At 47.1% G+C, this 144,179-nt stretch overlaps 1 long non-coding RNA gene across 1 annotated transcript; it reads left to right on the top strand.

The window, feature by feature from the left end:
• The first annotated feature begins 70,201 nt into the window (after positions 1-70,201).
• LOC138259446 (uncharacterized) lies at positions 70,202-134,009 on the top strand. The gene is made up of 4 exons (XR_011198734.1): positions 70,202-70,367; positions 105,264-105,473; positions 130,848-130,892; positions 131,821-134,009. It is a non-coding gene; the product is annotated as an uncharacterized lncRNA (long non-coding RNA).
• The last annotated feature ends 10,170 nt before the right edge of the window (positions 134,010-144,179 follow it).

The following is a 144,179-nucleotide window of genomic DNA, read 5'->3' as shown; positions in this document are numbered from 1 at the left end:
TACACACAACCCTTTACGAATACCAATAAGCACCACAAGACTAACACGAAGACCACTGAGACAACAACACACTAACACCACAAGCACCCATCCATCCGTCATGCACCGCACATCCCACACCCCACCACATCACTTAACACCATCTGCACAAGACACACCACACAACACCCATGTCCCTACTAAGGCACCCCTGTTTCATTGATGAGGAGTTGCGGGTCATGGTTGAAGAAATAGTCAGGGTAGAGCCACAGCTGTCTGGAGCATAGGTACAGCAAATATCCATTGCCAGGAAGATGGAGCTATGGTGGAGAATCGTGGACAGGGTGAACGCCATGTGACAGTATCCAAGAACAAGGGACGACATCAGGAAGAGTTGGAACGACCTACGGGGGAAGGTACGTTCCGTGGCAGCAAGGCACCAGCTTGCCATCCAGAGGACTGGCGGTGGACCCCCACAGCTCACAGCATGGGAAGAGCAAGTATTGGCAGTACTGCATCTCCAGGGACTCACTGGAGTTGCCGGAGGACTGGACACTGGTGACTCAATATTTACTACCCATCCCTCCACATACCTGCATGCCAGCTCACCCCCTCACCCTCACTCCCATCACTCCACTTCATCTCACACTGCACCTACATATCTGACTAACCCCAATGCCAAGCCCTGCATGCCATACCAGTGCATGGACAGCCCTCCTAGCCCTGCATGGACACACATCACCAAAGCATGCACAGCATGGAGAATTAACAAGGACACAATCCATCACCATACACAAACAAAGGTGGCAGGGCAACAGCAACAATAGAGGGGAAGCAAGGGATGTACAATATGTCTCAGGCACGAAGTGTAATACTTCACTTACATCCCCACAGGTGCCCCAGCCAATCTCAGCGGCGAGGAGGTGCAACGACTAACCAGTACCCCAACAGAAGACGCCCCCAGTGATGACAGTAACTCTGGACTTTAGGATCCGGATGAACTACCTGGCCCATCAGGGACCACTGGTCAGTCGCCCACCTCAGCCCACTCACAGTCCACCACAGAGCCTCCCTCATCAGTATCCAACACCACAGCACCCACCCAACATCCCCACACCTTTGTCCCCAGGACACGTCAATCAGAAGTATGCCCACCTATACAGGGACCCCAGTCCACACCTCACCCCAAAGACAATCAGGGACAATCAGTGGGCACACCGTTCAGGGGACAGAGGCACTGGGGAACAGGGACACTGGGAGGACCGCTGTGCACCAGGGGGAGGACAAGCCCAGGGAACCGACCCTCCAGGAGGCACACACTAATGTCCTGGGGGCTTACCAACAATCCAAGGACAAGGTGAGCCAGAGCCTTACCAACATGCAGGAGAACATGCGGCTGCAGGAGGTACACCATCAGGAGATTAGGAAGGATTTGCAGGTCCTCAACACCACCATGGTCTCCATAGCAGGGGTGCTGGCAGATATGGCCAACATTATGAGGAAATGAACAGCATACCACTGTGCCCCTACCACTAGCCAGTCTACTGACCAGCCCACCACTTCCGCTGCAGCTAATGGGCAGGAGGCCCTGTCACAGGACCCACAGGCTACTACCACCCCTCTTCCTGCAGAAGGTGAACCACCCCGCAAACGTTCCCTGCGATACAGACAGAAGCCAGGGATACCTGCCAAAACCAAGATCACTGCCAGGAAATGAGACCCTCCTGAAAGTCCCCCTTGTGTCCCACCTTGTCACTTTGTCCACTTTGAACTACCTTTGCTCCCCTTCCTATGTCTCCTTGGACACTGGACCTGTGCTACAAACAGACTGTAACAATACCCTGGACTTTCCTCAACCATCACCCCTTTCCATTGCACTTTCCCGTAAATTATTTGCACTACAATAAATACCATTGAACACAACCTAAGTGAAAGTTTTTTATGTGATGAAAATGTGCCTATCTGGAAACAGTCACATCATGTGCAAATGATCTGAACACTGTGATAGCATACATTTTATGACCTGTGTTTGTCTGTAGTCATCACATCAGTACACTGTTGTCATATCACCAACATCTGCAAAATGAGAAGCCATAGGTGACAGTAAGTAGAGATGCAAAGGAAGTGAATGCCATCCTGCCACAGCCACAAAGAAAACACCAATAATCAGTGGAATGGTCAGTTCCACTGTCTCACCTGTGTGTCATTGGAAGTATTGACGTATAACTGATAATCTATTGTCCACATCCTCATCCTCTGCCTCCTCATCCTCACTGTCCTCAGGGTCCACTGCTGCCACTAGGGTATTTCTAGTCTCCTCCTCCTGCAGATAAGGCACATGTCGTCTGAGGGCCAGGTTGTGCAACATGCAACATGCCACTACTATCTAGCAGACCTTCTCAGGTGAGTAGCACAGCGATCCACCTGTCAGATGGAGGCATCTGAACCTGACTTCAGGAGGCTAAAGGTCCTCTCAATAATTCTCCTCGTTCGCCCATGTGCATCATTATAACGATTCTCAGCCCTTGCCCTGGCATTCCTCAGAGGGGTCAGGAGCCACAATAGGTTTGTGTAGCCAGAGTCACCTGCAAGCATTGAGGGATAAACATTAGCCGTACACAATGGTATGGGGTCAACACCAGAAGACATACACTGACATACATTGGGTGGGGAGTCAGACTCACCAATTAGCCACACCCTGTGCCTCTGCAGGTGTGCAATCACATTTGGGATGCTGCTATTCCTCGGGACGAAGGCATCATGCACCGACCCAGGATACTTGGCAGTGAAGTGGGAGATGTACTGGTCAGCGAGGCACACCGTTTGCACATTGAGTGAGTGGAACCTCTTCCTATTCCTGAACATTTGTTCATGCTGGCGGGGGGTCAAACGCAACATGTGTACCGTCAATCACTCCAATAATGTTGGGTATATGTCCCATTGCATAGAATTCTTTCTTCACAGTGGCCAAATCTTCCACCTGGAGGAAAGCAATGTATCTGCACATGTGTTTCACCAGGGCAGAAAAAACCCTTGCCAGCACGATTGAGAACATTGGCTGTGGCATTCCTGCTGCTAAGCCCACTGTCACTTGGAAAGAACTGGTTGCCAGGAAATGGAGCACTGATAGAACCTGCACTAGAGGGGGGATCCCAGTGGGATGACAGATAGCTGATATCAGATCAGGCTCCAATTGAGCACACAGCTCTGTGATTGTGCCCTGTCCAGCCTATAGGTGAGTATTATGTGTCTGTCTTCCAGTGTAGCCAAGTCCACAAGAGGTCTGTACACAGGGTCTTGTCTCCTCCTCTGATTCCTCTGCAGTGGTAGGTATCTAAGGGACACAAGAGTGAGTAGGCTGTCACAATTTGAACATTGGAGCCACCACCTCAGTGTGCATAGAGCAGTAACATAATGGGACATTGGGAATGGCAATGTATGTGCAAATTATAGAAATGACGCAGTTCTCGATTATCTGAATATTGTTCACCACCATAAAATGGCGACTGCCTGTCCTGTATGTAGGGACAGGTGGAAGTGAGGTAACTCCTCTGGCATTGTGCATCATGCCAGAAGGCAGTCTTACACCGCCGTGCTATTCCTCATTGGATAACATGGGGCTCTATGGAGTACAGTGGCCAATGAGGATCACCAGCGGTGACGGTGTTCACCGCAGCATATGTGACTGCTATTTTCTGCCTATAACCTCACTTGATTTCTGACTTTCCACAGGACAACACCTACACTGTGTGTGCTGCTGTGACCTGTGTCTGGATCCTGCCATGGCCTGTGTGACTGGGGAAAGGGCCCCTGCCTTCACTTCGGAGGTGTTGGAGCGGTTGGTGGATGGGGTCCTCCAGACCAATAGGTGAGTACACCTTGGGCACGAGGCATGTGACAAGGTTGCATGGAGATGTGTGTGCAAGCATCGTGTCATTTGGGGGCTCGTATGGCTGGTGGTAATATACATGGTGGGTGCTGGGTGATGTGTGTGCTAATGGGGATGGAAGGGGATTTGTGGACCATATGTGTGTCAGGCTGGATTGTATGTGTAATGGTGTCCTCCTGTCTGTGTTTCCTCTGCAGGTCAGCGCCCATCAGTAGAAGGGATTGTGGCGTGCCATCGCCAAGGACGTGCGGACCATGGTGGTGCATCCACTGTAGGAAGAGGTGGGAGGACCTGAGACGCTGGGCCCAGAAGACCGCGGAGGCCCAGCTGGGGATGGCCTCCCAATGAGTGCAGGGTCCCTGTAGGAACCTGACCCCCCTGATGGCACGCATACTGGCGGTGGCCTACCCAGAGATGGGGGACAGTGGAGGCACCTCCTAGTCGTGGAGGCAAGAAAGGAAAGGATCCCACTCTACCACCCAAGAGGGGGAAGGATCCCACTCCACCACCCAAGAGACGGAGGGATTCCACTCCACCTCCCAAGAGCTAGAAGGATCCCACTCCACCACCCAAGAGAGGGAAGGATCCCACTCCACCACCCAAGAGAGGTAAGGATCCCACTTCACCACCCAGGAAAGGGAAGGTTCCCACTCCACCAACTAAGAGAGGCAAGAGGCCCCCCTCCAACAGCAGTGGGCAAGGAGTCCTCACCTCCAGCAGAGGCTGGCAGGGTTTCCCCTCCACCAGCAGTGGGCAAGGAGCCCTCACCTCCAGTTGAGACACAACAGCTCTCACCTCCAGCTGGGACACAGCAGCCCTCACCTACAGCTGGGAAACAGCAGCCCTCACCTACAGCTAGGACACAGCAGCCCTCACCTCCAGTTGGGACACAACAGCCCTCACCTTCAGTTGGGACACAGCAGCCCTCACCTCCAGTTTGGAAGAACCAGCCCTCACCTCCAGCTGGGAAACAGCATCCCTCATCTCCAGCTGGGACACAGCAGCCCTCACCTCCAGTTGGGACACAACAGCCCTCACCTCCAGTTGGGACACAACATCCCTCACCTCCAGCTGGGACACAGCAGCCCTCACCTCCAGTTGGGGCACAACAGCCCTCACCTCCAGCTGGGACACAGCAGCCCTCACCTCCAGCAGCAGCAGAGGGCATGTAGGCCACCCTCCAGGGACTGTTATACAAGGAACTCGTTCCAGAACCAGTGGGCAAGTTCCCTAACTCAGGGACAGTGACCTTGCACTCCCCAGCAAATTGAAATGGACATGGAGCCCCCTCCAGGACCAGTGGGCAAGTTCCCCAACTCAGGGACTGTGACCTTGCACTCCCCAGCAAAACGAAATGGGCATAGTGCCCCTTCCAGAACCAGTAGGCAAGTTCTCCACTTCAGCTGAGGTGTCCCTCACCCTTTTCCCCCTGAGGTGCCTGGCCATTCCCTACATGATGCCCCTGCACAGTGTAGTGCGGATTACATCAGGGAACAAGTTGGGCCTTGGACTGTGCCCTGTGGCCATGTGGGCCTTTTGGACTGGCTATTGACTTTTTCGGAACAGTGACTCATGTATTTCTTGTCATATGGACAACATGGTGGCTGTTTGCATCAAATTACACTAGCAGTTATGAAAAAATGTAGTCCTTGCATTATTATGATGTGGGTCCTGTGAGATTGGTTTGACTCTGCAGCTAGTTGTGTGTATGGTGTGTGTGTGAATGGTGTGTGTTGTGCGTGTGTGTGTTACTCTCCTTTTCCTCCCTCCCTCCCTTGTGTGCTAGGCGGCTGTACTCACCGTCGTCGTCTTCGTCGGCGTTGGTGTTCCAGGTGGAGCATGGCGTAGAAGAGCATCAGTAAGCCTTGAAGTTCTGGTTCCATGGTGGCATTGATCTTCTCTGTGGGTGAGTCTTTTGTCTTCTGTGTTCGGTTTCCGCCAGGGTTTTGATGGTGTTGGTAGCACCCCGGAAATCGTGGCGGTTTGCTATGTCTTAATATAGTGGGCGGTACTTTGTCTTCCGCCTGGCTGTTGATGGCTACCGCTGTGGTCAGTGGTGTTAACACCCTGGTGGTTGCTGTGGTACATTGGCTGTCTATGGGAGTTATCACCACCATGGTCATAATTTGGCAGTAATTACCGCCAGCCTGTTGGCGGTATTACCACCACTATGACAGTCACCGTCAATGTCATAATGACCACCTAACTCTGTTGGTGACCTTGGGTCCTGCAAAAAGGAGCAAAGGTGCTTGAACTTGCAAGCCACACCCATGTGACTTTTTTTTGTTGTATTGCCAGCAGACACATTTTTTGTCCCCTGATCTTTTGTCAGACCGAAAGGACTGCAGGAATTTCACCAAAGTATGGGCCATGTTGAACTCTGAATGCCAAATGTTAATTTCCCTCTGATCTCATGCAATTTCTGGCCTGAACACTTTCATTTGCCTAAATTTGATTATTGGAGCCAGGCAGAACGATGAAATTCTGAAGCTGCAAAATGTATTAAGAATATGTAGTTGAACAATTGGGGGGCCCCAGGCAGGGAACTTCTCAAGATCGTCTAGTAATGAAAAAACATGTTACCCAAATCTAACAAGACCATTCCACCCAAACCTTCTTTGGCTTATGCTCACCTTTTGTCCCTGCCCTGGTCTTACCTGGGACTACACCTGCATGAATTAAAGCTCTGTGCCAACATTGAACTTATCCTTTCAGCTGGGACTGCTCTCTTCCAACCCCATTCATACCAACGGAGCCACCAATAGAGCATGCCCACCCACTCCCTTGTGGCACACTGATTCCCGTGACTCCACGCCAAGAGGAAACGATGAGATCAGAGCCCCAGGTCACCCGGAGATTCACCTACTCCAAGCAGTCCGCCAAAGACCCTCGCATACTATGAAACACAAAGAAACAGAAAGAATCATGTCGCGGCCGCCCAGAGACTCACCTGCTCCAAGAGGCAGCCACAAGGAATGATGTAACCTGTAACCATGCATAAGCTGCCCGGAGACTCACCCACTCCAAACGGCGCACCTGAAACACCAGCAAAACATGCAACAAGAAATCATGCACCTGAGCGAGGCATGCTGCACAGTGGAGGCACCTACCAGCCATCAATAGAGCATCCACAACAACCATCAGGACAGGCATGCTCGAAAGTACTCATCCTGCTCGCATGCGTTCACAGTAGCTACATAGCGGAGACCCTCTACCCCGCACCCACAAGCACAGCACACCTACCTGAAGGCTTCAGCTGGAAAGGCATTCATGAATATAATACTGTTTTGAGTAAACACATACAAGAGTTCAAACTTAGATTTGTGGTGATTAGTAATTTGAGGTAAGCTCCATACATTGTGTGTTATGCAAACAAAGTAGCTTTGTTCTGCAGCAATATTGTCTTTTGTGATCGTTCCTCACGTCCTTCATTCTTATTTGTCATGACATTAGCCCAAGTATAGTGAAGGTTATTGGGCACCCATTCCTCATCCTTCTAATTGAACCAACAATTGCAAGCACTACAGCAGTACCAACGCAACACATGTGCTGTGCAGCAGCTTGTAGTGTTTTGTGGAAGTGGAGGTACTTTTTGCTTCACCAAAGACATGCGAATCAAGTGCCCCACCTTATGTGTTTTGCCTGAGTTGTATCCAGCTAGAGGCAAGTGTAAGAAGATAAAGGCTGTAGCCTGTACATGTAAACAAAGATATGCTATGTGGTAGAAATTGGGGTCTCTAGTTGGCAGAGGTATACACCCTTGTCCAGGAAGGACCACAATCCTAATCAGGGTAACTCAAACACAACTCAAATTATCCTGTGCTTGCCGTCTGGTAGCTTGACACAGAGCAGACAGGCTTACCTGGAAGGCAATGTGTAAAGTATTTGTGCAATAACTCATACAGTAACTCAGTGAAAACACCACAAAAATGCACCAAATAGGTTTAGAAAAATTGATAATATTTATCTGAATCAAATAAGCTCAAAACCACCAAAACTCAATATGCACAAGTTGAGATATCACTTGCTAAAGATTTAAAAGAGTCTCAATCCTTAAGAATCAGTTGTTGTACCTTTGTAACACACAGTACCTGGGATGCGTCAAAAATATGATGCACAGGGGCTGCAGAGGAGATGCATTGAAAAATAAGGTGCTGCATCAGATTTTCCTGTGTGGCACAGACAATGCGTAATTTCTTTCTATGCTGCAAGGTAATGTGTCGATTTCCATAAGCGCAGCCTTGGTTCCTCACTGCGATGCGGGGATATTTTGACACCCAGGGACGATGCGTTAAAAATCCTGGACATGCTGATAGAAAGGAGCAGGTGCTGTGTCGATCCAGTAGGCGATGCAGCAAAAGTTTAGCTGCGAGGCAGGCACTGCATTGATTTCCAGTTGTGAGTCTCACGCTGAGTCTTTCCGGTCAGTGGTGCAGCAATTTTCCAGCCACGATGCAGGTTTTGCATTGATTTCTCCAGGGGTTGTGTCGATTTTCCAAAGCAAAAGGATTTCCTGAAGGGGTGAAGCCTTTGTTGCCCCTGAGACTTCGGAAATAGGAGGCAAGCTCAATCCAAGCACTTGGAGAGCGCTTTTGGAGGAAGGCAGAGTCCTTTCAGCAGAGTTAGGAGCACCAGGCAGCAGGGCAACAAGCAGGAAAACAGTCCTTCAGCAAATCAGTCTAGATGAGTCCTTTGGGCAGCCAGCAGTCTCTCTGACAGAGACCAGGTGAAGGTCTGGAAGTGTCTGAATTGGTGGGGCCAGAGACCAAGTTTATATGTCCACAAATGCCTTTGAAGTGGGGGAAACTTCAAAGAGTGGTTTTGAAGTGAACAAGCTCCCCTTTCAGCCCAGTCCTGTCTGTCAGGATCCCTGTTGGGATTATCAGTCCTTTGTGTGAGTGCAGGCTACTGGCCTTTGAAATGTAAGAGAGAGCCCCTCCACCCTTCCTGGCCAGGGAGACCCATTCAGTATGCAGATGAATGTAGATGTGACCGAGTGTCCTTTGTTTGGCTGTCTGGGTGGAATGCACAAGGGGAGCTGTCAACCAGCACAGACCAGACGTGGACTGGAGACAGGCTGTGAGCCACAGATGGCAGTAAATGCAGAGAAAGGCCCACTTTCTAAAAGTGGCATTTTTAAAATAGTAATATTAAATCCAACTTCACCAGTAAACAGGATTTGCTATTACCATTCTGGCCATACTAAACATGAGAGGGCTACTCCTTCCAGTTCAGAATCTAACACTGAAAACTATATGAGGGCAGTTCTAATACTAGTCTATGAGAGGAGCAGGCCTCACAGTAGTGGAATATTTGTGAGTTTGTCACTACCAGGACATGTACTCCCTTTTAGCACCTTGCCCTATGGATTCCCTCAGGCCTAACTTAGGGGTGACTTATATGTAGAAAAAGAGGAGTTTAAGATTTGGCATGCAGTTTTAAATGCCAAGTTGAGGTGGCAGTGAAACTGCACACACAAGCCTTGCAATGGCGGCCTGAGACATGGGTAGGGGGCTATGTATGTGGGTGGCACAATCAGTGCTGCAGGCCTACTAGCAGCATTTAATTTACATGCCCTGGGCACCTCTGGTGCACTTTACCGGGGACATACAAGTAAATTAAATATGCCAATTGGGTAGGAACCAATGTTACCTTGTTTAGGGGAGAGAGCATATGCACTTTAGCACTGGTCAGCAGTCAAATGCAGGGAGACAGGTAAAATGTTGGGGGATGCTGTGCAGACAATGAAAAGCAGTGTGGGGCTGTGCCTGGGGGCCCCTGCACTGCCCATGCCAAGTGCATGAGCAGTGCAACTCCCCTTCCTGCCAGCCTTTCCATGGTGGTTCCTACCGCCGCCGGGACGACCGTGGCGGGAAACCGCCAGTCCTGGCGGTGCGACCGCGGCGCTTCTGCCGCAGTCGCAATTGGCAAAATTGTACCGCCAGCCTGTTGGCGGTACAATCGCCGAAACAGCCCTGGTGGTCTTTGACCGTAGGGTTGTAATGAGGTACTTGGTATCTAACTCATGCATCAGACGTCACATAAAATAGGATAATCTCTCTAGAATAAAAAAAAATCAGTTTCTTTTACATGCAGATGCGTTTCACCTTAATAGATCAGATTTGTTTTGAACAGTGGACAGCATCAACTCAGGTACTGAGAGCTGCACCAACATCTGATGAAAAAGAAAGGGTAGGCTCTGTAAAATAAATATTGGCCTAGGTTCACACAATTTGGTTAAGTGGGGAAGCTAGAATTGGGCCCAGGTTTTGTTGTTTCACCTTTTGGAATTCACCCACTAGAGCTCTACCTCTTTCTCACTATTTTAATACTAGAGGTGTATGGTTTGTTTTAAATTCTTGGTGCATAAAGCATGGGTGGCAGGCAGAAGCCACATTAAGCTTGACTTTTTTTGGCTCAAACATCCAAAAGTACCTCGAGCTGAGCCAGAGCCAGGCCTTTGGCTCGAGCATTAAGCGACTCTCCCATCGCTAGCTTAGGATAAATGTCTGGCTCTGCCCTTCACCGTGGGGTAATGGGTGGTTAAAAACAAGCATTGGCAAAGCCAATAGGTCTTCCCTATACAAGAGCTATTGGCTTTGCAATGTGTTTTTGTCATGTTGTACACAAGTGTGGCTGCTGTTTAGCATGGCCAAAAGTTAGTGGTGTGGAGTGTCATAGGTGGAGTTAGTGTGTACTGCTGTAAAGTGAATATGTTGGAGTAGAGTGTCGTAGAGTGGAGCAATTCGGAGTACAGTGTCATAGAAGTGAGTAGAGGTCAGTCAGTGACAGAGAGTGTCATAGCGTGCAGTGTCATAGAGTGGAGTGGTGTAGAGTGAAGTTTAGTGGGCTGAAATAAGGTGGAGTGGGTTGGAGTGGATTGAGGTAGTCTGGTAGATTAGATTGGAGTCAGTTGGGTGGAGTGGGTGAAGTGGGGTAGATTAGAGTGGGGTGAATTGGATTGGAGTAGATTGGATTTGAGTAGGGTGGGCTGGATGGACTGGACTGGAGTGGGTTGGGGTGGATTGGATTGAGGCAGAGTGGGGTAAATTGGAGTAGACTGGAGTGGAGTGAGGTGGATTTGAGTGGGGTAGATTGGAGAGAGTTGGGGTGGATTGGAGAAGTGTGGATTGGACTGAGGTGGACTGAATGGGTGGATTGGATTGGAGTGGGGTGGACTGAAATAGTGTTGTGTGGTGTGAATTGGAATGGGGTGGACTGGAATGGGGTGGATTGGATTGGAATAGGTGGACTGGAGTGGGGTGGGGTGTACTGGATTGGAGTAGGGTGAATAGGAGTGGGTGGATTGGAATATGGTGATTAGAGTGGGATGGAATGGAGTGGGGTGGAGTGTAATGAGGTGGGGTGGATTAGACTGGAGTGGGGTGAATTGGATTGAGTGAGATGGATTAGATGAGTGGGGTGGACTGGAGTGTGATGCACTGGAGTGGGGTGGAATGGAGTGCGGTGGATTGGATTTGCATGGGGTGGAGTGGATTGGAGTCGAGTGGATTGGAATGCAGTGGGGTGGATTGGGGTGGGGTGGATTGGAGTGGCATTGATTGGAGTGGGATGGATTTTTGGGGTGGTCTGGGGTGGGGTGGACTAGATTGGTGTGGAATGGATTGGATTTGAGTGGGGTGGATTGTGGTTTATTGGACTGGGGCAGAATGGAGTGTGGCACATGGTTTTGGATTGGAATTGGGCAAACTGGAATGGGGCAGATTGGAGTGGGGCAGATTGGAGTGGGGTAGATTGGAGTTGGGCAGATTATTTTGGATTGGAAAGGGGCGCAATATAGGACAAAATACTCTTAAGTACAGACAACAGGCATCTCAAGTTGTTTTCAATAGCTCGTAGAAGTGTCCACGTAACCCCAAATGTAGCATCCATATGAGACGGCTAAAAGACATTTGGCCAAATATAACATTGCTTTTGCTGGTTTGTTCCTCATTCTTGAAGCAAAGTCAACTACTAAGGGAAGAGACCTTACATCCAGATTTTTTTTATGTTAAAATTGGGGACCATGACCCACTTTGATTGAATTGCACTCTCTTGCAGGAAAGCAACAATATCCTACTAATGTCACATCCTTGAACCTGATACATTCTTGACTGTTGTTCTGGGACCTACAATCATGAAGTGCGATTTTCTCAAATTAATGGTGAGGTATAATGAGTTCTTTAAACTGACAAAGGATTCTAATAGATGTTAAAGTCCAGTATAGGTCTTTCTCTTAAGACCTCATCATCAGCGAAGAGAAGTGCAGGGATCTCTCCATTTCCCACTTGTGACACGTCCTGATCTTCTCCAAGTAACGTCTCCTCCAGTTTATTAATATACAAAGTTAATAAATTAACTTAATCTGAAAAGTATTGGTGCAGCAGCCGTTCGTGTTGCATTTTACTGAGGCAGTCATGTTCCTATGCATGTCACTTAAAAAGTGAACGCTATCTGAACTCACCCCCGAGGAGGGCATAATTGTCCACAATTTATCCCTATTAATCCTATTAAAAGCGGACTTAAGGGGGCGTGGCCAAGATGGCGGCGTGCTAGGACGTTCATGTCCGAGCTCCGCCGCTCTGGCCCTGTGAATAGTTGCCTGGCCTGCTTGGGGGTCGCTTTGAGGCCCGCCCGAAGATACGGATGCCTCTGTGGGCCGTGATTTTCCCCCTGAAGACTTTGGGGCGCGGCACGCGGCTTCTAGTTCTCGGGAGCCGGCGGGCTCGGAGGCGCGGCCTAGGTTGCGGTGCGGCGCGGGCGGTGGCCTGAGCCGGCAAGCGGATCTTCCCCCGGCGAGTTGCTTGATTTAGCGCCGGGGGGCTGAGGGCGAGGAGGCTCGTTTTTTTTGTGTTTTTTTTCTTCTCTTTTTTCAGCCGATTTTTAGCCCTGGTGCCGGCGGGGCGTTGTTGAAGGCCTGGGTCCCAGGATCTTGGAGCAGTGGGCGCGGGGGGCGCCCTTCCATGCTGGAGCTGGCTGGGGGCGGGAGACTGTTGCCCCCAGACTGGTGTGCCTCGCAGAAGACAGAGGAGAGGCCTGAGATCCCGGTTGCGGACGGGGGAGGCCATTGCATCGCCACGGGGTCGCTCCGCGCCCTCCAAGCCAGCAAGTAAGTGTGGGCCCAGGTTGAAACCACAAAATTGGAACGCCGCAGCAGAGGATAGCCGGGTGTTGGATCCGAACACTGGCTCTGATCCGGTGACGCTCCCATGATTGCCAGAGAGGGTGGGCCAGGCACAAGAAGGCAGAAGCTGTAAAGTTAACGTGCCGCAGGAGGTGATTACCTGGTGCGGGGCCCAGGCACAGAATTTGACGTGGCAATTCCGAACGCTCTGCTACCGGTGGAGTTGTTGAAGATACCCAGCGATTTGCGATTGGGCCTGTGAACTATGGCGACGTCTAAGTCTAAGCGAGAGCGGACAGTGAAGGAGATGCTGGCAGTTGCCCGTCTGACATTGGGTGGCATGGCCGAGGACTCACCGGCAACAAGACCTCCAGAAGGTCAACTGGACGCGGATTCAGATGGAGGTTCACCGGTCACGAAGGGCTTTTTGACCTCCCTGTTTGATTCGCTCCGTAGCGATATACAGGAGTTGCGACGGGACAGATCCCAGGAGATGAAGGAGCTGCAAGGAGAGGTGACCTCCTTGGGAGAGCGTGTTTCGCAATTGGAGGATGGTGAGATTCCTCGTGGGCGAAGAATTAGCGGGCCTGCAGCAGGAGGTTGTCCGTCTCCGAGAGCAGCAGGATCATCTCCATTTAGCAGTCCAGGATTTGGAAAATCGCTTGAGGAGACAAAACATCCGCATCAGGGGGGCCCCAGTGGGGGCGGAGAAGAAGGACATTGGGGACTATGTGAGGGGCCTATTTCGCTCTCTACTTGGCCCAGACGAGACCCAGGAGATAGTCCTGGATAGGGTGCATCGAGTCAGTCGTGCTGGTGGCCCCGGAGACCGCCCGCCGGACATTCTAGCTTGTCTTCATAACTTTGTCCTTAAAGAACGGATTTTGCAGCGAGCCCGCAACCTTCAGAAGATACTCTTTAAAGGACATGAACTTCAACTATTCCATGACCTCTCTGTGCGTACGTTGCAAAGGAGGAGAGAATTTAGACCGATCACGGAACACTTGCGGGTGCACAATGGGGGTCATTCTGACCTCGGCGGTAAAAGTCACTTACCGCCGGCCAGAAGTCCGCCATAACACCGCCGCGGCCGCGGTAAACCGCCACGGTCATTCTGACCCACAACTGCCAAACCGCCAAAAACCCGACCTACACTGAAGGCCGCCACATCAGCGGTCAGCGATAAACTGGAGATGACCAAACCTCCACCGTCACGCCAACAGAAATACGCCCATGCCATTCCGACCCACGAATCCACGCGGCGGTCTTTCAACCGCGGTATTCCATTGGCGGTACACACCGCCGCGCTCAAAATACACACACCTTTACAAGACCTAACCACATTGGACAATACGAAATACACACACCTGATACACATACAAACACCACTCCCACACACCCATTACAATATAAAACACACACCCACATCATCCTCAAACCCCCACAAATCGAAATTCAGAGACAAGGCGCAATACACAGAGAGAGAGCACAGGGAACGCAAACCACAACACACACAGAAACCCAACATCATCACCCACACCACATCTACGCACAAAACACCACACACCACCACACTCATCACCACAAACACCACCCTACACCTCATCCACACCACCCCATGGCACCCCAAAGACACCCCAGGTTCTCGGACCAAGAACTCAGGGTCATGGTGGAGGAAATAATTAGGGTAGAGCCCCAGCTCTTCGGCACACAGGTGCAGCACACCACAATAGCCAGGAAGGCGGAGCTATGGCAAAGGATCGTCGACAGGGTCAACGCTGTGGGACAGCATCCCAGAAATCGGGAAGACATCCAAAAGCGCTGGAACGACCTACGGGGGAAGGTGCGGACGATGGTGTCAAGACACAACATCGCTGTGCAGAAGACTGGCGGCGGCCCCCCCCCCCACTCCACCCGAATTCACAGCATGGGAGCAAGAGGTCTTGAACATCCTGCATCCTGAGGGCCTCGCTGGAGTAGGCGGAGGAATGGACTCTGGTAAGTCTATACTCAACTACTTCATCCCCCCCAACCACCAGCATGCCAACCCACACCCCCACCCTCACCCCCAACCCCCCAGCACACATCCTCCCTGCTAATGTCTCACCAGCACAACCCACCCAACCCAACACCAAGCCCTGAATGCCAACACAAACCATGGACACCCATCACCTAAGCATGACCACTGCACATACCCATCCCCCCCCACAAACCACCCTCACAACTCCTCCCACAAGGGAATGCCAGCACTGGGGGACAAGGGCACCCACAAATCGCACGCCATGGCACACACAGAAGCAATAACCATACTCTTTTACCCCTGCAGGGCCCGAACGCCAACACACCGGCCAGGAGGGTCCAGAATTGTCCATTCCACCCCCAGAACAGGCCCCCAGTGATGACAGCAGCTCTGTCGACCTAGAACCTGATGACCAGCCCGGACCATCGGGGACCTCTGGACAGTTGGTTACCCTCAGGCAGCCACAGGCCACAGCAGACCTACCCCCCTCTGGAAACACCAGCACAGCACCCACCCAGCGGGCCCATGCCTCTGTCTCCAGGACAGGTCAAGCAGCGATGTGTCTACCACTACAGGGCACCCAGGGTAACCCACCACCCCAACAACAACAGGGACCTGGGGGCAGTGGTAGTGGGCACTCCGTCCAGGGGACAGAGGCCCAGGAACAAAGGGGAACTGGGAGGGCTGCTGTGCGACAGAGGGAGGACAGGCCAAGGGAACCCACTGTCCAAGAGGCCCTCACCACCATCATGGGAGCGTACCACCACTCCCAAGAGACGATGGCGACGGACCTGGCCAGGTTCCAGGAGATCCAGGCCATGCAGGAGGAACAGTACATGGGGTTTAGAGAGGAACTGCGCAGCATCAGTTCCGCAATGGGTACAATGGTGTTGGCACTCAACCAGATTGTCACCACATTGTGGGACCATGTGGCCCCCCAAAGGGCCCCTGCCACTAGCATGGAGGAAGAACAGCCCACCACCTCCGCCGGCGCTAGTGTTCAGGATGCCCGACACAACAGCAACGGCCCACCCGGACCCCACCCCCTGCAGAACAAGAACCACCCCGCAAGAAAGGCCTGAGATCTAGGAAGAAGACAGAGTAGGATGTCAAGACCCCCGCCATGCACGGATCCCCCCGGATGTCATCCCACTGTCCCACTTGTTCACCCTGTCCAACCTTGAACTGCCCCTGCTCCACCTTCCACAGGCATATGGACAATGCACCTGTGCGAACGAGAGTCTGGACTCTGCCATGGACATGCCTCCACCATCACCCATCACCCTTTTTGAACTATACACCTATTTTTCAACTTCAATAAACACAATTATTGCACAAAAACCATCTGGAGTCTGCTATCTATTTATTTTAATCCAAATGTATTTGAGATAACCAACCAAAAATTTCTAATTACATTGTGATGACATCATACCAGTGTCACACAGCGGTAGTCCATGGGGAAATAAACCAGAGGGCACTCCGTGGGGACCAGATCACTGAAATAGGAAGTGAAATACACAACTAAGTTACCATACATTGGGGTGAAAGGTCAGACAGTAGAGAGCCAGTACAGTTACAGATATAATACAATACAGGAGTAGATTCTTACCTGTGTGTTACTGGAAATACTGCAGTATCACTCTGTCCCTGTTGTCTGTGTCGTCCTCTTCGTCTTCCTCCTCTTCACTCTCCGAAGCTCCACAGCGGCCACAACACCACCATCTGGACCATCCTCCTGCAGGAAAGGCACCTGGCGTCGCAAAGCCAGGTTGTGAAGCATGCAGCAGGCCACGATGATATGACACACCTTCTTTGGTGAGTACATTAGAGATCCACCAGTCATATGCAGGCACCTAAACCTGGCCTTCAGGAGGCCGAAGGTCCGCTCGATCACCCTCCTAGTACGCCCATGGGCCTCATTGTACCGTTCCTCTGCCCTGGGATTCCTCACTGGGGTCAATAGCCAAGGCAGGTTGGGGTAACCAGAGTCACCAATTAGCCACACACGGTGTCTCTGTAGCTGTTCCATCACATAAGGTATGCTGCTATTTCGCATGATGTACGCGTCATGCACTGACCCTGGGAACTTGGCATTTAAATGGGAGATGTACTGGTCAGCCAAACAGACCACCTGGACATTCATCGAATGATAACTTTTTCGGTTCCTGTACACCTGTTCATTGTCTTTTGGGGGGACCAAAGCCACATGGGTACCATCAATGGCACCAATGATATTGGGAATGTGTCCAAGGACATAGAAATCACCCTTCACTGTAGGCAAGTCACCCACCTCAGGGAATATGATGTAGCTCCGCATGTATTTCATCAGGGCAGACAACACTCTGGACAATACCTTTGAAAACATAGGCTGAGGCATCCCAGATGAAATGGCCACTGTAGTTTGAAATGATCCACTGGCCAAAAAATGCAGTACTGACAGCACCTGCACTAGAGGCGGAATCCCTGTGGGTTGGCGGATGGGTGACATCAGGTCTGGCTCCAGCTGGGCACACAGTTCCTGCATAGTGGCACGGTTAAGTCTGTAGGTGAGTATGACATGTCGTTCTTCCATTGTCGACAGGTCCACCTGCGGTCTGTACACGGGAATATTCCTCCGTCTCCTCGCAAGTCCCAGCGGACGGTGCCGAGGAAGGACAACATGGAGCACAGAGTCAATCAACCCACAGGTAAGTGCCCACAGCATGCACAGTACACGAATCTCTCTGGATTGAATGGCTAGTATGATTGTCGGTGCAAGGCCTAGCCATGTGTGATGCAGTAGGAATTAAGCCATGTGGGCCCTTGAAATGGCGGCTGCCTGACCTGTGAAGTGTGACAATGTGAAGTGAGTTAATTGCGCTGGCGTGGCACACCGTGGCGGTAGGCGGTCGCAGTCGCGGCGCAAAGCCGCATTGGACAACATTGAACCCTATGGGTTTCAGGAGCCAATGGCGATGAGCGCCGGCGGTCGCGGTACGCACCGCTGCGGTACGCACCGCTGCGGCCGTAACCGGCATTTTCTCTATGCTTAATCACACGAGACGTGAGCATCCACAGGAGAGGACCTATACTGCAAGTGCTGCTGTGACCTCGGTCTGGAAGTGACAATGGCTGCTGCGACTGGGGAAAGGGCCCCCGCCTTCAGTTCGGAAGAGTTGGAGAAGCTCGTGGACGGGGTCCTCCCCCAGTATGCGCTACTCTACGGTCCTCCAGACCAACAGGTGAGTACACGGGGGGCAATGCATAGTGGGCAATGCCTGTGATGAGTGGGGAGGATGTACGATGGAGGGGAGGGCAGCGAATGACGAATGCATGGCACGACAGATGAGAGCATGTGCCACATGGCAAGTTTGGGGAGGGGGGGCCACTCAATCGAGCATGCAGAAAAGTGATGATGTTTCTCTTCCCCCCCTGTACATGTCACATAGGTCAGCGCCCATCAGAAGATCGACATTTGGCGTGCCATCGCCAAGGACGTCCGGGCCCTGGGGGTCCACAACAGACAGGGCACCCACTGCCGCAAGAGGTGGGAGGACATCTGCCGCGGGAAGACCGCCGAGGCTCTGCTGGGGATGGCCTCCCGACCTAGGAGGGGTGCCAGTCGTACCTTGACCCCCCTGATGTCCCGGATCCTGTTGGTGGCCTACCCTGATTTAGATGGGCGCTTGAGGACATCACAGCAGACACAAGGGGGTGAGTACCAGCACATTCAGCTATTTTGCGCGCAGTGGAGGTGCCTGGGTGGGGGAGGAGGGCTGTGGGTATCCCTAGGCCAGGGCGATTTCTGTAGGCTAGGCCCCTCCGTGAGGTATCGACCTGGGCCCCCGCCCCCCACCTCTGTAGGGTGCCTAGTAACGCTATTCATGGACCTGTGTATTCTGTGTGGGCAGTTGTCGCCCATAGGCTTGTAGGGCATGTCCCAGTGAATGAGTAGTGTACCCCAAGTGCGCAGCGTAGTGCAGGGGGCTTCTGTGTCTGTCCTCTCCGCCAACGGTGTCCCCAATGCATGCACTCAACTTGTCTTTATGTTTTTCACCCCCCCCCATTTTCTTTGTTTTTCTGTGAATGTGTGCATTAGCATCATCAGGCGGAGGAGAAGTGGCATCGGCGCAAGAGGGAGCTGCATCTCACAGGGCCCCGGAGGGCCATGCAACGGACTCCGACATGACCAGTGAGACGGAGGGCGAGGGGGGCTCCACCACGGGGACCCGTGCAGACGTCAGTGACACCGACACGTCCTCGGATGGGAGCTCCCTTGCGGTGGCGGCAACATCCGTGCCCACAGATACTACAGGTACAGCCGCCACCCAGCGCACCAGCTCCGCCCTCCCAGCAGCCCCTCGGCCTTCAGCCCGTGCCCGCACGGCCAGGAAGCCGGCCATCTCCTTCGCCCCAGGCACCTCAGGCCCTTCCCCAGTCACCCCTGCTGCCCTCAGTGAGGAGGTCATTGACCTCCTGAGGACCATCATTGTTGGGCAGTCTACCCTTTTGAATGCCATCCAGGGTGTGGAGAGGGAGGTGCATCAAAGCAATGCTTACCTGGAGGGCCTTCATTCGGGTCAGGCTGCCCAGCAACGATCGTTCAACGCTCTGGCCTCAGCACTGACGGCAGCGATTGTCCCTGTCTCCAGCCTCCCTCTTCTAACTCCCTCCACCCAGTCCCACTCCCCTGTTCCTCTGCCTATCCCATCCACACCTACATACCAGCCTGCACACACCTCAACACCCAAGGGAAGCTCATCCAGACATAAGCACCACAGAACACACAAGCATTCACCCAAGCAACATACAGATGCAGACATGCCAACAGCCACTACCTCCTCTGTGTCCCCCACCTCCTCGTCTCCCTCCTCCCTCCCTGTGACGTCTCCACTCACACCTGCAGGCACACCACCATCAGCCATTACACCCATCACCAGCACACCCTCCAGACCAGTCCGCACACGTGCAGTCACCACCCCCACTGCCATGTACACGTCCCCTGTGTCCTCTCCCAGTGTGTCTGTCACCCCCGCTTCCAAACCACACAAACGCAGGCAGGCACCCAACCAACAGCCATCCACCTCACGTCAGCCTCCAGCCCAAGCACCTGCACCCAAAGACACCAGACTTGACTCTCCTACAACCACATCCTCTCCCTCCACTCCCATACCCACTCCAGCTACCTTTCCCATGGCTCCGAAAAAAATATTCCTCTCTAAACTGGACCTCTTTTCCTCACCTGACCCACCCCCTCCATCCCGTAAGAGTTCCACAAACACCTCAGCCACCACCAGCCCAGCAACTCCCAAGAACGTCGTGCCTGGTTTTTGGAGTCCGCCCTTTCCTTGGGCTGGGACATCGTCCAGCAGCAAAGGCACAGCCAGCCCCCCCCTGGGAAGAGGAGCAAAAAACTGAAGGGCAGGCGCGACAGGCTGATACGCCTGCCCCCAAGGAGGGAAGCCTTGCACTGTCACCTGCCACATCGGGTAAGGGAGCCAAGGGCCACGGAGAGTCTGCCAAGGAGGGCAAGGGCAGCAAAGCGCAAAAGGCAGGGAGCAGCCGACCTGGCCATGCGGGCCCCACCAGCCCCATTCCGGGGGTATCGGAGGAGACCCAGGGACCCAGTACTCCATCACAGGAGGGCCCCGCAACGGAAAGGTCCGATGCTGACTGAGCGGGAAGTATTGGCCAGGTGTGGTTCACTCGAAACACAAGACAGGCACCGCTGAACAGGGCCCCGCCGTGAGAAGCACCGCTGAACAGGGCCCGCCGTGAGAAGCACCGCTGAACAGGGCCCCGCCGTGAGAAGCACCGCTGAACAGGGCCCGCCGTGAGAAGCACCGCTGAACAGGGCCCGCCGTGAGGAGCACCGTTGAACAGGGCCCCGCCGTGAGGAGCACCGCTGAACAGGGCCCGCCGTGAGGAGCACCGCTGAACAGGGCCCGCCGTGAGGAGTACCGCTGAACAGGGGCCACCGTGAGGAGCACCGCTGAACAGAGCCCGCCGTGAGGAGCACCGCTGAACAGGGCCCCGCCGTGAGAAGCACCGCTGAACAGGGCCCGCCGTGAGAAGCACCGCTGAACAGGGCCCGCCGTGAGAAGCACCGCTGAACAGGGCCCCGCCGTGAGAAGCACCGCTGAACAGGGCCCGCCGTGAGAAGCACCGCTGAACAGGGCCCGCCGTGAGAAGCACCGCTCCGCTGGGCCCTCCTGTCAAGCACCGCTCCGCTGGGCCCTCCTGTCAAGCACCGCTCCGCTGGGCCCTCATCTCAAGCACCGCTCCGCTGGGCCCTCCTGTCAAGCACCGCTCCGCTGGGCCCTCCTGTCAAGCACCGCTCTGCTGGGCCCTCCTGTCAAGCACCGCTCCGCTGGGCCCTCCTGTCAAGCACCGCTCCGCTGGGCCCTCATCTCAAGCACCGCTCCGCTGGGCCCTCCTGTCAAGCACCGCTCCGCTGGGCCCTCCTGTCAAGCACCGCTCCGCTGGGCCCTCATCTCAAGCACCGCTCCGCTGGGCCCTCCTGTCAAGCACCGCTCCGCTGGGCCCTCATCTCAAGCACCGCTCTGCTGGGCCCTCATCTCAAGCACCGCTCCGCTGGGCCCTCCTGTCAAGCACTGCTCCGCTGGGCCCTCATCTCAAGCACCGCTCCGCTGGGCCCTCCTGTCAAGCACCGCTCCGCTGGGCCCTCCTGTCAAGCACCGCTCCGCTGGGCCCTCATCTCAAGCACCGCTGGCCCATTGGCAGGCCCGGTTCTGTGTCGGGCAGGGCTTCACGAGGCACTCTGCCCACCATGCCTCCTCCATGACCAGTGGACTCTGTAATCCACCTGATGGACTGTGGCTTTGCACCCCCCAGGATGGCATAGTGGGTAACCCACCCACTGTAGAGACTTGAGAGACTGTGGCTTTGCACTCCCCAGGATGGCACAGTGGGCATGGAGGCCCTTCGTGGATCTGGCGTCGTGGACTCATGTGGCTGAGGTGCCCCCCCTTCCCTTCCCCCTGAGGTGCCTGTTTTTTATTTTTGTGATGCCCCAGCAGTGTTCTCTCCAATGGACTCGATCTCCTGTGTGGGCTTTGCCCATGTGTTGCTGCACATTGGCCCACGGACATTTGAACTTTGCAAAATCTGTGCCTGACTTTTGCTACTTGTATATATATAGTTCTAGATGTGTAATAATTCTTTATATATTGCTAAGTTTGCTATACTTTATTGTTGCTATAATATAGTTCTATTTTTACAATCATTGCCTTTTGTCTTTGCATTTTTGTTTTGGGGTTTTGGGGGTGTCACTCTGACTTTTTAATCTGCATTGGTGTGTAGGTATTTCGGTGGGGGTGAGGGTGGGGGTGGGTGTGTCGCGTATGTGTGTGTCCGTAACCTTTCCTCCTCCCCCCTCCCCTGTGTCGTAGGTGCAGTACTCACCGTTGTCGTCTGCGGCGAGGTTCGTGATCCTGGAAGAAGAGCAGGAAGGCAATGGCTGGGAGGATGTGGAGTTCCGGTTCCATGCTGTCCCGATTCTGCGTGGAGCGTGTCGTGGTAAGCGTTTTCCATTGGAAATGTCTGTTTCCGCCGTGTTTTTATCGGCGGGGCTCCCGCCCCGGAAAAGGTGTCGGATTGGTGAGTCGTGATAGGGTGGGCGGTACATTGTCTGCCGCCTGCCTGTTGGCGGTAACCGCTGCGCTGTTTGTCTCTACCGCCGTGGCGGTCGGAGTGTTAATGCGGCGGCCTGTGTTGGCGGTTCCCGCCAGGGTCAGAATTCCATTTTTTTGACCGCCAGCCTGTTGGCGGGTTGGCCGCCGCATTAACACTGACCACCAGGGTCAGAATGACCCCCAATGTGTCTTACTTTTGGGGTCATCCATTCCGTCTGGTCTTTCGCTGGGAGGAGCAGCTTCTGCAGGTGACATCTCTTTTGGAGGCGGCTCGGATCCTGGGTTTGGAGGATATATGCCAGGTTTCGAGTGAGGGGGCGGCTTTGTCGGGGGGCCCCCCGCGCTGGCGGTGAAAGGAAAAGAGGCGGAAGCTGCAGCGCCCAACAGCCTCGGAGCTGAGATCGGAGAGGGAATCTGCTTTGAGTAGTGTGGCGGCTGGAACTTCAGCGTAGAGAAGAGTGCCCGGGGGTGTTGTAAATGGCGGTTGGCCTTGCTGCGAACGTCATATCGGCCGTTGGAGAGGGTCGGGGCGGCGGGGGCGTTGGACGTGGATCACCAAACATGGCTGATTCTACTGCCCCCTGGAGACTTTTCCTCATGAGGACGGATGTGCGAGGACGCTTATGTTTTGTGCATCTGTTGTTCGTATTGTTTGATGGTTGTTGGGTTTCCCGGCGGGGTTGGCACTTAAGCCTTTTTAAAACGAGCCTTGACCCCACTGTTGCAGTCCCCAGATGGCGCGATTCTGGTTGGGGGCGATTTCAATTTGGTGATGGACGGGGGTTTGGACCATTCAGGTCACAGGTGGGGGCAGACAGGGTCGATAACCGAGGCTGGTCGTCACTGGCTGAGTGAGTGTGGCTTGGTGGATGTGTGGCATAGGGCTCACCCAACGTTAAGAGATTACTCCTTTTATTCTGCAGCGACTAAGACATATGCTAGCCTAGACCTTTTCTTGGCCTCGCAGGAGTTCCTTTCCCGGATCAGGGACTCTTTGACTGAGCCTCGAACCCTGTCGGACCACGCCCCGGTTACTGTGGTGGCCCACACGGAAATGGAGCGAGTGAGCGCATCGGATTGGCGGTTTAGGGACTCAATGCTTCAGAGCCATGTAACAGTGCAGGCGATCCGCAAGGCTATAATAGACTACTTCGGCCGTAATGACTACGGGACCACTAGCACGGCGACGCTGTGGGAGGCACTGAAGGCTGTAGTTAGGGGGGAGGTGATGTCGCTCTCAGCTAGGGACAACAAGGCAAGGAGACTACTTAGAGCGGATCTGGAACAGCGAGTGAGCATGCTGGAGCATTCACATAAATGCACCGGAGCACGAGAGTTTGGCGCGAGCTTGAGAAAGTAAGGAAACAGTTGAGAGGGCTGGACTGGGATAGGGCAGAATATGCAGTGGCGCGCCTCAAACACAAGTATTATATGGGAAGTAATAAGTGTGGGAAGCTGCTAGCGCACAGGCAGCGAACAGCGTCTATGATACAAATGGTTCGCTCTTCCTCGGGAACGGAAGCACGTACAAGTGACCAAATAGCGGAGGCCTTTGCAAAGTTTTATCAGGCACTATATCAGGCCGAGGAGCCCGGTAATTCATCACCGGAGGCCTTTCTAGAGGGTATAGCAATTACGCCTTTGTCTGAGAGGGATGCGGCTACTTTAGAGCAACCTATAAGGGCGGAAGAGGTTATATCAGCTATCTCACGATTGCAGGCCGGGAAGTCACCTTGGCCCGATGGCTTCTCTGCACTTTTTTATAAGACCTTCTGCATGGAACTTGTACCCGTTTTAGTGCAACTTTTTAATTCCTTTCGACTCATGGGGGCTCTCATGCCTAGCATGCTTGATGCCACTATTGTGGTAATTCCGAAGCCAGGGAAGGACCCCGAGGATTGTGCCTCATACAGGCTGATCTCACTCCTGAATATCGATGCCAAACTGTTTACTGGCATATTGGCGCACCGTCTAAATTATTATATGCCAGGCTTGGTCGATCCTGATCAAGCGGGATTTATACCGCATAGACAGGGTAGCGATAACACCAAACGACTGCTCCATTTATTGGATAAAACGGAACGCTCTAGAAGGGAGGCTCTATTTCTCTATATTGACGCTGAAAAGGCGTTCAATAGGGTTTATTGGCCATACCTGTTTAAGGTGCTAGAGCGCTTCGGGTTGGGCCCCGGTTTTATGTCATGGATCCGATGTATCTACCGAGCGCCCCGTGCGGAGTTGCGGGTTAATGGGACGCTCTTGTTGCCATTCTCGGTTCAAAGAGGAACCCGGCAGGGGTGCCCCCTCTCGCCCCTCTTGTTTGCATTGTATATGGAACCTATGGCTCAGTGGCTTTGTGATGACCCTAGGATTGCGGGCGTGAAGTTTGGGGGAGATAAGCACCTCATCTCATTATACGCGGATGATGTGATTCTTACTCTGGCGGAACCTGCGACCTCGCTGCCAGCGCTGATGACTGTACTTGAGGAATTTGGAAGGGTCTCAGGTTTCCGAATCAACATGCTAAAGTCACAGGCTGAGTAGATTTATCAGTGCTGAACATGAAAGAGATTTGAGGGACCGATTCCACTTCATATGGTCCTCCTCAAAGCTCCCATACTTGGGGGTTGAGTTAGGCTCCACGGTCGCCCGTACAGCGACGTTAAACTATATGAAACTGACGCGGGAGGTGCAGCGAGATCTGGAGAGCTGGGGGAGGTTTAAACTGTCTTGGTTGGGTCGGGTGGCGGCAGTTAAGATGACCATCTTGCCACGCGTATTATACGTGTTTCAGGCACTGCCGGTGGAACCCCCGCCACGAACAATAACAACCCTTCAAACAGCAGTCCTACAATTTATATGGGAGGGGAAAGCAGCACGGCTACCACGACGTGTGATGTATCACTCTAAGCGGGAGGAGGGATTGGCTGTCCCCTGCCTTCTGAGATACTTTCAGGCAGCACAATTGCGTTTCCTATTAGAATGGAGCCGCCCGTCCTCCAAGAAGCACTGGTGTTTCATGGATCAGGCGGTGGTTGGCTCGCATATATGGAAGGAGCCTTGGCTTAAGCGCCGTCACAGAGCCCGTGGGTTGTACGTATCCCCGGTCACGGAGGTGTCGATGAGGGTGTGGGACCGCATGGCCAGTCGACTGGGCCTGACGAACTTTCCGTCCCCAATGACCCCCCTGGGTGCGAATCCTGATTTTAGTCCAGGCCTTCAAGTCGAGGCACTCTGTCGTTGGTATGAAGGGGGTTGTAAAAGGGTTGGTTGTTTTTTTGATGAACAGGGAGTGATCCCCTTTGACCAGATGAGGGAGACGTATGGCTTAACTGAGGCAGACAGGATGATGTATTATCAGATACGACACTGGGCTCTGTTACCGGCCAATAGAACATTAATAGACAGGCCCTTAACACCATTTGAAAAATGGATTATAATGAAAAAGGATGATAAGCGATTGATCTCCGAGCTTTATGCTCTCCTGCGGGGGGTCCGACCGCCCAAAACTAAGGGTCAGCTGAGATGGGAGAGGGAGCTGGAGAGAGAGCTCTCTGAGGAGGAGTGGGAGAGCATCTTTTACAGGAGGCATCACACAGCTTATAAAGCGGCAGGAACAGAGTCAGCTTATAAAGTGGCATCCTACTGGTACTATACTCCAGCAAGGATCCATGCCTCGGATCCTGTTAAGTTAGACCTGTGCTGGAGAGGGTGTGTAGGGACCGGATCGCTTGTCCATCTCTTATGGCACTGCCCTAAGCTCCATCAATACTGGGAGAATATACTAGACATTATTGACTCGGCTTTTGATACTCATATCCCCAGATTTCCTGCGTACATCTTGCTTGGCCTTCCCAACACGCTCACTTTCCCTATGAAATCAATGAAAGGTCGACAGATGGCCTTAGCTTTAAATGCAGCCACACAGCTGTTGTTAAGCATGTGGGGGTCTGACCAGATCCCGACGCTAACATTATGGCTCCATAAGCTTTGGACGGCCTCCAGAAAAAGAGATCCTACATGAAGTAATCGCCCTCCGGAGACCGCCAACTGAGAAAAGAAAAATCCCTATACTCCCCAGTCACCACAGATCCTGAGAGAACGGCCACGAAACGGAAAACGGCCCTCGAAAAGAATCGAAGGAAATGCGGACTAGGCCGGACAGGGCCTGAATAAAAGAGGTGCGTAGAGAGAAGCAATAGCGGAGCGAAGAAAGCAGTGAGAAGGGGTGATAAGATCTCGAGGTTCCCCCTCGGAGACGCCACCACCCAGAAAGAGATTTGAAAACGGCACGAAGACCGCTGAACGATCGGAGGCGGCCTGAAGGTGAGATCCGAAAGCAGCGCTACGCGGGGAGCAGACACCGGCACGGACGTCGGGGGGGAGCAGAAGCAAAACTGACGGGAGATCCAAGCCCCCTGAGATGCCTCAAAATGGGAAAGGGTCTGACAAGGGGCACTAAGGCCCTGAGGGCCTCACAAACGGCCTGAAGGTGAGTTCGCCAAGGCAGGCCCGGGCAAGATGCAGATATCGGCATCGGTAATAGGGAGGAGCCCTAGAATTGAAGAGGAACCCGGGAAGGTGGAATAAGCTAGAAGCCCCCGGGGCGGTGAAGGCCCCCCCACCCCCCCTCTCCAATGCATAGATAGAAGACTGGCTGGCACCGGGACGGGGCCCCGGTGATCGACCGCGGTTGCAGACCCCTTAAACAGCAGACCGGATCCTACAACACCCGGAGCGCAGGTGAAAAATCCAGACAGGAGACCTTGGAGGGGGAAAGGCCGGAAAATATTTGATATGAGCTGAAGCGCCCCAGAAAAGGAGTAAGAAGCGATGATCGGCGCTGGGAATTGGCAGTTATGGGGATGAATGTAAAAGGCCCCCAGGGGAGTATACGACTGACTGAAGTGGGATCGGTGGAGGACTTCCTCCCCCTCTGATTCGGGCCGAAGTGACCAAAAGATCTGAATATAACAGAATAGAGAGAGAAAGAGAGACGCGGCATCGGGAGAGATACTAGTTTTATGACGAAATAAGATCTGAACAAATAAACCCACAAGAATAAAAGGAAGGAACGAGAACCGGGTTCGGCCAAAGTTCTAGAGGCCTGGTATCCTCAGATGGAATGGACCCACTACGGCTTTAGATAGACAGTGCCTTGGGTAAGAGATAGTATAGGACTCAGGGCCTGTGGCCCGAAACCTCTTTACCAAGGCGGAGGCGGAAACTGAATGGCAAGAGACAAAAACCCCAAAAAACCCGCCAGGGCAAAATGGACAGATACACAAAAGTGGTAACCCCGCCGGTCCCGATTGCCGATGCAACTCCTGCTCCGTACAACAATGCGCTTTTGGTGGCAATACAGGCCTCCAGGGGTGCCCTGGAGGAACGAATGGGTGAGGTGCACTCAGAGGTAACACTGCTAAGACAGGACTTGCGGAAAATAGCCGAGAGGGTCACAACAGCGGAGGCGCACATATCAGAAATAGAAGATACTATAAGGAGTCTAAGAAAGGATGTATCGGAGCTCAAAGTAATTAACAAGGATGTAGTGTGGTGCCTTGAAGACTCGGAAAACAGAGCATGCCGTAACAACCTCCGTTTGGTGGGGTTTGCAGAAGGAATAGAAGGAACGGACATGAACGGTTTCCTTGTGAAATGGCTGAAGAAAATACTGCCACCAGATAAGTTGTCGACATGTTTCACAATAGAGAGAGCCCACAGAGCATTGGGTGGCCCTCCCCCACCAGGTGCCCCCCCCAGACCAGTGATAGCCCGTTTTCTCAATTACCAGGATAGAGACACAATTTTAACGGAGGCCAGAAAGCTGGGAGAAGTAAGGCACAAAAACTCGAAGATACTAGTTTTCCCGGACTATACTAGAGAAGTACAAAGACAAAGACGTGCCTTTGACGCGGTCAAAGCCAGGCTACGTGGCCTCCAGCTTAGATATATGCTCCTCTTCCCGGCAAAACTAAAGGTCAAGTTCCAAGGGAAAACCTTCTTTTTTCAGTCCCCAGAAGAAGCCTGGGACTGGATTTAGGAACGACCCAGGCTAAGAAAAGAAGAAACTGCCGAATCTAACAGGACACCTAAAGGAACTGAGGGAGCGAGACCGAAGGATTGGTCCCTCCTGGTGCGCAAAGGCAGAAGAAGACAGAGGACAAGTAGAAACATGCCCTGGAGAAATCCAAGGAGAGCTGAGGGAAGAGCTGACACTACTGACTCAGAGGGAAATTATGGAAAGAGGAACTGGTCACGAAACAAACAGCATGACGAAGTTCAGCAAACCCCAAACGAAAGATCCGGACTGAGGATTCTCCGTCCTCACATGGAACGTTAATGGACTAGGGGATAAAGTTAAAAGAGGTTTGGTCTCCCAATACATCAAGCGACAAAAGCCAGATATAGTACTCCTACAAGAAACTCACCTAAAAGGTACAAAATGTGTTTTTCTGGCAAGGGGCCCCTATGAGGTACTAGCGCATGCCGGCTACACATCCGGCTCTAGGGGGGTTGCAATACTGATCCGTAGGACCCCTCCTTTCAGGATCACTCGTAAACGGGAGGATACAGCTTTGTAGGAGTGGAGGGGGTGTGGGGACGGCGTGAAGTCATGCTCATGAGCACATATGCTCCTCCGAGACTGCAAGCCCCTCTCCTGGAAAAGATTGCAAAGATATTACTGCAGTCTTCAGCCTCCCTGCATGTCCAGGGAGGAGATTTTAATGATGTAATGGACCTCACACTAGATAGAACAGGGGGAAAACAGACAGCAGGTCGGGGCACCCCATTGCATGATTTTACAGTTGCCCTGGGACTGACAGATATATGGAGATGGAGAAACCCGAGGGAGAGGAAATACTCGTATTTCTCAGGAGCCCATGGGGTATTCTCTCGCCTGGACTATATCTTCGCACCAGCAGGGGAAATAGGCAAGATACAAGGAGCGGAATACCTCGCTAGAGGCTTGTCAGATCATTCCCCCCCTGATGGTCACTGTAGGAGGGAAATCGGAGAAAGGAAGGAGCTGGAGATTGAATCCATGGGACATGCGGGACGGGGAAGTGGCAAGAGGTTTAAGACTGGACACTGACCTCTACTTTAAAGAAAAGGAAGGGTCGGTTGAATCAGCAGTGATTTTATGGGAGGCATATAAGACTGTGCTCAGAGATAGTGCACAAAACCTGGTTGCCCAAAAGAAACGGAGAGATAATAAACAAATAGGCGAAATAGAGGCCAAACTTCTAGAGATTGAAAAAAAGACGACACATATGCCCTCAGGCTCATTGCTGAGACAACTAGAACTAGCAAAACTTGAATAAAGGGAACTAGCAGAAAAAGAGGCAAAGGCCCGCCTGAGAGCAACGCAATGCAGACTGTATGAAACAGGAGACAAAGCTGGGAAGCTACTGGCATGGCTGGGGAAAAAGGAAAGGGAAGCGCGATGGGTCCAAGAAATAGAGACACAAAATGGAGTGTGCTGGCAACCAGGATCATCAAAAACATCCCCTCACTAATACACATGGACCAGACCGGTTTTATACCGGGACGATCCACAAGACATAATTTAAGAAGGGTACACATGTGGCTCGCCACAGTGTTGAACCGCTCAGAGCCCCACCTGTTCCTGGCATTAGATGCAGAAAAGGCTTTCGATGCAGTACACTGGCCATTTCTGGTGGAGACCCTGAGAAGATTCGGCTTCGGCCCTAAATATATTCAATGGGTAAAGTTGCCATACACAGGACCGGTGGCGGTGGTTAGGGTAAATGGAGTTATCTCCTCACAATTCCCCATTGAGAGAGGAACGAGACAGGGATGTCCCCTCTCCCCCCTGCTATTCGCCCTCACACTGGAATCCTTAGCTTGCAAGATTAGACTCTCCAGCGGCATAACTGGTTTTAGACTGAGACCAGAAAGGGAAGAAAAGGAACGCATCTCGCTATATGCGGATGATGTTCTCCTATATATCACGCGCCCAGAGGTAAAAATCCCGAGGTTGTTCCTCCTGATAGAGGAATGTGGCAGGCACTCAGGTTATTGTATCAATTGGCACAAATCGGTACTATATATACCACAGTAGGAGACATCCCTCCCAACTCTACCGATGCAACTACAAAAAACGAAAGAAGGATTTAAATATCTAGGGATATATGTAATCCATGAAGATAACAGAGGCCTCGAACGTAACATAGGGAGGGTAGCGAGAGAATGCAGTAATGATTTTAATAGATGGAAAACGCTTCCCCTGACGCTAATGGGCCGAGTGGCAATGATAAAAATGATTGCGCTACCAAAGTTACTGTACATGCTGCAAAACACATACTACCAAATCCCCAACTGCCAATTCAAAAACATAGACAGGGATATCAGATTCTTCTTATGGGGAAACACCCGAGAGTTGCCTTAAACACACTACAGCGTAACCAATACGCGGGTGGTTTGTCACTGCCGGACATTGAGGCTTACTACTGGGCGACTCACCTAGCCAATGTCAATGATTGGATGTTCGCTGTAGATGAACATCCCACCTTTCGATTGGAGAGGCTGCAATGGGAAGGGAGATCCTGTAAACAATTCTTATATGAAGGAAAGGGAACCAGTCACCTAGCTCCTGCCACCGAGGTGACCCTGCAGGCATGGAAAAAGGCTAATAAAAAGTTAGGATGGTACAGATGCCCTACCATGGAGACCCCGTTATGGGAAGGAAACTGGCTACAGGAAATCAAGAAGCTTAGGGGCTTCAGGGGCTGGGACATGATTGGGATCTCCAAGATAGGAGACCTGATTTTAAACGGTGGACTCAAGCCCTTTGAGTCACTACAACAAGAATATGCACTGAACGAGACACAATATTTCCAATACATAAGGCTTAAACATGCTTGGGGGAAGGAGGGGCTAACAGGACAAGAAATCGTGGAATACTCCCCCCTAGAGAGCCGCCTGTTAATAAATGAAATAATGGAGAAATCAGTATCACTGATATATAAAACCATTAACAACAACATGCCAAATACACTAATAAACCTTCGTAGCAAATGGGAGAAAGATGTAGGGCAATTGGAAGAAATAGATTGGGAGGCTGCATTCATGTTTCTGAGAGAGGTGGCAATAAGAGCAAGACTTCGCTTAATCCAAATCAAAATTCTGCACAGAGTGTATTATGACCCAAACAGACTACACAAAATGGGAAAGATCAGACACCCACAATGTGTTAGATGCCAAGGTGAAACTGGTACCTTCATACACGTAATATGGGAATGTCCGGTGATAAGAGAGTTCTGGGAAGGCGTATTGGGAGAGCTCTCGGGGGTGTTGAGCGAGACGATCCCCCCAGATCCCAAATACATACTCTTGGGCATCCCCAATGACATAGATTTACCCAGAAGGAAACTTATGCTATGCGGACTCGGACTGATGGTCGCGAAAAGAGACATAGCCAGACAGTGGGGATCCCAGGCCCGGCCAAACCTGAATACCTGGAGAAGAGGGATGGATGGATTTATGATGGGGGAAAAAATGACATACATAAACAGGGGATGCCCGCAGAAATTTCAAAAGATATGGGGAGACTGGATAACATACTACTCTATGGAAGTATAGCCAGAAACGTCCAGAGTACAGGGGTCAGGGTGGGTGGTCAGAGACACTCCATGCACACCCACACCAAAATAGAATAGGGAGACTTGGGAGGACACTGCAAGAAGGAACACTTTTGGTAGGATTGTGTTATGAGAATGTTGAGAGGAGGTGGGAATTAGGGAAGCCTCTTTCTGTGTTTCTAACAAAAATGTTAATCATGTATCTGATTGCTAATAACTGCCTGAGCTATATTATTTTGCCGGACTCGTTGTGTCCGGGTTTAAAAGCAAATAAAAAAAATATTTTAAAAAAAAGAAAATACAAATAAACAGATTTGATCCATAAAAGCGGACGTAAGGTCCATGAAGGCCGTGTGAATGGAACTATGCTTAGGCAAAGAATAGGTATTTATAGGCAATTGTAAATTTAAGCATTGTTCAATTGTGCTCTGTCCAGGCCTAAAATTATAATGAAGATTACATAATAGATGGTTGTCTTCCACCCAGGCTGTAGGCCTAGTTAGGATCACCCGCCGTATCACCTTTACTATCAAATCTATAAGGGAGATAGACCTATTGTAGTAGGGGTCATTCTTATCCCTTTTTTGAGAACTGAAATAATAATAGAATGGAACCAAATAGAAGAAATACCCTCTTTTGAAGCAGCATATATAATCTGGGTGAACAATGGCACTCATATGCAGGGGTCCAGTTTATATAAATGAGCAAGGACCCTCATCAGGTCCAGAGACTTTGGCCCTCATTACAAAGGCAATAAAAAAAACCTACCGCTGCGGCGACAGGAGCCAAAAGACAGTCGTCGCGGCTACCAGCTGTCCACAGACGGATTTCCCCCACAAGAATGGCGGAAATCCGTCTGTGGCCATGCCAGCGGATGGTGGTAAGGTGGTGCTGCTACCACCAGCAGCGCCACACCAGTAGACCGCCGCCAGCCATATTATGACCAATATCCCCTGAACACAGGTAAGTCGGGTCTCTGACAGGGGAGGGGGTGGGGAGTGTTGTGTGTTTGTGTGGGGGGAGTGTGCATGTATGTGTGTGCATGGATGCCGGTGTGTGTTGCGTGTTGAATGCGTGTGTGCATGTATGGAGGTGTGAGTGCGTGCATGTTGTGTTATGCGAATGCGTGTCTGCGTGTATGTTTGAAAGTGTGTGCGGATCTGTATGTGAATGGATGTATGCATGCGTGGATGCATGTGGGAATAAGTGTGTATGCGTGTGTGTGTGTGAAGGGGGTGTGAATGTAGGGGGGGCGGGGGGCTTTGGAGAGGTGGGGAGGGTAGGGGGGGCTAACTGGAGAGGGAGGGGGAGGAGACCCCTACCAGTGACAGGGAATGAATTCCCTGTCGCTGACATTGCCTACGGCCATGGTTTTTCATGGCGTTAAGAAAGTCACGAAAACCTTGGCGGTAGGCAGGGTCATAATCCCGCAGGCGGAACAATGACAGCCATCATGGCTGTTACCGCCGTGGCGGTTGGAGTGGTACATTGGCAGTAAGTACCGCCAGCCTGTTGGCAGTACTTACCGCCATATTAACGCCGTCCACCGGGGTCGTAATGACCCTCTTTATTCTTTGTTAGCCAAACAAATGCCTCAGACACCTCGTCCAACGAAAAGTTAAGTGTCCTGGGTAAACACTGGCTCAGTACCGGACATAACTACCTCTGTTGAGTTATAGACCCTTTCAAAGTAGTTGACCGAAGGCTTCTGTGGGATGTATGAATATTCAGAGTCCCCTTTGGCCCCAGCAATGATGCAGCAATTCACTAGCTCACAAAATAAGGAACTGTCTGTAAAAGTACAAGCTTTGGTAAGCTGATCCCACCCTTCTACTCTCCCATATGTTTTCCTATCTTTTATGCTACAACATATTTTCTTACTCTGGGTTTTTCCCTCAACACCTTCAATATGTCACAATGTTCCCATTTAAGAGCTGTTGGTCAAACCATCTACATTGTGGAATATAGATTTGGGAGCTGCGGCATGATAAATCTGCATTAATATTTTCACAAATCTTCCAAAATGAGACTAATATTGAAAGACACATCTCAAACTCAGGAGCACAAATACCAAGCAGGTCCACGTGGAATAGCTCAGGGATCAATTTATTCTATTTTAATCTATAGCCTTGAGCAGTTGATGTCATAGTGCTACTAGCTAACTGAGAAATGGCATTCTCACCCTTAGACCTTTCCCAGTTGCGTGTTGAATGCGTGTGTGCATGTATGGAGGTGTGAGTGCGTGCATGTTGTGTTATGCGAATGCGTGTCTGCGTGTATGTTTGAAAGTGTGTGCGGATCTGTATGTGAATGGATGTATGCATGCGTGGATGCATGTGGGAATAAGTGTGTATGCGTGTGTGTGTGTGAAGGGGGTGTGAATGTAGGGGGGGCGGGGGGCTTTGGAGAGGTGGGGAGGGTAGGGGGGGCTAACTGGAGAGGGAGGGGGAGGAGACCCCTACCAGTGACAGGGAATGAATTCCCTGTCGCTGACATTGCCTACGGCCATGGTTTTTCATGGCGTTAAGAAAGTCACGAAAACCTTGGCGGTAGGCAGGGTCATAATCCCGCAGGCGGAACAATGACAGCCATCATGGCTGTTACCGCCGTGGCGGTTGGAGTGGTACATTGGCAGTAAGTACCGCCAGCCTGTTGGCAGTACTTACCGCCATATTAACGCCGTCCACCGGGGTCGTAATGACCCCCTTTATTCTTTGTTAGCCAAACAAATGCCTCAGACACCTCGTCCAACGAAAAGTTAAGTGTCCTGGGTAAACACTGGCTCAGTACCGGACATAACTACCTCTGTTGAGTTATAGACCCTTTCAAAGTAGTTGACCGAAGGCTTCTGTGGGTTGTATGAATATTCAGAGTCCCCTTTGGCCCCAGCAATGATGCAGCAATTCACTAGCTCACAAAATAAGGAACTGTCTGTAAAAGTACAAGCTTTGGTAAGCTGATCCCACCCTTCTACTCTCCCATATGTTTTCCTATCTTTTATGCCACAACATATTTTCTTACTCTGGGTTTTTCCCTCAATACCTTCAATATGTCACAATGTTCCCATTTAAGAGCTGTTGGTCAAACCATCTACATTGTGGAATATAGATTTGGGAGCTGCGGCATGATAAATCTGCATTAATATTTTCACAAATCTTCCAAAATGAGACTAATATTGAAAGACACATCTCAAACTCAGGAGCACAAATACCAAGCAGGTCCACGTGGAATAGCTCAGGGATCAATTTATTCTATTTTAATCTATAGCCTTGAGCAGTTGATGTCATAGTGCTACTAGCTAACTGAGAAAGGGCATTCTCACCCTTAGACCTTTCCCAGTGCAAAGCAAGGTTAATGGGGTTGTGATCACTGTACCTGCTCCATGAAATCTTAAAGTGTTTTATCAATGAGCCTAGTGTGGCTCAAACAAACATAAAAACAATAAAGGTTGAGGACTCTCTCCAAATGAAAGTTGGGCTTTGTAAGAAATTGGGTTTTTGATTAAGGGGGGTGAATGCCATTCTCAAGCAACAAACACAATCCTTGTCAATGTGCATCACGTAAGTTACTAAATTAACCTGTGTTCATCCCTCTGGTAGCTTAGCATGAAAGCAGTCAGCCTTAACTTAGAGGTGTTAAGAACGCATGCAGAACACAAACACTAATAAAGCGAAAACACAACATAATAAAAATCCTAAACAAAATTAGAAAAATAGAGTAAACTTTAATAAATAAAATGGGACCAACATGATGAAAAGTCAACCACTAGAACAGGAGTTATGCAGTCTTAAAGGTTTAAGTAAAAATAGCACAAAGAAGCAGAAAGCAATTAGCGTTTGGTATCTGGTCACGCTAACTATGACAAAGTCACAAGTTCAGGCTGACCGGGATGGAGTGCAGGCCAGATACGGGGACCAGGTTAGTCCCACTGAAAAAGTTATCTTCTCAAAGTCCAGCATGCAGAGTACAAAACTTCAGGATTTCACATGATGAACTCAACGGATGCCAGCCAAGGGTTTATTACATGAGGAGGCACCTCCTGGGGATCAGGACCTCACTCCAGCAGAGGCCAGCAGGGTTCAGGCAGGTCCAGGCATGGTCAGTTTCAGCAGGTCAACTGGGCAGTTGCGGGGGAGCTGGAGCTTGTTGCGTCCTTGCAGCTCAGATCAGGAGGTCAGACAACTGACCCTTGGAGTCACTCTGGTAGCCCTGGGTACAAGGAGATGGTCCTCTTTACTTCAAGCTGCAAGGCACGCCTCAATCAGCACTGCAGTCCTCTGAAGAACAAGATAGGCCACAAGCAGTAGTTCAGTCCGCTGAAGAACAAGGTAGGTCTCAAGCAGCAAGGCAGCCCTCTGATAGCAGCAGGGCAGTCCTCTGAGGAAACAAGGCAGGTCTCAAGCAGCAGGGCAGTCCCCTGGAGTACAAGGTAGTCCTTCTATAGTCTTCCACAGGTCCAGGAGTGTACTGAAGAGTTGGTTTTAGGGTCCAATATTTATGCTTGGTGCCATCTTTAAAGTGGAAGAAACCTCTGGACCCCGCCAGATGGTTCTGAAATTTCCTTCCTGCCTACTCAGGTCCTTTTAATATAATGCACCTTGTTCTGTGGGCTGTTTAGGACCCACCCAAGGAGTGACATATGAATTAAAAAGAGAGGTTTAGGCCTGGCAAAGGGCTTATTTTCTGAGGTCAAATTGACAGTTTAAAACTGCACTGTAGGCTGCAACTGCTGGCCTGAGACATGTTTTAAAGGGCTGCTTAAGTGAATGGCACAATAAGGGCTGAAGGACAATTAGTAGCATTTAACTTACAGGCCCTGGATACATGTTGTACCACTTTACTCAGGCCTCGAAAAATCATAAAAATGTTGCTAGAACTGCAGGTTGAGTAGCTTGAATTATGTACTCGACCTAACTGTAATGTACTTAACAAGGGTCTCAAATTGTGTGATCCTAGGCAAATATTGAATTTTGCACTGTCACCTTCAAATATATGGGTTCAGCATTTCTGCTGTAAAAAAATCCTCTCTTGTTTGATTAAATACACTAGGGCCCTCATTACAACCCTGGCGGTCGGTGATAAAGCGGCGGTATTACCGCCAACAGGCCGGTGGTAAAAAAAAATGGAATTATGACCATAGCGGAAACCGCCAACACAGACAGCCACTTTAACACACTGACCGCCATGGCGGTAGCAACAAGCACCACGGCGGTAACCGTCAACAGCCAGACGGAAGACAATGTACCGCCCACCCTATTCCAACAGGCCATTCCGCCACTTTTGCCAGGGTGGTACCAACGCCATCAAAAGCACAGCGGAAACAGTACACAGAAGGGAAACAACTCACCTTTGGACAATCAGGGAACAACCACGACGCCATGGAGCCCAAACTACAGGTGTTACCCATGTTAGTCTACCTCTTCCTACACCAGGAATACCAACACTGACGAAGATGACCACGGTGTGTACGGCCCCTAGCACACAGGGGAGGGGGAAGGAAAAAGAGAGTGACACACACACGCAACACGCAACACCCCCACCCCCAACACCATACACACAAACAGATGCAGTAACATTACATTTGCACCCTGTACCTCTCAGGAATAATGCAAGGACAAAAGGAATTGATTAAAGTGAGTGTAATAAGATAAAATACCAGAAATATGTCCTTCAAAATCAAAACAGTATATACATATATACAAATGGAGGGACACTGCCCAGTCCATAATGTCCTGGGCCACAATGCCTTATCACATAGGCCAAGGCCCCACTTGACTCCTGCCTCAATACGGAGAGAACACTGCTGGGGCTTCAGGTCGAAAATACACAGGTACTTCAGGGGGAAGGTGGGACACCTCAGCCGGAAGATAGTACAATGCCACTGCTCCTGGAGGGGGCTAAATGCCCACTGCTTGGTCCTGGGGAGTGCAGAGAAACAGTCTCTCAAGTGGGTATGCAAAGCCGCAGTCTCTCTAGTGAGTGGTTTGCCCACTGCTTGGTCCTGGGGAGTGCAAAGCCACAGTCTCTCTAGTGGGTGGTTTGCCCACTGCTTGGTCCTGGGGAGTACAAAGCCACAGTCTCTCACCTTGGTGGCTACTTCCACTGTTTCTGGAGGGGGCTTTGGGCCCAGTGTGCTTCATCCTGGCAAGGAGGGGGTGAGTGGATGCCTTCTTCCACTGGTTCTGGAGGGGGCCTTGTGCCCAGTGTGCTTAATCCTGGCAAGGAAGGGGTGAGTGGATGCCTTCTTCCACTGGTTCTGGAGGGGGCCTTGTGCCCAGTGTGCTTCATCCTGGCAAGAAGGGGGTGAGTGGATGCCTTCTTCCACTGGTTCTGGAGGGGGCTTTGTGCCCAGTGTGCTTCATCCTGGCAAGGAGGGGGTGAGTGGATGCCTTCTTCCACTGGTTCTGGAGGGGGCTTTGTGCTCAGTGATGCAGCATTTGGGGAGTGCCAGGTCACAGTCCCTCACCTGGGTGCCAGACCCACGAGATTTGAAGTGGGCAGGATGCGTGACACTCCATGGAGGCAGGACTACAGTCCATCTGCCGGCGGCGACGGCTGCACAGTGGTGGTAGTGCCGGTGCTGGTGGCGGTGATGGCAGTGGTGGGGGAGGCTCCAGCCCTTCCCCTGAACCTCGGATGGCTGCCCACTGGGACTTCTGCTTCTGGCAGTGGTGCTGTGGTGCAGGTGGCGGTGCAGCTGGTGGTGCTGGCAGTGGTGGGGGGATGCTCCAGCCCTTCCCCTGCAGCCTCAAATGGCTGCCGACTGGGGCTGCTGCTGCTGGCAGTGGTGCTGACAATGGTGTAGTTGGCGCTGCAGGTGGCGCTGCAGCTGGCGGTGCTGGTGGCAGTGCTGGCAGTGGTGGGGGGAGGCTCCAGCCCGTCCCCTGCAGCCTCAGATAGCTGCCCACTGGGGCTGCTGCTGCTGGCAGTGGTGCTGACAGTGGTGCAGTTGGCACTGCAGGTGGCGGTGCAGCTGGCGGTGCTGGTGGCGGTGCTGGTGGCGGTGTTGGCAGTGGTGGGTGGAGGCTCCGGCCCTTCCCCTGCAGCCTCGGACGGTTGAAGTGCCATGGTTGTTGTTGTGTGCTCAGATTCAGCTCCAGCACCCTATACATCCTGCCTGCAGTGGCCGGATCTTTGCCTTTGCCCTTGGCAGCTGGCGGTCCCTTTTTGCCCTTTCCAGCTGGTGGTGCCTCCTTGCCCTTGGTAGCTGGTGGTCCCTTCTTGCCCTTGGTAGCTGGTGGTCCCTTCTTGCCCTTTCCAGCTGGTGCAGGCACACTGGCAGTGCTGACGGATGTCTCCCTGGAGCCTCTCACACCTGCAGTAGCTGCCAAAACCACAGTGGCCATGGACTGGGTGGCTGAGGTGCTGGCCTGGGCTCTGCCTACCCTGGCCCGAAGTGAAGGACGGGGGAGGGGCAGGGAAGAGGTCAAGGGTGGAGAGGACAAGCTTTTTAGGGACACCGGGGCAGGAAGAGGGTGAAGGTTTGGGAGTGGAGGAAGAAGGAGTGGTGGTTGGAGGTGTCTGTCTGCTGTGTTTGGGTGCAAGTGCATGGGCTCGATGCTGTGTGAGGTGGATGGCTGTTGGGTGTATAAGTGCTTGTGTTTGTGTACTTTGGGAGGAGGGGGCACAGACATAGTGGGAAAGGACACAGGGGACGTGTGCATGGATGTGGGTGTGGTGACTGTCAGTGAGGGGTGTGTACTGATAGGCGTGATGGTAATGGAGGTAGTGGATGAGGATGTAGTGCATGCAGGTGTGAGTGGAGATGCAACTGGCAGGGAGGTGGATGAGGAGGAGTGGGGGGACACAGTGGAGGCAGTGGATGTTGGCATGTCTGATTCTGGATGGTGTTTGTGTGAGTGCCTGTGGGGTGATGTGTGGTGTTTGTATTTGCCTAAGCCACTCCTGTGTGTTGTCCTGGCTGCATGCTGGTCTGATGATGTGTTTGGGATAGGCTGGGGTTGAGGGGAATGGGACTGGGTAGAGGAAGTTGGAGGGGGGAGGCTAGAGACAAGGACAATGGCTGCCATCAGGGAGGAGGCCAGAGCCTGGAAGGATCTCTGTTGGGCCGCCACGCCAGAGTGAATGCCCTCCAGGAATGCATTTGTTTGTTGCAAATGGGCTGCCAGCCCCTGGATGGTATTCACAATGGTTGACTGCCTAACAGAGATGGATCTCAGGAGGTCAATAGACTCCTCACTCAGGGCAGCAGGGTTGACTGGGGCAGGGCGTGAGGTGCCTGGGGCGAAGGAGATGCCCACCCTCCTGGGTGAGCGGGCACAGGAAACATGCTGAGGGGCTGCTGGGAGGGCGGTGCTAGTACAGGGGTGGCAGCTGTACCTGTAGTTGGGGTGACCACAGAGGTGTCTGCCACCACCAGGGAGCTTCCATCGGAGGTGGTATCACTGTCCGAACTGTCCCCTCCAGACTCTGCCGTGGTGCTCCCCTCGCCCTCCGTCCCACTGTTGCCCTCACGGTTGGTGGATTCGGCCTCCAGGCCCATGTGGGATGCAGCTCCCTCTGTCTCTGGTGCCTCTGCTCCTCCGCCAGATGATGCTAATGCACCTAAGGACAGGGTGACAAAACAAAAAGGGGTGGAAGAGACAGAGGATACACTTGGTCAATGCCAGCAACAACACCACCGTGGGCGTACAAAACACACAGGGGACAGCCCTGTGCACTAGGCGATGCACTACCAGTCACAATGTTAGTCACCAGGCCATGGAGAATAATACCTAACGCCAATAGCAGCATACCTGAGACCCACAGAGCACTGCCCAGTAGTAGATGTCCACTAGAATGTTTGGGGGTGGAGTGCAATAGACCCTGCCCAACATGGAACCTACCCTGCAATGTTCGACCTGGCGCAGGGGTACCCACAGGCCCACATCCCCCACCCTGATAACACCCCACCACGCACAATTTGCAGAATTGGAAACTGTACTTACCCCCTTGTGGCTGCCGTGATGCCCTCAAGCGCCCATCCAACTCCGGATAGGCCACTGGCAGTATGCGGAACATCAGGGGGGTCAGGATTCAACGGGCACCCCTTCCTCGATGGGAGGACATCCCCAGCTGGGCCTCCGCCATCTTCCTTGCCCAGCGTCTCAGGTCCTCCCACCGTTTGCGACAGTGGGTGCTCCGCCTGTCGTAGACCCCCAGGGTCTGCACATCCTTGGCGATGGCACGCCATATACCCTTTTTCTGATGGGTGCTGACCTGCAGACAAATAAACATATAATAATGCTATCAGTCATACCGACCGGCCTGTTACACTCATGGCCCACCATATCCCTCCCATCCCCTTACGCACATATATTGCCCACCATACATGCAGCACGCTGCCCAGGACCCCTCAACCACCCCCCCTTACACGAGGCCTTCACACACAGCACTCCATACATTCATGCCCCATGCATCGTGCACACAGTGTACTCACCTGTTGGTCTGGAGGCCCATAGAGCAATCGGTACTGGGGTAGGACCCCATCCACCAGTCTCTCCAACTCCTCCGAAGTGAAGGCCAGGGCCCTTTCCCCAGAGACTCGAGACATGGTCGCTTCCAGACACAGGTCACAGCAGCACTTCCAGTGTAGGTCCTCTCCTGTTGAAGGTCAGATAGCAAGTGAGTGAACGGATAGAAAATGGCAGTCACGTCCGCGGCAGTGCGTACCGTCACCGCCAGCGTACATCACCATTGGCTACTGGAACCCATAGGGCCAAATGATTACCAATGAGAAGTTGCACGGCGGTTCTTGACTGCCTCCTGGAACGGCGCACAATGTCAGCGGGATTACCTCATTTCCACCTGTCCCTCCACACAGGACAGGCGTCCGCCATTCAGGGAGGCAGGCCATGGCACCTAACTGCGTCACAGCCAACATAAGCACATTTTGGGAATTAACATAAACATACCGTTTCTTTCACAACATGCAATGCATTGAACAATGAGGATATGTTGTAAACTGACCAGATGTTTATTGTTTTTCCCCCTAGAGTACAACCGCTGAGGATGAATAGGAGATGGAGACATCCCACCGTGTACAGGCCTCTGGTGGACTTAGCAACAATGGAGGACAGGCACATATCCTCACCTACAGACTTGATAGGGCCACAATCCAAGAGCTGTGTGCCCAATTGGAACCAGACCTGATCTCAGCTATCCGTCAGCCCACTGGGATACCCCCTCATGTGCAAGTACTATCAGTGCTACATTTCTTGGCAAGTGGCTCCTTCCAAGCGAGAGTGGTGACAGTGGCCATGGCAGCAGGGATGTCACAGCCAATGTTCTCAAACATGCTGATCAGAGTGTTGTCTGCCCTGATGAAACACATGTGCAGCTACATCGTTTTCCCCCAGGTGGAGGATTTGGCCACAGTGAAGGCTGACTTCTATGCAATGGGACATATCCCCAACATCATGGGGACATATTGCCTTTGTCCCCCCCCCCCCCACCCCCCGGAGAAATGAACAGGTGTTCAGAAACCGAAAGAGCTTTCATTCTATGAATGTGCAGATAGTGTGCCTTGCAGACTAGTACATCTCCCATGTGGTCCTCCGCCATAGCTCCATCTTCCTGGCAATGGATGTCTGCTGCACCTGTGATCCGAAAAGCTGTGGCTCTACCATGACCCTTAGCTCCTCCTCAGAGAACCTGGGGTGTCTTTGTGGTGCCATGGGTGTAGTGTGAGTGGTGTGTGTGAGGGTGTGTGGGTGATGTTTTGGGGGGTGTGCTGTGAGGTGCATGGATGGTGTATGGGTGATGGTGTTCTGTGGCTCTGGTCCTGTGGGTGCTCTTGGTGTCTCTCTCTCTCTCAGTTGTAAATTATTTTGTAATCGTAAAGGGATGTGGGTGGTGTGGGTGGGTGTTTTATAGTGGTGAGGTGTGGGTGTGGTGTGTGTATGAGTGTCAGGTGTGTGTAGTTTGAATTGTCCAATGTGGTGTAGTTTTGTATGTGTGTGTGTAATTTGAGGGTGGTGGTATGTACCACTAATGGTTTACTGAGGTTGAATGTCCGCCGTCGTGATTCGTGGGTCATAATGCTGTGGGCGTAGTTCTGTTGGAGTAACGTTGGGGGTTTTGGTACTGCCATTTTATCACTGACCTTTGGGCTGGCAGATTTGTGTGTGTGTCTGTATAGTGACGGATTTCTATGTGTGGGTCATAATATGGGTAGCAGTATACCGCCGCAGTCGCGGTATGTTGGCGGCAGTCAGCATGGCGGCAAGCAGCACTTACCGCCAATGTCATAATGAGGGCCTAAATGTTTGCTCCATGTATAATAAATCTAGCCCACATATAGGGTACGCATTATCCATGACTTGCCTCTTAGTTTACTTATAGCTTTGCCATCATGGCAGGAGTGTTTCTCAGTTTGTATTTAAAACCCTCACTTTTAATAATTATATTACTAAAGCATGAGGTGGTAGAGCACTGTTATTTACAGACAGTAAAAGTCCAAGAAATGTCCAAAAACCTTCCAACTACTTAACTTGCAGCTTTATTGATAATACTATATAGGCCCTCGTTACAACATTGGCAGTAAAAGCCGCTTACCGCTGTGCAGAAGACCGCCAACCCACCGCCGCGGTCGCGGAAAACCGCCACAGCTATTATGACCCAAAGCACTGAATCTGCCAAAATTCAGACACCCACACAAGTCCGCCACACCAAAGGTCAGTGATAAACTGGCGAAAACAAAACCTCCACCGTCACGCCAACAGAAATACGCCTACACTATCAGGACACACGAATCCACGCTCAAAATACACACACACATACAAAACACAGCCACATTGGACAATTCAAAATACACACACCTGATACACATACACACACCACTCCCACACACCCATTACAATATAAAACACACACCCACATCAGCCACAAACCCCCATGACAAAAAATTCCGAAAGAAGGCCAGAGAGAGACACCACCAGCAAGAACAACAGCATCCACAGGCACACAACACCATCACCCACACAACTTCCACGCACCTCACACAACACACCACTACATATCAGCACACTTATCACCACACAATCCACCCCATACATCACCTACACCACCCCATGGCACGGCAAAGACACCCCAGGTTCTCGGAGGAGGAGCTCAGGGTCATGGTGGAGGAAATCGTCCAGGTAGAGCCACAGCTATTCGGAGCACAGGTGCAGCACACCTCAATTGCAAGGAAGATGGAGCTATGGTGAAGAATAGTGGACAGGGTCAACGCAGTGGGACAGCACCCAAGAAATCGGGAGGACATCAGGAAGAGGTGGAATGACCTACGGGGAAGGTGCGTTCCGTGGTCTCAAGAAACCACCAGGCGGTTCAGCGGACTGGCGGCGGACCCCCACCTCCTCACCCACAACTAACAACATGGGAGGAGCAGGTCTTGGTGATTTTGCATCCTGAGGGCCTCGCAGGAGTAGCTGGAGGAATGGACTCTGGTAAGTCAAATCTTAACTATTACATCCCCCACCCTACCTGTATGCTATCACATACCCCCACCCTCACCCCCAGCACCCCAACTCCTCACATATGTCCCAACATCACAAACCACACATCCCAACACCAAGCCCTGCATGCAACTACAAAGCATGGACACCCATCACTAAAGCATGCCCACTGCACATACCCATACAACTCCCTAAACAACCATCACACAAGCTCCCACACAGGAATGCAAGCACTGGGGTCCACAGTCACCCACCCATTGCACACCATGGCACATACAGATGTAATAACCATCCTTTTATACCCCTGCAGGACCCCTACCCAACGTCACCGGACAGGAGGGTCTACACATGTCCACACCACCAACAGAAGAGGCCCACAGTGATGATAGCACCTCTGTCCAACTGGCTCTAGATGACCAGCCCGGCCCATCGGGGACCTCGGGACAGTTGGTTCCCCTCACACTGGCACAGGCCATCACAGACCTTCCCCCCTCTGGAAACACCAGCACAGCACCCACCCAGCAGGGCCCATACCTCCATCCCCAGGACACGTCAATCAGCAGTTTGTCCACCACTACAGGAAACCCAGGATAACCCAACAACCCAACAACAACAGGGACCTGGGGGCAGTGGTAGTGGGCACACGGTCCAGGGGACGGACGCCCAGGAACACAGGGGAACTGGGAGAGCTGCTGTGCGACAGGGGGCGGACAGGCCAAGGGAACCCACTCTCCACGAGGCCCTCTCCTCCATCATGGGAGCCTATCCCCACTCCCAGGAGACGATGGCAACGGTACTGACCAAGTTTCAGGAGACCCAGCGCCTGCAGGAGGAACAGTATATGGGCTTCAGGGAGGAACTCAGAACCATCAGCTCCACCCTGGGCACCATCGTAGGGGTGCTGAAGGAAGTACTCAACACCAGGAGGGACACTGTGGCACTACAAGGGGCCCCTGACACTAGCATGGACGATGAACTGCCCACCACCTCCGCCGGCGCTAGTGGACAGGACGCCCCGCCACAGGACCAGAACCCCACCCCCTGCAGAGGGAGAACCACCCCGCAAACAGTCCCTGAGATCCAGGAACAAGACAGAGCACGATGCCAAGACCCCCGCCAAGAAATGAGACCACCCTGATTGTCATCCTACTGTCCCACTTTGTCACCCTGTTCATCCTTAAACTGCCCCAGCTCCACTTCCTATGCCCATTTGGGCAGAGCACCTGCGAGACTAATAGACTGGACTCTGCCATAGACATTCCTCCGCCATCACCCCTCACCATTTCACTACCCCCTCCAATATTGAGCACTTAAATAAACACACTTAAAACAAAAAACAATCTGGAGTCTGTCTGTGATTTCGAAATAGTGTATTAGCAATTACAGTGACAAAATGCTCTTTCAATTGTAATGTCCACATACCTATGTCACACAGCTCTAGTCCATGAGGAATCAAAGCAGATGTCACACAGTGGGACCCACATCTGTGAAATCGTAAGGGAAAGTGACAACTCAGTGACCATACACATGGGTGAAAACGACCGACAGTAGAGAGGTAGTAGTGTTTAAGTACATGTAGTAGGCAGGTCTGTACTCTTACCGGTGTCTCACTGGAAATATATATTGCAGGATCACTGAGTCCCTGTTGTTCATGTCTTCTTCCTCTGCTTCCTCGTCTTCACTATCCACAGGGTCCACAGCTGCAACAACACCGCCATCTGTACCATCCTCCTGCAGAAAAGGCACCTGTCGTCGCAATGCCAAGTTATGAAGCATACAGCAGGCCACAATGATCTGGCACACCTTCTTTGGTGACTAGAATAGGGATCCACCTGTCACATGGAGGCACCGGAACCTGGCCTTCAGGAGGCCGAAGGTCCCCTCGATCACCCTCCTAGTTCGCCCATGGGCCTCATTGTAGCGTTCCTCTGCACTTGTCCTGGGATTCCTCACTGGGGTCAGTAGCCATGACAGGTCGGGGTAACCAGAGTCACCTGCAAATGGCAAGGGACAAGTATTAGACACACACTAACCTGTAGGGTAACCCCAGACCCAAACAACCATTCCCACTGACTTGCCTCCAGGTGCTCAACTAATAGCCACACACTGTGCCTCTGGAGTTGCCCCATCACATAAGGGATGCTGCTATTCCGCAGGATGTAGGCATCATGCACTGAGCCAGGGAACTTGGCATTCACATGGGAGATGTACTGGTCTGCCAAACACACCATCTGTACATTCATAGAATGATTACTCTTCCGGTTTCTGTACACCTGTTCACTCCTGTGGGGGAGGGGGGGGCCAAAGCCACATGGGTCCCATCAATGGCACCTATTATGTTGGGGATATGTCCCAGGGCATAGAAATCACCTTTCACTATAGGCAAATCCTCCACCTGAGGGAAAACGATGTAGCTCTGCATGTGTTTCAGAAGGGCGGACAACACTCTGGACAGTACGTTGGAAAACATAGGCTGGGACATCCTTGATGCTATGGCCACTGTTGTTTGAAAAGACCCACTTGCTAGGAAATGGAGCACTGACAGCACCTGCACTTGAAGGGGGATTCCTGTGGGATGGCAGATTGCTGACATCAGGTCTGGCTCCAACTGCGTACACAGTTCCTGGATTGTGGCACGGTCAAGCCTGTATGTGATTATGACATGTCGCTCCTCCATTGTCGACAGGTCCACCAACGGTCGGTACACCGGAGGATGCCGTCATCGCCTCACATGTCCCAGCGAACGGTGCCTATGAAGGACAACAGCGAGCACAGAGTCAAACAACTCAGAGGTACATACCCACAGTTTACCCAGAACACCAATCATACACAAAAGGTGGCCTGTATGTGTGTTGAGTCTAGGCCTAGGTATGTGTGACGCAGTTGGAAATGAAGCCATGTGGGCCCCTGAAATAGCGGCTGCCTGACCTCTAAAGTGGGACAATGGTATGTGAGGTCACTGAGCTGGCGTTGTACACCGTCGCGGTAGGCGGTCGAAGACCGTGGCGCAATGCTGCATTGGTTAACATTGGACCCTATGGGTCCCAGGAGCCAATGACGATGTGCGCCGGCAATGACGGTACGCACCGCCGTGGACGTGACCGCCATTTTCTATCTGTTCAATCACTCAATACCTGATCTTCGACAGGAGAGGACCTACACTGCAAGTGCTGCTGCGACCTCGGTCTGGAAGAGACAATGGCTCTAGTGTCTGGGAAAAGGGCCCCTCCCTTCACATCGGAGGAGTTGGAGAAGCTCGTGGATGGGGTCCTCCCCCAGTAGACGCTACTCTACGGTCCTCCAGACAAACAGGTATGTACACAGGGAGCATGTTGTGTGGGCTATGCCTGTGTGGAGAGGGCTGGATGTAAGAAGGAAGGGGGGAGAGTGCTGCGTGCATGAAAGACGGTGAATGCATGTGCCACATGGCAAGGGTAGGGATGGGGGCCAATCACTTTGACGGTGCAGTTGGTAATAACTTCTCTTTTTTCCCTGTACATTTCATGTAGGGCAGCGCCCACCAGAAAAAAGATATTTGGAGTGCCATCGCCAAGGACGTCATGACCCTGAGGGTCTACCACGGACGGAGCACCCACTGCCGGAAAAGATGGGAGGACATTTGCCGCTGGAGCAAGAAGACGGCGGAGGCTCAGCTGTGGATGGCCTCCCAACGTGGGAGGGGTGCCCGTCGCACCATGACCCCCCTGATGTTCCGGATCCTGGCGTTGGCCTACCCGGAGTTGGATGGGCGCTTGAGGGCATCACAGCAGACACAAGGGGGTGAGTACACTCTCATTCTGCTGACTTTGCGCGCAGTGGAGGTGTCTGGGTGGGGGAGGTGGGCTGTGGGTTTCCCTGGGCCAGGGCGAGTTCCGTAGGCAAGGCCCCTCCGTAAGGCAGGCCATGTGGCACCCCAGCCCACCTCTGTAGAGTGCCAAGTACACCTAGTCATGCCCCTTTGTCATCTATGTGTGCAGATGTTGTCCATAGCCTTGTAGGCCATTTCCCAGGAATTGAACAGTGGAGCCCAAGAGCACGGTGTAGTGCAGGGGGCTTCTGTGTCTGTTGTGTCCGCCAACGGTTGCGGTAATGCATGCACTCAACATGTCTCTCTTCTGTCTTCCCCCCCTTTTGTGGTCTCCCTGTTCTTGTGTGCATTTGCATCATCAGGTGGAGGAGCAGTGGCACCGGAGCACGAGGGAGCTGCATCCCACATGGCCCTGGAGGGCGAGACTACAGAGTCTGAATTCACCAGTGGGACGGAGGGCGAGGGGAGCTCCACGGCGGGGACAGGAGCTGAGACCAGCGACACGGACTCGTCCTCTGATGGGAGCTCCCTTGTGGTGGCGGCAAAATCTGTGCCCCCCGCATCTACAGGTACAGCCGCCACCCCACCTACCAGCACTGCCCTCCCAGCAGCCCCTCAGCCTTTGCCTCGTGCCCGCTCACCCAGGAGGGTGGGCATCACCTTCGCCCCATGCACCTCAGGCACCTGCTGCCCTCAGTGAGGAGGCCATTGACCTCCTCAGGTCCCTCACTGTTGGGCAGTCTACCATTTTGAATGCCATCCAGGGTGTAGAGAGGCAGTTGCAACAAACTAATGCATTCTTGGAGGGCATTAATTCTGGTCAGGCGGCCCTTCAGCAAGCTTTTCAGACTCTGGCCTCAGCACTGATGGCAGCCATTGTCCCCATCTCTAGTCTTCCCCCTCCAACTTCCTCCACCCAGACCCAATCCCCTCTACCTCAGCCTATCCCAAGCACACCTACAGACCAACATGCACACACGTCAACACCCAAGGGTAGCTCAGGCAAACATAAGCACCACACATCCCACACGCATTCACGCAAGCATCACACACATGCAGACACAGCAACATCCACTGCCTCCACTGTGTCCCCATGCTCCTCGTCTCCATTCTCCCTCCCAGTCTTGTCTACACTCACACCTGCATGCACTACATCTACAGCCACAACATCCCTCTCCAGCACACCCACCACCACACCCCGCTCACGTACGGTAACCACCCCCACTACCATTCACACATCCCCTGTGTCCTCTCCCAGTGTGTCTGTGACGCCCCTCCCAAGATACACAAACGCAGGCACACACCCACCCAACAGCCATCCACCTCACGACAGCCTCCAGCGCATGCACCTTCACCCAAAGTCACCAAACGTACACCTCCTACAACCACCACCTCTTCCTCCACTCCCAAACCCCCTCCAGCTACCCGTCCCAGTGTGTCCCAAAAACTTTTCCTGTCCACCCTTGACCTCTTTCCCACACCTCCCCCACCCCGTCCATCTCATAGGTCCTGAACTAGCACCTCAGCCACAACATCTCCGGGACCAGTGGTGCCTGTAGTCACCGGAATCTGGAGTGCACCGGCCACCAGGGCAGCCAGTGTGACACGGAGCCACAGCACAGACAGTCCCCCACCTGTGAAGCATCAGAAGTTGTCCAGTGCCCGGCGGGAGAGGGGGAAGACTCCAGCCACCAAAGCCGCTCCCAGGGGTACAGGTGGGAGTGTGGAGTCAGCTGTGACACCTTCAAGGTGGGGAAGGGCCACAAGAAACCTGGCAAGTCTGGGAAGAGCAGCATGGCAGAGAAGACCACCATCATCCCCGCTGCCCAGGAGGCCACCGCCAGCACCATCCCAGCTGCCCAGGAGGAGACCACCAGCACCAGCCCAGCTGCCCAGGAGGCCACCGCCAGCACCAGCCCCGTTGGGCCATGAAGGACCGCCAGCAAAAGCCCCGTTGGGCCATGAAGGACCGCCAGCAAAAGCCCCGTTGGGCCATGAAGGACCACCAGCAAAAGCCCTGTTGGGCCATGAAGGACTGCCAGCAAAAGCCCCGTTGGGCCATGAAGCACCACCAGCAGCTGAGACCCTGCAATGGAGACAGCCATCTCAAGCACCGCTGAACAGGGCACCGCCATCTCAAGCACCGCTGAACAGGGCACCGCCATCTCAAGCACCGCTGGCCCATGAGCGGCAAGGGCACTGACGCAACTGAGTCCGTCACGGGGTGAATGATGCACTCTGGGCACCAGACCCCCTCCAGAACCAGTGGAGAGATACATCCACTACCTCTGTCCTTAGCAGGATGAAGGACTCTGGGCACCATGCCCCCTCCAGAACCAGTGGAGAGATACATCCACTACCTCTGTCCTTAGAAGGATGAAGCACTCTGGGCACAAAGCCCCCTCCAGAACCAGTGGAGAGATACATCCACTACCTCTGTCCTTAGCAGGATGAAGCACTCTGGGCATAAAGCCCCCTCCGGAACCAGTGGAGAGATACATCCACTACCTCTGTCCTTAGCAGGATGAAGCACTCTGGGCACCATGCCCCCTCCAGAACCAGTGGAGAGATACATCCACTACCTCTGTCCTTAGCAGGATGAAGCACTCTGGGCACCATGCCCCCCACAGAACCAGTGGAGTAAGGCATCCACTTGTGAGACTGTGGCTTTGCACTCCCCAGGATTGAACAGTGGGCAACCCACCCACTGTAGAGACTTGTGAGACTGTGGCTTTGCACTCCCCAGGATGGAACAGTGGGCATGTGGCCCCCTCGTGGATTTGGCATCGTGCACTCAAGCGGATGACATGCCCTCCCTTTCCGTCCCCCTGAGGTGCCTATTTAGTTGCTCTCTGATGCCCCTGCAGTGTTCTCTCCGTCATGGTTGGGGATCTTGTGTGGGCCTCGCCCATACCGTGTGGTCCCAGTGTTCCACGGACTTTCTTAGAATCACTACCTGGACTACTATGCTTGGTATATATTATATACATGGTGTATATATATATTTCTGCCTACTTGCTTTTAATATATTATAATGGTTACACTCATTTTCTATTGTCTTTGCATTCTTCGGGGGGCTTGGGGGGTGTAACTATAATGTATAGATATGCATTAGTGTGTGTGTTGTAGTGGGTGAGGGTGGGGGTATTGCGTGTGTATGTCCCTGTTTTTTGCCTCCCCCTCCCCTGTGTCGTAGGTGTAGTACTCACCGTGGTCTTCGCCGCCGGCGTTCGTGCTCCTGGTAGAGGAGCAGGAAGACTACTGCAGGTAGAATTTGGAGTTCCGGGTCCATGGCATCCTCGTGGGGTGTGGAGAGGTGAGCATTTTCCCTTCGGGATTCCTGTTTCCGCCATGTTTTTATCCGCGGTGAATCCACCCCGGAAAAGGTTTCGGATTGGCCTGTCATAATAGTGTGGGCGGTACATTGTCTCCCGCCTGTCTGTTGGCGGTGACCGCTGCGCTGTTTGTTTGTACCGCCGTGGCGGTCGGAGTGTTAAAGTGTCTGTCTTTGTTGGCAGTTTCCGCCACGGTCGTGATTCCAACTTTTTTACCGCCGGCCTGTTGGTGGTCTTACCACCGCTTTAACACCGACCGCCAGGGTTGTAATGACCACCATTGTGTATTAACAATAATCTGTGAAAATTGGGTTTCAGAAAACATATTTATCATTTGCACATTGCCCACTAAAGGGTTCTGACTTTTTTTCATCCTATTAAAATATTTTTTCATTACACAGAAATACAAAAAATGGTCTTTCACAGCTACTGAAATTTTTTTTGAAATGTTTGTAAAGTTGACATAGTTATATAAATGTTGAGTGCTAGGAAAAACCTGATACCAACAGTCTTTTATTTCACACAGGTCAGACAGTTCACTTTACAAAATCCTGGAACTCTGCAGTCAAAAGGAAAAGTAATTGCATTGCAAGAAGACAAACTGACTTTTGACCTCTGTCACTGAACACACAGCAAATGTGACAAGAATAGGATTTAAAGGCCTCTTAATTGCTAGTTCAGTTTCTGACTGAACAGAACATCTGTTCTTAGGGGCGAGTAAGTTCTAAAAATAGCTCGACCTGATCAAATATGACTCGCCATAGCGAGTAGTGAGTAGATTTTTCAAGCCCTGTTACTAGGGACTTATAAGTATATTTCATATGCCAATCAGGTGTAGGTCAACTGTACAATGTTTTAAGCAGTAAGCACAAGCATTTTAGCCCTGGAGCAGTGGTAAAGTGCACAGAGGACTAAAGCTAACAAAATTGTACTTCAGGAGTGAAGGCAAAGTGTTTGGAGGAAGACTACCCTATGGCTGACAGGTCTAAAAGGCTTCTTACCTTGGAATAGTCTGTTCCTCCTCCATTCATTGTAAGAACAAGATTAAAAACATTTAATATTGTATTTAACATTTACCCTTTTGTGGCATGTTCCAAATGTACAGAACTTCCAAAATATCCTGCCAACGTTCATACCAAAAGCAACTTTGATCTCAAAAATGTAGATTAAAATATCCTAGATGGACCAAAGAGGTAAAAGGGTGTAACTCATCTCTAGCACACTCAAGAAAGACCCATATAGGGGGTCATTCTGACCCTGGCGGCCGGTGGCCGCCAGGGCCACCGACCACGGGAGCACCGCCAACAGGCTGGCGGTGCTCCCACGAGCATTCTGACCGCGGCGGTTCAGCCGCGGTCAGAAGCGGAAAGTCGGTGGTCCCCCGCCGACTTTCCGCTGCTCGGGGGGATCCCCGCCGCCATGGGGATTCTGACACCCCCTACCGCCATCCTGTTCATGGCGGGAAACCCGCCATGAACAGGATGGCGGTAGGGGGTGCCGCGGGGCCCCTGGGGGCCCCTGCAGTGCCCATGCCAATGGCATGGGCACTGCAGGGGCCCCCGTAAGAGGGCCCCGCAAATTTCAGTGTCTGCTTTGCAGACACTGAAATACGCGACGGGTGCAACTGCACCCGTCGCACCCCTGCAACTACGCCGGCTCAATTCTGAGCCGGCGTCCTCGTTGCAGGGGCATTTCCTCTGGGCCGGCAGGCGCTCTTTTGGAGAGCGCCCGCCGGCCCAGAGGAAATGTTTGAATGGCCGCCGCGGTCTTCTGACCGCGGTGCGGTCATTTTGCGGCGGTACCTTGGCGGACGGCCTCCGCCGTCCGCCAAGGTCAGAATCAGGGCCATAGTGTTGTAAGGACCCTACAGTCTCTAGCTTGGGCAACTTTAGCTTAGCTTAGTTCCCCGGTTTGTACCTTTTACAACACACATATTTTTACTAATGTTTTATTCATACTATTTAGCAAGCCTGCTTTAAGGAATTGTTTCTCATATTTTATCTGCTGCCTCATCTGGGAAGACAGAATTCATGCTGCACATTTTATCGGCCATTGTACAACATGTAACCTGTACCTTTGACTAAGGCCTCAATGTACGGAACATGATATGCCAAATTGTTTTGCCAGCCAGGAGCCTGTTTCTTTTCTTGAGACACACCATTACGTCAGGCCTGTTATCAGAACACTGTATGGGTTATTGTATAAACAACACATAGGCCTAAGGAGGGTGAAGGGCATTCTGGTCATGATCATCCTGGAATACGTACCACACTGCAGACAGCTTGGCTGATCCTGGCGCCAACACTTCAGCTTGCCGAGAGGATTGCCATCCAGATAACAGACAGACCCCTGCTACTCGATTCAGGTATGGGGTTGTGGCTACTACCTTGGGTTGGGCAAGGCAGAAGGGTAACAACCACTATGCTCTCAGATCTAGACATAGGGTTTGGTAGGAATTTCTAGAACCCCTAGGCTTTCAAGAATCATACAAAATGGTGGGGTTGTTCACCTCCTTCACATTAGTTGTAATGGTGATTACAGTGTTATGTTCCATCTGCCTTATTATCACACCACATGCTTTTTATACAAGGATGCAACTGCTTCAATAAATGCATTGAAATCAGGTTTTCATCTCAGGTCCTGCCTTGGCATGAGTGAGTAACTGAGTAACTGAGAGAAAGGGGTATGATCTGCTTCCACAACTTCCTTGAGGAGTCAGAGCATCAGGGTTAGGTTGCCACAAATCACCTCTCCCCTGATAGGGTTTGCTGAGGCACTGTGACCCAGCCAGAAGTTAGGCCGAGAGCTACCAAGTGGAGAGTGGTGGACTCGATCTCCCACACTCTGTGGTACTGCCACCCTAAACATGCAGTCTCATTACCAAAATAGGAACTGCACAACATGGTGCTACCAACATTAGGTCAGGTACTTATTTAACATATCTCCTGAGTAATTCTCTCTCACATGCCAAAGGTGCCCTAATCACCTTTTTATACAGAGACACCCGTGGTGTTACGGAAACATTCTCCTCAGATATATAGGTAGTACCTATACTAGTCTGTAGGTTGTTCAAACTTCAATCTTAAAAGGATACCCCATTTGGTGTTCATATCTCTGAATACTGTCTTACAAGAATGGCACAACCACATCAGTAATAATTCCAGTATTGCACAGAAACCAAATCAACTGGAAGCAGTGTTTCCACACACGGGACCCCAAGATAAATATATATGTCTCACAATATGCTTGCCATTTGGGAAGGTTCCCTCCATAGATGACTGTGCCACTTGGGGCAAGGTATTTGCTGCAGTCTATACCACAAGGCATGGTACACCAACACTCTCGAACCTTCTGGAGGTGTTAAAACAAATACAAATGTACACTGGGCTGCCACGGCCTTGGATTTGGGGGATGAAGTTTGTGAGCAATTCTGCCACAGTCCCAATTATTTTAGGAAGTATTAAAGGGGAAGCAGAGGCATTGGCGGTACGCCAACGGCTCGCACATGTTCCTCAACTAGACCAGGAACGTGAGCTACCAAAAATGATCTCTTACTTATACTAGTATAGGTCGGATAGTTTGGGGCCAGACCAAATAAGCCACAGCTTAAAGGTAATTCCGAGAAAGATAATACCAAGCAAGTGCAGGAGAGTTCTAAATAATGTTGGGACAAACAAAAATCTAATAAGGATAAAAGAAAACAACAAGAACAGTTTGAGACCATGGAGAAACGTTATCACCTAAGATATTGTGATAATTTAAGACCACTTGACAAGTATCACTATACTGATACATGCCCTTCTCGTACCTTTCAGGACTCATCCGATAAACAGACCGAGAGACGTGGATGGTCAGAACGCAGAAACAAGTGCGTGAAACCAAAGAGGGACTCACAACGCTCATCAGATGTCATAATAAAAAAGGAAGAGAAACCTGCTACAACAAAAACCTCAATTTAAAAAGAAGAAGGTATGCAGGGATTTTGGCTAAGTATGCCACACATATTGAGAACATTACTGAAGAACAGAATGTGGGCAATGACTCTGCTAGACAGCGCAGCAGAGGTAACAATAGTTCGCCAGAATCTTCAAGAGCTTCAGGAGGTGACAGCAACTAATGACTACTTTGAAGTAAAAACCCCAGACAGACACGTCGCTCCACCTGATAGGATCTATATATTAAAAATTCAAATTGAGGGGTAGATTATGGCACAATTAAAGTAATTTTTTTGGGAAAGATTAACACTAAACTATGACATTCTGTAAAAATAAAATAATTGGCCACCAGAGTTTGTCAAAACGATCCCACAAGGAAACAATGTAATTTTACCAGCTTTTCCAGTCCTAGTTCCAGATCCAATAAAACAAGCCCATCCTGCAGATTGGGCTGTAGCACAGGCACCAGCACTGTTCCGCAGCCATGTGGGTTGGGATAGGGACTCTCCTTATCACGTTATACCTGTATGGTTCAGCACACAAGTATTACCTAATTACCCAATAAAACATGATACTAAAGTGCCAGTGAGGGGAATTCTCTCACAACTAGACTACCAGAGAGTAATTCAACCCTTTGTATCTCCAATGAATAACCCTTTGTTTCCCATATCTAAGTCTGACCATTCCTATAGAATAGTCTTAGATTACAGACATTTAAACACATTCGCCATTCATAATTCACACAGCACAGCTCTTATGGAGCACATTGTCTGTAACAAAATACAAAACGACCCTGGATATTTCCAATGGGCTTTTCTGCAAAAATCGATTGCCTGAAAGTTGGTATTAAAGCACCTTTTCCATGTTAGGCTCTCAGCATCGCTTTTGCTGACTCCCCCAAGGGTATAAGAACAGTCCAGGATTGTTCTCAGCCTGTGTGACATCAATATAACATGATATTGATCCTGAGGCATTATCCTATGTAGACAAAATTAACCTGATGGACGACAACCTCAACACACATCTGGCCAGAGTAGATCAAGTTGTATTGAGATTTGCCAATCAGAGCTACAAATTCAGCTTTAGCAAAAACTAAAATTGCATTTCTCAGTGTCCTGTTTTTGGGATACAAGCTTTCAACTGAAGGGAAGAGTCACCACACTTCTCAGAGAAGTGTGCACAGCTACAACCACAAAACAATATTAAAAAAAATTACTATCCTTGCTAGGATTCTTTAATTTTGGCAGTACAAACATACCAGATTATATACAACGCATAAAACCACTTTGTGGTTTAATTTGTCCAAACTTCTCAAACAAACATTGGAAACCACAACATATACAAATTCTCAGATCATTACAATATGACATGCTTAAAGCAAAACAATTACACACATACGAAAACAAAACAAATTTGCTCATCCAGATAATTCCAGGTGGCATTGAATTAAATATGTCATATTTAATTAAGGTGATACAGTACCAATTGCGCACAAGTCACATTTATACTCAAATGCAGAAATGTGTTGTTCACCAACAGAAAAAATACTGACTGGCGTTCAGATGGCTGTCATCCAGGAGAGCCCATTAGCCCAGGGTAAGAGAATTAGTTGATACCCCGATCCCAGCCCTTGAGGTTGTTACCAAACTAGCACTCCAAATGCAAAAGCATTACATTGATTTTTGATACAATGGGCTACTTCCTTGATTGCCACTGATGATGACTATGTTTTTTATTTAAACTACAAACCCAAGAATTTCTCCAATATGAACTTGAGTACCCCATTCCCACTAACGTCATGCCTCTTGATCATTAATGATACATTCTCCATGCTGATCGTTCAGCTCAACCAGCTATAAGTACCAAACGCCAATACTCTGCTGCTTGCACAGTCATCTGTGGGGTTATGAGGGATTGTGTGTTCCATCCTCAATAAACCTACATTGAGTCCCTAGGGGACTGCAGAGCACAGCTTGCTGAGCTCAAAATACTGATCTTGACACCGGAACATATGGATCCTGAAATCCCCAAACTTATTGAGTGTGAATTGTATTATAGTGTCCTGTCCTTCAATGAAAACCTACGCTACTGGCACCTTAATGGGTTCAGAGATTCAAAAGGAAACACCGTAAAACACACATTTTTGTGGGGGAAAGTGGCAGAGCTTAAGGACAAACTACTACTGGCTCAGGTAATACATACACTGGGCCATCAATGTGTTGGAATACACATTGTAGGGAATTCACTGGCTGATGAAGCTGCAAAATCTGCTGTTTTTTTGGCAGCTGCTGCTGCTATAACTCTCTGCCATACGAGGGTGGATGATGGCATTGTGGCTGCTCTAAATGCTTCGGGTGACAGCAACCCTTTACAAAAAGCACATCCAACCAAATAATCCTACCACTTAATTGCCCAAAACATTCCATTCGTAACAATACCAGGGGTGGGTGATTGTGTTATTCTCAACCAAGATCGTAGGCTAGAACTGATCAAAGCAGCTCATGAAGGTGTTGTTTCTGCCTATGTTGGTGTGGAGGCTACCATTTCCCTATTATAAAAACACTATTGGTGGCACAGTCTAAACAAACAGGCCAGACAGTATGTGCTTAGTTGTAGCATCTGTCAACAAATCAAAGGTTCCACCATCAAGCGCCCACCTCAGACATCCCTCCTAATATCAAAAAGCCTATACAGTGTGTATACCTGGACTACTGCGGTCCCCTAGATTCAGATGGTGCATACAAATATATTTTACTAGCAGTAGATTCTTGCTCTACAATCCTATGGGTGTGGCCATAACGATTGGCTGACGCTCACACTGTTATTAAAGATTTGCAAGTCTTTATCAGGTCATATGCATTTGCCGATTTCTATTTGGACCAGGGCCCTACTTTTGCCTCTAGCGCTTACAGGGATGCCATGGGAACTTTGGGAGTAACAGTGCATTTTCTTTCACCACTTTAGGAATGAGGGACTCAACAACATCTACAGGTTGGATTCCAAAAATGTCTGTTCTGGTTCAAGAAAAATAGCTGTGAAGAAAGAATGTGGTCCATACTACCAGGCACTGGTGCTGGTTTTTGGAAAACAAGGTACAAGAAATGTTATTCTACAACCACTGCCTAGCTCCAAAGACACTGACAGCAGGCAGAAAGTGGGGGTAACCATGCCAAACAGAGGCTACTTTCCTACAGTCGGGACCAGACGTGGGAGTTCAGAAGGGCAGTTAACTTGTGGAGACATACAAAATGTGTTTTTCACAAGGCTCACAGGTCAGACAAGACCTGGGCTAAGACTGAACAAACTGAGAACTACCAAATTGATATCAGGCTGCAAGGGGAGCAGGGTAAGTCTCTTTTCACCACACTGCCTTGTTTTTGCAACGAAATGTCATTCACTACTAATAATGTAGATGGAAGATGTTCTGGGATGAAATTCTGGAAGGGCAAGAGGATGTCTCCTTATGAAAACTAAAAAGAAGTTTAAGAAAAGTATGAGGCTTGCATGGAGCGGTGAAGACAACAGGGTTACACATGCCAGGGCGCTCCTCTCTTGTGCTGTCAGCTTAAATGCCAATATTTTAGAATAGGAAAGTGGGAGATTTAAAAACAAAAAAAATAGGGGAACTTATTTTCCCTATTGCCTTCAATTAAAGCAGGGGCAATTTTAGATGTGATACAGCTAAAATAAAGACACTTTTGGCTTAAAACATCGGAGGTCTCCCACATGAATACGTTCTATTGGCATCTAAGTGTCAGAACAGCAACCCAGCAAGAGCTTTGTCCAAAGTTGGCTTCTTTAGCAGCCCTGCCAAGTGCGTATCAAGGGTTAGATTAACGCTTTTAAATGTTGTTGTCCACATCAATGCACTAAAATGAATTAGTCACGCATATATAGCTCCGATACCACCACAAGAACAAAGCGCTAACAAGGCTGCAGTTGTAAATCGTGCTGTACTGCACAGAAGAGAGCCTGCTGTGTCAGGAGGGACTGATGTCTCTGGTGTGTGATACATGTATTGATGATCTAGTACTTCTGTCATTACAACTACGGCGATGCGCAGGCGAGGGCCCACTTCAGTCAAACCGAGCCCTGCCTGTAAATGTCTTGTTAGCAAGTGATCTCTCAGCCTATTAACTCTGGTCAGGGTGATAAACTAATTTAATCTACTGCAGGGTTTGATTGTCGGCCTCAAGCAGTCAGTGAGAGAATATACAGCAGCTTTTTTTAGGGTCGAGCCTGCGTTGCATGCGCTCGCGCATGCGTATCACAGCGAGACGCTTTAGGGTTTAGAAAAGGGCTTGGAGCCCTGTCGACGTCACATCAGTGTTTTTCATTGGTTTGTGGGCTTGCCTATTAAAATATGCTTGCTTTCATTAGTCGAAGGCATGCATACGTCATGCCTTTTCCGGTGGCTAGCCCTCCTCGAGCGCATCGACCAAGTACAGAAAAAATGCGAGGCTCGCTGTTTTTTGTCCGGCTCGTGGACTACTTTTTCTCCATTTTACTAGTGATTTCGCTTGGCAGAGTTGAGCGCTTTACACAGTTAATTGCACTTTTTCGGGTTAGGTACATAAATGCACTTTTGCCGATAGGTGAAAAGGCGGGTTAGGAGTTTACAACGCTATCAGCTCTAACATGAGCAAAGGCGAGACCCATTGCATTGCAAATGCTTGTTTTTGTTTGCTGCGCCCGTCGCTGCCAGAGCAGATAAAGGGAACGGGCGTGGATTCCTGAGTTGACTCCTCAGTGCTGCTCAATCTGCTGAGCAGGTAAAGCCAGTGCTTATTTTGTAAATAAAAAGGTGCTGGTGCTCAAAGCCCTCCTCTTAAACACGCGGCTGCTGCAATTAAATGTGTGAGCACGGAATACTGAGGCAGCGTAATCCTGAAGCCATCTCGGGCCTCTTCAATCCATTTACACTCACTCCCTGCCCTCCAGCAGCTCACTCTTGCAGCTGTCTTCTTTCTCCCATTGTGACGCTTTTCCGTTTTTCTCTTCCTCCGTCTTTCCCATATGTGTATTTTGCTCGCAGCAAATGCTTTGGGGCAGACGAATAAGTGTCGGCCCTCAAAAATAAGTGCCGGTGCTCAGCACCGGAAACAACAAGCACAAATTAAGCACTGGGTAAAGCTCTTAAACAGCTGCAGATACATGTCTAACAGGGGCCGGTTAGGAAGAGTCTGTTGCCATTGATAGTGCTGTGGGCAGCAGGTATGGCGCATGGTTTCACCATCTCTGATCGCCTTCCTCCCAGCCTCCAGGACATGCAACCTGCGTTTTTTTATATTAATGCAGCAGTACAACAACAGTAGACCAGAAGGCATCTAATGACAAACTACAAATCCCATGTTGTCAGCTACTCACTTGATGTCGACCTCAGCTTTAACATGCAGCTGCCACTATTATTATATAGAACTGCCACACTGCCATTTCAGTTATGGAGTCTGTTTCGGGTTACACTCTTTTAGCTATCAGGGAAAGACGTACAAATGTATGGGCCTGACTGGGGATTTAATCATATTTCTCTTAAAAGTAACACTCAGATTTCTGTGATTTCACATTTAGGGGATAGGAGAGACCTAGATTTCAATAGTTTTTAGAAGTGATGCTTTTTGCTGCCTTAAAGGTTCTAGTTCAACAAAACAGAGATTGAGTGGTTCTCGTGCTTGCTTTTGACGTGCAGTGACCTCTTCTTGGGATTCCAGAACAAGAAAAGATAGTACTTGTTCCGAGAGGCCTATGATTCTCGAGTTCTGAGAGTAGAATTGTGTCTGCCTACGTAGAAGGGAAATGTATAGCTTCTATAGCATGGTTAGGCCTTTTCATGGTATATCTATTTTAAGAATGTGTTTATTTGCACATTTCAGAACACAACCTCCTTATGTGTGACTGACTCCAAGGGGCACGTTAATTTAAGCCCGGCAGTCACTCTTTTTTAAACAGGGGAGTCCAACAGAGTAATGGGAACTGCAATGGAGCAATATCAGAGTGTGAGGACCCGGGACAATGATGTGGCTGAAAAAGTTGGTCTTTCACCTAAAGGTCGCTACATGTAAAATAATGCAGCAAAACCTTAAGATGAAAGATAAATGCAAATAATCAATAGGAAATGCACTCTAACGTTATGAAGCTTCATAATTTAACACTATCACAGCAGAAACAGAATCAAATCATGGTTATGTGGGGTAATACTGACTTTGTATGTGTACTGCTTCCAAAGAGATACGTGTTGTTTGATATCATGGTAAAAGAACTGTTTTATAGTACCGTCATTGTTTAAAGTGGTAGTACGTTACTGACATTCTACTTAGGGTTTTTGCAGCAGTTTCAACATCTTCTTAGAGCTTCTCTTGGTCAAAAGGGTCACATTTCTAATATTTATCTCTTTCCATGGTCTTCATTGCTTGGATTTACTCTTGAGAAAGTGTCACTCTAAGTCACACATTTGGTTGTTGAATGTCACTCAAAAGTACACTGAAACTCTGAAAATGTCACACATACGCAGCCTGAAAAAAATGCTAGCTATGCTGTAGGCCTATTAGGAGCAGATGGAATCCAAAACTGTTAATGTTTGTATAGTTTCTGCTCAGGGTGCCAGCCTTGACTGCTCTCCGTTCTGCCACCACAAAGGGTATTTATTCAGTAATAGGCAGTATCCCTGCCTTTAAGTAAGTAAAATCAAATGCTGTATGGCTACTACGTCACAAATTGCCATTCTTGCTCTCTTGACTTTCATTTACTCATTCAACTGAATCTCTGCCTAGCGCTTGTCACCATGTATCTTACTGGGCCCTCTCTGAATACCCACTCTCACCCACTTTTTCGTGTACAGGCACACAGCATTCGTCTGCCCTTTGGCTAAGCTGGTAATTCCTTATTAGAACTATAATTTGTGCCTCTCTCCAACACAGCCTCATCAATCACATTGCCATTTGCTGCGTTCCATAACACAATAAACATTCCTCAGTGGTCACTGGACAGGGAAACACTTCCCACATGTAGAGTCGGCCCCAGGAACGACACAATGTCTAACAGGATGACAGCAACACCTGTATTGCTTCGCACCATCCCAAAAACTAAACTGGTGCACTTCCCTATACATCTATCACCTTTCCTGCCACTACCCGCCCAAACCCGGGCAAACATTAAATTCCTCCCCAACGTAGGATAACGATAAAACCCCAAACGCAGTGGTTCTCAGATCAAACAAGCAGCACATAATATGTCGATACACAATTGAGAATCCTAGCATAAAGCAGGGATGTATCAAAATAGCAAATACAGCATTGCTAGCCTGTCATAAAGGCAGCATACCATTTAGAAGGGTCTGGATTGGACCTTAGATTGTACTGTTCAGTCCCAGCTCATCCTGACCGTAGCTTTTGGGTTCCACCTGACAAAGGCACTATCTCTGTCACATCTTGGGCCCCACCGGCAGTTGAAAAGGAGAGCCCAGGTGGTGTCAGTTCTTCTGACACCACACCACTCCCTTGTGAGGGTCCTCCTCGCATCGGAGTTCGAGTGGAAGGGCAGAGTCCTCCTGATCGCTCAGAAATCCATCGCTCTGAGAGCTAACCCCTCCGTTACCAGTGGGTGAGGACGGAGAAAATCGCTTGAACTGGGGCACATTCCTTGTGACACTCTCGCCTCTAAAGGTAATCGGAATTTTCCCCGTTGGTGTCGGTCCTTGACCAACACAGTGTCGCCATCCTGGATGGCACTCTTTCGGGCCCTTCGTTTCTGTGAGGCATAAATGTTGATTGGGAGGAACTGCAGGGTGACCCACATAGGGTAATGTGGGATAGCACCCGTGACTGCTCTCCCAAAACATAGCTGGCTCAGGGCAAACCCCGTGGTGGCATAGGGTGTGACCCGGTATTCACGGAGAAAAGTGTACAGGGCACATTTGATGTTTTGAGCCTCAGCTGTGGTGATGCGGATCGTTTTTGACAGTGTCTTTGCAAATTTTTCCACTTCTCCATTCGCTTGGGGCCTCCTAGGTGTGATCTGTCGGTGTTTAGTGTTTCAGGACTTTAGAAATTCAGACCATTCATGGCTATTAAATGGGGGTCCGTTGTCTGCACCAATCTCTATGAAAAGGCCGCGTGTGGCCATCATCTTCTCCATCTTTGGGATGACCGCTGACGTGCATGGCACAATCTCCACTTTTGGGTATTGGGAGTAGTCATCCATGACTATTAACAAATGGGATCTATCAGGAAGATTCCCAAAATCAGTGCAAACTCTCTGCTAAGGGACCGTGGGGCCATCTTCGGTGATGACCGGTACTGGCGGGTCGAGCATTCCACTTGCTTGACAGACAAGACACCCTTTTACCATGTCATCTACCAGTTGTTCCATACCGAGGAACCAGACTTTGCTCTGAAGCCAGTTCTTTGATTTCATGATTCCCTGGTGGCTCCTGTGTCCTAACAGGACAGCCCACCATCTCAGGCAGGTGAGCAGCACAAGTTGGGGGCCTCACAGCAGACAACCTTCTTTGCTAACCAAGAGCTTGTGGCATACTTTATAAAATGCTTGCAGCATGGTTTTGGCCTTGGTGGTGTACTCAGTTCATGCCTTCCAGTGGGCTGTTTGCTTGGGGGAGCCTGGGGATTGCGAAAGGTTGGAGGGCCGGAATGCTTGACATGACAAGGGGACAAATGAACGGTTGCTACTTTGGCAGACTTGGGCAGTGTTGGGTGGGAAAAATGCCTCTGAGTCCTGTCCTATAGGGGCGGTGTGCAGTTTGAGAGGGTCGCACTTTCTGCTGTCCTTAGCCCTGGTTGGATGCTGGCTGCAGGGTGGCTTGCTCCCTTCCTTATCAGAGGAATATAGGGCCTCTGGTGTGCACTGCAGCAATGGTGTTGGAAATGGCCCGTTTTGCAGGGTTACCTCCGAACCTTTTGCCTTCTTCCTCCTAGTTCTTCAGGTCTGTGTTTGCTGGTTTATTGTCTCTGCACACTTTACCACTGCCAATCAGTGGTAAAGTACAAGTTCTCACTCGGTAACTTGTACTGTTGATTGGTTTATCCATGGTTGGCATATTTGATTTACTGGTAAGTCCCTAGTAAAGTGCACTGGAGGTGCCCAAGGCCTGTAAATCAAATGCTACTAGTGGGCCTGCAGCACTGGTTGTGCCACCCATATTAGTAGCCCTGTAAACATGGCTCAGACCTGCCACTGCAGTGTCTGTGTGTGCAGTTTTAAACTGCCAATTCGACTTGGCAAGTGTACCCACTTGCCAGGCCTAAACCTTCCCTTTTACTACATGTCAGGCACCCCTGAGGTAGGCCCTAGTTAGGCCCAGGGGCAGGGTGCAGTGTATGTTTAAGGTAGGACATATACTAGTGTGTTTTATATGTCCTAACAGTAAAATACTGGCAAATTCGTCTTTCACTGTGCAAGGCCCATCCCTCTCATAGGTTAATATGGGGGCTGCCTTTAAGTATCCTTAAAGCACAGATTCCCTTCGAGAGCAGATAAAATGTGGAGTTTAGGGTCTCTGAACTAACAATTTAAAAAAACATCTTTTAGTGAAGTTGGTTTTAAAATTGTCTGTTTGAAAATGCCACTTTTAGAAAGTAGGCATTGTCTTGTTTAAACCATTTTGTGACTCTGCCTGTTTGTGGATTGTCTGTCTGGATCAGTTGGGCTGTTTTGCACCTCTCTAGATAGTGACACAAAAGGGGCCAGGGGTGTAGCCTGCATATCCTGATGAGCCATCTGAGCTAGAGGGGAGGGAGGAGTGGTCGTTGACACCTGAAAGGACTATGCCTGTCCTCACACAATGCAGTCTCCGACCCCCTGGTGGGCGTCTATGGCCTGGCCTGGACAAGGAAGGATCTTGCAAACACTTGAGACTTTGCTTTGAAGTTTGCCAACTACAAAGGCAGAACAAGGTATAAGAAGAAGACCCAAAACCCCAGACTTTTAGAATCTTTCTGGAATAAAGAGGAACCTCTGCCACGGAGAAGAGTTGAAGAGCTGGAGGAGGAGTACTGTCCCTTTGCTGTGTTGTTTTGCTGGACTGGTCTGCAGTTGCTGCTTCTGCCTGAAAGGAGTGCAAAGAGTGAACTTTGCTGTGTGTCCTGCTTGGAGTAGAACTTGTCTCCTATTGAAAGTCTCAGGGACACAAAAGACTTCAGTTTCCTCGACCGGCGGCACTGGGAACTGTGTGTTTTGCGTTGTTCAACAGGCGAAACCACTGCGAAGCCGCCGCCGACACCACTGGCCTGCACGTGACCTGCCGACACTATACGGAGCCACACTGCCCCGCTTCGCACCGCGACCCTGGTCCCACCGACGTTGTCATTGGACAACTTCACTAAGCTGCTGCTTGCACCACGACCTGTGGGCCGCGCACTCCGGCATCGCCTGCTCACACCGCAGCCTGGGCATCCCCGACGATGGCGCTCCTGCTGACATCGGCGCCGCTGCCTGCACCGTGGTCTGTGGACACCACTTGTGAGGTACACAAAGCACCGTCCCACCCCGCACTGCAGCCCCGTTCCACCAACGACAGCATCATCAACTCTAGTGTCGTCACCAGGCATCCTGGCCTCACCATGGCCTGTGGACACCGCTCGTGAGGTTCACAAAGCACCGTCCCGTCCAGCACTGCTGGTTTGGGCATACCGAAGACAGCGTTTCAGCAACGATGACCCTGCTGGCTGCACCGTGACATGGTGATACCGCACGTCGCACCGCCACGCTTCACACCGCAGCCCTGGTCTGACCGACGCCGCTGGATGCCATCACTGAGCCGTTGCCTGCACCGTGACCTGTGGGCATGGCACGTCGCATCGTCCCGCTTCACACTGCCGCACCAATGCCATTCTGGCCAGCGCTCTTGACTTCATCAGCCCGGAGTTCGATCTGCAACGGTTGTGATTTCAAGGGCCCGATTACCCCGCACCGACTTCAGAACGACAACGCAACATCAGCGGCGCCGCTCTCCGGAGCTCACCGTGAAGATCACGACGCCCTGCAATTCCAAAGGTACTGTTTTGCGGGTCTTCCCGACACCGTAGCTGGCCTGCAACGCCGCAGCTGGCCTGAACTGTTGGTTTTGTTGATAACGACGCTGTGATGGCCCCAGGTGGAGCTATTGACTTCAAGGAACTGTATTTGTGAGAAAACCTTGCAAAATTTATATCTTTAACACTGTACGTTGGATTTTTATCATTTTGGTCTTGTTTTACACAGATAAATATTGGCTATTTTTCTAAAACTGGTATGGTGTACTTTTGTAGTTTTCTCACTTATTACTGTATGATATGTGCAAATCCTTTACACATTGCTTCTGAGATAAGCCTGACTGCTCATGCCAAGCTACCAAGGGGGTGAGCAGGGGTTATCTAAGCGGGTATCTCCCTTATCCTGACTAGTGAGAGGGTCCCTACTTGGACAGGGTGCAAACCCACTGCCAACTAGAGACTCCATTTTTAACAGATGTCCTCTAGCAGGCAGCTGGGGCAGGTGATGCTGGGGACAGGTAACTAGGCACCCAAGAAACAAGCTGCTTGCTTGGCAGGGTCATGGTGTCCTGTAGGCAAGTTGGGTGGCACGCCTACACCTGGGCCCTTGGCAGACGTAGCAAAAACACAATCTCCAGTTCGGTGCAAAGGCGGGGAACCAGGCCACAATACTGGTGCGCCACCACGTCCCCACTGCAGCAGGGACGTAATAGCGCACCTGGTCCTTAATAAGTAAACTTACAAGGGCACCCACATAGGTCGATGGACCTTTTGATTCGCATGGAGTATCCTAGCTAGGGTATGGTCGGTGTTCCAAGTAGTCAATACACATAAATTCAATAAACATTAGTTGTCATTAATAATGAATCAATGAAACATCCCACCGTGACCTTTCAGTCATGAATAACCACAACTCGTTATATGTTTTAGTGATTTTATTTCCCTATTAGTTACAATACTAACTCATGAGATTAATTCAACGCAATTCAATTCAATCAAAATTCCGTATTAGTTTATTATAAGGCGCCAAAAACATAATCTAATCAAAACTTGCATCAAGCGTATTCTAATGCATTAGCAAAAGTCAACAGAAGAAACAAAGGCAATAGATCTTTTCTATTCATAGAGTTCAGCAAAACAGTCCACCAACCACTTGTCTCTGAATCTGTCAGTCATTATATAAGAAAAACCTAATCTAACCCAGATTAACATCAGCATGTGGGACTTCATGTAAAAACAATTTAGAGACAGGAATTTAGAAAACAACTAGCTAAGAAGGCTATTTAGACAGCGCAGTTGCTACCTAGAAAGGAAAGGCACAAAGTTATAGTTCAGTCACATTGTCATATCTACCTATCCTCGGTATGGATCAGCAACAGAGTCAGTCTTTGTCCTCAGGTCATCAGTCGATCAGCATCACATCAGGCTCTCAAGTATATGAGCCCAATGACAGAATCTCGAAACACCTCTGAGATCTTGCAGTCTCGCTCCCCCAGCATCCAGCATCTGCCTCTAACATCTGAACTCTTGTCTCTCTGCCACGTTGTTATATCGAAGTTACCCAAACTATCCCCCAATTTCCAATTGGTCAATTAATCACAAGTTATGACTCTAGCCAATAGTTGTGCTATTCCAAATCTATGAAGTCTAATATTTCACAGTTCACATGTCGTTGATTGGTCTGCTTTACAATGTCCTCCATCCGGCTCGTCAGGTATCAAAAATGTTGCATCTTCTTCTCCAGTCAGTGCCTTCATTGTTCGAGTCCTAGGAAAGCACATCTCATGCATGTTATACATTTATTAGTTACAATTACTAGAACATCATCTCCTGTCCGTCGGTTCTCACAAAAAGGTCTAGTTAAGCATTTTTTTAAAACAATAAGCAGTTCACGGTCAGTTCATTTCGTCAACACATTTCTATTAGATGCTAAGAAATTCAGCTTTCTGTATGAGGCCTGGCAAGACTGGCCAAGACTCTTGCTAAGTTAAGGCCTACAATTATTGCAAGACATAGGTTATAACTCTCATTATCACATATTACTACATAATTTTAATATGTTTTCCATATTTTCATGTATGCTAGTCACTTATTAGTACATTCATTAATTCTGGTGGCCATCCTCCGAGGTCACAATTTCAAACGTGCACATTAATTTTTCTACGTTAACCATTTTCTAACAAACTCATTATTAGAACACATAAACACTCATTAATAATTTTTAATTAAGTCATTTGCGTTAACAGACGCGTAGTCTTTCGGTTCTGACTGAGCCGCGTGGCCGTCAGCACGGGCTGAGGAAGCCAGCAGGTAGTGGGCTGAGCAGGCTGGATCAGCCTACAGGTGTGCGTACTGCTGCCGGCAGGCCTGCGGCACACGATAGCATGCTGGGACCGCTCCCAGAAAGCAATGGAGGGCCGGGTGGTGGACAAGAATGGTGGGGTGGACCATATTGTTGCCATTATTGAGTGGGCTCCAGGAACGACACAGAACCAGACAGGCTGACAGCAACACCTTTACTGCTTCGCAGGGGGATCACGAATAATAAACTGGCGCATTTCCCTATTTTATCACTTTTCTGGCCACTACATCGACCCAACCATTCTTCTTCTGTTTAGGGGGGAAGGGGCTTCCCCCCTACCAGAGACCACATTATAGGTGTGTCCAAACCCGTGCAAACACTACACCACATGACCTCAAAACAGAAACACCCTTCCAACCCCAAACCTCCTACAGGGTGCCGTTTGTTATCTGTATGGTTAAACACTTTAATTCCCCAGAGGGGTATTAAGAGCCATACAAACGTTATATGGCAGTATCATTTGGGTATTTATTTAATACATCCCAACAGTTAACTATGGACTGGACTGAACACAAAGCACTGTCCTTTGAAATAAATCTGTTCAGAAAAGGTATCCAGCGGTCAATTTGCATTGTGTATGACGAGAAAACCTGGGTTCAAATCCTGGCTTAACTAAATTGTATGCTCGTAATCAAATCACTTTATTATGCTGTCTCTCATTTTCCTTGATCGTCACACGTCGCACGAGAAAGCTTCAGCAGAGGCTAAGCATGGGTAGTAGAGCCCCGTTACACAACACAGTAACATATATTAGCCAACGCTGGTAATCCATCCAGAGAAGGACAGCAGAACAGCCAAGCAGTAAAAGACTGTGCTGCGTATCGTACGCGTCACGCTGAATCCCGCCCATTTACCTGTCCACGACCTATACGAGTCAACTAAATACGCCAGGCAACGTGTAGGCTCCCCGAATTTAGCAGCCAATGAACTGGCTAGCGCTTCCTCAGCCAATCCTAATCCTTCGTACAGTCTTCCGGTGGCAATAACCAATGAACAACGGAAGAAAAGTCAACAGCCAATAGCATGAGAGAAGTTCACCTAACCAATCTACCACTAGTGGATCTTTTCCTCTATTGGGTTTCTCGTGTGTACCTCAGTGCCATTCTTACAACTTTGTCCTTTTTCGTCGTATAAAATCACCCCTTATTCTGTTCGCAAGCGTACCGCATCAATCTTAAATAACGGACATTCCTAGGAAATTCTGGACTGATATTCACCCGGAAGCGGTTGATGGTGGTAAGATGTTCTGTGGGCTGTGTGGCTGTTGGACGTATGTGTTGTTATGTGAAGGGGGTCACATGTTCGAGTATATTAGGTCTCCTGGGGTCTGGTATTTAGTTACAGTGTTGTCCTCTCGGGTTACTTCTTTGTGTAGTGTTACGCGCAGGCAAGGCCAGCGTAGCATCTGCGAGTGAGTGCTGTCTCTGCGTTCACCTCAATTTTTACCTCTGCCCCACCACACACATTTCTTCGGTGCTGCGAATCAGATGAGTATTTATACGCTGGATGTGATTCGATGCTCCCTGAGACTGTACTCGGCGAAGGAGGCCAGGTCGCGCCATGATGTTTCCATTACTACAGCAAAAAGGGAAATTCCTTCTTCTATAGAACAAATTGTCCCATTATGAGTTGGTACTCTCTGAATTTAAACAAAGGTAAGGAAACAACACAGAGTTTAAGGTGACAGGTAAAGTAAAAAGTGGACAGTCCGGAATAGGCTATTATTCTGGAGAACTAAAATCAACTAGTCCAGCAGTTTTTGAAAGCTAGTGAATGACTTTGAAAACACACGTGCCAGTTGGTATGTATGTTGGCACCTAAGAATGACGTTCACCATGTGATTGTACAGGGGGAAGGCAGCGGGGATTTGGCGCTTGGGACTTTTGAGCCCCCTTTCTTGTCTAGACAGCCCATCTACTCCTACAACATTAAGGAACTCAGTTGGCATCACTTCCCATGTCATGAGGAGGTGTTTTTGGAGGCCAACTTTCTGAAGCGCCCACATGCGCGCTGGAATACTCTTTGTGCAGGGGTTTTCAGCTCACAATGTAGCTGTGTGACAAGGCAAGAAATAGTGTGCCACACAGCAGTACAATGCTAGTTGGCACGCCTGGTACGCAAGAACAATAATGATGATGCTGTTGCTTTATATGCAATCTTTGCTAACAGTGTGGCAGTCACGTGTACCCATTTTAGCTCTGCCCCAAAGTCCGCTTTAGTTGATTCTCTGGCCTCATGTAATAAAAAAAAAGTCTTAAAATATATACGTGCACAGTAGAGCTTTGCGTCAGCCCTTTTCTTCCATAGTTCAGCTGTCATTCATCCGTGCATACATCATCGGTTAATGGTCATCCCACTACAGTCATTGTCAGTCTTACACTCCTACAGTAAGAATATTTTCTGTGTTGGGCATTACAATAAAATGAGTGTCTACGTGTTCCGAGTGCACCCGCTTACATGGAGGCACCTGTCCTACTCTAATACAATGATATTAAAAGATGGTGTGTGTTTTTTTTTTTTTTGTTTGTTTTTGCAAGCACGTGGCTGCCATATTTAGTCAAAACAATATTTGTATTTCTTATTTATATTTCTGTGACATACTTTTATAGTAACAAAAGTAAAAGGGAATCCACTCTGTCAAGGTCAGGCATATAGGCTTCATCAGTGCTAGTTTTTTAAGGGTGTTTTCTCTTCAGTGTACTCTGAATGTCACCGTGGGTGAGTGTGCTGTCTCCACAGTATCGTAAGGCGCTGAACGAAATTGTACCACTAAATCAAGAGTGACACCTTGATCGAATGCCTTGGCCAATGTTTCCTCAAATTATTTTTATATATGTGCGGCAGTTCTGTGTGGGCACGCTTTTTCTCAAAAGTGCGGGCATGAGTTATTGTGCATGCAATCGTGGTAAGGTTGAGGAGTGAGGGAAGGTCAGAGGTATGAGTTCGCAAGTGGGCAGCCAAGATCCCTATTAAAACTGTTCACAAAAGAGAAGTGCAACCCTGACAAGGCCATGCTATCACGTGGCAATGGGTCTTCGGACGTTTTTTAACAGCTAATTGCGAAGTATCTTTAAATACGTTTATCTAAGACGAGGATATTTTATTGTGGTCACAGAAAATTCGTGTGCAGATCGCACCAGTGTGGTAACCTAATTGAACTTGTAGCTTCATTTAATATCTGGGTTTGTGGCTTAAGCGAATGGTTAGACATAAATTACATCAGAGTGGTTTGAGATCCAAATGTAGGGAAATCTTCTTTTTCCCCTAAACAAAATCTATACTAATTTACCTTTGCTGTCTGATGCAGCTTTGATTTTGATAATAGTAATTAAAATGCTAAATATTTTCCAGTCTTGGCCTGTGGGGCAGCGGACAGTCCTTTCACTAAAGATTAGTCTCTGAGTTTAAAATCACCCTGAAATGTTACTTAAGGCTATGAATGTTAAATATATGTTCAAAACATGTAACACGAGGACTTTTTTTCTAGAAGCGTTTAATCCGAAATTAATTATACTTGTCTAGAGATAATCAGTGGCTTATTTATCCACAGAAGTTATTGAGTAGGCACACTTAACTTATTTGAAGTAAAATAAATTGTATGAATAATTTAAAAACGAGTTAAGGTTGAGTATCAAGTGAACTTTATGAAATTTAATGTTCTGTAATGTTTCTGTCGATGCATAACATTGTCCTCTTCCCCAATTTTTATGACCATAAGTTGGTGTGCTTAAAACTGTGCCATGTATGGCCTACTGATGAGGGAGAAAGGTAAATACTATTTGTCATTTAGACCTAATGTTTATCTAATCAAAATAGCATGCCATTAGTCAAACATTAATTTGCTGCTGTTCAAAAGCCATATATAAAATTCAGTTGAAAAGCCAGGGTCTTCCTTATTCCATAAGTAGTGACCCGCTATCAAAAACAGCTGACAAGGGTTTCACTGTCATGAGCAAACTTTCTAGTTAGTGTGTGTAGTACCAGAACACATAGCAATCAAGGAAATTTAAGATAGTCTGGCAAAACAGCCATTGACCGCAATATTCCTTGGCATCGAAGCCTTATTCTTCTTGATTCCTTAAGCTGGGTGGTAATGCCGAGAACAGTAAATCATGCCACCGTTTTATATAAACATGAGCATGGCATGTGTCTTATTCACTAGAGACCTTCTGTCCATTCGTAGTAAGAAAAGGGCTCATCTCCTTCAAGATTTGTTTCGTACCAATTGCTACTCAGCTCAACTTATCACTATTTGCTCTTGGGAGGCTCGGAGATCTTCATCCAACCTTACTTTCCACTGCACGTTGTGTAGTTATTGTAGATAGGATCTTTCTTGCCTAATGTGTATCTGCTCTGCTTAGACAACTGAAATGAGGGCTGCAGGGAATCACACAGCAACTGAATACGTTTCCCCCTGTTTTAAAGACCAAAATTCCTCCACGCCCCCAGTTGTCTACCTGTCGAAGTTGTAATAAGGACCCCCTGACATTGAATAATTATATAATGTGCAGTGTTGGAGGTGTAGCAGTATAGAATATGAAGAGGGGACATTACTACCATTACGTGTCTGTTTAGTTTCTACAAGTGAGGCTGTATGCATGGTCAGTCTAAACCTTTTCAGAATTAGTTCACGCCAGCATCAAATTTTCCCTGCGAAGGGAATTGAAGCATTCAGTTTCACAGCAAGATATAGTTCCTGTTCCCAGTAACAGTTGTTCAGTTTCTGTCTTTGCTCAGCCCTTCAGTCTTTTTCACACTTCCCGTTAATCTGTCACTATTTTTTTTTCTCTGTTCCTCAATCTTTGTCTCAACTCTCTTTCTGTCTCTCAGCGTCAATAAGTCTGTTTCTCAGGGTCGGTCACTTTGTCAGCCTCTAGCTCCGTTCTCCTGTCTTGTCTCATTTCTTTGTCCCTACTTATTTCTCCATCGTCATTTCTCATACTTTTCCTTTCTCTTTTCCCCTCTCTTGCAGTCTTTCTTTTGCTCACACACAAGAGGTGAGAGACAAGGGCTGTGGAGGGCAGTAAAATGGGTCGTCACGCTATACAATCACGCGTTTGGACAGTCCAAATTCTGATAGGCTGGCTAGTAATGAATTCAGTATTTTACAATATCACCTAATTTTGAGATGTGACTTAGTTATTCTTAGTTTCATCATTGGTAATGATTTCTCATGCAACGTGAAGGAGACTGGTTAGACAATGAGGAATGTATTTGATGCCTGCCTTAGTTGTAAGCTTCAAGTAGCTCACGTGCCTCACTTAAACTACGGAAATTGGGATGAGTTTTACATCCTGTACTGCATTACTTGCTCATACCTGTAATGCTTTGAATTATGTTGAAGTTAAGTGAGTGAGAGTGTATGTAAGGACACGCAGCTGCTGAGAGAGATCGAGCCGGAAAGGCGAGTTCGGCTGTTGGAGACGTTAATGTAATTGAACTTTAAGTTAAAAAAGACGAGTCGTTATTGTAGCCCATTTCCTCTGGCTTCTGTGCAGAACCCATCCTCTAAGCGTAATCTTGATGACAAGGCTTGCGACATACCCAGGGTTGCACATGGCTGTTGTCGTGTCTGTCTGTCAGCCTAAGGTAATTCTCTCTCTCGAAAAAGTGGAGAGAGGTCTGTAGGTCAAGTCTGCCGGAGTCTGCAGCCACCTGTCTAGGGGTGAAGAAGGTTAACCGGGATGAGAAAAGTCTGATGCAGAGGAGCCCGCTTTTGACAAAAAGATCTCGCAAGCAACGAGAACAGCCTGTTTGGGATTATGAAAAGGGTTTCCAGTTTCGTAGTATTTATTACTTTTAAGTTTCGGTCAGTTTATATTTTTATTGGTGCTTTCTTATATTTATTTTTTTGATGGGACAAAAAAGAAGCCGCTAACATATGAAAGCATTTTATTAAATGATATATGTACGTTAGAATATTGATGTCTTTAAGATTTTAGTGCACTAAATGGCTACACATAATAAAGTAATGACTTCAAAATGTAGCACTGTAGTCGGAGCTTGTGTGCCCATCTTCTTCTCTTAAACTTTCATTAGGATTTTATTTGTATAATAAACGTCATTCGCAGCCATTGACTGTATTCTTCCACTTTTAACAGTAGGGAGATGGAAACATATTCTGTCTGCGTTTATGTGTAAAATTCAGTAAAAAGTAAAACTGAGAATTCTAGGTACAAACTGTGGATTCTAAGTAGACTACATTAGGACAAAGGACGTTTTTTATTTAGGGAGCCAGGAGAGCTTGCAAGGAAAGCCCCCGGTCCGAGAACTTTATTGACTATTTTTAGTGTCTGTGACGACCGTAAAACGGCCTCACCTCTGAGTCCTAAAAATATTTTCAATAAACGGCGTTAGAAGTGAACGCGATATTTCCAGTTCGGTGTATCTGGAATGTTGGAGGGCACAGCCCCTATAGAACTGCTTCATAGAACAATGATAGACAGTCCACTGTGGGAGTTGCAGGTGTTGTTTTCGTGCACTGGAGTTCAGATCCGAGCCGTAGAGAAGTTTTGTTTTAAACTACTTTGAATGAAAAAATATGATCCTTAGTTTAGAGAGCCAAGAAGGAACATATAGAGTATGGATTGGAGCCTCCTGGTACTTTGAAGCACAAATCAAATGTAATGTTCTGTTAATTTGTGGAGCGCGCTGCTACCTATTTAGGTGTCCTGACACTAGAGAACTTCCCTAGAAACTGTCACAAAGATACAGAAGACTGATTATATAACGTACGGCCAGGTTTGCAGAGCCTTTCTAAATTTCAGCAAATCAGTTGTAGCATGCAAGAAGGACGGAATTCCATTCCAAAGACGAGCCACTCACAATTTCAACATGACTTTTTTGGTCACTGACAGCCAGTGCAGCGAGTTCAGAGCAGTGTAGACAGACAAGTGACAATGTCATTGTAATAACAAACTGGCTGCTGCACTTTGTACTCTCTGTAGGCGATTTGCAGCATGTGCCCGATCATCCAAAAATAAGGAGTTAGCATATTCCAGTTGACTTAGAATAGTCAGCTGGAAGACTAGTTGTCACACAGTGTTAGGCAGGAGAGGTAGGATTTGCCTTAAAACATGTAACAATGCCGAACAGGTAGGAGGCAACTAGGTAACATGGCTAATTAGAGATATTGTCTTATCCAGATCGAAACTTAAATTCTGAACAAATAAAAACAAGTACGCCTGAAAGCAAAGCGTTGTGGTACTGTAAGTTGTCTGTCCTTTAAATAAACCTGGGGCAACCCAAAATTCCTTGGAACTAGGGTAAGTGGAAAAAAATAAAAGAACACAGTGTTCCTTTAGGCTCAGGTGAATGAATGAATTGTCCACAACTAATGGGTGAGCAAGTGGTGATCTCTCAGTATTTTGACCATTTGATTTGCTTATTGGGTGGTCTTCCTCTGTCAAGGTACAGATCATGTCCTACAATTAAAGAAAATCGTACATTCTTTCAAAAGTTGAAAATGTCCCTTAGGACGGCATTACCTAGACTGTGGCTGGAAAAAAGCTCACCTCAATATTTAGTACAGAGATAATTCAATATTGCTTCCTCTAGTATACTTTGACAATTTACCTTTCTCAATCTAAATAAATAGGGAGACATCAATAATAGTGCTAGCGCGCCTGGTCCTAAATAAGTAAACTTACAAGGGGACACGTATAGGTCGATGAACACTTTGGATCGCATGGAGTATCCCATCTAAGTGGTAGACCAATGGACCATTATTAATCACTACAATAAATAGACAAACATTAAGAAAACCCCTATCTAATAAAAAATACCATAACTCTCAACTTGTTTAAACGTTTTTATTCCCTATTAGCTACAATTCTAATCAAAAATCCTTGTTCGACTTTATTGTTCATCAAGCTTTATTAATCATCACAAAGCAATTGTTCGTCAAAAGAATCTCGAGCAATCAATAGCAACAACATAAGTCAGCAATTCTTTAACAATTATGGAATAATTCAGCAATGCAATTCAGTCAGTCAGTTGTCACTGTTAAAGTCACCCTTGTCAGCCTACCTAACCCAGATTAGCATCAGCATGTGGGTCTTCATGCGAAAACAATTTAGACAAAAACCATTAATTTGGAAAAAAATCTATCTAAAAGAGAGAAACATTTTAAAAAGCGCAGTTGGTACCTAGAAGAAAAAGCACGCATTAGTCAGTCACATTGTTATAGCTACCTACCCAAGATAGATCAGCTACGAGTCAGTCTTCGTCTCCAGGTCATGAGTCATCAGCAAAGTATCAGGCTCATAGAGAGTAAGCCCAAATATCAGCACTTCGGACAGCGTCTCTTGACGTCATCAACTTTCGCCTCTCTGCTCTAAATTTCCTCCCCTTGTCATAACTTTTTATTAGGGTCTCTCAGTCCATCCCACTAATTGCTAATTGGTCAACATTATCAGAAGTTATGATTCTAACCTATAGTTTTTGTTTACCACATGTTCACGTCTAATCAGGATTCAAGTTCCATTAGTTTGATTGGTTCTTCTGTCGATGAGAACATCATCCGGCTCTTCAGGTAACAAAATTGTTGCTCACCGTCTTTTAGTCAGTGCTTCCATTGTTCAAATCCTGGGACAGTACATTTAGCCTACACTACATATGATTGTATCAATTTGTCCTCCTCATCTCCTGTCCACTGGTACATTTACAGAATTTTCTAGCAAAGCTCTCTGAACTCTGTACAGTTCAAGGTCCTTTTTTCCAGTTCCAGTCCTCGGCAGCTTGTCGCGGCTCCAAGTTAAAGCAAGCAAGGCCCAGCGAAAACCAGGCCTCCAGTTTGGCTAAGTTAAGAACACAAATTTTCATAAAACACAGGTTATACATTCAAATATGACATATTAGTACATCTTTAATATATTTTTTTCATTATTCAGCATCTTGTTAATACACATGGTGACACTCACATGGGCACATTTTACCCATACATGTTATTTTCAAATATTAGTTTCCTTATCAATATTTCTCATTAGTATCCATACGCAAATCATAAAAAAATTCTCATATTAGCATATCTGCTCCAACTGTCCCTCCTCTGATGACTAAATATGTCATCACACCTTTCCCTTGTCAATCATTTTACCAATTACTTTCAGCTACATTTTGATTTCTCCTCCTTCTATTTTCCCTATAGATTCTTCTTCTGGGTTGTTCTTCCCTCGTCTGATCATTTTTGGCCCTATTTAGTTTAATTCTCTGCCATAATTTACATGGCCCCATAAGCCTAATAAGACAATGACCACAATATTCCTTGGACAATTTTCCACAATATTCCACCCCAAATTTGACTAAACCAATTTCCCACTGTAACAAATCCATTCCCAACCTTTTCCCAAACTCCTGGTTCCTTCAATCTTTCAAATCCTTACTTGCATTAGTTAAATTAGTAAGTAGATCTTTTATCTCTTTCTCGTTCTCAGGAATGTAAGAACAACAGTGCCTTGCATTAATCATTTTACAGACTCCTCAGTCCTTCACTAATATTATGTCTAAAGCAAGCCTGTTTTGAAGCGTCATAGCTCTATCCGCAGCTAGTTCAGTGTTTAGTAAAAGTATGGCTCCCGTAAAATTTGTTAGCATATTATCCACAATAGTAGATAGTTTTCGTATCTTATTTGCATTCAATATAACTCCCACAGAAGGATTTATTGCTCCAAAAATATCCTCTACGATTTCAGAGGCTGTTTCTCTCCTTTTGTCTCATCTGGTGTAAATCAGTCATTTTCGGTATCTTTTTCAGATCATCTATTTGATAAATCTTAGGAAAAGCTATTCCCAAGTAACATGTCCCATACCATCCTCTAGGAAGATGGTAACAAGCATTAAATCCACAAATACAATAAATTCCAGGAATCACAGGGTCCGCACCATTCAGCATAAATGTCCATTTACTCTGAAACAAAAACACATGCCTACATTCCCTCGTTCCCACAAATAGTGTCAGTGCGTGATTTTGGCCTATATGCACAAAGCTTTCCTACATGTAATGCATCTAAAGCTAATCTCCCTTGTGTTTTAATAGCATTGTAAGCATAATCATTCTTGTAAGTTATTTTCTCTAACCCTTTTTCTAGTTTCTGTTTTAGTGCTTTTCTCCTATCGTCAGTATGCCCAATAAAGCTCTTCCCCATAGCAGTTAGTAAGCAGGTTACATTTTTACGATGCGCATAAGCCGTGCCAAAAGTCACTGTAGGCTCAAAGAATCCTCTAATACTATATCATGTTCCTTAGCTATCTTACTCAAATATCTAATTATAGGAACAAAAGGAAAATACAACATCATATTTTGAGTAAAAATACTGTATATACTCTTGATTATAGAATCTGGTTAGGAGCAAACTACAAGGTATACCATAAGTCAGAGGTAGGCTATAAGTGATCCCCTCTTCCATAGAGGAAGGAATTGGCGTGCACACAAGACAATCCGTTGCATCCATCGTCTCCACATATTCACTCAACAACCAATAAAAGACATTAGAAGACAGCTCTCCGTTTGCGTTAGTATAATCATGCAAATACTGCTCATCAAATTTAAACCTCTCTAAAGCTGTTCGTGTAGTAGTTTCAGATACAGATGTAACATCAGCTTCTCTCATCTCGTCAATAGACATTCCCACAATCATTATTACAAACAATATACCACACACAATCGCCATTCCTTCACTCAAATACCTACAATACTTAATGCGCTTAGTGTTATTATCTAATCCAGCCATGATCTGTAAAGAATCAGAAAGTAGAATTAACTCTTAATTAAGGTGCAACAAAAAAAAAATCAAAAATATACTTCCTTCTCATGCTTCAGATTCATACAAAAAGACCCTTTTTTTTTTTTTTTTTTTTTTTTTTCCCTTTGCCAAAATCGGTTAGTAGCCAGTCATCTCTGGATTTCCAAATGTCATATCAGGTTATCAGTGTCTCTTCCAGTAACGCCCATAATTTCCAGTTTCTCTTTCTTTTATCTCAACAACTCAGTCTATTGATTTCTCTTCAGGTTGTATCAAAATATTGATTTGGAACTTCTCTGACAAAGCAAAAAGACATAAACTTGTTTTGCCAATCACTTGTTGAGGCATATGCCCACTCAGGTCCTGCGTATCTTCGACTTGCTACTCTCTTCCTTTTCAACTTTCGTTCTCCTGCTAGCTCTCCATCACTTAGTTTGTCCTTCCTTGTAGTCTCTATTTCTTCCTTTATTGTCTGATTTATAACCAAGTTCTTTTTCTTGCCTAATTGAGATTCAGGCCAATGGTCTCCTTTTCTTGTTCCTTCTGTCAACAATCTTTTTAAGATCGGACTTTTCTCCTGCGCCTTGTCTGTAGTACCTACTCTTGATGGACCTGCAACGGGTTCAGGAGGAGTCAGATCATTTTTGGCTTTGACCTGTCTCAACTCTTTCCCCCTCAGGCTCTGGCACTTGGTCTCCTTGTGGTTCCTCACCATTTGCTTCTGAGAGAACCTCCCCGGTGCTTGGTTCTCCAGTCACTTCCGCCAAGTTAATTTCTTGCTCTGTCTCCTGAACTTCTACACCCTCGTCTCTCGCTGGTGTGATCGATCCATCTTCCGTCAGTTCTGGATCTACTTCAGGCTCGACCTGCTCTGGTTGTGGTTCAGGAAGAACTATTTGCTTTGTTGCTGTTGGAGTCCTTAACGACACTTCTTCATGATCCTGAGGACTCACCACTCTCTTGGTATGGCTCGCATGTATCCAGTTAGGCAAATTGCACATTTCACAGCTGTTGTAGTTGTCAACACCACTTGATATGGACCTCTCCAACGTGGCTCTAGGCAAGTCTTTTGCACATGCTAGACCCTTGCAGTAGTCCAACACCATATCATCTGTAATATTGACAAGAGTATTGGCTGGTATTGCTGGCAACCTCATTGCTCTACCCATGAGAATCTCATGTGGGGACAGTCCTGTTTTCCTGTCCGGTATATTTCTCATTGACATCAACATTAAAGGCAATGCATCTGGCCATTTCAGATTCGTGGTAGCACAAATTTTGGCAATTCTTGATTTCAGAGTACCATTCATCTGTTCTACAAGTCCTGATGCTTCTGGACGATAGCTGCAGTGAAGCTTCTGTTCAATGCTGCACATAAGAGCTTAATCACTTCGTTATTGAAGTGCGATCCCCTGTCTGATCTAAAGAGATCGGGAATCGGAACCGTGGTATCAACTCTCTAAGTAACAACTTTGCAACTGTGAGGCTATCATTCCTACGTGTGGGGTATGCTTCAATCCAATGACTAAATACACACACACACACACACCAACACATACTTCAATCCACCACATACAGGCATCTCAATGAAATCCAATTGCCTTCTGCTAAATGGTCCACCTGTTCTTCCAATGTGGCTCAGATTCACCACTGTCCCTTTTCCCACATTTAACCTGTGACACACTGCTTCAGCTGCTTGCCTAAACTTTGGATTAAACCAATCAACCTTGAACATTGTAATCATGGCATCTCTTCCAATGTGTACCTGACCATGGTAATACCGAGCCATCTGAGTCCACAGACAATTCGGCAATCCCATCTGGCCCTCCTCAGATACCCAAATCTCATCTGGTCTCTGTACACACTTCAGCTTCACCCAAAGCTTTTTCTCTTCCTTGTCTGCATTTTCTTGTAATGTTTTCAATTCTTCTAGGGTGTCAATTGTTTTCAGTGCAAAACTTGCACAATTAGTCTCTTCTTCTGGCATCAATTCCCACTTATCCTTGAACGATATACAGTTCAGGGCACAAAACCTTGCGACCTGATCTGCATACCCATTTCCCAAGGAAATGTAATCTTGCGTTTTTTGATGTGCACTGTATTTTACTACAGCAATTTCTTCAGGTAACTGAATTGCATACAGTAATTCTTTTATCCTGTCGCCATTTCGTACTGGTGTTCCACTGGAGGTCATAAAACCTCGCTGCAACCTCAATTTACCAAAATCCAGAACAATTCCAAATCCATATTGACTATCAGTGTATATTGTCACTCGCAGCCCGGTAGAAACATAACAAGCTCTAATGAAAGCCACCAGTTCTGCTACTTGTGCAGAATACACACCGGGAAGCCATGATGCTTCTAGAGTTCCTGTAATGGTACATACAGCATAACCTGCTCTCAAGGTAACTGTCCCATCTCTAAGACATGAGCCATCAACAAAGACAATTTGATCATTTTCTTCTAACCGAGTATCTTTAACCCCTTAGGTGCTGAGCCCTTTTTTGGCTATTTGGGGTAGTTCACGCTTAGGCCTTCATAACTTTTTGTCCACATAAGCTATCCACGCCAAATGTGCGTCATTTTTTTCCAACATCCTAGGGATTCTAATGGTACCCAGAGTTTGTGGTTTCCCCAGGAGGAGACCAAGAAATTAGCCAAAATACAGTGAAAATGTTGTTTTTTCCACAAAAAATGGGGGAAAAGGGCTGCCGATGAAGGCTTGTGGGTTTTTTCCCTTAAAATGGCATCAACAAAGGGTTTCTGGTGCTAAAATCACCATCTTCCCACCTTTCAGGAACAGGCAGACTTGAATCCGAAAACCACATTTTTCAACACAAATTTGGCATTTTACTGGGACATACCCCATTTTTACTATTTTTGGTGCTTTTAGCCTCCTTCCAGTTAGTGACAGGAATGGGTGTGAAACCAATGCTGGATCCCGGAAAGCTAAACATTTCTGAAAAGTAGACAAAATTCTGAATCTAGCAACAGGTCATTTGTGTAGATCCTACAAGGTTTTTCTACAGAAAATAACAGCTGAAATAAAAAAATATTAAAATTGAGCTGAAAACAGCCATTTTTCTTTATGTTTTACTCTAACTTTTTCCTGCGATGTCAGATTTTTTAAAGCAATATACCGTTATGTCTGCCGGACTCTTCTGGTTGCGGGTATATAAAGGGCTTGTAGGTTAATCAAGAACCCTAGGTACAGAGAGCCAATAAATGAGCTGCACCCTGCAGTTGGTTTTCATTCTATACTGGGTATACAGCAATTCATTTGCTGAAATATGAAGAGTGAAAAATAGGTATCAAGAAAACCTTTGCATTTCCAAAATGGGCTCAAGATAAGGTTTTGAGGAGCAGTGGTTATTTGCACATCTCTGAATTCCGGGGTGCCCCTACTAGCATGTGAATTGCAGGTCATTTCTCAAAATAGACGTCTTTTTTACACACACTCTTATATTTGGAAAGAAAAAATGCAGAGAAAGATAAGGGGTAATAACACTTGTTTTGCTATTCTATATTCCCCCAAGTTTCCAGATAAAAATGATACCTCACTTGTGTGGGTAGGCCTAGCGCCCGCAACAGGAAATGCCCCAAAACAGAACGTGGACACATCCCATTTTTTTGACAGAAAACACCGCTGTTTTTTGCAAAGTGCCTACCTGTAGGTTTTTGGCCTCTAGCTCAGCTGGCTCCTAGGGAAACCTACCAAACCTGTGCATTTTTGAAAACTAGAGACCTAAGGGAATCCAAGATGGGGTGACTTGTGGGGCTCTGACCAGGTTCTGTTACCCAGAATCCTTTGCAAACCTCAAAATGTGGCTAAAAAACACGTTTTCCTCACATTTCGGTGACAGAAAGTTCTGGAATCTGAGAGGAGCCACAAATTTCCTTCCACCCAGCGTTCTCCCAAGTCTCCCGATAAAAATGATACCTCACTTGTGTGGGTAGGTCTAGCGCCCGCGACAGGAATGGATCACACAAGGGTCAATGGTAGTCCTTGCATGAGGGCTACTGTTAACCCTGGAGTGATTCATTCCTGAAGCAGGCACTAGGAGCAGGCACACAAGCGGGGTTGTGTTTTTATCAGGATAAGTGGGGAAACACTGGGTGGTAGGAATTTTGAGGATCCCTGCACATTCCTGTAGTTTCTGTGATTAAAAAAAGAAAGGAAAAATAGTGTTTTTAATCAACGTTTCACTTTTGCAGGGTATTCTGGGTAAGAAAACTTTGTTAAATCCAAACAAACCACATTTATGTGGGCTGCCTTGGGTGTCTAGTTTTCAGAAATGTCTGCGTTTGGTAGTTTTCCCTACATGGCTGCCGAGCCCAGGACCAAATACTTAGTTAGGTGACTGTCTTAAAAAACGAGGCTGTTTTGTGGTAGGTAATTTTAATGGCTCCCTGCAGATCCCTGGACTTCTGCTCATTGGAATGCAAGGAAAATGTGTTTTTTAAGCACATTTTGTGATTTCAAGGGGATTCTGGGTGAAGGAAAACTGGTGAGAGCCACGCAAGTCCTGCACCCTTGAACTCCCCTGGTACTAGTTTGTTAAAGTTAACCCACCACTCACACTGGTTGGTTTTAGCACCTCCAGAAATTATGGTTTCAAAGCATGATTACTTATCAAAGTATCTGAATATTGAAATCAAGCCTTCTGAAGGTGGGCCATAAAGCCGCATCCAGACACCAACCTCTTTATGGTCCATTCACACGCCATTCGCGCACAACAAACAACCCTTTCATATCGCCAGCCACGGGCCCAATCCAACCAATCACTGCACTCACATTAACTTACTGCTGCCAGACAAGGGCCCATCACATTCACACACCACAGAACGGAATACGTTTGGCTACATTTTACCACCTGTCAAGTAACTGCCTCCTTCTTCCTTAACATTACCAAATGCATGCGTAACGAACCTTTACTAATGACTCCTGTGACAGCCACCTGAGGCTCAGAAAGACATGTTTTTCATGCGCTTTTAACACACACTCTGTGCTAAATCCAACTCCTTCCAGTTTGTGGATGCAAGTTGGGGGTGTCCGAGTATGCCATACAAAGTGATTCCTCGAACTGAGAGAGCATATCTACCTTTGAAACTAAGGGAGACCTGCTGGGGATTTCTCATGATGTTCCCTAAAGAGAAGGTCATAGGCTATGAAAAAGGGTAGTGTTTGGTACATAGGGGAGTCCATGAGAACGTAGCATATGTCCCAGCCAACATTATGTGCAGTGATGTGACTATAATGCACTTATACAGCAAACTGAACATCTACTAAGTTCTGATGGAGGATGAACATGAAAAGCAGGTCAAACACTGACCTATACAAGTCGTTCTCCTTCAGTGCTGGGATGGCACCAATGGGTTTGAATCCATAGGTGTAGATGATGTACATCTGTACTACCTTTACTATCTGCCTTCTACCTGTGCAATAACCCTGTGAAGGCACTCCTACCATAAGCTTTCCTTTCATGTCTCTGTTCTCATCAGAGTCCTGGCTAATCCTGTTTAATTGCCAAGTGAACCTATACTAGTTTGTGGAAGCAAGTTGGGGGTTTCCAAGTATGCCGTACAAAGTGATTCCTCGAACTGAGAGAGCATATCTACCGTTGAAAGTAAGGTAGACCTGCTGGTGAAGAAAGGGTACTCCGTGGCATATGGTCTGCCCACTAGTATATGCAGTAGGGGGAATATAATGCATGTTAATTGAACAGAACACCGACCACGCTCTGACGGTGGATTTAGCTGTTCAAGCAGTCCAAATGGAAGTCCATGATGAAGTAAAATTCTGTGGCTCCTTGTCTAACGAAGCAGTGGCCCATGGACGTTCGGTATCCATGCACTGCCACTGAAAGGATTACCCAACGGCAGCTCAACCTCAGTTGATTTCCCAGAACTTTGCTTTAGTATGATACAACGTAAAGCAAGTAGGGATACAGAGGCCTGGTTGTGATGGACACTGGGGACAGTAATACCGACTCTCCTGCCTCTTTCCATGCTTCGAGCACACTTTACAGCGACGACATGGACAATCCTTTTTGGGTGTTTTAGGAATGCGATCAGCAAAGTGTCGCTCCTGCAGCCTTGCCACATCCTCCAGAACATATGAGGTGGAGGCTGCTGCTTCTGTAACAGCAGTGAGGCTTTCAATTACAGACAACTGGAAGTCAAGGAAAGTCATGTGGTTGTCTGACGGTAAACAACATATGTTGCCATCTGAATCTGGTGGGTAACGGTTTCTTGTACCAAGTGCGAGTTTTACGACACGCATTGTATGGTTGAAGAACCTGGTCGTTCTTGTCCACTCCGCCCATGTACTTATTGTAATCAAGTATACAGATGGGCTTGTGGACTTCGGCCATCTGACCCCAAACCGTGATGGGAGAAGTGCTCTCATCATGAATTGTAGTGAGCACGTATAAATCACGCCTATCTAGGAACTTGACTGCGAGCAGTTCGTTAGAACGCAATGCAGTACTCTGGGATTTCTGGAGCTTCTTGCAAACAAGCTCCTGTGGGAATCCTTTGCGGTTACAACGAACTGTACCGCAGGCCACAGTGCCAGCTTTTTAGATCTCACTGAACAGCTCTACTCCTGTATAGAAATTGTCCACATAAAGGTTATAACCTTTGTGGAAAAAGTGGCTGGACAAGTTCCCATACAATCTTACCTGTGACCCCTAACGCGGGAGGGGATCCTACAGGGTTTAGGGTAGAATCCTTCCCTGTATACACTCTCAAGCTGTACACATAGCCAGAAGAGCTCTCACACAGCATGTACATCTTTATGCCATAGCGAGCTCTTTTGCTCGCAATGTACTGTCTGAAAAGCAGCCGTCCTTTGTACAGGATCAAGGACTCATCGACTGCTATATTCTTTCCAGGAGTATAGATCTCTGGAAACCTGGCAGACAAATGTTCTACGACAGGCCGAATTTTGAACAACCTGTCATGATCTGGATGGTCCCGGGGCAATGCAGCAGAATTGTCATTGAAATGCAGCATGCGCTGCAGTAGCAAAAAACCGATCTCTGCTCATGTATGGTGCGAGTCGTCCAGTAGGACTGCAAGGTGGGTTTCTGCACTAACCCCATTTTGAGCGTAAGGCCCAAAAATATCTTCAACTCCGCCAGCGAAGTGGGAGACCACTGGCGTGCCCTAGAACGGGGCCCTAGAGTGCCTCTGCGCTCCCTCAGAAATTGGTCTGCACGCAAATTTGTTTGCTGCACAACTTTCTTAAGGAAGTCAACATCCAAAAATAGATAGATGTAGTCGACTAGCAAAAAGTTAGCTGTATCGACTTTACATCCAGCGTCACCAGTAAAAGGTGGAATTGGGGGCTGCCAAGAGAGCACTCTCTCTGTGCTTGCGGCTGCAAGCACGTGCTCTCTGGGTTCGGCTAACCCAATGTGGTCCTGCTACCCAGAATGTGCTTGCGAAGGGACAGCACGGATGTCATTGTTTCCTTCAGACTCACTGGAAGAGGTGTCGTCGGGTGGGACTCCGCCGACTGGAAAATCACTCCCAGTATCTGCCCCATTGTCCTCTCCCTCAGATGCTGTCTCAGTCTCTGAGCCTACATTAGAACTGTCCTCCATAACCCAAGTTAGGGCTTGATCAGCAGTCATCCAACGAGACGCCATCTCTGCTACTGGCTAAACTGTCCCTCTAAATTACTAGCCTACGTAGAAGGCAGATAGTCACAAAATTGCTTGTGGGTATGTTTGTTGTGTACAATAGGAAATGTCGTCACCTTACCTTCGCTTCTTCTCCAATTCTGCAGATTCTCTGAAAACACTGAAAAAAAAGAATGTATTACTTCACCGTACCACACACCCTGTGCAACAGTCATTTTTGGTGCTCTGCCTCCCATTACCTCCTCGTCTAATTCCCTCAGTACTACCCAGCAAAAGTGCCACTCATATCGCCATAGTCCCCCTGGCATAACATTTGTTTTAAAGCGCAGGTAACGCTTGCCTTTACTAATCCACTCAGCTAAATACATATAAATGTATCTCCTTTGCAGCAGGACAATAAACCACCTGCGCTACTTTATGGCAACTGCCACTACAGAAAAGACATGCATATATGTATATATTTTGTGAACGAGAATCTCACCGCACTCCACGAGGTTCAAATTGGCATCTTTTATTGCAAGCAACAGCCACGAACGCGTTTCTCTCAAGGAGTCTTGATCACAGTAAATGAGTCCCTCTTTTCTTTCATTTTTTATACTTGCAATAAAACATGTCAATTTGAACCTCGCGGAGTGCGGTGAGATTCTAGTTCACAAAATATTTTCGAGGTTGCTCTCCTCCATCACTGAGCACCGTCAGTGGAGTGCGCTGTGCAACAATCTTTTAACCAATTTGTGTTGCATATATATATATATATATATATATATATATATATATATATATGTGTTTAGAAACAAAGTAGTTGAAGGGTTGCTGGGCGGCGCACTCCACTGCCGGTGCCCAGTGACAGAGAAGACCAATCTCGAAATTATGTAATGCCGAAAAATTTCACCGCACTCCACGAGGTACAAATAAAAGTGTATTTTATTGCAGTCAATAACCACCCACGCGTTTCGACTCACCAAGGAGTCTTGATCAATGTCCTCGTGGAGTGCGGTGAAATTGTTCACCATTCTAAAACAACACACAAAAGAAAAACAAGCATTTACAATGCAATGGGTCTCGCATCTGCTCGAGTTAGAGCTATTAGCGTTATAAACTCCTAACCCAACTTTTCTTGCCACATAAATTGATAATTGAAAGTTAAACACTTTCACATAAGAGAGCCGATTCACAGCGCCACGGCCACCATGAGCATCAGGTGAAGAGATACACAAAAGGAAACGAAGTTCGCTCGCAGTTAAACGTAACAGCAAAAGTGCAATTAGCCATGTACCAGGGGCAATGGCCAAGGCGGTAACAAAACCTCCCCAAGGAGGGACAAAGGTAAACCATTTACCAATGTAATCAAAGGATTTTTGAAGGGCAAGCCCATGAACGAGTGGTAGTGATGGGCGTTGTTTGAAGCCCAGATACACACCAAGTCAGAAAAGCAGGGCATGGGCGCTGCAATGGCTTTTTTTTTTTCATACATGTGTGCTTGCCCTTGGCAAAAAGCTGACCACCAACAATTCGTTTTTAAAAAAAGTTTTTGGTACAATTTTTACCCTGGGGGAGCGATCGCCCCCCCCCCCCCCCCCCCCCCAGGGCAAACGACATGTGGTTTTTTTTTTTATTTATTTTTTTAGCCCCAGGGGTCGGCCCGTGTTCTGAGGGCCGACCCCGCCACTTTTTGTTTTCCCTTTTTTTTTTTTTTTTTTTATGTGGGGGGCGCGATGGCCCCCCAGAACAGTTGAAATCATTCAATAATGCCCCCGGGGGCCCTTTTACGAGGGGGCTGACTCCCCCCCACCCCCCAAAGAAGATCCCTGGTGCCTAGGGGCGTTGCCTGGCCATGGATCGCAGCCGCGCTGCGATCCATGGCCAGGAAACGGTGCCAGGGAGGCACTGATGGAAAGGGGAGAGCCTCCCCTTTCCATCGATGCCTCCCTGGCATCTGGGGGGTCGTTTTGGCCTTTTTTTTCCTCACCGGAGAACATTAGAACGCTTACCTGATTCTCTTCTTCTCTGGTGCGGAAAAATAGTGACGTCAGTGCGCTGACGCCACAAAGGGGCGGGAGGGGTGCGGGATGGAGACGCGGAAGTTGTTCCGCGTCTCGTACGGGGAAAAAAAAAATAAGATCCTCCGGTGCATTGCACCGGAGGATTTTTAACCCCCTCCCTGGTGTCGGCCACTTGTTGTGACCCGCACCAGGGAGGGAGTGTGGGCGTCAGCCAGTGGCCAACGCCCGCACCTAAAAGGTTAATATCAGGCCTCAGCTTTGTACATAGTTCGGTCACCTCAAGACAATCCTGCTCTATATCCTCCTCCTTTTCAATTTCAAGTATCACTTGGCAATAATGTTGCTGGATTCCACACTGTGCATCTTTTCAAAGTTACATTTGGAGCTCCCAAAATGTTCGTCTCATATCTTGTCAGTCTGGCCCCCGTCAAATGTTGTGTTCTCATCCTTGTCAGTAAAATCTCAACAGAATGTGCTACGATTACCGTCACTGGGTATCCCATGACCACCCCTTCACATTGGGAGAGACTTTGACCAACTGCGGCTACTGTTAGCAGACAATCTGGTAAAGCTGCTGCAACCGGGTCCAAGGTAGCTGAAAAATAAGCTACTGGGCGATAAGCACTTCCATGGACCTGTGTCAAAACAGATAAAGAACAAGCATCACATTCATGACCAAACAATGTGAAAGGCTTTGTGTAATCAGGCATTCCCAGCGCTGGAGCCCTGCACAAACTCTCTCTCAATTCAGTGAATGCCCTCATCTAGGTTAATGGGATCTACAACTCCTTTGTGGGTTAACTGCTGTAGGTGTTTTGGCTATCTCAGCAAAATTTGGGATCCACTGTCTTCAGTACCCTACTATTCCCAGAAACATGCGTACATCCTTCTGGGAAGTCGGGGGATTTCTCTGCAAAATCATTGTTATCCTCTCTGGGGAAGTTCTTCTCAGTCCTTTCTCAATTTGATGTCACAAATATTTAACAGATTTCTGACAATACTGCAATTTCACAGGTGAGACCTTGTGTCCAAACTCTCCCAAATCATTCAACAGGGCAATCGAGTCATGCTTACAGTCGTCCCTGGTTTTGGATGCAATCAATAGATCATCAATGTACTGTACGAGAGTTGATTGGCAAGGTAATTCCAACGATTCCAGATTCTTCTTCAGAATCTGATTGAACAGGGATGGTGACTCCGTGTACCCTTGTGAAAGCCTACACCAGCTATGTACTTTTATTAGGAATTTGAAACTGAAAAGAAACTGACTATCCTCGTGAAGTGGTACTGAAAAGAAAGCTTGTGACAAGTCAACCACTGTGAACCACTGTGCCTCGCATGGAATCTGAAACAGTATCACTGCTGGATTGGGTAAAATCGGACAGCACTTAACCACCATGTCATTCACTTTTCGCAAGTCCTGCACAACTCGTACTTTTCCACATGGCTTTTTTAGTCCCGTTATTGGTGAATTACATGGGCTGCTCAACACTTCTTTTAGAACTCCTTGTTTTAGAAAATCTCCAATTATCTGCACCACTTTCATCATCACATCTTGCGCCATGTTATACTGTGGAAGTTTCGGGAATTCAGCATTTGGCTTTAAAGTTATTTTGATAGGTTCCACTCCTTTGATCAATCTCGCTTCTTTTCTTGTCAAGTCCCAAACTTTCTCCTTTACGGTTCCCTGCAAGTCTGCATGCAACTCTCCCTTATAGTGAACATTGGGAAAATTTCAATCAGTGGGTATTCTTCATGAGCATTATTGAATACCATGGCTGATACCTCTTCCTCCTCATCATCACTATTTGTTTGGACTTCTATCCCTGCATCTGTACAATTTTATAGAGCATTTGGTTTTACACAACAAATCTCTGCCTAGCAAGGACACTAGACTTGAATCACATTCCACAAATCTATGCAGCCCTAAATAATTTCCGATTTCGACTTGCACTGGTTCTGTGATAGGATTTGTCAACTGTCTGTTCTTCAATCCCACAACCTGAACTGTCCTGCCGGAAAGAGGTAAATTTGGTACTTCCACGCTCCTCACTGTTGAGCGTGTGGCTCCGGTATCAACTAAGAATTAGTCTTTCACAAAAGGCCCTCTCTGATCTACCTCTAGGGACGCAGCAAGAATAGAGGCTCCCTCATCCGAACTGTCACTCATCCATCCATCATTTATTTCATCCTCACTGTGAAATGGGAACTGGTGTTCTGTATTGTTACTATTGTCTGGTCTTTGACCTGTGACCTGTTGAGTAAGCATAACTTGTTGCTGTTCCATCGGTGCTTGGGGTATGTGCATTTGCTGTCTAGGCACCATGGAAACCTGCTGCTGTACTGGTGATAAAGGAGTAAATTGTGCTTGAGGCGCCTGCAACTGTTGTACAGGCAAGATATTCTGACCTCGATTCTGAGCATTCAGAACTATGCCCCTCATTTTTGGGATCCTTACAGTTTGAACTGCACCATCGTCACTTTGCTGAACCATTCCTTCCTGCACCATCAGTGGGCACTCCTGCTTCCAGTGTCCCACGTTTCCGCACAAATGACATGGCAACATCTTTTTCATGCCCTGCATGTCATTCTGAACAACCACAGTGCCTAAATCCGGACCGTGCGTCCTATCCATTCCGCGTCCTCTACCCCTCACTTGAGGTTGAAACATGACCGCTCTCTGTTCCAGCGGCATCAGCGGCACTAAAGCTCCTTGTACTCCTGATTGGGCTGCCTTAATCTGCATCACCATTGCTTTTTTTTTTCAATTTTTTTTTTGTTTGTTTCAATTCGATCTTATCACTACAATGTTTAGTATACTGTAGCACCTCATCAATCGGCTTTGCCTGCCAGCAAATCAAACAATTCTTAATCATCTGCCATACTTCTGGCCTCAACCCTTCTACAAATCTGAACACGAAATGTAACATATCTTTTGGTTCAACCGCTTCCTTGCGACTGTACTCTTTAAAAGCCTTCAGTAACCTTTCATAGTAAGTATGTATTGACTCTTTAGACTCCTGGACTGCCCTATCAATCCACTGCCAATCAGTGTTACTAGGAGAAATCCTAGTCTTCAGGAACTCAATCACCTTTATAATAATTCTTCATTACCTCAGGTGACGGTGCACCTGTAACCTTGCCCCTCTCGGGTTCACTCGTTGGCCAGTCTACTGCCCTCTTACACTCAACCCATAAGTTGGCTGGAACTATCTCCAATAGTGTTCAAGTCTTCCCACAGACATTTAGAGACCTTCACAAACCTCTCAGTCTGCTGATACCATTCAACTGGCTTCTCTCTCAACTTGGGATAATCATTTGTAAAAGACAATATGTCATTTCTGTGCCATGGGACATAAACGAATTGACCCCCCAGAATTTCTCTCATCGGAAGCATTTTAACTGATTTCCCCTTTCTCTGCTCCTTCTGGGGAATCTCGTTTGCGTTTCTCCTTTTTCTTTGTCCATCTGCCTTCCCACTTCTCTAACGCTCCCCAAATCTGTGCACTCTGCAGTAAGTCCTTTAAGTGTGCCTTCATTCCATCTGATCTCATGTGTTCAAAATCCTTTGTCTCGAAATCTAATCTGTAACTCTGTCTTAAATGCTTCGTTGTTTTAAGATCAATGTCCTGCTTTTCTGCCAATTCTGCTAACCTCTGGTATATTTTCCCCACCTCTTTTGTGATCCTTGGGCACAAATACCTCAGCTCTTCTTCAGTATAGGATTCTAACCTATTCAGTCCCATTGTTCCCTCGACTAACTCATTTGCCTCAATATTCAATCCCACTCGGTTCAGCTGATCTTCCAATTTCGATGCATTCTGAGGAGTAATTCTACTAGCCAACCAGTTATTCAACTGCTGAGGTGTTAACCCCTTTAATGAAATATTATTTGTATTCAGGACTGGCAGCTGCTGCGCCACTGTGCCCGAAGCTTGCCGTGTCCGGAGTCTCAAGCTCTGACTTGCATTTGAGACATTTATTGCATCTGGCAATGCCACAAAAGGACTAAAACCCATAGAAGGTCTACGTTCACCAAAACCCTGTCTTGTAGATGTCAGTTGTGTTGAATCTCCCGCTCCCCTTCTCACAAGACTCTGTGACATGTCAGTTGGTTCCCCTGTTTCTGTTTTCTTCTGTGCATATAAAGGTACCGCTGGACCAACAGTAATTGGTAACGATATTGCACCTGGAGCTGCCCTCGCACCTGCACCTTGTGCGAGTGGTACCCCCCCATTGCCTGATTCATAACTGGTGTAAAATCAGCCGAAGTTCCTGTCAACTGGGTAAACTTCGACATACCTGTGCTGAGGGTAACAACATTGGTGTCGGGTCTGTTTGAATCAAAATTGGCTTCGGAATCCCCTGCTTCCTTGGCACCATCTGTAAACATACTGGGTGGAAAATGTTCAAAACATCTGAATGTGTAGTAGGCTTTTTCAATAATGGCACTATCAATGTTGTTTTCCAGTCCTCAAGCAAATGTTTAATTTGATCTTTTCTCTTGCTTAAAACTTACACCCCTCCAGTGCAAGCTACCGGGGAAATACATTTTTCCCAATTTTTTTTTTTCTTTTTCCCCCTCCTCCTGAGTGTTGCCAGATATTGCAGTGAATGCATGTTCCCTAATACTCCACAGTTTAGTATGAAGAAAACTCCAAAGATTATGTTAAATCCAGGGAGCAGCAACTTCACCAGTCTTTCTTGAATGGAGACACTGAAAATAAAGGGGCATGGAACAAATCGTAGCTGCATATAACTTGGTACAGCTGTAGCCTTACGCTTATTACTTAAATGCAATTCTATTTGTGAAAATCGGTTAACTGAAAGCGCTTGAATACATTTCAAATTTCCCCCAGAGGTACTTAACACCTCCATAATGAATCCTAGAGAGAACCTTAAATTGCACCCATGATGGAGTCAGTAGCTTTAGGGAATTGGCCATATTACTAGAAATACCCCCCTGCCCCCACAGCAGATTGCACCAGTACTGGGAAACAGACTGCGAAACCGCTTTTAACTTCTTCACTTTTACTGTATGGGAGGCTGAATACATAGACACAGCTGCATTCACTTCCTTTCTACAAGTTCTGGATCAAGAGCAGACCCCAAAACATTTTCTACATTGGAAATTCTATATATAAAGTGCTTTTCATTTGTTAAAAAAAAACAACAAAAAAAACTGTTAGAGTATTCATACCATCAGGCGAAAACAGCGCAATAAAACACGCTGCAACTGAAAAAGGGGTAAAAGGCTGTTTTTAATAGAGCAGGTCAGGTAACACTAAAAATAACGTTGGCATAAAGCCTAACAAAACTATTTCATTACCTCACTAATACATAACAAAAACCACCTAACCCCACCCCCACCCTCTAATAAATTTGATTGTGCTTTCCCATATCACCTTGACCCAAAACCAGTGCCCCTGTGCCCTAGTATCACCTTCGTGTTGTTCCCCTTCCCCTCCATCCCTCTGGACTTTCTCGATATCCTTGCCCTCTCTTCATAGTGTTTCCATACGCCCTCCCAACCACTGAAGAGTCTTTCCTCTCCGCCTACCAGACCGTTCTACCAGCGGCAATGGACTAAGACCCATCTGCCCTATCAAAGCCTTATTAAGCAAATCTGATAAAATGCAGCAATCTTTTTCCAAAAATATAAAACAAACTAACTTTGGAAGGACAAAAGCAAAAAATATCAAGCACAAACTACAAAATGAGGAAAATGTGCCACTGAAACAAGGCAGGGTGGGAGGGGCATGAAAAACCAACGAGGCCTCACCAACCCAATGGCCAATCCCGCTTGCCATTGCACCATCCACGCAATATATACCCCGGGGGGGGGCGACCTGGCAAGCCCTTGCTCTCCCTCCTTAGCTACTTAGGCTTTCGGGGAATTTAAAGAAAGTTTTCTCATACATTTCTCAAGCAATGCCTAGTAGGTCTACAGTGGGGTTAGCTATTATTGTAATTTTAAGAGCCTTACCTAAAAAATTTAACATAAACTGCCTAAAACCTTGCAGTGCAGAAATAGCACAGTTCTGTTGGGTTAAAATCGGATGATTTGTGATGAGTGCCACCACTTGATTGTAACACCCCAGTGTTCTGTCCGCCTCTCTATGATGCCCATTACCAAAGCATTTGACATTTTTAAAAATACTCCTTAAATTAATTTTAAATGTAGAATTTGTAAGGATTCACATAACATATTTTTGAAGAGAATGTGTATATTGTAAATACATTCGTATGCTGCTCTAAAATATTAAAAATAACCTTGTAGCCAATTTTCTTTCAACATAAAAATCATCTGCCTCGGGGCTATGGGTGCTCGGGTCTCAGGTTCAGGGGGCTGCTGAGTGTTTTGTGTTTGATGCTGGGGGTGGGGGAGAGGTCACTCCACAGTTGTGGTAGGCCATTTATTGTGGTAGGTTGGGGTTTAGGCTGTATCTACGGGTTGGCCTTACAGTATGGTTAGTTCTCGTTGTTTTACTGTATTCCGGGGTGGGACGGGGATGGTGGGGGGGTATGTTTATGTTTACTGTTTATTCTACAGTGCGGGTGTTGGAGCGGGGTGTGCAGGCTGACTTTTTCTGTTTCATCTTGGAGGGGGGGATAGCATACAGCGGGTTGTGTCCGTTGGGTGGGGGCATCCACTACTACTGCCATGGGTTGCCTCATTAATTTTCTGACTTGGAATGTTCGGGCCTGAAAAGTTATTCGAAATGCTATAGGGTGCACTCGTTCCTTCGTAGGAATAAGATACATATTGCTTGTCTCCAGGAGACTCATATGTTGGACGAGGAAGCGCTTAAACTGGCCAAGAAGTGGCAGGGGCAGATGTTTTCATCCTCCTTTTCTTCATATGACATCTGTCTGGGTGGCCCCCGGGGTCCCCTTTACCCATGTGTACAGCGAGGTGGATGTTGAGGGTCGCTATGTCTTGATGGAGGGCATGTTGGATGGCCTACCCATTGTGATCCTTAATGTATATGCGCCCAACACGGACGATCCCTCCTACTCCAGAATACCTGAGATTTTAGGGGACAGTGTGGATAAGCCCTTGGTCTGGGCGGGTGGCTATAACTGTGTGATCAATGGGGAATTGGATCGCAGTCCGCCAAAGCTGGGAACCAAACCATTAATGGTACAATCCCTTAGAGGTGTGATGGTGCACTTGCGTCTCTGGGACGGTTGGGGGGGAACGACATCCTGATGGTAGGGAATATACCTGTCATTCTAGGACACAAGATACACACTCTCGATTAGACAGGTTTCTGGTGGGTGGTCTCAACAGCTCGCAGGTTCTGGAGGTTAATCATCTTGGTCGGTTTTTGTCAGATCACGCGCCGGTCCCGCTCCAGTTGCAGCGGGGAGAGACAGCCTCACGTTCGGCTCGAGGTTGGCGTATGCCCTCGAATTTTCTGACTGATCAGGGATGTTGGGAACGAGTGGGTGACACCATAAAACAGTATCTGGACATAAACTGGAACACAACTGCGTCCAGCGGCGTGGAATGGGAGGCTATGAAGGCAGTCATTCGGGGAGAGTGTATAAGCATGGTGGGTGGGATGCGCAGACAACTGGAGCAGGATCTTACGGCCCTAGAGGTGAAATTGGGGGAGGTACAGCGGCTTCCTCCTGACTTGAGCACCGCTAGGCGGGAAGAGCTTAGGTTGTACAAGGAGGTGAACACTTGTTGGGACACACTAAGCAGAACAACTCTGAGAGGGTATAGCAGCGTTTGCATCGAGAAGGCGACAAAACAGGCAAACGCCTAGCGTGGATCCTGAAACGGGAGGTGGAGGCTCCGCCAATACTGGGTATATGGGATACAGAGGGAGTGCTTTTAAGGGGGCGTGGTGACATTCTACGGGAATTGGCGTTCCACTTTCAGAGGGTATCTAGAGCTGGCACTAAGTCATCAGCAGGGGATGCGGAGCAGTTTCTGTTGCGATTGCCTATGTTGGACCCGGAGAGTAGGTATGCGCTTGACCTCCCGCTCACTGCAGAGGAGGTGGGAGAGGCAGTGAAGGCTTTGGCAAGGTCCAAATCCCTTGGTGGTGACAGTTTTCCTGTGGAGCTGTATCAGGCTTTGTCCTCCACACTTGGGGAGAGACTGTTGGAAGTATTTGATAAGGCGCAGGTGTGTGGCAGGTTGCCGGAAACCATGCAACAAGGCATAGTGTATTTATTGCTTAAGCTGGGGTGGGGGGGGGGGAGGGCGGATGCTGCGTATCCCTCTTCGTATCAGCCGCTAACCATGTTGAACTGTGATGTTAAGATACTCTGTAAGATCCTGGCCACTCAACTTAGAGGAGTGATTCGGGGTCTGGTGTATGAAGACCAATGTGGGTTTATGCTGGGTCGCAGTACATCCTTTAATCTGCGTTGCTTAGCACATGTTCTGCATGAGACTAAGGGAAAGGAGTTGGAATTGGCACTGGTGTCTCTTGACCTGGAGAAAGCGTTTGACACAGTGGAGTGGGACTATTTGTTGGAGGTGTTGCGGGGCATGGGCTTTGAATCCGTCTCTTGCGCATGGGTTCATCTATTGTACACTGCCCCGACAGCGTGTGTGCGTGTAGGGGGAGAGACCTCGGCTGTCTGGGAGATTGGCAGGGGTACACAACAGGGGTGCCTGCTCTCGTCTCTCCTGTTTGCCCTGGCAGTGGAGCCCTTGGCGATTTGGCTTCGGGAAGAGATGGTGCAGTGGGGGATACTGGTGGGTCGAACCGTACTTGTAATTTCTATGTATGCTGATGATGCATTGGTCTATATGCGGGATCCTCGTGTGTCGGTGCCAGAGTTTTTGCAGAGGATGGCGGTATTTAGGGCTGTTTCCGGTCTCAAGATTAAAATGAAAAAATCACTTCTGTTCCCTCTTGGGTCTCTTGTTGGAGTTCCTCCGGTCGGGCTCCCTGAAGTGGTGTTGTGCTGGGAGGTGGAGTGTTTTCAGTACCTGGGTATTTGGGTCGCTAACTCGGATGTGTATAACTCTCACAATACTGAGCGGGTAGTGGCGGGCCTGGAGCGCTTGGTTACTTTTTGGAATAAGTTGCCCCTCTCTGTTTTGGGTGGGGCCTCAGTAGCGAAGAGGGTATTTTTACCCCGGTGCCTTTATCTGGTACAGAACTCCTTGTACCCGCTGCCTGCGCAGCTTTTTCGACTCTTGGATAGCCTGTTGATTTCCCTAGTGTGGGCGGGCAGGCGCAGCAGGGTGGTGCTGTCTGTGCTGCAGAATGGCCTAGATGGGGGGGGGGGGGTTGAGAGGGCTGGCGATCCTCAACATCAGACATTATTATTATGCAGCGCAGCTACAATGTGCAGCAAAATGGTTGTCAGAGGTTTATAATTGGGAAAAGAGATTGTGTATTGGTGTGTGCGAAGGGCGATCCTTGGTGCACATTCTCATGTCCGGGGGCAGATCAGACCCGCTGCGCCTTATCTGGTGAGGACTACTGCTGGGATTTGGGAACAGGTGGTGAAGCGGGTACTCCGGCGGGCTCCCTTTGATAGGGAGTTAAGAATATGGGATCTGTCTCTGTTTCGGGATATGGCAAGGGCAATGTTGATGGAGGCCTGGAGATTGGGTAGTTGTGAGGTGGTCGGTGACCTAATGGTGAATTTCTTTCATTTGCTGAGGTTCAGGATTTGTTTGAGATGGGGCCTGGCCAGTTTCTACAATATGCCAAACTTGAGAGAGTAACCTGTGCGATCTAGGATGGTTTCGCGTTGGCCCCCAGGGCCTCCTTGATTTTGAACGGTCTTCTTAATTGGGGCGAGGATACGCACTTGATTGCTCGGTGTTACAGGGCACTGCGGGAGAGTCAACCGGCTGTGATTCGCACGGGACATACGGCATGGGAAGCTGATTTGGGGATACCTATTGAGGATGCTGACTGGGATGCGGCCTTATCGTTGGTCTGAACGGTCTCATGTAATCATAGGTTTAAATTGCTGCATTTCAACTTTGTGCACAGAACATTTATCACTCCTAGGAAACTAAATAAAATAGACCCAGGTAGAGGAGCCTGTTCTCCTCAATGTGGTGAGCTTGGTGCTTCTTTCCTACATAGGTCATGGTCCTGTAGAGCTGTACATGTTTTCTGGCAGGAGGTGACGGCGGCGATCACTGAGGTTACTGAGCTAGAATTGGAGGTCACTCTGTTGTTGTGTTTCCTGGGTGTGGAGCGCAGGCGGCGGGGTAGAGGGATTGTCTACAGCATGGGTACTCGCAAAGATTTTCTCAGGGGCCAACATTTTGGTCTGTGATGTGACCGAGGGCTGCATTGAAGCGAGCAGGGCGGTAGTCGTGGTTGGGGGTGTGTTGGAAGTAAGGTGGGTTTATGGGAGTAAAGCATAAAACATCTAGTGGCTGAAGTGCACAAAGTCAAACCAGAAAACCAGGTATTAATCTTGGCTTCCCCACTTTACCAAACTGTGTAATCCTATGCAATTTTTCATTCCACTTTCCCTCCATTCTCACATATAAAAGAACTAGAAACACAGGACTTCATGATGAGTGGTGTATGAAACTTTCTCCTGTGTCTGATTTAATAAACAATATTTTTGTTCATGTATAACACAAAACCAGGCCACTTAACCACTGACTTGCCTCTTAGTTCACTATTGTCATTGTTTCCAGGGTGGGGAAAGAATTAATGTTTCTAGATTCATGTTTTTAAAAATTCACTTTTTGAAAAAACAACTGCTCTGCAAGTTAATAAAATACACTTTTTCAATTCTGAAGAGACTTATCATATCTGTACCCTTTTGCTACAAGATGTCTTAAAAAAATTAAAGTTTTCCTAAAGTTAAGGGGTGCAGGACACCCTAGTGATATCCTTTTTTTATTTTATATATTTTATATATATATTTATATTTTTATATATATTTTTTTTTTTACTGCAATTAACCTGTAAATAAACGCCTGTTTAGTTAACATTTTTTTTTTTTTTTTAAGTTGGTGCTCAGTCTGATAAAAAGCAGCTCAGTGCTCCTATTGACCAGGGGGCCGTATGCAAAGGGCTGCATGCGGCCCCGGGATGTACTTTGAGTATCACAGGTCTACAGGATGGTACAGTTGGCTTTAGTACTAGCCAAGGGTAGAGTAGAGATTGGCTGGATGAGCGCGCGGACCCCTGCGGTCTCTGACTGGCTGCGGGATCTACTGGAGTGGGGGACGGCGGAGGAGCAGCACATGCGCATAACATGTAGCGATGAGAAGGTGCTTGCTGATGTGGTTGCTTGGATTGCACTTCTGGAACGGTTCACTGATGAGGAGGACGTCTGCTCTGTGAGCAGCAACGGGGCGGTGGGGGACGGGGAAACACACTCTCCCTCTTAGCACTTGTGATGACCAAATGTGGAGTTGATCTATCTTGACTTGTTTGTTATCACTGGCCTGGTCTCATTAAGTTGTGGGGCTGGGTCCTGGGATTGAGGGCCGGATTGGGGGGGGGGGGGGTAGTCTGGTGATGTCTTCACCGATAATGCAATGCTGTGTGCGCCCCTTTGGGCATCATATGTCTGTGAGCTTGCTCTGCTAAACCTGCATTGTGTTGATTTTTATGTTGGTCTGTAATTGTTCATTTGGGAAAATAAAAACAGATTAAGAAAAAAAAAACATAAAAATTATCTGAGCAACGGAATTGAAGACACAATGAGAAAAATGAAATCTCATAGCTCTGCTTATTAAGGGGGTGAAGAAAACATTCTCCCACACAGCTGTTAAGTAAAACATGAGCTGTTCTTAAAAAATATTGCTATTTTCTTATTTTAAAATCTAGTAACGTAAATGGGTAGTGAATGGTTAATCTGTAGAATCTGATGGGGAAAGGGGATTTTGGTTAAAGGAGGAGCCTCCTCAATAACTATGTTTAGCCTTTTTAAATAACATAATGCAATAAAACATTAGTTTCTTAACCTGACCACTAGTCTGCGACACCTGCTCATGGGGTCCGTAGCTGTTTAGAAAATTAAGTATTATTAGCACATTAATAAAGTGTATATATACACATTAAAAAGTGAATGTAAAAAAGGAAAAACATTAAAACTGTCTGTGAATGTTTTGAAATTGAATGCTAAAAATTAAGTTAGTAGCCTTAGGTTGATTTGTGGTAGCAGTACACGTACAGCAAACAAAATCTAATAAGAACGATCAGTGGCCTCAATTAAAGTGCTTGTATGTGCCAACAAAAAACGAGCATTAATTAGCTGCTAAAAACACAAACTTCTACACTAGAAATAAAAACAAATTTTGAAAATCCCCAACCTTTCCTAATCTAGTGAGATATGTGTAATGGATGTAACCAAATTGTGTAAAGAAAAAACTTGAGTACCTTGAAACCGCCTTGATGGAGCCCAGACTTCTCACCCATGCGGCCTCTGGAATCTCCCATCAACAATTGTTCCTCCTACCAACCCTTCAGAGCCCTGCTGCATGGTGCAGCTGTCCCATGTGGGAGGCTCCATGGAGCACCGAAACCATATCTGCCAATATTGAAGTCCTTGCCCTGCTGCTGGTGGCAAATCGAGTTCAGAACACCACACCTCACCCACCACACCACACAAAGCTGAGTATAAAAGGAATTGTTCCTGGCCCTGGGTCCAAACAGTACCCAGCAACTAATTCCTCCGATGGGTGTAACCACCCTTTAGTAACCTTTCGTAACCACATCTCCCCATGTTCATAGTCCCACTGTGGTTTATTCCCCTGTCTAATGTGTCTCTGTCAGGCACCTGTCTAGGGAAGTAACTCACAACGGAACATCCAAGGCATATGGCAGTGCCATTATGAATATATTTCTTCCAACACCAGGTGACCACTTATAGTATATTACAAACCACACGATAGGAGGGGGACTCCAAGAGTTACTTTAGCAAGGGCCTCCCACTCAGACACCGGTTTACCATCTCCCCCTCCGAATTCAGTGTGTCCTTAAGCCTTCGCATTGGCTATTGAAGTTGTGCTGCTGCATAGTAGAGTTCATAACTGAGGGCACTCAGTCCCTCCTCTTCCATTGCGGCGTACATTGTAGTTATGGTTACGCTATGCCTTCCATTTCCCTATATTAGGGAAATGAGCAGACGACGTAACTCCGTAAAGAAAGATTTCTTCAAGATAATCAACAGAGCGGCAAAGAAGTATAGGAGCCTAGGACTAGCATTTTTGCTATTGAAACCCTACCCATAGGTGGGAGAGACAGCTGTGTCCAAAAGGTGAGAGATTGTCAGATCGATGGCTGTGCCTTCCCCAGGTTCCCATTCACTAAGCCTTGTTCGGTATGGTAAATCTCCACCCCTAGATACTTAATGGAATTGTATCACCACTGCAGGGGGTCTCCTCCACCCATGTGCCGCTGGGCCTCCAGAGTTCGTAAAAACTGGTTCAAACATGACTTCCCCCAGTTAATATGTAACCCGGACATCCATCCGGTTGCCTAAGGGCATCATGACCTCCAGTAGTACCCACCTGTCTGCCTTCAAATAGATCAACCTGTCATTGGCATACATCAACATGAACTGAGGTCGTCCCGACATACAGATTCCTGACTGCTGCAGTCTTGTGTGTAGTGAACATGCCAGTGGCTCCATTGCTAAAGCAAAGAGCCAAGGCAAGGGGGGACAGCCTTGCTGGTGCCCACTCTTTGTTGAACCTTCCTGATATAGCCTCCCCTGTATAGTCTCTGGCTAATGGAGTCTCGTAGAGAATCCCAAACCACCGTCAGAACTCTGGCCCCACCCGAAGACTGTTTACAGGTATGGCCCCCCCAGGGTGTCGAAAGTCTTTTTTATGTCCAGGGGGCTACCCATCAGCTGGTGTCAGTCCTGCAAGACCAATCCATGGTACCAAATAAACGGTTTAAATTCAAGAACAAGTTCCTACCAGGAATTAAGTCATTCGCATCAGGAAGTATCCATGTGTGTGCCAGTGGTGTTGGTCTATTTGCTAGTATTTTCCCTAGGATCTTGAAGCCTAGGTTAAATAGGGAAAGGAAACGATGCAATGCCACCTCCAGTGGATCGCGCTCTGACTTTGGAAGTACTGGTATTGAGAGCTTCTGTCTGCGAAAAGTCTGCCCCGCAGTCTTGCCACTTCGTATACTCGCAAAGCCGAGGGGCCAGTTGGGCATTATACGTGGCATAAAACTCAGTGGGGAGGGCATCCGTCCCAGGAGTCTGACCCCTGGCTATCTTCTTCCTGTAGAGTCAGCAGGCTGCCCAACTCCTGCTTCTGTAGTGGATTAAGAGTGGGGGTCCTGATGTTATGTAAGTAAGATGTTATTGACTCCTGATATGAATGTCTGTCAGCCCTGTATAACAACGTATAGTACCTTTCAAACTCTCCATTAATATCCAGTTGAGAATTCATTATGTGGCCTGCAGTAGTCTGGATTGCCCCTAAAGGTGTGCGTGGCATGTTCGACCCCAACACTCAAGCTTGCGGGCTACTAGCCTTGTCACCTAGCTCATGTTGGTGTTTAATATATTCCTTGTAGTCGAGGGTGGATAGGCATCGTACTGCCTCTCTGTGTTCTGTTTTGATGGCCTTCAGTGCTTCAAGAGACTCCGGATTGGACACCCACTCTCCCTCCGTGGTCTTCAAGTGATTCTCAATTCCCACAATCTCTCTCCACAGCTCCTGTTTCATGCCGTACTGAGTAGTCATGGATACACCTCTTACTACCAACTTGAATGCACCCCATTCCACTACTGTGTCTGTAACAGATCCCTAATTTTCAGTGAAAAATGGAGTTGTGTTGTGAACTGCCCATCCATTAATGCCAATGGATGAAACCACCAGGTGGGAATCACCGGGCATGTGCAACCCCTGAGACTGTCACCAGCAATGGACATTGGTCTGATAGTGTCCTGCCAAGGTCCTCCTCATTCGTGCACTTAATAAGCAAGAGTCCACTGCCATTAAGCATTATCAGTCTGCATGTGTGAATCATGGAATGCTGAGTAGTGAGTAGTCTTGCAAGCATAGGTGTAGGGCACGCCAGATATCTATTGCTTGCATGTTAAGTGTCCATTATTTTAGGTGCTTGGTGTTAGTGTGCCTGGCTTCCCACCAGTGCAGGAGTGGATCTATCAGTCAGCAGATCCAGAGCACCATTAAAGACCCCACACCAGAAAACCGAAGAGAGCGCTGTGAGCAGGAGTACAGGCGTCGGAGGCAAGGGCAAGAGATTCTCACATTCTAAGTGTACACTGTGGCTAATATAAGAGGCTTCCCATCCAGTATGCCCCCCAGGATGACGTAGCGACCCTCTGAGTCTATTAAAGAGTGTTACACCACAAAGGTGACCACAGGGGCCACACATACAGGCAATCTTCATTCAGTTTAGATTTTTTTTAAAAAGTACACGGTCTGCAAAAATGCCGGAAAATTTCTTAGAAATGCATCAAAACGGTTGCAAAAGTTAGTTGATTTTACAGGAAAAAAAACCTTAGTTTAGCTTGTTAGTGGTAGAATTTTCAATTCTTCAAAAAGTCGTTTTGCTGGAAAAATATTCTACAAAGTTTGCAAACTTGACAAATACCACTTCAGAAAGAGCCTAGTATGTAAAAGTTGCCAGTTTCTCTTGGTGAACTTTAAAGTTTGTCGCCCATGATGTGGTTGCTATTTGTCACACCTTTTGATACGGTACATAATTTTAATGTAAATGATTGTCATTCGTTCTGTGGTTAAGAACTTAATGCTGAGGGTCTGTTTTGCTGTTTCCTTTTCAGTACCAATGTAGCATTTTTTGGAAACGGAACTCCTTTTCAGTTTCTTACTACTTTTCCCTCCAGTCGTCTGGCTGCGACCATGGCATGTGAGCTCTTCCTTCTGTCCTCCATTTGGTTCCTGTTCGTTATTTTCTGGATGGAAACAATCAGCGTTTGGCTTTTCCTGTGTAACTTCTATCAAGACCGAGCATTTTACCACTGGGGGGAGAGGTCAGTAAATCAATTATCTGTGCCTTGTTTGCTTGTGTCTGGTGCATTTCCAATTAGTGTCCATGAGAAGACTCCTCATGTTCCCAAAATACTGCAATGATGAGTAAGGTTGTTTGATTCAGTCATGAAGATACTGAAGTAGGAGCAGCGAGTTTAGGGTTTTGCCTCCGTTATTTAATCTGTGTTTTCCAGTTATGGATTTGAATATTTTGTTCCCTATAACTTTTATAGACCATTCTCTTTCTTCCAAATGTAATCCTGGATAAAGTCATAGGATTTCAGGTTTGCCAATAAAGGAAAAATCTACTTGCCTTAATCTCAGATATTAGTTCTGAATGAGGTTCAGTAGACGCATGGTTGAAAGTAAGAATGTTGATGAGGGATCCTATTAATAGTTTTAAAAAATGTCTAAAGGAGAAAACACATTGTCCTTGAGTGAATGACTGCATGGTTGTTATATTTAAGGTCTTTTTGTTCTAATCAGAAATAGATGTGATTAAAAAACGAATACAAGATTGTAGTGTAGAAAGTCGCATATCAAATTACTGCTAGTATTTTAAATATTGAAATGTATTCCTCTCTTTTGTCTCTGATAAAATATGTCTATAAGCTTCATCACCACTTGGAGCCCGTCAGTGGACAACAGATTACCGCAAGAAAATGAAATACACAACAGTGTCCTTCAGCATTCCCACAATGCTTCACACAGATACATAGCACGATCTAACGAGCTGCTTACAATATACTCTTTCCCTAACCAATACATCGGTCATCTCCAATACTGGCTACTATCCAATAAGACTCCCTTGTTAAAAAGCACTAAACCCATCAGACATAGTTGCAACAGTCACTTTGGACTCATTAAAAGTGAATCTCAGCACCATAAACTGTGCCAGATTCTGAAATTAGTTCAGGGCCATGCACATCGATGTAATGCACTTAATGTATTAGTATAGCCTTTTTGTTCTTTATGATATTGTTAGTTACGCAGATTAAAATACTTTTTGCAGTTTTCTCTTGTGGTAATCAGATTAATCTTCTGTTTTAATATTGTGATTCATTTAAACCAAGTGCAGAGTTAAGTTTTTATGCAAGCAAGAGCATTCAGACATCCTGCATTATTCCTATTAAGGAGTGTGTCTTGTGTGATTCAGAAGAAACAATGTTTTGAGACTTATTCAGCAGGTGAGAGATCCCGAGGGACACTGATACAGGCTAGCTGTAGAGACATTTAGCAATATTTCAATGCATCCTGAGTAACTTGTAATATTTAGATGGTAGCAGAGTTTTTCTAAGAATTCAGGATGCAACAAGTGAAAGTGGAACACAGTCAGAGGACCCAACTATCCTAAGACAGAAGCAGTCAGCGAAGACACTCGGACTGCGGATTTCACAAGGGTCTAGCAAATTTCACACCCCAGCTGTTGCTCGACCAACATTTTCAGTCGAGAATAGAAAGAACACTCCCTGCTGACTTGGTGAATGCTTTAGTGCTCATAATGCACAAGAAGGAAAAAGAAAGGGATGAATGGACTTCATGCCAACCGTTTTCCCAGATAAACAATGAAACAAAAGTACCCGTGAGTACACTGACTGTAAAACATCACACACTAACACACACATACTAGTCTGGGTTCCTGCCATCTAGATCCACTATTTAATCTGCGCCTATTATAGAACAATCATTGTGTGCTAAGAGTCAGGGAGCCACTGCTGTTCACATCATTAGATACAGACAAGACCTTTGACTCTCTCAAATTGCATTTAATGATTAAAGTCCTGCTAAATATTGGCTTTGGACCATATGTTTTATATAATTGGTACATCTCCTGTCTGCTGCTCCTCAGGTGAATGTACAACTTAATGGCTCAGAATTGTGGATATTTCCTATGTGTTGCAGTGCCAGGCACAGATGCCCTATATCAAGAGCACCATTTGCTTTGGTAAGCAAGCCACCAGAAGACTGGATACAGACAGATGTGTTAGTAAGCGGGTAGAAATGTAGTATAGGACTTGATGAGAGGATATTGCTGTAAGCAGGCAACCTTGTTTTCTATTTGGCTATCTACCTACGTATTATTAAACAGAGGGGAGCAATAGAGAGGGAAAAAAGCCTCAAGGTCACCCTCCACTCGCAATCACCAGGCAACAGAAGCCCTTGTAATGTGTCACACATCCAATAAATGCTTATGGGGTTCCCTCTTTTTCTTAAATTTCAAGCAGGGAAACTGGTTCTAGTACATATCTATGATCCATTATGCATATTTAATTAAAAACGGACCCCTTGCCCCTCGGTGAATACTAAACATAAAAGAAAACTGTGAATATAGGAAGTGCCTCACATAAGCAACAAGCGATTGGCAAATTCTCACCAACTTGCTCACTCTCTCAGCATCAGCACCTTTCCTATATAGGGAACAGAACCAACACCAAAGCAAGTGCAAAAAGAGTGTTTGTGTGTGTGTTTGTATAACCTAAAAACCTCTATCATTTGTGTACCACTCATGGTAGAGGTTTTTAGGATACACACACATTTATCGGACATGTGGCGCATTACAAGGGCTTCTGTTAGTTGTCGACTCTCAACGTAGACAGGAATTCATACTTGGAACAGATAGAAAATAATCCAGCTTCCACATTAACTGGGAATCAATCTCTCCTTTTTCCCACATGGCTTTGGACACCACCAGTAATGCTGCTTGTGCACAAGTGGTTAAAACTGTTCACTTAAGATATCTAAGGATATTTATATTACCTGACTATGATAGGTTCTACACCAATAATTTAAACTGAGTACTGCTTAAACTGGATTTTATGGTCCAACAGTAAAAGGGATTCGCACTGTCCGTGCTGGGGTCACAGGCTTTGTTTAAGATGGTCGCAAAAAGAACAATTGATGGACGGAATGCAGTTCGGGCTGGACTGTTCCCATGGGGAACAGGGTCAAGACTGATTTGCATATGGCTGGGTCCAAACTGGAATGGCATGGTGAGCAAATAAAACAGTGGATTAAACCCAGATCTGTGACTGGGGGTGAATGTTTGATTTGTTCTGCATTCCGTCCATTAACTGGTCTTTTTGCATTTGTTTAAGATAGTAGCACTGCCAAATTTCCTGCATATATTGCAGAACTCACCTTATAATGTGTCTGCGAAATACTTTGAAATGTCTGTATGGATGGCCTATTTAGAACACTGCTCAGGCAGTGAGTTGCCCCTAGAATTAAACTGGCCAGACCCTAGAAAGCAGTATGAGCAGGTAGGATTGCCCTCCCTAACATCAAAAAATATACTTTGAAGTGCCACAACCAGTAACGATCAAGAACTGGACATTTGTATCCTTAGATGACCCAGTGTTTCGTCTAGATAGATTGGCGATGGGTTAAATGGGTTACCCTCACGTCATGTATTGCTGATGTGAGACCAATGATCTAACCTCTGTCAGCTCTAACAGTGAATACCTGGTCGCAGCAGACCAGCAAAACTGAGTGGTTTGTCAGTTTGATTCCAAGGATACCACTGTGGATGGAGGATACCTTAAAAGAAACCCAGGTCCTTATATGATTTGCTGCTTGGGAAACTCTCTGGATAGAGTCCCTGGGGGACATACAAGGCAAATGTGGTGTATAGTCATTTGACCAACTGCAAAAAGAATGACCAACATAGCTCTAAAGTACTTAAATGTTTTTAACTGAAACACTGTCTGATGGCTGATACCAGGAGGGAGCTGGATAATCTTCAGAAATCACCATTGAAGAGAAGACTATTAGATTGCAGAATACATACCAAAGTGATTCATACAGCACCCTGAAAGATTGGCAAAGCCTTAAAGCAAGATGGGGAAAAAAGATATAGATCCAATTGTAGATGGCAACTTGGGAGAGGCGCTAGGATTACCATGGGAAGTCTCAATTACATTGGGCTTCAGCCCAGTACTTTTAAAGCTCCTTCACAGGATATTTTACACCTGCTGCCAGTGATGGAATTTTTAACAGTTGCAACAGAGATGTGGGCAGACCAGAATGTTTCTGCAAACTATTTTGGAGCTTCCCCGGTATTGAGAAATATTGGAAGATGATTATGAAGGACCTAGAAGGGATTCTGGGACTCTTCTCAAATCTGGGGCTGTGCACAACACTTCTGCTTATTTGGGAGGACCCTGATGCAACAATATATCCAAAGCTATTTATGAACCAGGATAAGATAGAGACACAGCCAACCATAGAAGAGTAGTCATTCCATGTGGACTGATGCATGGAGGTAGAAAAAATGGTATATATGGGTAGAGAATGTCGAGATACGATTTAAAAAAAAAAAAAAAAAAAAGGTATAGGGAGAAAGCTGGTTATCAGCAATGGGAGACGTTGACTGTGGATTTTTCTGGGCCTTTTAATCTTCTACTGTTAAACATGTGATATCCTATAGTGGTTACAGATTTCTTCTCTAAAAGGATGTAATATTAATTTCCTGATTCTGACAGCAATGACAGTGGTATCACATTTTTAGATTCAGTTTAGCCACTGAGGGCACATCTATGCCCATTCCACTTGCAAGGGTACACCTTTAACTTCTAATTACGTTGTGAAGTTTGTGTCGTGACATTGAGCATTTACAGGTCGCATTGTGTAGCCCCACCTTGAATGGTCTTTGTAGAAAGGATGAACCAGTTTGTGAAAAATGGTTGCAGACTGCTTTGAAGGTTGGCTTGGATGTTGAAATCGAAGGGTGTAGAATTCTATTTCCACCCCACATAGCACTGTACGGGTTTTCCCTTCTGAGATGATGAGAGATCCCAGGTCTGGCCTCCATCACAGATTGTTTCAGGGTGTGTCTGGTGATGGCAGTGGCAGGTTGAAGAATGTCAAGTGAGTTAAAGAGTGGTTAAAAAACAAGTGGTGGCTGTGGACTAGTTTCATTCCATAACAGATGCAAAATCTGTGGATTTGTGTTGTGGTGATTGGGTTTTGATTAAAAGAAACGGAGAGAGAAAAGACCAAGCACAAATCATAAATCATGCGTCTTTTCAAAGTGGTGGTTCATGTTTAGTTTGGGCTGCATGGAGATGTGGTCCTGGTTGTGAGAATGTATCTACTGGGGGTTCAATAGAGAATGTATTTCATGGCGCAAAGATGGGTCTCATTTTTTGGTTCTTGGAAATGGTGGTATACATGTTGACGGACAGTCCTCTGTATCTACAGCCCCTTCTGTTATGAGAACACGGAGCAACCGTGTTTCAAGGGTTCCATCAAGATTTACATACATTCACCTATGTTAAATGTGTTATTGGTTTTGGATTTCTGTCCTTTTCTGTGTTTGAGGAAGAGGGGAGATAATGTAATTTGGCCAGTTTGTATTTCTCTTTACTGTGGTACATTCTCCCTCTCTATATTATTGCTGCTTACCTTACTGGAAGTTTGAATTCCTCTGAGTGTGGATATTGACCACAGTTTCTGAGCCTTAGCAACAACATTTCACTTCTGGCAGTTGTTTCTTACTCCTGATTGTCGCTGATGTTGCTCTTCAGTTGTGGGCTCTCATATTACATCAAACGTATCCTTTGGCCATTCAACAGCTGTGCTTGCCTCCCTGATTTCTGCTGCAACTGCAACACTCTAACCCTGTGCTTCTGTGCAGTCTGTAGTTGCATCCAGAAAAGACACCTGAATTCTGGAGTCCCTCCTGTAAGTGAGAATGTATTTTTCTTCTCTCTATGGCCATGTTTTATTGATTGAGAAATCCATCAAAATCTTGGTTAACTTGGCTCTAGGGCACATGTTTAGTAACTGTAAAAGTAGTGCAACAGACATATCTAACATTAGCCACGTACAAAACGTGAGGTAGTTGAGGTCTGTATCACCATGTCCTAGTACTAAGTTTATTCTGACTGGAGAGTAACACAGGTCTTACTTCTCAGCCTCCAACCATACCCTCCTCCATCAAACTGCACTTCACCTCTGAACTCTGTCACTACCTTCCTCTTTCAACTGCCCTTCCATGTGAACGTTCTCTACTCCCATGTTGGTCATCGTTGGGTTCACCGTTACTAATCACCATGCATTTGCATTTTTAAGCTGCGTCCTTGGAATCAAATCTTCTTCATATAGCCACTCGAGTATTTCATGCACTTCAATTATTGTCAACATTGTGTTGTCTTACAATTGCTTTTTCCAAATATTGCAACTGTATTTTAATTTCAAAGTTTGCACACTGTTGTTTACAAATGTTGTGTTTTATAAATTAGTGGCTGCCTTAGGCTGGTAGTAGGTGCATGGGGCAGTTTACAGCTATAAAAAAACAAGCCTGTAGTTTATTTGAGAAATTATCATTTCATGTTAAATCCAACTGGCTCCGGTGGCCAGCTCCCTATCTCCTTGGACGTGCCTCCAGCTGGTGGTGAAGTAGAAAGCTGATTCACCAGAAGCTCTGTAGACTAGAATAAATGAACTACCTGAAACGCCAGTGCAAACTGTTCCACACAGTTTGTTTCTGTCAACCCACATCAGGTATTTGTGACTAACTGATGAGGATTGGTACCTGTTGCACTGGTCTAATCGGCTTTTTTCCTGTCTGTGTTTTCTTTCTGTAGTGTGGGACCTTCTCTCACCCTTTCAGCCAGTGCCATAGAGAGAACAGATACTATCACAAGGGGAGAAATAAGGAGGCTTTTCTCACTGCACTTCAACCACAAATCATCATCATCATCATAGGGTGCGGTTAGAGCTTGTACGGCTGGCTGGGTGGGCTCACTTACTCCTCTCTGTCTTGCTAAGTGTTCTTTGTCCTAGATGATCACCTAATCCTCAGAATTTTAAGATATTGAATGAGGTTGCCTCACCCTCATAATGTGGCATGCTTCAGCATTGGCCACCTCGCCCCACACTAATATGATGGTTCTCCCAGGACAGACTTGACCTCATGGTTGATGAAGGAGTTCTTTAGATCTAATAATTTTCTGTATAAAGTTCTAGGGATCCAGTTATAATCTACTAATACCTCTGAGCATTTCCTTTATTAGCTGGTACCTAATGAATTCCCTTTATTAGGTAGTACCTAGGATATAGATAATTATACTGTAAAGTATAATTGGTGGATGCTATTTGGTGCAATGTCCCCTGCATCCCTTTGGTTTGCCCACATGTTTTCCCTCTCTGTAGCCATTCACTGGTCTCGATCAATAATAGAGCAGAGTCTATCAGGGGCTCAACAAGACATCCAAGGAATAGATGTCTATGTGATAATCAAGTCTTGGTTTAATCACTTGCAAAGTTCAGACTCATTGATGCCCCAGGGTCCCTGTACCTTCCACCAGTACAGGTTTATTTCCAAGATTGATTGCAATAACTCCCAGTTGTTGAAGTGGCGTGTTACCCTGCAGATCTTTCATGTAACTCATGCGTTCCCTACAGTGATCTTTGACTCTTTGCTTTCATTCACAGCCCTCATCTGGAAATGACTTACAATGTGCTTTGGTACCTTAATGCTACTGAAGAAGCTCAAGCCACTATTCCTTGATTCAGCTTCTGGAGATAGCCCCTCTGGGCCTGATCCGCTACACTCTGGAATAACAAACCTCTAGTACCACAGTCCAGAATGTTGCTGCATTACTCATAGCATTCCTTAAGAGCTGAAATCATACACACTCATAATGTGCACACTGCTAGCTTTATGTTTATTAGCATCAGGTGAAATTCAATTAGGTATGCCTCTCCCACAAAGACAGCAGTCTTTCACACTCAGTAACTGCTATCAAAAGCTCTTACTTTCATCCCAAAGCTCAAAAGGGCTCACTGTGATGCTAGTTATTCAAGGTGGCCCAGTGCATGTGTCCCTCTTCCCTACCTACTTTACGTCCTGCACCATCCTGCTACTGGATCTTTCTCTTGGCTCATATCAAGAACATGCCCAAGCTCAAGCTTTGTATGTTCCTAAATGAACAGAAGACACAAGAAGTTCACCTTCCTCATCTTACCACCAGATAGCCTTATCACTGCCCTTCTTAATCAAAGCCAGTTCTACTAGTAAATATTTGTATTTCCTTCAGCAACCACTTTTGTTCAATGGTCCTAACACTTGTATGCTCTATTGTCTGTTGTTAGAAATGGTGTTTGTAGTTGGCAGTCGGTTTGCACCCTGTACAAGTAGGGACCCGCACTCTAGTCAGGATAAGGGAGATACCCAGCTCAGATAACCTCTGCTCACCCCCTTGGTAGCTTGGCACGAGCAGTCAGGCTTATCTCTACAAAAGGACACCACACCAGTTTTTAGAAAAAAATAGCCAATATTTATCTGTTTAAAACAGGACCAAAAACGAGAAAAATCAAACATACAGTGCTAGGGATATGAATTTTGTAAGATTTAGCTTAAAAATACTTCCTTGAAGTCAGTGGCTCCTCCTGGGGCTGTCACAGCATTGTGATCAACAAAACCAACAGTTCAGGCCGGTTGCAGCATTGCGGGCAAGCTACGGTGTCTGGAATACACGGAAGCTGTACCTTTTGGATTTGCAGGATGTTGTGATCCTCGCGGTGAGCTCCGGAGAGGGTTGTCGGTTCAGGAGTTGGTGCAGGAGTAGTCTGCCCTTAAAGTCACACGTGTTGCGGATCGAACCCCGGGCTGATGAAGTCAGGAGCACTGGCGTGGATGCCGTCGGGGCTGCGGTGCAAAGCGGGACGATGCAACGTGCAATGCCCACACGTCATGGTGCAGGCACCGTCTCAGTGATGGCATCCAGCGGCTTTCGGTGAGACCAGTGCTGCGGTGTGAAGAGGGGCGGCGCGACATGCGATGTCACCAGGTCACGGTGCAGGCAGCGGCATCGTTGTGGCTGAAGCGCTGTCATCGGTAGGCCAAGTCGATGGTGTGGCAAGGTATGGCACCGGGCGGTGTCTACGGGTCGCTGGGCAGACAGGGAGGTCTGTTGACGACACTGGAGTCGATGGTGCTGGTGTCACTGGACCGGGGCTGTGGTGCGGGAAGGGACGGTGCTTTGCGCTCCTCACGACCGGTGGCCACGGTGCAGGCAGTGGTACCAGTGTCCGCAGGAGTGGCGACGGCGGGGATGCCCAGGCTGCGGTGTGAGCAGGCGATAGCAGAGTGTGGGGCCCACAGGTCGTGGTGCGAACAGCAGCTTGGTGAAGTCGTCCAATGATGACGTTGGTGAGGCCAGGGTTGCGGGGCAGTGTGGCTCCGTGTGACATTGGCAGGTCACGGTGCAGGCCAGCGGCTTCATTGATGGTGTCGCTGTGGTTTCTCTTCTTTTACAGCACAGAACACACAGTTCCCAGTGGTGCAGGTCAAGGAAACTGAAGTCTTTGGTATCCCTGAGACTTCTGATACGAAGCAAGCTGTACTTAGAGTCTTCGGAGAACTTTCTCAAGCAAGATACACTGCAAAGTTTACACTTTGCTCTCTTTTAAGGCAGAAACAGCAACTGCAGGCCAACCCAGCAAAGCAACACAACAAAGGGGCACTACTCCTCCTCCTCCAGCTCTTCAGTTCTTCTCCTTGGCAGAGGTTCCTCTTAATTCCAGAAAGATCCTAAGTCTGGAGTTTGGGGTCCAATACTTATACCCCTTTCAAGTGTTTGTAAGATCCTTCCTTGGCCAGGCCAGGCCCCAGACGCACACCAGGGGGTTGGAGACTGCATTGTGTGAGGGCAGGCACAGCCCTTTCAGGTGTGAGTGACCACTCCTCCCTCCACTCTAGCTCAGATGGCTCATCAGGATATGCAGGCTACACACCAGCTCCCTTTGTGTCACTGTCTAGAGGAAATTCACAACAGCCCGCCTGTCAAACTGACCCAGACGGGGAATCCACAAACCGGCAGCGTCGCACAGTGGTTTAAGCAAGAAAATGGCTACTTTCTAAAAGTGGCATTTTCAAACTAACAATCTAAAAACCAACTTCTCTAAAAGATGTATTTTTAAATTGTGAGTTCAGAGACCCTAAACTCCACATTTCTATCTGCTCTCAAAGGGAATCTACACTTTAATAATATTTAAAGGCGGCCCCCCATGTTAACCGATGAGAGAGGTAGGCCTTGCACAGTGAAAACCGAATTTGGCAGTAGAAAACCGAATTTGGCAGTATATCACTGTTAGGACATGTAAAACACATCAGTACATGTCCCGCCTTTAATATACATTGCACCCTATCCATGGGGCTACCATAGGGGTGCCTTACACGTAGTAAAAGGGAAGGTTTAGCCTAGGCAAGTGGGTACACTTGCCAAGGGAACTGGCTGTTTAAAACTGCATACACAGACACTACAGTGGCAGGTCTGAGCCATGGTTACAGGGCTACTCATGTGGGTGGCACAATCGGTGCTGAAGGTCCTCTAGTCGCATTTGAATTTACAGGCCCTGGGCATCTCTAATGTACTTTACTAGGGACTTACCAGTAAACCAAAAATGCCAATCATGGATGAACCAATCAACAGTACACTTTAGATAGGGACCACTTGCACTTTAGCACTGATTAGCAGTGGTAAAGTGCACAGAGACAATAAACCAGCAAAAACAGAGTCCAGTACACCATAAAAACAGGAGGTCAGAAGGCAAAAAGACAGGGGAGACATGCCAAAAAGCTGCTGGGTCTAACATCTGCATAAAAGCCAGTTAAACTAAAAACATGCCAATGAGTTCAAGAAAACTAAATCTCCCTCATGGGCTTTTCATCCATATTCATGCACACTGAAAATCTCCACTGATATGAATCAAAGCTATCAACATGCTGCTAATGTTCTACATTTCAGAATGTTAAACTGTTAGATGCTGTTGCATTTGTTAAATGTGATTTGAGAGACCAGAAGTGTTGGACGGAATGCAACTTTAGGCCACATTTGGGGGTTCGTAACACTCTCCTGGAAGCTCCATTAGAGTTTTCTAGCACTTACAAAGATATATAAAGCTTCCTTCTTTTCATATTATCCTAGTTCAGGTGTTCAATAACAACAGCGAGTGTCCTGGCGTGACAACATAGGAGCAACCCAGTTCTAGTTGACATTGAGTCATTTGACAGAGTTCTGGTGAGTGGCATAGATAGTTTTATGCCAAGACTCACTTCTCTACAATCTTCTAAAGTGACATATTTGATGTTGATGATTCCATTGATTACCTAGATTGTGATGACTCTGGATCTGGCTAACACTGACCATCCACATAAAATTCAGTTTTCCCACCCACTCTAAAGCACAAACAAAAAAACAATCACTTTCTAGAGTTCCAAGCTAGGTATCGCATAGGGAAAAATATTTTTTTTCATTACTAGTGATCCTCACCCACTCTAATAGTGGCATGCTTCATCATCTAGTCTGCCTCTGCCCCTCAAAGCTGAGGTGGGCTGAACCATGTTTCAGGGAGCTGGTGAGAGATTCTGGCTGGGGGCCAAAAGATAAGAATATCTGTTGTGGGCCCAATGTATCCCTTTTTTGGTGGCCCTCGAAGTTATGGTTAAAAATCTAAAGATGGAGGGGTGATTAGGTTCTGATGGTTCTAAGACCCTCTCTTAAGCTGTCTTCATGTTTCAGCCCTATTGCTGGTCTACACGAGGGCCTGGGCTTTCATCAAGACGTATAAAGTATCCACTCACCCCGGTTTCGTCCCACAGACAGGTAAATCATGTGCAGGAAACATGCAATGCTAACATCTTGCCTGATGAGATTATGAACTCGCCTGACAGTACTTGATAGCAGGGCAACAGACACCTATAAGACAAGACCTAAAAACAAGCGCACACAAAAACTCCAGCTAAATGCTTTCTTCTAGATGCTGGCATTCTCGTGTACAAGTGAGGATGAATAGAAGGGAGGCCTGTGAAATTAAAGGCTGTGTCGTAGGTAAAACAATCGGGAGCACATAGTTTACGTGCAATCCCATGATATGCAGCACACTTTTCATGCTTCTTAATGATCTTCCATAGTGTGCACAAGAAACATTCTTTGCAAACCAGTGCCTGCACTGAATTCGTAGCCATGTGAAGGATCACTTCACGCACATGCTGTCATGAGGTTAGATAGATATCAGTATACTGATACACGCCAATCTCGTTCCTTTCAGGACTACCCGCATAAACATAGAAGCGGGCGATCAGAACAACGAACCAAGTGTGAAATTGAAATTTTTTTTACAATGCTCATCAGACATTTCAATTAAAAAAGAAGAGAAACTTCACAACAAAAACCCCAATTCAAAAAGAAGATTGTGGCAGCTATTTCTGCAAGAAATGCCTCTCAAGATAAGTTTTTTTTTTTTTGAAGAACAGGAACTGAGCACTGGCTCTGCTAGACAGCGCAGCAAGTCACAATAGTTTGCCGGCATCTTCATCTGGAGGTGAAAGCAACTGATCACTTGTTAGATGTCGAGACTGCAGACGTGCGCATCTCACCTCCCATTAGGGTATAAAAAATGAAAATACAATTAGAGGGAGACATTGAGCGCACAATTGATATTATATTTTGGAGACCATTAACCTGCACTTATGACATTTTGTTGGTCAAAAAAGATTGGACACTAGAATTTGTCTTTGATGCCCCACAGGGGCCAAGAGATTATTAAGCCTCCCTTCTCACCCCTGGTTCCTGTAGAGTTGAGTCCTATGCATCTATTTGGGCATTGGCACCAGCCCCCGCACTGTATCGCAATCATGTTGGATGGGATAAAGATTCTCCCTACCACATAATACCAATTAGGTCCCAACCACAGCCTCAATCTCAATATCCTAGTAAGCATGAGGCTAAAGTACCTGTGAGAGAGATACTTGCCCAACTAGAGTACCAGGGTGTAACTGAACCCTGTGTCTCACCAGTGAAGAATTCCCTATTTCCCATTGCTAAACCAGACCATTCATATAGAATAGTCTTCACTTACAGATATTTGAACAGTACTACATGCACATTTGCTATTCAAAATTCACATAGCACAGCACTCATTAACAATGTAGTGCGCAAAAAAATACAAAACAGCTTATTCTGCCAAAATATAGCACATGAAAGCAGGCATTTAATGGCATTTAGCGCTTTAAACTTGCAAGGGTGTAAGAACAGTCCTGTTCTCAGCACATGTAACATTAATTTTACACAATATTGACCCTGATGTATTGCCCTTTGTTGTCAAAATCTACCTAATGGATGATGATCTAATTCAGCACCTAAAACGCGTGGCCGTATTGTTGTGGGATTTGCCGAATTCAGCTACAAAACTAATTGAGAGAGGCAATTTTTTTTTTTTTTTTAAGTGTTCTATTTTTGGGATACGAGCTATCAGATGAAGGCAAGAGCCTAGACCCCCACTTACTAGAAAAGCGGGCACAGTTGCAGCTACCAAATACCATAAAAAGATCCAGTTATTATTGGGCTTTTTAAACTTTGGCAGAATTTATATTCCAGATTATGCTCAGTGCATAAACCGGTATATGATTTTTTTCAAACAATTATTGGACAGTCAACATACATTGGGATGTCAACATGTAGGAATACATGTTACAGGCAATACCTTGGCTGATGAAGCGGCCAAGTCAGCAGTAGCTACGGCTTGTGTTGCTGCAATTACTCGTTCACGAACGAGGCTGGATAATGAAACACTGACTGCTGTGAAAGCTTTGGCTGACAGCAAGCCATTACAAAATGCATATCCTGTCAAATATTCTATCCTGCTAAATACTCCTACCGCATAACTAGCCTAAATACTGCCTTTGTTTGGTCTTGGTTGGTGATCACACAATCACCCACCCCTGGTACTGTTACCAACATCTGAGTTTACTAACATCTGAGTTGATAAGTGGCACATGTGGGAGTTGCTTCTGCCCATGCAGGTGTGACGGCTGCTATTTTTCTACTTCAGAAGCTCTATTGGTGGCCATGTCTAGACAAAGGACAAAACAATATGTCTTTTGCTGTGACTTATATTGGCAAATAAGAGTCCACGGTCAAACAACCACCGCTGACACCCGTTCTCATTTCAAACAAACCACTGCAATGTATGTACCTGGACCATTGTGGTTCTCTGACACCTGATGGCGCATATAAATACATTCTAGTCGCTTTCGTCTCATGCTCCAGATTTCTAAGGATATGGCTACAATGATCAGCTGAAGCTCGAACTGTTATTAAAGATTTGCAAGTCTTTATTAAGTATGCAATTGCGACTTTCCACTCGGACCAGGGCTGTGCCTTTGCCTCAAGGTCATTCAGGGACGCCATGGCTTCGTTAGGGGTCCCATTCCATTTCTTGTCGTCCCCCCCCCCCCACCACCACCACCACCACCATCCCGAGGGTAACCTGAAGCAATCGTTAACAGCAAGAGTTTTAGGCATGGGTTGAGTTTGCTTAGACACCTCTGTGGAGTCCAGGGAGCACTTAACAATCTGCCCAGATGTTCCTGGGAGAGCACACCACATATGAGGTGCTGTTCAAGGCCACAAATGTATGTTCCTGATCTTGATTGCTCTGACGCTGAGGCAGCACTCGCACCTTTTGCCTTAAATAAACGTGTCACTGTCTTGCAGGAATTACAATAGTTTCATGATGAAAACAAGTCTGCCTGTGACGCCTCCTTGGGAATAAGTGATACACCAATAACATCTTCCAACTGGATTCTGAAAGTTGGGGATCTAGTTTGAAAAAAGATTGCTGTGAAAAAGGAGTTTGGTCCTTCATATCATGTACCGGTTCCAGTCCTGGGAATACATGGTACCAGAGCTGCTTTTCTACAACCACTGCCTGAGTCAAAGTAAAACCTCTTTTTTTCTATTGATAATGTCAAGTTAAACCATGTGACCGATCCTACACAGCAGACCTAGAGGATTCCTGGGTAGTTCCTGAATCCCTCTCACTACAGACCAGGAAGTTGCTCTACAGGTTTTAAGCAGCAATGCTGACACTTCCCCGAGCTTGGGGAAGGGGGGAAATGATCTTTCATTAGTACCACTATCTTCATGAGTGACAAGAAATGACCATAATTGATGGAATTGTCTACTACGAACCACCGAGGGAGGCTTGTGTTAGATCTCCATTTCCAGATTATGCACTAACTCCTTCGGAATATTTTGCAGTGACTCTCCCTCTGGGGCATCCACTTCTGGGACACAATTGTTAAGACAACGTAAGCTGATATATTAATTCAGAATTAACAATTTTATTTGTCCATTGAACTATCTTTGGCTCTAACTAACTTTGCTTGCCTCCCTCCTTTGGATTGGATTTGTCATCGTCTTTTTCTTACTCATACATGTTCATTACTTTCTTGAACGCTCTGCAGTCGAACTGGTGTATGAGGTCCTAAAACCACCTTTTTCCTCGCATAAGGTTCGACTAGACTTGTCCCTAGTGAACATTTCAGCTATACTGGTTCCTGATGGGATTGTTTCAGACAAAGTATCTTTTGATATATTTGGTCCGTTTGAGGCTCTTGAAATTCCATATGTTTTCAAACTTTCTTTAAATGATGTGATAACACTTACGGTTGTTTCTGATGACTTGGATATAAAAATTGTTGATTTAATGCTTTATGAGCAACAGTAATACAGTAATTTACTGTAGTTGAAAGTGAAGATATTTACCAAACAAAAGAAAATTATGGTGATATGTTCTGTTATAATTATTATGGACATCATTTCATTCATAAAGCGGGCAACTGTAAGACAGTTTTAATTATACACAATGGGAACATTGTCCTACTCCACCAGTGGGGAGTTCTAAAACATATGTGGAAAAGTTTACATATTTTTCTGGGCATAATGTTAAAAATGCTGTGTCCTATTATTTTAAATTGCCTCTAATGGAAATACACAATGTATTGTTAACAGACACAAAATTGATTTATTCTGATTCCTTTGTTTCCCGGTTGGCTATAGAAGGCTATGAATACTGGATGTAGTCAATTTGACTTAAAAAGTGTTTGGGGAACTGAAAATTGGCAAATACAGGGAAGGGAAGCTTTATTTAGAACATGCATCAGGCCTTTACAAATGATTTGTTTTAAATGATACCGTTGTTTTGGCATGGCAAAAAATAAATAATTGAATGCGCCCAGTATCCCCACTCCCACAAACTTTTACAAATAGAAAAAGTACATTAATGCAGCTGAAGAAAAGCTCGATGGGTGGGACCAAAATGGTACATTTAACACAACACATTAAAGTCCTAGCGGGTGGTTATTATGGCCAGTCGACACAAATGGTTGTCATGTGTGTTTTATGAACACCTGAGGGTTTTAGAGCTAACAGAGCAGACCCTTGCTATGTGTCATCAGAACATTTGGGTATTGTGACAACATACAGGCCCTCATTATGAGTGTGGCAATCTAAAGACCGCCCTATGACTCTGGCAAATGTGCCACAGCCCCACTGCCAACACCGCAAGGCTGCCGCCAGCCTGGGGATTAGGAGTCCCCGTTCCACCGCCATGGAAAGGCTGGTGGAATGGGGGTCTGAAGGGGGGGTGGTGGCTGCACTGCCCATGAACAGCCTGTCACGCATTCCACTGCCCGAATTATGGGCAGTGCAATGCACAAAGGGTACTGCTGCACCTGCTGCACCACCCTATTGGCTCCGGCTCCATTAGGAGTCTGTGTCAATGTTAAGGCCCTGCAGTTAACTCTTAATGGGGCCGGCGGTGTTCAGACAGCCTGAGGGTGGAACGAGTTTATTGGACAGCCTCTGCCGCCCTCCAAACTCATAATGAGGCCCACAGTGTAGGAAAGTTATACCAGCAATGGTTAAAAAGCTCTTTACTAGATGCTGTAAAAGAACACCTCAGTCTCCTGTCATATAACACAGATTTTCGAACATTTTCTCTTAGGCCCCAGAAGACAATGTAACAAGCGCTTCACATATCTTCATATATGCAATTTACAATGACATTTGGAAACTTTCACAGGTGTGGGGTGGTGGTGGCTGCCTTGTTAAGGCAAATTAGATCAGGAAAACTTACAGAAAGCATTAGCCATAGTAGATAATGTAATTAACACCTTGTCTGACCGTATGTACACTCTTAACATCATTTCTTCTGCATTCAACATTATGCAAACTCACATGTCATCTTTACAACATGGACAGCGTCTACCTAGGTCCTACAGTTAGGTTGTACGCTACAGACATTGAAAACTGGTTGTTTCATGGCAATACACTAGTGCAAAAGACCTGTTTGCCGCATTTAATTTGATGCGACAGCAGCAAATAATGGCTAAGAAAGAAGCGACTTATGTTATGCTGATCATCGAAAAGTTGCCTTTTACTGTAGCAGAAAGGCCATCTTTTAGTATGGTTAGTTCATGGGGTTATCAATCTGCCTATTTCAACACTCCAAATCACATCTTGTTTGAAACACATTCCTTTGGACAGATATGAAAGGCTAGGAGATAGTTACATTCATGAGGTGTGAGAGCTACTCTTCTTGTACAAATGTTTCAATAGCATTAAAGAGTTCTTTCTTAGCGGCAGTGAATGTGAGACCTCAGTGAGAAATTCAATGGTTTGCATACAGCTGTTCTTGCAGGGAGCTTGTAATGCTTCTGCAGTGAATTTGGTCTTTTATCTGAAGGGAGTTCCTGTCCCCTTAATTCAACCAGCGTTCCAGGTGCTCTCAGATGGAAGTTATGTGCTTCTAAACAGTGAAAGCTGTTGTGGAAAGCAAACTGAACTTGCCTGCGTAGTTTCGTTCTCCAAAATTATAACTTGCTGCGGTATCGTGCTTCCCTTCCCCACCCTCCTGCCCCACCCAACAGACAGAAGTAGCAGGCATTTGGCCTCATATTGCTACTTCTAATGTAAATTTTGACTCGTTAAGCAGACTAAAAGCTCTATTATTTCAGAAACATGTAGCGCAGACATATACCTGGTGAGACCTACGCTCTCCAAGTAGCAAGGTCATCTGCGGAAATACAGTCCCTTTTAAATGCAAACTTTCTGAGGCACTTTGGTGAACTCGGACGATATTTTAATGCGTCTAATACTGCCAAGATTGTGCACTTTTATAAAGCTGTTGATTCTGTGTTCATCAGCACCTTTTCCTCTATATTTAGCATAATACCTTAAGCCATACACTCATTATTTTTAGGCATTTTGATGGATTCTCAATTGCTTTGGCCTTAATTGGTGGCATTTTGCTGTTGCTATTATTCACAGTGGCTGCCCTCTCTCAGCAAGGAGTACTGATGGCGCTGTTACCAGTGCATCTGTGTCGTGAACACATGATGCAGTACTTCGGAACACCACTGCTTGAGGAGCTGGAGTGCAACTGTTCTTTGTCATTTAGACTGGGCCTGGACAGTGTGCAGACTGTGTTTCGTTGCCTTTGGTGCCTTTTTGAATGTGCACTAAAATTGTGTCTTTCTATGCAGTGATTACTTTCACTGCATGCTGATCTGTTGATGTTCTCGCTGAGGGATCAATACTAGACATGCACGTTGAGGGTGCGTTTGCTATGGGAAGCCTCCTACGAGCAGCCCTCTGTGGAACAAGTGGCTCTTGGTACTTTAACATCTGGCACTACATAGAATGCTGCCGCCTAGGCTGGAGTTGAGGCTTTGGAACACAAGTGCTCTTTGGTTTTCCTTGGCACCAGTTTGTTCACATTACCACCTGCCGAAGTCGGATCTTTCCTTGATTCAGTTTCATGGATATAATTACCGATTTTCAAAATGACAGTTACTTTTTTGATATAATGTTGACATTCTGCTTTTTTGCTAAATTCAGCATTTACCATTTTTATTTGGCCTGCTTCAGTGTGTTTTGTTTGTCAACTTGGACATTCATGTATATATTTTAGTTTATTTTTAAACATAGTACGTTTATGCTGACCTCCATACTTTGGACCAACAAGGGGAGGGTGTTGTGAGGTTATTATAGCATCATTTTATTTTAGCCATAAGGCCTTCACCTTGTGCCCTTCAGCCTAGTAGTAATTTTATTATTTTAGCAGAAGCCTCATTTTGTGCTGATATTTTTATTCTTTTCTCTGTTCGCTGTGCTTAGGAATTTTCATTTTGTATCACAACATCTTCACTCTGTGCTTGCTCAAGGCTGTACAGGATATTGTTGTCGGTAGAAAGTAGAACATTACATTCCCTGCCACTTCACGGAAACATACGTGTTCTTACATTAGGGCACCTCTCTTAGAACATTAGCTGTTTTATTATAAAACATCTCTCTTCTTCCTACACATTAGTTGGATGTTCCAGCTAGAAACTGCCATTGCATTCTGTTGATTCATTGCAGCTGTCTGCTGAGAGTTGATGTATTTTCCGCCTACATGGAAGAGGACTCTTGGTAGACCAACAGCTCTGTTCTCTACTACCATATTCAGGTATGGGGGATGGTGTCTTCCTAGGGGGCCTGAAGGGTGGATTAGAGCTAACACTGCTGTGCTCTAATATAGTGCTTCAGCGGCAGAGATGGGATTTCCCATACTTAGCATTATGACACTATGGTGGGACTTTGCTTGTGTTTCACTTTCTTTGCCATCGCTTTGTTATTATGTTTCATTATCTTAATCATTACAGTACATGCCTTTTTATCTAAGATATAGTTGATTCAATACAATATGTTGAACCAGGCCCTGCTTCTGTTTGTCTTTGCCTGTGTGAGACAAATGTAACTGAGAGATAAGGATAAGATCTGTTCCACCACAATCTCCCTGAAAAATCAGAATGTCTCGGCTGCCACGAATCACCGCCACTTTCGGGTGCTGGTGAGGTAGTGCTAGCTGGCCAGAAGTATTAGGCTGACAGTTGTCACACGGTGCGGGATTGGACTCTGTTCCCCACAATCTCATGGTGCTGCCGCCTGAATCCAGCAGTCTCATTGGTACAAAGAGAGCCAACACGACAATGCACATCTAATACAAACTTTGCACGAGTCATAAAAGCATATCATTCTGTGTTTTATGTTAACCTGTCATTTGCATTCAGGCAGGTGTAAATATTGTGTGTACACACTTGTAAAGGAACTTGTTGAGGGGAAATCATAGCGGATCTAGGCAATGACACATCAAGTGAATCACACACATCGTTAAACAAGCATTTGCAATGCAATGGGGTCTCACATTTCTCAGAGTTACAGCTATTAGCAGTTGTAAACTCCCAACCGGATTTTCCTTGCCACATTGAATGGAAAACAAAACAGCGCAATCACGCTGCTACAGTTCACTCGTAGTGAAACTATCGGCAAAAGTGCAATTATCTACGTAACCGGCAAAAGTGCAGTTAACTATGTAACGGGGTCGATGTTATGCAAAGTGCTCGACTTCTGCCAAGCGAGATCGCACTGTGAACAAAAGATAAAAAGTAGTCCACAAACCTGACGGGAAACAGCAAGCCTCGCATGTTTTCAGTACTTGGTCGCTGCGCTCGAGGAGGGATAACCACCAGAAAAGGCATGACGCATGCGTGCCTTCCACTAATGAAAGCAAGCATATTTTAACAGGCAAGTCCACAAACCAATGAAAGACACTGACATGACATGGAATGGGTTCCGAGCCCTTTTCTAACTCCTAAAGCGTCTCGCAAGCGCATGCGACGCAGGCTCGACCCTAAAAATGACCTATCTGCCCAAATGGAAAAATGCAAAAGTGCATTGGTAAAGTATCATCCGCACTTACCCAAATAGGGTTATTGATAATGCTTGTCAAGGGGCGAGGTGACATGGCCCTGTAGTCACACACTGCCCTCCGAGGGGAAAAAGGGAATGCAATGTTGAGGATAAAAATGTTACTGTAAGTCAGGTGCTCTGGCGCATTACGGTATTATTGGGAAATCAGGCATTCTTATCACGATGCAAAAATAAGGAAAATAAGGCCAAATGCTGCTGGACTTACGTCGTCAAGGATACTGTGCCGCTGCCTCACCTACTTGTGTCCCGCTCACTCTGGGCTCTGCTGGCCTGCCATGAGAGCGTGCCGTGATTTTAAGCAGTTGCTTCGCGTAGTGGGGCTATAGGTAGGGTGCTGGGAGTTGGGCCCAAAGGATGTGCCTGCGTCAGAGTGAAACAATAGACACAGAAAAGGCACTTGGACGCCAAAGGACTGCACAATGTTTGGGAGTCTAATCCTTGCTATGCCTAAGAAGGGTAATTCTGTGAATGGGGATCACTTCTTCATATCAGTTACCTGTGGTTGGTACTCCTGTGGGGATATCGGCTATCGGGTCATGGTGACCTATATGGAATATTTATAAAATTTGTCATCTGTGTGAGTGTACATTAGGGTTACCGGGATATACAATGAAGACACTAAAGGAATGTCTTATTTCGCAGACATGATCTACACATATGACTAAGGAAAACGACGCCGTCTATTTAAATTGGAGCATACATTTGGGTCAAAGAGAGGCCACCCTCTTGGAAAAGACAAAACGGGGCAGGGGAGAAGGGGTAGTGGTTTATATATGTGTTTTTGACGTTGCCTCGCATAGTGAAGGTAAAAATAGACATGCATGTTGTTTCTCATACAAAAACATGCCAGTGTGTTTGTAATGCCCCCACCCTTTACAGGGCATACGGTCCCTGGGGCCTGGTGGCACATCCTGGATCATTGATGGCGGATCATATTGTGGAATTCAGCTGATTCCATAGAATCTCATCGTTCAAGCCAGTGATGTGCATCTCTAATCTGTAAACCCGTTGTTGCTCCTTTCCAAAAAGAGTACAGGGTTGTTAAATGATGTATGTTGCACTTTCTCTGACCGTCCAAAACAGATTGTTCTCATTGTGTCTGTCCCTCTTCTAAGTAATTTGCTGTCATTTTGGCGGAGCTCTTTCTGCATCGAATGGTGCTTCTATGTTTCCCCCTATTCGTATTTTAATCTTTCTTGTAGTCATGCCAAATGTGTTGCAGTTTACACAGGCATACAATCATGTAAATTTTATTATCAGAGTCGCAGTTACTGTGTGGTCCCTGTTCCTATTACCTACGTAATCCTAGGTCTGTTTCTTTCAACTGCCTTGTTAGGGGGCATATAGTACACTGACCGCATGGATAGTGGCTAGTAATGGGGGAGGTATGTACCACAGTATATGTTGTTTGGAGGGAGGCCTGAAAACCAGGGTCTGGACCAGTTGGTCTATAATGTTACGGTTCCTGTGAAAGGAGAACATGAGTTTCTCAAAGGAAAGGTGATTTGAAGTCCGTATATGCCAGTGTATGTTAATACTTTTTCTTCATTGTGTTACTTGAGTTGTTCAAGGTGGTAACACAAATCAGTACTCTGGTCTCTTTTGGTGTGCCACATTCTAGTAAGGCATCACAGAAGGTATTCTGTGCCTGTTTTCTTGCTCTTTGGATTATTCATTGTGGGTATTCCTTCTCTAGTAGCTTCCTAGTCAGTTTATCCAAATACATGGCACTCAGTGAGCAGTGCACTAGTGCCCAAAACCCTTAGTCACCAACATTTAGAACTGCCCTGTAACTGCTGACTTCTTCAGGATGTGCAAAAATACCTAACCTGCTCTGTTCGAGAGTAAGGGACAGGACCCTGTGTCAGTATGTTTATTCCCCTTGGATAATTGTATTACCTATATTTATTTTTTATTTTTTTTATAGCATGCTTCCCCTTTACCCTTTGTACAGAGCCTGAACTCCCAATACAGTAGCGACCTGTCAGAATGGCTCTTTGCAGGTTCCCCCAAAAGTGCCCAAATTAGTAAAGCTGAACAGTTATGAATCATCATACCTATACGATGAAGGTTGGTATTTTATCTTTTTTTATACTAGCACCTGCGTCTTGTTTCTGAGCTGCATGATTTAAAAAAGTGTCATTTGGTGTGTTGTGAGGTTGTGCTGTATTGTGTATGCTTTGGTAGGGTGGTGGAGATGTGTGGCAGGATAAAATGGAACATGATCCTGATTGTAGGATGTGGTTTGTTTAGTGTAATATAGCTACTCCTAGCTAGTTTCCAGTTTTACAGTTCCGGCATCACAAGACTTTGTGATGGTAGCCTGGAGCTTCTGTGAGAACGCAGGTTTCTGACCTCAATACATCTCCCCAGAGGATTGCCAGGTTTGTGGCCAGATGGTCATTTGATGATGGTTTTCACATTTCCAGTTGATGAGTATCTTGGATTTACATTCGCTTATTTTCTGGTGGTTCCACGCCATCCTTTGGTTGGCAGTTCAGAGGCAATGGCCAGGTCCCAAAGTATATAGGTCGGTCGTTATTTCCACCTTGATTATGAGCTATGTACCGTAAGAGTAACTGTAACAAGGTAAATTGAAGGATTTGAGGACGTCCATTAGTGGATTAAGTCGGACGTTGAAGACCGATCTTGTCCGGAATGGGGTGATGCTCGGTAGTTTGAAGTAGTAGGTTTGCTTTCGCGCAGTTTGTTTTGGTATACTATGCTGTGATATCAGCATGAGTGGTCATATGGTGTTGTGTGATACATAGAAGGAGCTGCACATAACCAGCCAGAGTTTGGTTTTGTTCATTGGCTCAGGACCAACATTTCTTTGCATCCTTTTGACACCTATCTGCAGTGGCACAATCGGAAGAAACCTGATGGACTGGAATGCAGCCCAGAGCAATTACCAGTGGCTGGGATTAATTAAAGCATGCTGTGTGTCTTAGTTCCTATTTGTAGATGCTGATGCTGTTGATTAAGGTTACCTTGGAAAACGGCACTCCCCTGCAACAGTGAATCAGATGATAAGCAAATATTAAGGCAAAGAAACATGACAGGTGGGATTAACCTTCAGGAATTGGTTACCAAAGGCCCCTGCCCTCTTCAGTCCTAATGTTTTGGATTCTGGTCATCTCTGAGTGAAGTTAGGTATTAGGTTGGAGTGGGATCAAACTCCAGTAATCAATGACCCTTCTAAACCATATCTCAAAGTCCAACACACATGTAGGCTTGTGTGTTTGGCTGATTGTTTAAATGCACAGTTGAAAATGCCCTTGGAGCGACCTAGAGTAGTCAATGGAAGAGTCCTCTAATGTCCTGGCAGCTTATCACTGCCTTCTGTTGGCCCAAATTCATCACGGAGAAGGCAAGAGTTTCAAAATAGTCGGAGTGGGTGTATGAAGGTAACCAACCTCACGTGAGAATGACCCTCCAAAGATTATGTCTGAGTTTCAAGGCAAATAGGGCAATTCTAAGACATTCCATTGCAGTCAATGACTCACTTTATGTGCCTGTGACTGCCCCAAAGTGCCAAGTATTAGTGGATGTTCCTCAGTATCCTACGTTTTTTCCCTCCTTCTTTCTTTACTGACATGTCATTACGTTTCACCCCCCTCCATTTTTGTTTTTACCCACCTGCACGTCCCACTGAATGTTATCTCATGTTGCAGACAGGGAAATATCCATTGGCTAGATCGCAGCTGCAATTACATAGCTTCATACAATCCTAGGCTAGCAGCTCTATGACAACTACACTTATGGTGGGACGGAGGAGATGGGACAAAGGACCTCGTCTCTGCTCAAAAAAATGAGCACGGTGGATTGTGGCATCCCCAAACATATTCCAAGACTAGGCCACTCTTCCCCTCTGAAGAAACTGTTGATACATATGTTTAAAATATCTGCAACTCCGTTGGCCTCCAAGTAACTGACCACCCAGATTTGTACAAACTTGCATTAAAGGGGGCACATTCTTCTGCATTAGGGTCTCTTAGGGGTTTCCAAACTCAAGACAAAGGTCTGAAACTACTCCTTCGTAAGTGGGTTTGGACAAAAATGTTACGAGGTTATGGAAAATCTACTCTTAAGGCTTGGCTTTGATTCTCAGATCATCATCATCACACGTAGACAGGAGGCCTTGAATTAGGCTTTACTCTTATGGATTTGCTAATCTCTTAAACCTATGCCCGAGGAAACAGGTTGTTAAATTGTTTATCACTAATTGACCTCCATGTATGTTTCTACTGCATGTCAAAACAGATTTGCATCAAAGTGATAAACCAGCTTCATTTTTGTGCAGTAGAACAGTGAAACTGTTGCATGTCAAAAACTTTAGGGACCGCATTCACTTAGTTGAAAAAATATTGGGTCCGATATCAAGGTTTACCCAGTAGTGGAGTAGAGACTGCAGGTCGAATCTGATTGATTTGTTCTAATACATTCTGGGCGTCTTATTTGCTTTCTCTTTCCTGTGATTGTGATTGAATGATTTGCACAAATGTTGTGAAACCTAGGGTAGACAAAAATTAACACACACTTGAAGGTGTAACTTTTCCTTTTCTCGAGCTAAAAATATTCATTGTTCACTGTTCATACTGCAGTTTACTTTAGTTCAGGATTGCTCGCATGTGCTTTGTGTTTAAATGAAACAACTGTTTTATGAACTACTATACAATAATTCACTACAGCTACCTAGTTCCTTGATTTATAATGTCCATAGAAGCACTTCCCCAATTTTAATGTTATGCTTTTGAATTTGTTTTGTAGGATCTTTGTGAATGATCCAGGGCACATGCTGTATGTGTTTGTTAGGTAAGTACGGTTGTGTTCTGAAAGTGGTTTACCTGGTGCCCTCTTCGAGCTCTCCCATCTACTGCATCGGCCCCACTCCTTAACCTGCTCCCTTGCCCTTCTAACTCTTTAACTTAACCGACATTCTTGGTCACTTTAATGCATCTTCTCGAGGAGGGTGGTCCTAGTACGGCAATGCAGAAGTCTTTGCCTTGTCCTGGGTCAAACTGGTACACGGGTTTGGTCGTCTTTAGTATGTTTGACCCTTTTCCTGGTATTTTAGGAAGAAAGCCCTGCGAGGGTGCTAAAGGCATCTTCTTGAGTGTTTACAGACTCGCCACCAGCCTGTCCCTGCATGCCGGATGACCAGAAGCATGCTGGGAGTCAGGGTCGTCTGTGCCTTGGGCGAGCTGGACCCAGGCCACCAATCTTCACAGTGGCCCCTATAGCTGTTTGCATTAAGGTCATGCAAATAGCAAGGTCCCCGCCACTTGGCCCCAGTGATTCAGTTTAAAGTGCTTTTAATCGCTGCCATGCAAAGGCACTGTTTTTACCACCCCATCGTCCACCGCCCTTGCCTGTCCATCTCCCACTCACCCCTGGTAGACTAACAACACCGTACAATCCTTCCCCTCTCTCCCAATCGGTCACCAACTCTACCCCAAACAACTTGAAATGCGCCTGACGGGGCGAAGCTGTGAGTGTACATGTGAATTGGGTCAGATGCGGAGATCTTCGTTTAATGAGCCCGAGACTGACCTGAGAACACAAAGGGGACCCCTGCGGAGGTCACCAGTCTTTTTTCCTGCCCAGTGTGCTAAGCTGTCAAAGGCCGACTCTACTGGGAAAAATTGATAGTCAGCGAGGGAGGATGGACACAAGGCAGTGTGGCTGGTAGATGAATTTGGGATTGAGGGGGATTGACGCCGTCTATTATTATTTTTTGCAGGGTCGACGGGCTGGCTCCCTCACAGACCTGAGGATGCTTACTGTGTGGACTGAAGCTTAGAAGAATGGAGGTGTGGGTCCTCCGCAGTGCCTAGCTGCTGTGCAAACGGCACAGTTTTAAGTGCAATCATTATTTAGATTTTAAATCGGACTGTAAAAAGTACAGTTGTGCAATAATGTGGCAATGTTGAGTGCAGAAACCTCTCACATCATTAATTTTACTGTAATAACCCACATACCTTGTTCATCACAATAGCAAACACTTTAGACTGCCTGCACCTAATGCTCTCACACTGGACAGCAGCAGTCCACAGAGTGATATTTTTTTTTGTGTAAATTATATGGAAGTCAGAATATTTAGACTGTGCTTCACTCATCATTGCCATACAGTTACCAAAATGCTAAAAATCATCTCGTTTCTGCAGAAGTGTCTTTTTGTTAGAGCTCTACAAATTAGTCGTACAAGCTGAAGGGGTTGAAACTATGTGAGTGCGCAACACTTTGATGGGTGCCTTAGAAAATGAGAAACTTAAAATTATATCAAGTTATCACGTGCACTTCTCAGACTAATATGCTCTTGGTGAGGGGGGAAACATAAGGAAATGGGTGTCCAGTACATTCTTAAGAGGGAGAGAGGGCCTGTGAAGCTTTTTATTTTTCAGGTACAGTGATATCGTAGACAAATATACAATACTTGCTCTGCAGAATTGAGTTGGAAAGCATCGATGCTCTGATCCCACTACAAAAGGATCTTCAGCAGGTGTAGGGGAAACTACCTTTTAACCTTTGAAAGGGTGTCAAGATGGACTATGGCATTGTGGGGAATTCCAGATGCCCTCTTCACTGATGCTACCCCTGATTCAGTGTGCCCGGCCGGGCCGTTGTGTGCCACGGATTGGTTGTCCGTGGGATAGAGTTCAGTCGCTCTTCAGAAGTTTTAATGAAATGGACTGTTTGCCAGGGGTTAGCAAGCACAGCAAGACTGCTGTGGTGTTTTTTTCCTTGGCGAAGCAGAGAAGATTTCCGTCCAGCAAAGGCAGTTTCATAGTCCACAACCCATCCTTGGCTTCCCTGGTGAGTCCTTAGAACATGGAAAATTCTGTCTTGACCAAATACCTGTGAAGCTTCATTCGCAGTCCCTCCTTTTTAAGTTCACAAATTATTCTGGATGCAGAATAAAATATGTATTATAGTGGAACATTGATTAATTTGGATGCTTATGTCCAGTTAAATGGGTGTTTTATTGTGCTATTCAGAAACTGTGGCAAGGTGTAGCTAGAAGGAAGTAATGTTAACATTTGGCAGTTCATGATTAACTCCTGTTTTTTGCTGCTGATTTTTATATTTTTATTTGAGCATAGCGTTGTTTTTAGTGCAAGTTATATAATAGATAAGTTATTGGGCCAGTGCTTTCACAATTCATCATCTGAACACCTGTAAACCACACTGTTTTGAATGATAAACTGTAAGAACAATCGGGAAATATATTTAAATAGGCGAACCTTGCACAGTGATGTGAAATAAAGATCTCTGCTGCATTTTCTATTTCAGTTGATTTTGAAGGCGAGGTGCCGACTCCCTTTCTCGCTTGTCTGTACTAGTATGACGATCAGATATGAAAAGGCTTCTTGTTTGGGTTTGTTACACTAACAGGTTCACTTAGGCGAACACTAGCACCTGACATATTGCCATAATAATGTGGAATAACGTGTTTTTCCATTTGATACAGTTTTGCATGGGCAATTGCCCCAAGATGAAGACTGATGTGAGTTGCCCCTTAAAAGCCGACATAAACATACATTATGTGCGATCCTGTATTTCTTGTGGAACCCCGAGGATACTGTGAAAAGGAAAAATGTTCCATCCGAACTGCTTACTATGAGTGCTAAGTTAAATGCCATTTAGGAGAAGTGTGTAGCATTAGACCCTGTGCCAGGCATTGGACATTGAATCATTTCAACAATTACAAAAATGTTTTAAAAAATTCAAAAAAGTACTAGGGTGCACGATAATGAGTTTCAGCTTAAAGTAGTTTTTTTCTCATTATTTACAACCGATTTATGTTAAAAAAAGCAGTGTTAGATGGTGAAAAATCAGAATTGGTTAAGTCTGGAAATTAAAGTGAGAATGAAAGTGCCAAATTTAGCAGATTTGTTCACAATGCAATAAAACTTAAAATTTTCCAAATAATGTGAAACTATGATGTCGACGTGATTTTGACTCCAGAAGCTTGAATAGTCGGGGTCTTCCTCAAAGTTTCTTGAGGGAAATAAGTGCAATTTCACACTTGCCCCCTCACGAGAACGGTTGCTAAAATGGACACAAATGCAGTTTAAAAGTGTTTTATCACATAGTCACAGAAGTCCCTCCTTACCGCCCATCCTAATCATTTGCTTCGCTGATACCCAAACTGCAATCCTGGCCATGAATGAGTGGTTATGCCAAATATGTAGTGAACTGTATACTCTCTGCGCGTGTCTTGTCAGAAAGCTGCATTTTAGCTTCTTTCGAAGGGTATATGTACGAAGACGTTCTACTAGAAACATAATAAGCAGCATACAGTCTCCTTCTAGGTATCAACGGTTCAATAGATGTTCCTTGCTTTGGCCAGCGTTGTTTTATTGTGAAAGAAACAAGGTAATTCTACATGCCATTTGTTTTCTCTACACACTAAGAGGTACGGAGTAACTTAATTCGTATGTTTTTTTATTTTTTTACTTTTTTTTCTGCCCAAAGGCGGGCGAATGCCATTTCTGCAAACTTTGAATGTCTGCCGCCCTTGGCAGCATAATTTCCCTGCTACATTTACACACTAAGCATAACTTCTGCTTGGGGTTGAAGTAGTATTTCCGCTCCTGTTTTCTTGTAGTTTTCACTAAGCCCTTTCCTGAAGGTGTACTTGCCGCCAGTGTTTGAAGTTGTTCAGGATAGTTTAGGCAGTATTATCCCCCCAAAATAGTAGGGGTCTCCCAAAATAATATTAGAAGGTTCAAAACGAGGTATTCTTAGGCAAGATACCAGCTGTGCCTGTGTGGACGTGGGAATCTGGTACTGGCTGCAGGACTTGTGTATTCTTCACCCTATGTTTTACCAGCCACTTCGTGAAGCTATTTTCCAATTTATACCTTATTCTGCTTATCTCCAGGAGGCTGACTGAATTTGGATCATTATTATTATTTTTTTCCAAGCAATTCATTCTTGTGGCACATCGTCACCTCTTGATACAGAAGGTCCAAGGAAGGTGCCACTCCTGCCCATAAAATCAGTTCCTTTATGTTTTGCAAAAAAAAAAAAACAGGTGCACAATCCAGAGAAAGGTTGGTCATTTCACTGTGCATTTTCACACTTTTCTGTCACTTTCAACTAAAAAACCTTTAACAATCCACACCCTCCTCTCATTGGAGAAGTTAGGAAAAACATTGCCACAGGAAAAGAGCACTGGAAGAATATTCGGATGCCTTCTCAGTTCCTGCTCTTAATCTTTCAAAATATCCAACCTTTAAAACAGGTGTGTCCTTCAAAACGAAGGCTGACCATGCACATATAGAGACCATCAGATAGACTATGTTGTCCATTTCTGTTTTGTAGCAGACAAAGCCTTTGGATTCTGATCCATATGTGATTGAGCCCTCCAGGTATTGTACTAATATGGCCAGGAATGATTCTTCCAAAGTTCCTGTCCGTCGACTCCTTAACTCTCAATACCCAGGGCAATGCTCCCTGTGTCAGGATAAGCACCATACACAGATATGGTACAGGAGAATCCAGCTTCAGACCAAAGGCTTATGTCCGTTTTAAATTACATTTTGGCTGTGACTCCGATACTCAAGGGCAGTGGGTCTTAACTGTTGTCCGTGTACTCCTGGGGTTCTGCGACGACTATTCAGCGGGCCGCAAACTGCTTCACAATTACATAATTTTTTTTTTTTTTTTACCTTGATTTGTGAAATGAATACCCTATGTCACCGTTTGTGTGAATGCTGGTTTTTGTGATTTTGTATATTGTTTTGAGGTTCAAATCATTGAAATTACTTTACCTGGGCTCCCAGTAATAACTCAGTGGGTGTCTCTGTATTCCAATAACGATTCAGTGGCGCTCACGAATTTCAGTAATGATAAATTGTGGGTCCTCAGAAATGAAAAGATTAAGGACCACTGCTCTTAGGCTTTCAAACCTTTATCCTGTCTGATGAGGATGCCTCCGTATAGCAGACCATCTTTTCTTATCAAATAATTTTTACATTGTACTTTATTTGCACCTACAGAATGCTAGCTGTGGCCACTTATCTGAAATGTGAGCTACCTGTTTCACCTAGGCACCCCACTGAAGAACTCTTAATTTTCTGTTAACTACGTAGGAGGTGGTCGGAAGTGTTAGATCTGGCCTTGACATTTGTGGAGTCCAGATGCAACTTACCCTCTGAAATCTTGACAAACAAAACGGAGTCCCCCAACATTGAGGAACACAAATACTGCCATATGAGAAAAAATTGCAATTGGCACTTGCTGTCAACAGATGAGGATCTAGAAAGAGGCCAACATCAGATAATTCGAAGCTTCTTTCAGCTCCTCAGAACAGCGAGACTAGCTGCCTAAGATTAATTAACAAAATTGAAAACAAATGCCTTTGTATCAGTTCACACAGATGTTGCTTTCAAAATCGTGGTCAATAGTGCCGTCTGCCGGGGGCGTGGCCAAGATGGCGACCGGAGCGGCAGCATAAACTGCAGCTCCGATCCCTGGCCCATACAATTATCCTGACCGTAGCAATCTAACCCCCCCCCCTTTGTGGGGTGCGTATATCGCCTGAGGTGCCGTTCGGTGGCCGCACCGCTGCCCGAGGCCGGAAAGTAGAGGAGAAACGGAGAAACACTGGGAAACTGCCGCCGTCCGGGAGGTGCGGCGGGCGCCTGGCCGACCGCGTTCTCTTTTCGCCCTGTGCCCAGCAAGCTCGCAGTGTGCACACCGTAGGATCCCCCGAGTCCCGTAGCTGCTGCCTGGGCTCGCTGGGACCGGAGTTGTGGACCGCTAGCGCCTGTGCCTCATCGGAGGCGCAGGGATTGTGAACTGTCCCGGGAGCCTGAGCAACAATAGCGGCGCCGGCAGGGCTCTTCCTGTGGCGGCGCCGCCCCTCCTCCCTCGCGACCTGCCGGAGCAGGTTTGCCTGGTTGCCAACTTTGGGGGGAGACGGCCGCGGGTGGTGCTGGTGCTCCGGCTCTCCTCCCGCTTGCCGGGGGCTGTCCCGGGCGCCGCCGCCGGCCCGGTGGTCGCCGCCCCTTTCCCCTCGCATCCTATCGCAGCGATGTTGACTGGACACCATTTATTGAGGGAGACGACTGCAAGTGGAGCTGGTGTCCCGGCTCCCCTCCCGCTTGCCGTGGGCCACCCTGAGCACTGCGGCCGGCCCGGAGGACAGACCGCACACAAAACTCTGCTGCACGGCCAAACTGGCTGCGGCCTCTATTTTTTCTTTTTCTATTGAATTCTGCCCCGGTGGCTCCAACAACGTAGCGGTGCATTCTGGAAGGTACTGCGCTGTATTGTAACAGTACACTGGCGGAGGTACTTCAAGGCGTAGTCGTGCAGCGGGGCGGATCAGTGAAGTTCTCACGCCCGGTGTGGCCCGTGGGTGCGGCTTGCAATTTCAAGTCCTCTGATCCTGCGGACTTGTGGATTGTACTGGATTACCTGCTGTGATCGCCCAAATATGATGCCCTGACAAAGACTGTTTCGCCGACATGCAGCTTCCTCACAGCAGTCTCTATTACTCAGCTCCCCTCACACCAACGAATCGCGCCTCACCTCAGGAGGGATGAGGTAACAAAGACAGGAATAAAGCGGACATCAGACCCGGTTGATTGCAAGAGGTGAGCCTTTCGGCGACTTTTATCGAGTCGCAGTGCGCTGTCGTGTTAAGTCTTCGTCCTGAGCCCTAAAGCAACCGGTACAGCTATAACCTTTAGCAACTCCGTAGTGGCTCGCCTTCAACCCAATAGCACCATGAACCTTTATCAGTGTCATAACCTTTAGGCTTTGTAAGTGGTAGTCAACGCATTGGACTACTAATCTCTAATATCATTGTCCTGCCTTTGCCTCACCTGTCCTCGATGTCCAGGCCGAACTGGTGTAACGCCTGACTCGGCTGTATACACCGCTGCATATTCACTTGTTGCGCTCACGCCTTCGTATTCCTGCACCTACCAAATGGTCAAGCCAAAAACCCCACGTGCACCCCCTAGCAAAATGGACCATACTACTTCATCTCCCTCAGAGGCCCACTCCACCACGCAAGTGACCTTGGAGAATCTGGAACTCACCCTACAATCACATACTTCGCAATTCGATAAGATACTGCAAGCTATTCTAGACACTAGATTCACCCTGGAAGCTAAAATAGGCTCGGTAACAGAAGACCTCAATTTACTGCACCCAGATCAATGCGCTCTAGCAGACAGGGTGTCCAAACTCGAAAAAGACACTGCAACTCTACCCCGCACTGTGTCTGATCTCAAATCGCAATTAGCACACCTATCGTTAGATGTGGACTCCTTAAAACGCAGAGCCGAGGATGCAGAAAGCAGGTCTCGCCGCAATAATATTCGGCTGGTGGGATTCCCTGAACGTGTTGAGGGCCTAAGCACTGAATTATTCATAGAGCAATGGCTCACAGACACAATTCTCAAAGGCAACATCCCGAAGTTCTTCTCCGTTGAAAGGGCTCACAGGATCCCCGGCAGACCCCCCTCACCTGGCTCACAACCACGCCCGCTCATAGTTAGACTCCTTAACTATCGCGATAGAGACCTCATTCTACAGTTATTCCGCAAATCTGGTCCGGTAAGCTTCGAAAATGCGCTGATCTCAGCTTATCCAGACTTTACGGCAGAAGTACAGAAGAAACGTAACTCTTTTTACCGTGTTAAGTCTTGTCTCAGCAAACATAGTATCAAGTACGCGCTGATGTTCCCAGCCAGACTCCGGGTGCAGGACGACACTCGCTTTTTTTTTTTTTCACCACCCCGGAAGATGCCTGGACCTGGCTGCATGCTAAAGGTCTAGCTGACCCACCAGACGCAAGCACTCTGGACGACGATAGCTCTTGCCCTACTTCGGGCCGCAGTCAACGCAAAAAACGAGGAGCTAAACCATCACCTGAACAGGCACGGACCGAACGCTCCCGGCTCCTGCGGGCCACATCCAGCTTCGTAAATGCATCGCCCACTACCTCATCCACACAAATGGACGCAGACCGGGAACAGGACATAAATTCAGGCTCAGCGGACTCCACGCGTGGTCCTTCCCTCACACCCCGTGCAGCTGATGATATATGCTAAGCAATTAAGTTCCTCCCACTCCCGTTATCTGGATACGCTGTTATAACTTCCCCTCTCTCTGGCTGCTTAGTGGCAGTCGGTTGTTACTGCCGTGTTTTCGGCTGCGGCGCGGGGCTCGCGGGCGGCCCCCGGGCGGAGTACCTTGCACTCTGAACCATGAGTAATTTGGGCAGGGTAAATCCATGCCCACACATCAATGCTCTCTGGCTACCCCCTGTTCCATATGGACCATTCTCTCAAGCCGGCACTTGCCGGAAATGTTTTTTATCTATTAGTAATTTTAGTGTTGTTATATATCGTATTAGAGTGCACCTCTCTATCTATTGGTTGGTTTTGTTACAGGCTAGTTAACTGTAAATGCGGCAGCAAACGCACATGTCATATCTATTTTAGTAACAGGATTACAGCTCACAGAATAGCGGTCTTTGACTGCCAAGTCCTAGGGGGTGGGCAACACAATACTTTCACACTGGGGGTAGCAGATATCCACCCCTCCAGTTACATGACGGCCACAAAAATAACATGGCTACCCAAACACACCAAGGTATCTTGAAATATAAGGTACTCACATGGAATATTAGAGGCATGGCAACCCCACGGAAACGTCAAAGAGTTTATGCCTTTCTCAAGAGGCATCAAATACACATAGCTCTATTACAAGAGACACATCTCTCCAAATCCACGTTGGAAAGCACACGTTCAAAATGGAAAGGTCAATTGCATGGCACCATTTCCTCGTCATTTGCCCGCGGAGCAGCCATTTGGATTGCTCCTGGGGTCCCATTTGCCGCGTCTCGCGCACAGTGCAACTCCAATGGTAGATACGTGATACTTGAAGGTACCCTTGATGGATCCCCCTTACCCCTAGTTGCACTGTACTCCCCAAATGTAAATCAACGTGATTTTTTATCCACACTGTCTACCGGTAGTCTCAGCGATCCCACACTAGAGTGCATATGTGGTGGAGACTTTAACAATGTTCTTGAGACTCAAATGGACCACTCGTTTCCCCCGCTCGCCACTGCCCCTTCCAATCGTGCCGCACAAGCTCTAGTAAGCTGGGCATCAAATAATGGTTTGAGGGATGTATGGAGGGTGAGTCATCCTGTTAACCGCGAATATTCGTACTACTCCCCCGTACATAAGTTACACACCAGAATAGATATGATTTTTGTATCCGCAACCGTAATTCATTAAGTATGCATGTCTGAATACCTAGCGCGCACTATATCAGACCATAACCCCCTGTGCGTCATAATGGCATGGGGGTCACACGCACACGCGTATACCAACATGGCGACTGCAACCAGAAGCTCTTTTAGATCCCCCCCCTTCCAAACAGATATGTCTAAAAGTCTAGCCGATTACTTTCTATTGAACAAGAATACAACCTCATCCCGCGCCATAGAGTGGGATGCCCACAAAGCGGTGATACGTGGACATTGCCTCGCGGCCACTTTCGGGGTGAGAAAAACACTCACCAAAGAATTACAAGACCTGGGAGTAAAACTCCGCAACGCGGAGAATGAGTCAGCCGGCGCAGAATCCACATTAACAACATTGAACTCGCTCAGAGCTGCCCATAGGGAAGCAGACAATAGATTAAGCAAACATGACTACAGACATTACATGGCAAGACAACACGCTGAGGGGGACAGATCGGTCAGGCTACTGGCCTGGCTGACCCGCCAGCCCTCGCAGCCAACACCCATAGGTGCGATACGTTTAAATCCTGATATCATTGTTAATACTCAGACGGGCATCAACGACGCCTTTTCAACATACTACCGCACCCTTTACACATCCCCTCCCCCTCCTCCGGAGCAGCACCTTGCTGACATATTAAATCTTGTCTCTCAAAACCAACTTATCCTCGATAACACCGCTACTCTAGATGGCCCTATTACTATTGAAGAGCTACGTATAGCTCTATCCCAAATGGCACGCAGTAAAACTCCTGGCTCAGATGGTCTATCGGTAGAATATTTTAATTCCCATACTACCCATCTCCTACATCCACTCATAGAGGTATTCAACGAAGCACACCGCAATCTGCAGCTGCCAGATTCTATGCGTGAAGCTTTGATAGTCGTCCTCCCAAAAGCGGGCCGGGACCCTCTGGATGTCAAACCGTACAGGCCGCTCTCCCTACTCAATACAGATTGCAAATTATTAGGGAAAGTACTAGCAAATAGGCTCCTCCCCTATCTACCAAACTTGGTACACCAGGACCAGTCTGGCTTTATCCCTGGCATAAGCACCTTCTTAAATATTGGAAGACTCCTACACATAATGCATGGTAACACAAATACCGAAGCGGTGGCCCTCTACCTAGACATCGAAAAAGCGTTTGATACGCTAAGCTGGAATTATCTCCTACGTACACTTAAAGCGTTCGGTTTCGGTCCCGGCTTCATCAGCTGGATCAAAACACTTTATTCCATGCCTATAGCCCGCGTCAAAAATGGTTGCACTATCTCCGAAGCATTCCCTATAGGTAGAGGCACCAGACAGGGCTGTCCACTATCTCCTGTACTATTCGCTATTGCCATGGAACCATTAGCAATTAAACTACGCACACATATGGGGCATTCCGGAATTGAACACTTATCACATTATATCCCTATATGCAGACGATGCCCTAATATACTTGCGCAACCACTCGGCCTCCATGGGTGCGGTACTGCAGCTGTTGGACTCCTTTGCCCTCTCCTCTGGCTTGCACGTTAATTGGTCCAAGTCAAGTATCTTCCCTCTTACCTCTATCCCGCTTGATCGCCACACGGCACTTCCACATTATAAACTACCGTGGTCATACACAACCTTTAAATATCTAGGAGTGCAGATCTACCCCTCTATCACAGATCTGAAAGAGGGTAACATTGACCGGGTCCTCAGCTCCACCCGCAGCTTAATACCTTTTTGGAGCTCGCTCCCCTTGCCCCCATGGGTCGAGTGGCGATTGCCAAGATGCTTATCCTTCCGTTTTTATATTACTTCATTGCCCTCCCGTTGTGCCTACCACGCTCGGTCTTTACCAAACTGCAATCAATATTAACCGACTTACTCTGGGGCAAGGACAGACGCAGGGTAGCGCTGACCATAACACAACACTCGCAAGAGGCGGGTGGGCTGGGCATGCCTAATTTCGAAAGATACTACGCAGCAGCTCAATTATCGTGGCTCTCACATGGCTCCAGGAGTTTCCCCCTGCTGAAAGTATAATGTTGCAGACACATATAGCCCCGCAGAAGCTGCTGTGTACAATGCTGTCGGCCCCCCCCCCATTCCCAAAATTAATACTGTTGGAAGCAGCTCGGTTCTGCTGGCGCAGATACATCCAAGGCAAGACCTCCTCTCCCCCTTACTCACCCTCGCTACCGCTATTTCAATTGCCGGGCACTCAAATCCTCTCAATGCATCACGGCACACGGGAAATAAACACACTGAAGGCGAGCGATCTATATTCTAGCTCTGTAATGTGCACATTTGCGGAACTGGTGTCTGCCGGAGTGTTGCACAACGGGGCCTTCTTGACATACAGCGCCATTAAGCGGCTACTTAATAACCTTTGGGGGGGGGGGGGGGGGGGTCGGTAGTGCCGAGCCCCCGAGACCCCATTACTTACCATTATCCTGACCATAGGTTGCACAAAACGCATTATAACTAAATTGTATAAAGCATTGATGGCGGCGGTTTGCACCACTCTGCCGCATGCCAAGGCACGATGGGACTCTGTCCTCCCTTCGCCACTACCTCAAAAGACTTGGATCGCAGCTCTTGCAATGATCAAATCAATATCCCGTAATCCTCGCCTGCGATACACCCAATTCAACTATATTCACCAATCATATTTATCCCCAGCCCGCATCCAAAGAATATATCCGAGCACAAGTCCGACATGCCTAAGATGTGACACTCCGGCAGCTAACTTTTACCATATGGTTTGGAGCTGCCACTCAAACTCGGCTTGGCTCCGCGTTACAGACGTCACAACAGACATCTCATCTCACACTCTGTCACCCACGTCAGATTCCTGCTTACTTGGCATTCGTTGTTTTCAAACGGCTAATAGCAACGCATTGGAAAGCACCACACGTCCCTTCCCACATAACCTGGCTTCGTGACTTACATTGTCGTGCGCAGGCTGAAGCCCAGACACGCCGCTCATTGCAACACAAAGGTCTCATACAGGAGGGCCCCGAGGTGTGGGACACATTTGTGGAGGCAATAGAAGCCAGGGATTATATGTATCCCCCGTGAGCAGTGCATTTTACACACCCACCACATCTCTGGCTGACATCGTCAGTACGTCAATTACGCTGCCCTAACCTTTCTCATTCTCACTTACACCCGCCATCTACGCCCTCACTCCTGTTCACAGTGTAATCTCACGACATACTAGGATACTTTCTCTACGGTCAAATGTACATGCAACCCACACCAAGGTTATCTAATATTACTTCTGCCTGGTACCCTTTCAAACTCCGCAAAACATAAGTCACACCTCAGTTATGACCCCCGCTTTATCCATATATATTAGCCGCACTCCTTCTTTATTCTTCCCCCTCTACCTGTTGAGGATTATCTACACTAGTAATGACATTAATAGCGCTTAGCTGCATCTTTAATTAGCAATTAGTCAAGCTCATAGTTTTCAAGCTGTATGCTGTTTTATTTTCCTCACCTTAGCATGTTCATGCTGTCTAATATTTGCTCTCTTTGCCTGCCCCCTTTTTCCCCCTTTTTTTTTTTCCTCTTCCCTCTCTTTTCCCCGCTTCTTTGTAACATTATTGTGTGTTAATGCTGTGCAAGTTTACATAAGCTAGCAAATGGATCGCAGAATCATTGACAGCCAAAGTATTGTTGTGTGAATGTTCCGCTTAATAAACAGATTAAAAAAAATATATATTGCTGTCTGCCACTACATGTAGAACTTGGCTTGCCTAGTGGGAGGCCACTTGCCAGAACAAATGCGGCACTAGTCTCCCAGCCAAGGGTGGAATAGATACAGCTAAACAAGCTC

This window comes from Pleurodeles waltl, chromosome 9 (genome assembly GCF_031143425.1).
Source record: "Pleurodeles waltl isolate 20211129_DDA chromosome 9, aPleWal1.hap1.20221129, whole genome shotgun sequence".
NCBI classification, from domain to species: Eukaryota; Metazoa; Chordata; class Amphibia; order Caudata; family Salamandridae; genus Pleurodeles; species Pleurodeles waltl.
The sequence above is the reverse complement of the archived record's forward strand: the minus strand, read 5'-3'. Positions and strand labels throughout refer to the sequence as shown.